This window comes from Gordionus sp. m RMFG-2023, chromosome 1 (assembly GCF_954871325.1).
Source record: "Gordionus sp. m RMFG-2023 chromosome 1, tfGorSpeb1-WG-v2, whole genome shotgun sequence".
Classification (NCBI taxonomy): Eukaryota; Metazoa; Nematomorpha; class Gordioida; order Chordodea; family Parachordodidae; genus Gordionus; species Gordionus sp. m RMFG-2023.
In genome coordinates, this window is record NC_088775.1 from 20,871,597 (window position 1) to 21,006,656 (window position 135,060).

General features: G+C 26.9%; 3 protein-coding genes across 7 annotated transcripts; 1 reads left to right on the top strand and 2 right to left on the bottom strand.

Moving 5' to 3' along the window:
- The first annotated feature begins 38,650 nt into the window (after positions 1-38,650).
- LOC135931311 (uncharacterized) lies at positions 38,651-70,621 on the top strand. 5 transcript variants are annotated; one of them, XM_065468340.1, is made up of 25 exons: positions 38,651-39,675; positions 40,824-41,030; positions 41,458-41,586; positions 41,769-41,988; positions 42,362-42,524; positions 42,756-42,846; positions 44,217-44,344; positions 44,992-45,185; positions 45,286-45,389; positions 45,826-45,985; positions 46,223-48,603; positions 49,270-49,432; positions 49,669-49,808; positions 50,289-50,511; positions 50,639-50,758; positions 50,813-50,885; positions 50,945-51,506; positions 51,708-51,834; positions 51,939-52,143; positions 52,857-53,353; positions 53,458-53,559; positions 64,594-64,724; positions 64,772-64,884; positions 70,259-70,383; positions 70,433-70,621. In XM_065468340.1, the coding sequence occupies exons 1-25, from the start codon at positions 38,779-38,781 to the stop codon at positions 70,558-70,560; spliced, it is 7,383 nt and encodes a 2,460-aa protein (XP_065324412.1). In that variant the 5' UTR covers positions 38,651-38,778; the 3' UTR covers positions 70,561-70,621. The 5 variants fall into 5 exon arrangements, with proteins under 5 accessions (XP_065324412.1, XP_065324409.1, XP_065324411.1 ...); XM_065468337.1 differs by having other exon boundaries at positions 50,639-50,885; XM_065468339.1 differs by having other exon boundaries at positions 50,639-50,885; positions 64,597-64,724.
- On the bottom strand, positions 70,616-87,704 carry LOC135931312 (uncharacterized). Its single transcript, XM_065468343.1, has 6 exons — positions 87,400-87,704; positions 81,379-81,644; positions 80,847-81,090; positions 71,215-71,349; positions 71,080-71,163; positions 70,616-71,017 (listed from the first exon to the last, which is right to left on the bottom strand). The coding sequence occupies exons 1-6, from the start codon at positions 87,581-87,583 to the stop codon at positions 70,746-70,748; spliced, it is 1,185 nt and encodes a 394-aa protein (XP_065324415.1). The 5' UTR covers positions 87,584-87,704; the 3' UTR covers positions 70,616-70,745.
- On the bottom strand, positions 87,623-120,794 carry LOC135922793 (nuclear pore membrane glycoprotein 210-like). The gene is made up of 37 exons (XM_065457273.1): positions 120,648-120,794; positions 120,483-120,610; positions 120,312-120,443; positions 120,204-120,270; positions 120,010-120,157; positions 119,650-119,719; positions 112,918-113,052; positions 112,796-112,861; positions 111,541-111,647; positions 111,351-111,494; positions 111,151-111,288; positions 110,941-111,096; positions 107,968-107,994; positions 107,084-107,195; positions 106,951-107,034; positions 106,741-106,910; positions 103,353-103,464; positions 101,646-101,714; positions 98,906-98,953; positions 97,090-97,133; positions 96,507-96,580; positions 96,231-96,348; positions 95,927-96,140; positions 95,232-95,467; positions 94,819-95,127; positions 94,471-94,601; positions 90,393-90,657; positions 90,022-90,243; positions 89,883-89,963; positions 89,645-89,825; positions 89,374-89,576; positions 89,135-89,297; positions 88,848-89,086; positions 88,563-88,738; positions 88,262-88,509; positions 88,044-88,174; positions 87,623-87,922 (listed from the first exon to the last, which is right to left on the bottom strand). Exons 1-37 carry the CDS (start codon positions 120,788-120,790, stop codon positions 87,623-87,625), a joined length of 5,391 nt encoding a protein of 1,796 aa, XP_065313345.1. The 5' UTR covers positions 120,791-120,794.
- Positions 120,795-135,060: the final 14,266 nt, after the last annotated feature.

Sequence of the window (135,060 nt, forward strand, 5' to 3'; positions counted from 1 at the left end):
ATGTAAATAATTTATATATTAGATTTAATTCTAGGCATTATAATTTATAAGCTTAAAATATTTAAAAAATATTGTAAAATTGCAATATATTAAAGTTTATAAAAATTATGATTGACGTTTATCAATCAAATGTGATTGATAATAATTTTTAAAACAATTTGAATATAATTAAAATTTTGCAATATACACTAGTAATAACTTACACATTAATTTATAAGCATAAAATTATGAGACTCGAACCGGTTCAGAGGCATTTTAGCGGTTCGGTTCAGGATCAGCTATAAATTTTTTAGAGGTTTAGGTTCGATAAAAAATACCGTTTTTAGCGGTTTAATGGTTCTGTTCAGGTTCGGTTTGGATCCCTGCCTTCCAATTCTAATCTTATTTGAAATATTTCATGACAGCTAACACCTTCATCGTGTAGCGCATATTCTACAAGTATGATTATAATACATAATAAAATTACCATTTTTGTATAAAAGTTAAAGGTGCAGTTCAGTGGCATAGCTAGGGGGGGGGTTCGGGTTTGGATTACCCCCCCCCCACCAGAGCAAGTTTTTTTAGATTATAGGTTCAAAAGACTCAAAAGTGACTTTATATCAAATAAATACCATGTATTTATATTTTATACAAGCCTGAAAATTTTGCTCATGGATGATACAAAGACATTATTCGTGAAATCTCTAGGCTTGAGCAATATTTTTTGGCTAAAATATTGAGTTAGATGTTTATAAAAATTGGCTCAAACGTTTAACAACACTAATTAAAATGATCAATAATTTTAGGACTTTTATATTATAAGAAAAACAAATATGATTTTATAGATAAACCAGGCCTAAGGCCGGGCAAAAGCCAAAGGCCCGTTGTATGGACTCCCTCTAAGGAAAGTTCCTAGCTCTGCCACTGGTGCATTTCATGTAAAAATCACGAATAATTCTATTCGATAAAAATTTTTTTATTTTTTCACTTATCCGATTAAATTAACGTTATTGTTATATAAATTGGGCCTGAAAAATATAGCAATTATCTAATATTTTGCAATTAACCGATTCGCAATTGTAAATGTAATTTAACATTATGTCATGGTAATTTTTATCAATTTAAAAGAGTGTGCACTTAAGCGATATGCAATTAAACGGTTTTGACTATAGTAGCTTTTTAAAAAACCATTGGTAACTTACTGAATCACGGGGAAATTTTTAAAAAATCATTTTTTTCCTTAATCAATTCGCTTAAAAAAAACTATTTTTTCTCTCTATATATCCTTTTTTCTAAATATTTTCTCCTCTTTATATTTGTTAAAACCATTTTTTCTTTTTCATCTATTTGTTTTTCAAAAAATAACCAATTTTTTTCCTACTCTTATACTCTTCTTTTAACACCATAATTTTCTTTTCTCTTTTATACAACCCTTATTTTTTTTATATTACTCAAATTTTACCTATTTCTTTATTAATTATACTTTATCACCTTTAAACTTCCTATGCCTTTTTAAACCAATCTTATAACTTTCTCTTTCTTTTCCGAAATCTTTAGTATCTCATCAATATCATTCAAATAGACTATATTTTCATTCAAGCTACATGGTAATTGGCTTTTATCTTGATGTATTTTCCAGTCTCTTATTCAGTGTCTTCGGCGGGGTTTATTTAAAAATAATTTCTTTCAATTTTTTTTATAAAATTTTTAGCAATATTATTGTTCATTTCAATTAAACAAATTTCAATATTAAATAATTTTTATTTTAGATTCACACACAAAGACGAGCTCTATGCATAAACGCTTTCGGGCAATAAGATGAAGGTAAAAAAATGGCCGTACCCTAACCCTAACAGGCCATTTAACTAAGATTATCTTAACATCTATGAAAATTCTATTTACATTTTTATTTGCTTTAAAAATATTAATATATCTATAAACAAATTTTTATTACATTTACTATTTTAATTTTTTAGATAAGTCTTAACTAGGAAATTTGAGTTAAATGATAAAACTATTTTAAATCTTCAATTTATGGGCATTTGAAATGAATTCGAAAATAATAATATAATAAAATATATTTATATGTTTTTCTATTTTGTCTATTATAATAAATTATAGCTTAAAAGCAAATTAACAAATTAATTTATATTAATACATTACAGTTCTCCCCACTGTAAATCGAATTCATCATAATAACGTAACGGAGGTTTCGAAACTCTTTTTTCTAGAGTTGTATTTCCATTATGTTCTGCAATGTCCAAATCCTCAGTCATCGTTATGGGGTGTTTCCTTAGCTTGTACAAGAGCATCCCTAGTTGGTCGGCATGCTTGTTTTTTACAATACCCTCAGATACAACATCATACAATATCGCACTTTTCCGTTGAACCCCTGTCCCTTACCCAAACCTTTTGCTTCTCTTCAAATTCACGGGGCTCAACGTTCCTATCTTTATAATATTTTTGTTTCCATAACGCGTTTTCAGTCCTTTCTCTCGTAGATAATTTCCATTGATCTAACGTCGTCCTGAGCGGCCTTCCAAACATATTTTGGCAGGGGATTTACCAGTAGATGCATTCGGTGTATTTCGGGGAGTAATTAAAACATTCGCTAAATTTAACTGGTCCGGAGTCCCACCTCTCCAAGAGGCCGATCTAAAATGTTTTGTATTGTTTTTAAAAAGAAACGTTTTGAATTCAGATCCAGTTAACTGAGTACCGTTATCTGAAACAATGTAACGAGGTAAATCAAATCTAACGAAATAATTACGCAGATTATTTATTACACTTGTCGAATTAATATGTGTTAAAATTACAACTTCAACCCATTTGGTGTAAACGTCTACGCGAATTAACAAATACTTTCCAGTTACGGGGCCTGTCAAGTCAATGGGCATTCGTTCCCAAGGTCGGGTAGGAATGTTCCAATTGTATAACGGCACTTCTCTAGCTCCCCTGACAACTCTTGCAGCTTTTGACGAACTCTTCAATATCAGATCAAGATTCGTCCAAAAGACAGTATCTACATAAAGATTTTATCCAAACTATCCCAGGATGTCCTTTATGCATAACTTTCAAAACCTCTTTTTTTAGATTATCAGGAATAATGATTCTATCATTATAAAATAATAATCCTTCTTCGAAAGGAATATTATCTTTAATTAAGATAAATTTTTTTAAACTTTCCGAATAATTATTCATATTATCAATATGCCAATGATTTTTTTTATTAATTTAATGATCTATTTTAGATTGCTATCATTGATCGTTTCACTTAAAACTTAACTTCTAGTGAACAATCTATTAAATTGATTTTTACTTCTCTAATTTAATTTCAATTTTTTTTAACTTCATTAATTTTTTCTCTCTACCCCCAAACGGGACAGAGCGTCGGCGTATCTCTTTTGATTACCCTGCCTATGAATTATCTCATAGTCTTAATATAAAAGCTTGGTCGGTTATTTGTTATTTTATGTCTCTTTTATCACCTAAGATATATTTTAAAGGTTTATGATCTGTAACCAAAATAAAATGTCTTCCAAGAAAGTATCCTCGATGCGTAAGAATTGGTTTCTCCTGGCCAGTAAGAAATCGGTGTGCAATAACAGCTCCAAGACCATCTTCGAAAATGTCACAAGAATTCACGACAGGAATATCGGCTTAATATGGAATTATTGTATCTTCTTTTGATAATATTTTTTTTTAACTCTATTAAATATTTCATTTTCTTTAGCTGGCCAAAACCAACTCACATTTTTACTCGTTAGTCGGTGTAAAGGCGCACAAATAGAATGTAAATTTTTATAAACTATTCATGGTAATTTACCATTCCCAAAAATGAACGTAATTCTTTAACATTAGACGGTGTTTTACAATTTTTTATAGCATTAATCTTATCTTCTGTCGGGTGAATTCCGAATTCGTCAATAACATGAACTAAATAAGTAACTGACTTTTCTCCAATTTTAATTTTATCGGTCTCCGTTGTCAGTCCAGCCTTTTCAAATCTTCTTAATACTTCTTCTAGATTAACTATATGATCAAAATTATTCTTGCCTGCAATAATTACATCGTCTAAAAATGCACTAACCATATGAATTCCATTTAATAGGTTTTGCATAAAGCGTTGAAATATTATCGGAGCGCTAGTCAACCCAAAAGGGATTCTTTGGTATCGATAATAACTGACATGAGTCGAAATTACTAAAAGATTCTTACATTCTGGACTAACTCCGAATTGTAAAAATGCATCTCTTAAATCTATCGTTGAAAATATTTACCACCCGCGAATTTATATGTCAGGTCGATGAAAGTTGGTAGTAAATCGTTATCTATCGCTAAATATTTGTTGCTTGTTAAACGAAAATTTCCACATATCCGCACGGCACCGGATTTCTTTAAAATATTAACCGTTGGCGTAGCTGAAGTAATTGGAGTTATTGTTGGATCCACCTTCTCAATAACGCCTCGTCTAAAAGTCTGTCCAACTCAGCTTCAACACGGACGCAACGGAAATGGAATTCTCTAGACGGTAGCGCAATTGGCACTGTATTTGGTTGTATTTTGATGAGGGCTTCCTGTAATTTTATTTGTCCTAATTTTTTTTTATAAACTTGCGGAAATTGTGAAACAATAGTATTTAAACTGGAATCTTTCATATTTATATTATTAATTCGAACTTACAGGAAGTTTTATATCAATCTCTAAAAAGGGCATTCCAAAAATAAGGGAATTCTCACACTACCCAAATAGGTAAAAATTTTAAAATAATCTTTACTTCTACTTCCACTAAACATTTACCCAATACTTCGATCTTGATATGGTTATATCCTACTAATTTATAAGCAGGTGATAATGGTGGTTTGCTTATGCGACTCCAGGTAATATCATCTATCATACTACACGCCGCGCCAGTATCAGATTCTATAGTAAGCTGCAGCCTATTTATCTTCGCATCGATTGTAGCTTTATTATCAAATGACAAGCGAGGTATCCGTGGTAAAATCATTTGTATAGCATGCGTTCTACACTCTTTCGCTATGTGGTTTGCTTTTCCGCACCTAATGCATATTACTTTTTTTATGGCTGAAATTAGGTTTAAAACTTGATTTATAATTAATATAGTTATTATGGTTGAATTTGTTAGCATTATAATTATTGAATTTATTAACGTTATTATAATTCCTAAAATAAGTATTTTTGGAACCTTATATGCTTAGTTTTAATTATTTTATTAACTTCTGCAAGGGTTTCCTTCTCCAGCGACGACAGTGCTATAGCTAGGCGCACAGTATCTTCAAAAGTAATATTTCCTTCTGAATATTTTCCCCGAAGTTCTTTGTTCTCAGGTAACCCTACTCCTAAGATAAAAATATCTCTTGAGAATTCATCAACCAGCGATTTATACATAAAGAGCAAATGCTTTTTAATTTGATTGAAAAATCGATAATAGATTCATTGCCTCATTTTAAAGTAAAAAAATTATAGCGATGTAGAAAAATACTCGAAATATCTTTAAATATTTTTCTAAATTGTCAAGTAAAATTGGATAATTTCTGTTATCTAGGTTATTAGAAAAGTAAAAAATTTTAATTTTAATTAAATTAGCAGTGCCTATATAGGCTAATAATAAATCTTTTTTTTTATTTTTATCAACAATATTTTTTAATTTGAAAATGAGTTCTATATTATATAGGTGTTGCATTATGATAATTTTTATTACAATATAAATTTTATTTTTGTTATAATCTAATTTTATTTTATAAACGGCGTAACCTTACTTTTTTATATATTATTTTACTTTTTTGTATTTCGTTTTATATTCTAATTTATATTTTAGAAAATGTATATATACCTTTAGAAAAGAAAAAGAAAGGAGTTAATAAAATATATTCTTTATTTAATAAAGTTAATATAACATATTTATTATTTACCGGCACTTAATTCATGTTACTTTACATGGTGCCTCCAGTTTTGGCAAAAGAAACTCGCCTTATGGAAATTTTTTTTAAAAATAAAATTTTTTTCCCTTTGTAAATATGGTTAATAAAAAAAATTATAAAATGGTACAAACAATTCTATATAAGATGGATAAAAAAAGGGTAAATCATTTCAAAATTATTTTCATCAATTATGTTCGCCTTCAAACTACTAAATGTACCCCATCAAAATTCCATCTACGATATTTTATTTGAGTTAACTTATAATTCCGATGTCAACTTTTATAGGATAAACGGTACGGAGGATGTACTGTTTGAATTTATGAATTTAAGAGACATGATAAATTGCTTTGAATTATTAAACGGGAAACACTATATTTACGGCGATAGTGATTTCATTATTAAAACCGATGGAGGAGAAGGAGAATAAAATAAACGTTACTTTACCACGAAATAGAACTTTTTATGTAGGAGATTTTGTTTGGTATAAAATACAAGGGGATGATAAATGGTGCAAAGGTATGATCACACATAAAGAAAGTGATATGATGTTCCAAAATAAGACTGAGAAATGTATTTTGAGGAGACATTTAGATCAAATTAGAATTAGAAACTGTTTTAACACAATTATTAACTATGACTCTAAGGATTCTTTTAAGGAGGGAAGTATGGATAAAAATATAAAAATTACTGATAATAACGATATAACACCTATCTCTAGACCTGTGCGAATTAAAAAAAAAACCTGCTTATTTAAAAGACTATGTAACTTAAAATATAAAATAAATATTAAATTGCATAAACTAAATTAAATATTAAAACGCTTATATTAAAACGCAAAAAATTAAAACGCTAAAAATATAACAATCTTATTGATTTATCATTCTTCATTTATTCTTATGATGAACTATTAATTCTTATTCGCAACTTATTTATGATAATAACAATTTCGGAAAAATGATAATAACAATTGAGTACTATCAAACAAGCTATGATTAATGGAGACAATTTACGATATGGATATCAAGCTTGTGATTAAACAAACCAACGTGCAAAATCGAATTGATCAAACCAACGATTGGGACAAGCCAACGTTATGATGATTTGTGATACAACTTGATTACCAAAACGATAAACCACTTGGACAACAAACTCTCTATGACTTCTCCGATGGAATTATCAGAAGAAGGAGAATGTTGCATTATGATAATTTTTATTACAATATAAATTTTATTTTTGTTATAATCTAATTTTATTTTATAAACGGCGTAACCTTACTTTTTTTATATTATTTTACTTTTTTGTTTTTCGTTTGTATTCTAATTTATATTTATAGAAAACGTATATATACCTTAAGAAAAGAAAAAGAAATTAGTTAATAAAATATATTTTTACTGACTCGAACCTCGCGCAATATCGTCACCATCCTTATTCTCTTCAATAGGTAATCCTGAATGCTAACTTTTTCTTTCATGAATTCTAGAATATGAAATTGAGTAGGTAATTCATTTATCTTCAGAGGCATAGTATAATTATTTTAAATAATTCGTCGTCGTCGAAAATCGAAATAACTTGAAAAGAATCGTTGTCAAATGAAATGAATTAGAAAATAATAATATAAAGTGATTTATTTAATATAATAAAATATATTAATATGTTTTTCTATTTTGTCTATTATAATAAATTGTAGCTAAAAGCAAATTAACAAAATCAATTTATATTACATTACACATTTATACAACATTTCTATTGAATTCCGATTTATCATTGTTGATATGACCAATTAATATTAACCTTTAAATTGTTTTTTTCTTATGTTGATATAAATTGATTTTTTTTATAAATTGTGTAGATTGATTTTTTTTATATAAATTTTTATATATTAATATGAAAATTGTTATATAAACCTGATTTTTTAGTTTGATAATAGATGTAAATTTTAAAATAAATTGAATAAAATTAAATTTGTAACTTTGATTTGTTCTAAATTAAATAAAATAAACTCGTAACATTTTATCTGTTTTTAGAAAACTTTATGGTGGCAGTTTCGCTACATATTCGAGGAAATCGTAAATAAATAAATAAATATTAAACAGATTCCCAATAATAATGTTAATATAAATATTGAATTTCCAATATACTCAGGCAATGGCGATTTTTTTTTGAGTAGATTCGAAGACATCTCAAGGACACTCAGATCTCGGACATTGAACAGGTTCCTTTACGAGAAGACTACCAGATGAGGTATATATCAAATTAGACGAACTAAATAAAATTGGGCTATAATGACTTACAAAATATTCTAAAATCCACAGACAATATGATTTTAGCTACTGGAACATAGACAACTAGATAAATAAAGTTTTGGAATGTAATATTTATATCATTCTAAAAACATGTAAGAAATGATTTATTTGAAAAAGTGAAGAATAATTAAAAAAATTTAATGATAAATCTCTAAATTATGAATAAACCTATATGGGACAATAATAATAAAACAAAGTCCATTGACAAGTTAGAAGATTATTTAAAATTTCATGATAGTAAGAATACTCTAAGCTTAATAGGTAATTTACCAGATGAATTATATTTAGTCATGAAAGCAGTGTTTCCAAGAGAGTTAAATTCAAGTTATGATGAAACATTATATACATTAAAGTGTTTATGTAATTATAAATCGGCTACAGAAATAAAAGAAAATTGTTCTAATAAAAATTTTAGTAAATCTAATAATGAGAATTATTATAAAAATAGAAACTTAGTAAAGAAACACATTATTATAAAAGAAATTATCATTATAATTGTAAATCTTTTAGTATCAAAAAATTGAAAAATATTAAATTAAAACCCAATATTCAAAAGGAAAGAGATTCTTATAAACTAAAAGAAATAAATTATATAATAAAATTTGAAACATTTGTGATTATAGAAAATAAGGAAATAAACTTTAAAGAAAATAAGGAAATAAATTTTAAAGAAAATAAGGAAATAGTCATTAAAGAAAATAATGAAATAAAAAAAAACTCTTACTAAATGCGATAAAAAAAATTGAAACTTATAAATTTGAAGATAATTAAAAGTATCACTAAGAGAAGTCATATAAAAACTAAACGTCTTCATTCTAAAATAATACTCAAGGATGTGATGAAGAGATCTTTTTCTAAAAATTTAAGGCTCAAAAAATTATCTTTCACTAAAAACAATCTTATGAATAATTATTATTTCAAAATACTTTTTAAATTAAAAAATAAGGGCATAAAGTTATAATTTCTGAAGAGAGAGATGGATGTACAGATGTACATCCCATCTTATCATCTTTAATTAAAAAATATATATAAAAAATAAAAATAAAGCTAAAAATATTATCTAACAATCTTGTTGATTTATCATCCTTTTATTATTCTAACATCCAAATTTGATCAATTCTCTAATTATTCATATATTCCGAAATCCTATTTAATAATGATAATTTTACAATTGGTGATAGTAACAATTTTGTAATTGACAATGATAATGACGGAGCTTAACGACGAGCCAGTGTACTCAGAACGATATTAACAAACCAACGTGATAGAATCAAGCCAACGACTACAATGACTTATGAACGACTTGAACAATCATATGCACAACCAAAATAAATATCATTTTCTAATATGACAGACTGCACGATAAGATTCACATGCAAGAAAAACCTGAGTGGAGATCATTTTTTTAAAGGGTGGAATGTTGATATGACCGATTAATACTAACCTTTAAATTGTTTTTTTTTATGTTGATATAAATTGATTTTTTTTTATAAATTGATAAATTTTTATATATTAATATGAAAATTGTTATATAAACCTAATTTTTTAGTTTGTTAATAGATGTAAAATTTTAAAATAAATTGAATAAAATTAAATTTGTAACTTTGACATGTTTAAATTAAATAAAATAAACTCGTAACATATATACATTCAGTGACCCCTACACTTTTTGAGGGATAGAAGCAGAATACCCCCCTAAAGTACCCCCCCCCCTTGTAAACAATAAATTTCAAAAATAATTTTTATTGCATCAATATTTATTATAATATAAATATAAATATAATGTAATAAATATATACTTTAAAAATTTTATTTTTAAATTAATAATTTAGATAAATTAGGGGAAGAGAAAGCAAAAGAATTTATAATTTCATCAATATTTAATTGTTTAAATAAATTATTTTCCATTGATAAAATGGTTAAATTATTAAGAAATGGATCTTTCATGACACTACGAAGTCTTGTTTTAATTAGTTTAATTTTACTCATGACCCTTTCGGCAGTACATGATGTAGTAGGAATAGTTAATAAATATTTATATAAAATTGTTAAATTTGGGAAAGCAGAAAAATTTATAAGCAGACGATAAGGTAAAATAAATGAATAGTTTCTCCAGTCTGAATCATTCATCTCAGAATTATAATCATCATCAGAAGAAGCTAAATAATGTATTAGTAAAAATATTTTAATTAAATAAATTTACAATTCTCAGAATCTGACAAATCTTCTTTAACCTCTAGGTCACGAGTAATAATTACGTCCCCCGTTTTAGCCATTTTATAAATATTTCTAAACATCAACATTTCCTCAAAAACTTGACTTGTATTTAATTGATAAAATTCACAGATATCCTTGATATCATCTTTAACAATTGCCTTTTCCGCCATTCCCTTTGGGGTAAAAAATGATGTTTGACCCAAAAATTTTATCGATTCATCGTTAAATCTTTCACTAAACTGCATAATAATTAAATCAAGTGCAGCATAAAACACACTGATTTTAAAGCTAAAATAAAATATTATATTTAATGATGAAAGTATATATATACCTCTCCTTTTTGGATTGTAATGTTTGAAGTCTTGAACTTTCAAAATCAAAAGGTAAATTTCTCTTCTTCATAAAATCTTGGGCCTTTGAAAAGACATCCAAAAATTCAGTGTTATTATCTATTTTAGGATTATAAAATAATAAAAGATAATAATTTAAATTATACTTCTCATATTAATCAGGCAATCTTTTGCCAATTGAATTTGACTTATTGCAAACCCTATATCCTTCGAAATGGTTTGCAATTTTGTACAAGCCAAGCTTGTTATCAACAATATTTTATCCAAAACACATAGTGATAAAATAAAATAAAATTTTTCTATTCTATAGACTATAGCACTAGCCATAGTGGAAGTGGCAGGATCTTCAGAATCCTTTAAATTTGCCAAAGCTGCCCTCAAAGCATCATAAAGTAGGAAAAAATTTACAATCGCCTTATATGATGTTAGCCAGCTTCTATAAATATAAATTAAACATTATATATCGAAACAATTAAGATAATATTACCGAGTTGTATTCTTGATGCGTAAAAATCTATGTGATTTTGTCAGTAAATCACTCTGACATGTTTTGAGCAATTCATATCTTTTAACACCATTAAAATATACGTAATTTCGTCTAATATTCCCAAGACATTTCGCAGCTCTTTTACTGATTGCCATAATTGAACAACTATTAAATTTAATCGATGACAATAGCACCAAATAAAAGCTGCCTTTGGCGCCTCCGCTCTAATCAAAGCCTGCACTCCATTAATTCTTCCACTCATGTTTGAGGCGCCATCATAGCTTTGCCCCACTAGGAATTCGAGGGGTAGATTCATGGAGCCAAGCTTGGATATTATATTCTTTTTAATATCGAGGCCCGTTGTATTTCCCGTACAATAAATGTCTATCAGCCTTTCAACGGGCTTAGGTGTCTCGCTATTTTCAACATATCTCACTATCAAAGCTATTGCTTCTGATTTCGATACATCATATGTGCCATCAACTATAATTGAATAGCACTTGTTGAATTCAATCTCCTTTTGAATTTTTTTTATAACCATATTTTTCATGGTTTCAATAAGAATATTTATGTTATTATATGATAACAGATTTGAATATAATTTAGATTTTAATCCCTTAATTTTTTTCTCACTTCTTCTTTCTTCATTATCTTGTATATACATTTTAAGAACAGGCTCAGAATCTGCAATAAGTTTAATAAGGCTCATCATATTGCCATCTTGTTGCCTGTTCCCCCAGAAGGCTTGATTGCGAGATATTAAATATCCTAGGCATCTTATTATTATTCTAACGATATAACGGTTATTATCGACACATTCCTTTTGGGGTATTATAAATTGTAATATGGAATTTTTATTGTGAGAAAGCCTTCCATAATCGGCCATCATATGTGCCTGTGAAGATTCATGCACAATAATATCACGATTAATATTTTGCCATATATTAAGACCTTCACATGTCCATTTTGAATTTGAGTGTGGACCTCCAAATAATAGACATGTTAAGCAAAAAACTTTATTCATTTAAATACTATTCTAGCAACTTTGCTCTTGTCAATATTAGTTTTCTCATAAAAACTTTCATTAAAGGATATATTTTTATTATTAATATCTTTAGGGAATAAATAATGTTTAGGTTGGAGAGCTCCTAATTCTAGATATTTATCAATTATAAATTTGTCAATTTTTTTTCCAACAATATTGATGGGATCATTTGATTCCTTAGAAAAGGGAGGGAGAGGGAAGATAAAATAAACATAACATATTTCACATTAAATCGGGGTTTAACTTCTTTTGCTGATCTTGATAACTCATTATTCTCCATTATTATCAATCCCACAACACCAGATCCAGATGGCATCTCTTCTTGATGTTGATCCTCTTCTGTAACTGTAATAGTGTCAATAATCTTTATCTTTGACATGATAATAATTATAAATTTATATTTATTTAAATATTATATTACTTGTTTTTCTTGAACTTTTTCTTTAGCTGAAAAAGAGTGAGTAGACATTGACATTGCAGTATCTTTTAAAATAATATCTTTTGCCTATTAATTTTAAAACAAATATAATCTAATAATAAATATTTTTTTAAATGTTGTACTTGAAAATAATTCTTTATGGTATTACTTTTGTGTTTTAATAAAAATTTTGGTTGTGGTTTTTCACCTTGTTCTTGTTCCATAACCATACTCAGATTAATCTTAATGGGTGTAAGTTCTTTTTCTTCCTGTTGTATTCATTAAAATTTAAAGATAAATTAATATTTATTACCAGTAGAGAGATAATAGGTATTACTTGTTCTTCATCATTGTCAAATCTCTGCTCTATGTCTGCCTATAAAAAATATTAGAGTAGATAAAAAATAAGAATAATAAAATAACTTCTGGTTCACCAATTTTATGATCATTATCAGAGTCAGATATAATATTTTCTTCTAACATATTTTCATTATTAGTACACTTTTAAAAAAATAATCATATTAATAAAAATATTTATTATACCAACAGCATTGATTTGCCAATTTTTACTTCTTTTTCTTTAAATTGTGTTTTAATACCCTTTATAAATAAGTATAAACAATTAAATATTTAATAAAAAAAATTACTTTGCTATTTGTCCAATTTTGAGAAATATTCTTAAAAGCCACTATTTCAAAGCTTTTCTTTATATCGTGAAAATTAAGCCCACCATGTCTTTTTCTAATATGATCTGTCCATTTATCATCTCTTATATTATGATATGTACAATTTTTAATCAAGCATTTTTATTTTTTTTGGTTAATATTTTTGGGCATATTTTGACAATGATCTATAAATTATAAATGATTATATATAAGATTTAATATTTAAATTTTTACTATTCCCTTTGATAAAATTTTAATTTTGCGCCAAATCTTGAAAGTGGAAAAATAATTTTATGATAAGAAATATCGGATAACAAACTAATTTGCTAAACATCGACCATAAAAAAAAATAAATAAAAAATTTTAAAAATTTTAAAAAAAAAGTACCCCCATAGAAATTTATAGAAGCAGTTGCTTCGGACCCCCCCCCCCCCCACCCTCTGTTGTAGGGGTCACTGTATACATTAATAGAAAACTTTAATCATAAATGAATGAAATTTAATATTAACTTTATATACCTTCAAATTTATATAAAAATTTATTTTTCTTCTTTTATCAAATTATCAAATTTAATTACCATAAATTACCTGTCCATTCTTAGTCATCTTGTCAATTCCCATATATACCGCTAGCTGGGAATAATTTAAAATTCTTTTCTTTTTTTTGATATGGATAAACCTTACATAGAATTATTAAATAAATATAGAAATAACTTAATAAAATTTGTAAATATCGACCAAGTCGTTTCCTTGCTGACAAATAAGGGATTATTGAGTGAAAGAGAACTCTCATACATATTGAAAGATTCCTTACGAGAAAATAAAATACAAAATCTTTTAGATGTTTTACCAACGAAGGGCTATAATTGTCTCAAAGAATTTTGTCATATCCTTAAATTTACAAATTCTGAGTTAACTGTGATGTTTCAACAAAAAGATAGTAAATTTTAAATTATATTATAATGAATCTTGTTATATAAAAATAATATGATATAAGTATAAATATTACGAATGATTAATGATAGTTAAAATTATTTTTGAAGAGTTAAATAATTTTATAAATCAAATAATTTTTTTAAAAGTTAAAATTATACACCATAACTTCATTGTATCAAATAAAAGACTCTTACCAATAGGTAGGGTAATATATTAACCTTCATTTTTTATATATCATAACATGCCTATTTATTAAATTACCCATTTTTTTTTTTTTACAAATGTTACTTTTTAGATATGAAAATTATATTTTAATATATTAATCATTATTTATCATGATGCAAAATTCTTTAATGACAAATGATAAAGAACAATAAAAATTATATAAGGCATTCATTTTGCTTTATTGATTTAAGCCCTGCATTTCACATTTTGTATAATGTATCTTTATTTGTTTTCATATAATATTTTTAGAGTTTGCTGATATTAAATATCTGTTTTAGAAATAAATTGGACCAATATTGATGAACTTTTTTAATATCATCGTTTTTGTTATACTTATAATTTTAAATATGTAGGAAAAAAAGTATTTTTATAAAAAGTAAAACCCAAAATTATTTTTACAATAATCTGATATTGCCAAAGGCCTACAATAAGTAGACCACCTCCATGCCATTCTATATCACGTCAATCATGATTTGGCTGGTCCCTTTTAAAATTTTTAAAAATTTTTGTAATTGTTTAGATAGTTAAAAATGAGAAAGCCATTTATTTTAAATGCTTATATCTCAAAAACTATTTATAGTAAATAAGTATAATATATCAAATAGTAGTAAAAAAATCTAGAAAGGTCTATAATAAGAGAGGAGTCAATTTGAGTCTTTAAGCAATAAAGGGAATTGGTTTTTGAATTTTTTTCCTGCCCTTTTTTAGACACCTTTTATAAATATATATATATATATGACATGAAAACCTTGGTTGTTAAAATTTTATTGCTAGTTTACTAACTATTAACAAAATATTTTCACCTTTTATACTAAAATATCTTGAATTTCTATTAAATGTACAAATTAACTGAGGGGTAGTGGGGCCAAATGCTCCTTAGACATCTTAATAATTTAGAGAATTTCCAATAACATTATTGAATCTCTCTTCTAAAATTATTTTCTCTTTCTCATAATCGTCTTCCATAATATAGGAGAAATCTATTCCTTAATAAAAATAATTAATAATATATATATTAATATTTCGAAATCTATAGAATAGGCAAAAAACTCTTTATTACAAGTTATTTGTTCTGAAACAGGTCTTTATAAACTAGCCCTGGCCACACGTTTGACTGTACCTCCAACTCTAACACATGCTGTTTTGCCATGAGATGTGGCCCAGAAATGCTATTCAGTTTCTATTCCAAAATCATTTTAATGGTGGCAAAAATTGATTATATTTTAGTGATTCTTATATTGTGATGCTGCTCCATCTGAAAAGTAGGAGAATTTTTTGGGTGGCTTTAAATTTATATGCTTGGTAGCAAACAAAATGTTTTTGGAATAAATGGTAATTGTATTAAGAATGAGAGATATAACAATTACGTAACTTAAATGATTAAAATTTTTAAGTGTCTTGTAATTAATCACAAAGGATTAATGGTAACTTGCGCTTTATTACAGTAAAATCCTAGTACATCATCTTGAACCATAAAGGTATAATTTTCAGAAAAATTTACATGGATTATATATTCTCCTTCATTTAAAATCACTTTAATCAAATTCATACCTTAAAAAGTTTTTGAAGCAATTTAAAAATTTTATAGGTACCAAAATTTTCATTTTTTGCTCTTTTCGAAAACTAGGTGTGCTAGCTAGCGAAAATATATGACTTTCTTATTTTTTTTTCATATCTAAATAATTCCAGCAATTTTTAACAATTTATAAAGAGGTCGGTAGAAAATGGGCTTTTTTGATCGAGTTGGCATGTATGGCCCAGAAATTCAAAATATTTTAGTAAAAAAAATAAAAATATCATATAGATAAATTGCAACAAAATTGTAACAATAATCTGTAGTTTTGTTGAACAACAAGACACCGGACAAAAATACCCCCATAGTAAATTTTTTAAAATGCTTAGAAAGGAAGGGGAATAAAAAAATTTATAAATTTATTCTACACAACTCTAAGTATCTGTTGATTTTACCATCTAATAATTAACCTTTGATTTTTGGTGCATAACCCTAATGCGGTTCACAAGCTTGGTATCAGGCCTTAACCTGAACCTCAATATTTTGTAAAAACTAAAGAAAACTTATTGGCTGTTTGTGCCATTAGTTAAATATTTTTTTAATGAAGATTGAAACATATGTGGGTAAGAAATTAATAATTTTTTAAATAACTTTCCCCTTTTCTTAGCAATTAAAATAATTATAATTATTAAAATTTAGTTATTTTTGTTAGGTCTTTTTGTCCAATGTCTGCCCAAGGGTATTTTTGTCCAGTGCTTTCTTATCCGGGGTATTCTTCTGACCAATTGCCATTAAAAATAAGTGGGAGAAGGGTAACCTGAGAGAAGAGTAATAAGGAGGTTCTTTGATGGTGGTAAAACCTTATTTAGATTTCTAGTATTATTATTGGCATATAAATTTTAATTATTTGCTCTAATAATTATACTGATCGTCTATTATTATGTTTATATATTTATTATCTCCCAAATTATTTTCAAATATTTATTTTGATTTGATATACTAGAAATCATGATCAAAGTGGGATAATTATATATTTTTTTATGTATAAAATATATTCAAATCTTTTTCGCTTATTGCAAGGAAATTGGTTAGTTTTTATATTTAAAAAAGGAAAATGCGGACCATTTGATTATTTAATTTTTAAATTAGCAATACATTTTTTGTTTACATAAAATATATAAACTGATGATTTGTATCTTCACTTCAAATCAGATGAAATAAAATAGTAGTTTTAAAAATAATATAATTTTTTTTATAATAATAAAGGTGAACATAAAATTATCTCTCACACACGAGATGCTTTCATATATATGTCATAGATTTATTTTGTTTTCTTATGTAACGTATATTGTATTTTTTTTGTTTTTGGTTCTATTCTATATAATCCATTTATTTAATTATTGTTTGAGGAAATACATGAAAATTTAAGGAGTTGATAAGATATACCACTCTAATTGGATAATAAAAAATTTTAAATAATTATTTGCTTAATTTTTATTGAATTAATCATTATTTTTATTACATTATGCTCCATAAAAAATAACTAATTGAGGTCATTGTTATTACAGTTTAACAGGGTCGACCATGGTCTGGGCGCGCTATGATATTAGTAAAATATAAACGGACACTTTAGACCGAAAAATATTAATATTTTTTCTTATTTTCATGCCTGATTGAATATCACATTTATAAAATGAATTAAAAGATAATACAAGTTTTTTAAAAAAATTAAGGGATAGAATATTTCATTTTGATATATATTTTATAATATATAGAATAAAATAAATAAACATCACTAAATTTACAGTTATTTTTGAATATTTTAAATTTAATGTTTTCCTAATTCCGTTTACAAAAAAGTTTCACTAGCCTAATTGATACCTAAAAAATTTCGGGTTTAGAGCGGGTTTAACCGAAAAAATAGATTAAACTGCATTCTCTAAATGTTATTATTTACCTTTAGTGTTGTTAAACGGCTCGTAATCCAATTTTTAAAAAGGCAAACTCAATATTCTAGCCAGAAAATGTTGCACATCCTCGAGATTTTGCGAATAGATGTCTAAATCTGTGCCATCTATTGCCAAAATCTTCAGGCATGCCTAATGTTTTTCTGGCCAAAATATTGAGTTAGCCATTTTTTAAAATCGAGCCAATAACACTACCTTTATTACTAATATTTCAAATGGTAGACGAAAAACCACCATTAAAAAACACCCAGGATTTTCTGATAATTGGACTCAGAAATTCTAATAAATGAAAAATTATTCGCCATGAGCCTTTTTATTAAATTCAATTTCGTGTGAAAAATCCATTTTTTGAAAGTATTTTTGAGCTATAATGAAATGCTTAATATGTTGTTCATTCGACCAAAGTAAAATTATTAACTTTCCGAATTTAAATTCCAATAAATATTACTATAGTCAGAGACCTGCATTTTACCAAAGCTTGGTCCAGCCTTATATGGTCCGAATGCAATAAAATGATATTATTTGAGAAAACCTGGACCTTGCTTATAAATTTTATAAGCCTTCACTGGGCTGAATAAAAATAAATTTAGATCATCAATTTTATTATTAGTTATAAGGATGCGTAATTTTTTCTACTTATCAAATTTTTTTTTACTGATCAAAAAAATACTGATTTCTGATTAAATAATAATTTTATACTGGTTGAAATAGGAAAAATATATAGATAAAAAATGCAGAAAATTTTATATAAGTACTTAAGGTTTTAATTATTCGCCTTTATAAAACACAGCTCAAATTATTCAAAATAACAAAATTTGGGCCGATAAAATGTTTCAAAAGTACCTTATTTAGAAAGTAATTTGGATTTCTTTCTGAAGAATTTAAACGAAATTAGGATATGGTTATAAGGGCTAGATTTGGAGTAGGGTTAATTTTTAATAAAAACTGATTTAATTATATTTATCAAACAAATGTTTTGTTTATTTTGTACCATACCTTATGCATTTTTTTTTGAAAAAACTATATTTAAATGGCTGAAACCTTTAAAAATAAACTAGTTACTTTTTTAGATAAAGTAACTCTGCAACGCCTATACCCAACTTAAGAATGATTTTTTTAAAATCTGGCAAAGCTTGAAAGGATATTCCTCTAGCGTTTATAATTTTTCCCATATCCTCATTTTTTTCTCACAGTCCAATCTTTTTTTAACTTTAATTTTGGATTGCACTCGGATTTTTGAAAGAATAATCAGATCTGTTAAAAATTTTTAAAAAAAATTTCGGATCGGATCAGACTTGGGAAAATAGAACTGGAAATTGGCAGGAATTAAAATCCATTTTTAACTGATTTTTTTCCAAGGGAAGTGTATTTTTTTGCCACTCCCCTTCCCCCTCCACCCTTCCCTACGCCAAATTTTAATAAGGCGAAAACTATTGATTATAATATATAATTAGCATTTTGAATGAAACTTACTTTGGACATTTAAGAAAAATTGGAGATAACATTTAATACCATATTTCATAGAGCTCTTTTCAATACATATAAACCCCACCCCTGATAAATAGTAGATAGTGCAAGCTTAAAAACCTTTATTGTATAATTCCCTCAGTGTCTTATTTTAAGTTTTAATCTTCGAAACTTATAAATATTTGAAATTTGATAATTAGAAAATTTAATAATTAAAAATTAACATTAATCCATGACATTATTATTTATATTTAGACCAAAATATCGCTGTATATGATTATGAAATGATATCATCAATGAACCGAAAATCTAACTTGGAAAATGATGCACAGATGGTGAAATATACTAAGCATTGTAAATATATATTTTAACATTCATTTATGTGAAATAGTGTTCTATAATTACAGTTAGGGATGTACCGATATTTTATATCGGATAGGATCGGGCCGATATTTCTCCCATTTTAAAATATCGATTATCGGCAAATATTATAAAATTTTGCCGATCCGATATAAAATGGCGCTTTTAACAAAATTTAAAAAAAGTTATCTAAAAAACCATTTATTTTTATAAATAAAATCATTAATAAACATTCTGCAATATAGTTATTTTTTTCGCATTCTGTTTAAAAAAGTGTTCATTAATCTCTTCAGAATCTGTTTTTAGTGATGCTAGTGATATTAACAGTCCCCATCACCGCAGACCGATCTTTGATAAAGTGGAAATTTTGGTATTTCTAAAAAGAAATCTTCGATATATTAATTTTAAATATTAATTTCAAATTTCATAATATATTTGTTTATTACTAATTATGTAAATAGATTAATGTTATTACTTATTATATTAATAATAGCAATTGAATTGAATATAAACTATAACTGATCATTATAATATATTTAAATGACATATGTTATGGTATAGTAAAATTATAGATGTTCTACTAATAAAAAGTATATTAAAAATTAAAACCGGTATCTTTACAGAATACAAAATTAGATATGATATCGGATCGGTTATAGGCCGATATCAATTTAATATCTGAAATATCGGATCGGCCTCCAAAAAGTGGTATCGGTACACCCCTAATTACAGTTATCAATAAAACACCTTAAGGCTATAGTAAGGGCACTTTACAGCTAATATAAAGTCATTTATTTTAAGAGTATAACGAGTTTATATGATATTTTGGATGAATTAACACTCCACCCTGTTCAAAGGGTCAAACCTAAGATTTGATTTTAGAACTTTTGATTAGTCTTTTGTCAGGTTTTATAAAATGGGAATTTACAATCGTAAAAGCAACTGAATATAAGAGCAGTTAAGGCAAAACGAAAGGAGATCTCATACCGAATTCACTATTTTTGGTGGGTAAAGAAGCTTGTGACCAAGCTACTTCATTGAATTTATAGTTTACAATATTTTTAATTAGGACTTTGATCCCATCATAAACACCTAGCGGTATGTATTTAAAAATGGGAGTTTATCTTAATGCATATAGGATACAAGGAATATAAAAAAATTTTCAAGAGGAAAAAAGCGTTATGGGAGGGGAGAAGGGAAAATAAATCCACCAACTCAAAAAGAGTATCAAGAGGGGCATGTGAAGGATGGGAGTAGGTAAATTGGGGTATTCAAAGGACCGCCGAATCATTTTAGCCCCGGCTTGCCATAAGTCTTATGACCTTAATAAAATAATTGATTGGATTAAATATTTTTTTCACAATTCTTACCCATTCCTGAGAGCAGATATTTTTAGAAGAAAAGTTATAAGTTGATTTAAAAAAAATTCGATTGAATTTATAATTGCAATTATAAGTACGTCAATTTTATTGCCAAATTTAATATATTTCACTATAGATTCCTGCTTTACCATATGTTTTTTTTTGTAAATTGCCTAGTGATGGGCCTAATAATTCAAAAATTGTAATTAATTTCTAATTATAATTACAAAATTTTTGTAATTAATTATAATTACTAACGTAATCATGATTTTCTAGAGTAATTATAATTATAGAATTACAATTCTTTTTATAGTATAATAAAAAAATGAATGTTTGATTAAAAATAATAAAAAATAACGGAAAATTTCATTAAGAATAGAATATATATTTAATATGTTTCAAAAATACTAAGGTCTTACTCGTCCAACATAAAGTACAATATCATAACACATTTGCTTATAAATTAATATTAAATTTGTTATTAAGAAATGCAATAAAATTCTATGTTTCAAAATGGAATATCATTTATGATGTCGAAATATATAGATATTAGACATCTGAACTTTCTCTACCCTAATTAACAAATTTTTAAAAGTATCTATTTTTCAAAAAGTTCCTTTTTAAACGTGTTCTATAATACTTATTTAGCAGTTGCAAAGCTAAATAGTCTTTCTACAGGTTCTGATGAAAGCAACAATACTTTACACTTTTTATTTATAACAAAATTTACAAATAAATCATTAACCACTTCATAAATTATTTTGGATGACTTTAAAAAAATCTGGTAAAGTTTATGAAAAATTATGTTAACATAGGATTTCTCTAAAGGAACAAGATTAGAAACAGCTGGTGTATTGCTTAAAAACTTGGCGGTGGGGAGAGGATGACGAATATTTATATATTATAAAAATATGTTATATATAAAATCGATTTTTTTATTACGAATATAAATCATTTATTTATATTATATTTAAAAATAATGTAACAAATTTATTAATCAATACAAATTAAAAAATTTCCATATTTTCTTTGGTCTGTACTTTTCTTTAAAAAGATTTTATTCGCGAGCGATGACTTCTTTTAGATTTTTTGCCATACATGGATGTGGAATCCATTCCGATATAGAAGGCTCATTAATATTTAAGAACTAGTATCCTCACAGTTAAAGAGTTTGTTAAAAATATTCATTGGGAACATCTTCATCGATAAATTACGGAAATCCATATTCATTTAATTTGAATCTTTGGCAGATTCTTTTGCTTTTCGCCTATTTGAATAAATAATATATATCGGAAAAAATTTCTAAAATAAAAAAATAATTTTATTAAAATTTATTCGTCATTTTACCCTCGTCTTCAAAGCTACCCATTAGACGGGACTGCATGATGTTTTTAGAGAAATTATAAATTGGTCTAATTTTAATCTTACTCGTTTTGGATTTTTTTCAAGGTATATTTTTAAATTAAAATGGAATTTCTGAATAATGACATCTGCAAATATTTACCTACATACATAATCTACATGAAAGAGGGGGGTAGGAGCGAGTTTCCTCTAATTTTTTTGAAGATGTAAGGGGGTAAGCATCCAAGAGATAGGGTAAATTAAAAATAAACATTATTTGTATTAAGGATTAAAATAACTGGTAAAAATCTTTTAATTTATTTAATTTATTTCTCATTAATTCACAGATGACATTTTAGTACAGTTTGAAGTCATACACGCTCAAGCGAATGTTTAGAATTATGTTAGTAACAACTAGTTGATTATCGCCAACTATGTTTATTTATTATTCATGTCTAAATAATCAGGAGACCTGAAAAAGTTTAATTAGAATTGTTTTATGGTTATAAATGGTGGCCCATTATAAGATTTTTTACAACAATATCATGGGGTTGTTAAAACATAATGGATGGGTAAATACCGCCGATTTTTTTAGGAGGTAGGGGTAGATTTCGGAGGGTGTTAACTTCCAATAGATTCCCTGCCTATAGAATTTTTTATTGTCAATATGTTCCTAATGATTTATTATATATCACTCTATCAATAAATAAAAAATGGTTAATTAGCAAGAAGACACCGAAGAACCTGATAAAAATATATCCCAATTTATTATTTCTATCATAGTATTAGTAATTCACAACATCCTACCTTTTAAAAATTTCAAATTACTATTTAAATATTTGAAAGATTTTGTTAAAATTTGTCTATTTCTCGCCTTTAATGTTAAATCTGCTAAACCCTAACAGTCGAAAAAATTCTCGGCAAGAGTATATTTTTTTTAAAATTGACCTGTCCTTTAAGTTTAAACCTTGATCGAGGTTAAGATGATAGTTTTTGCTTAAAAAATTGGTTTAGTTTTTTTAAAGTGGCAAAACCTGTTAAAAATGGAGCTATTTATCACCACTACTTGTTGGTGATGAAACTCACTCTATACTTTAAATAAAACAGAATAGACGGATTAAATTCTATATAAAAATAATGAATAAGATTTTTAATTATATAAAAATTTTAATTTTTAAAACATTGACAAAAAAGGGATTTAAGTTTAAGACTTTTGAAAAAATATTATAAATTTTTGGTGAGGGGTGAGGGGCTCAACCCCTCTTCAAAATTTAGAAAAAGGGCTAGAAATAAAAAAAAATTAAGAGTATATTTAACTATCATTTATATTTTTTAAGTAATCTTTATTTTTATCAGTTTTTCCAAATTAGGAATGCTATTTTTTAACTTTAACCTGCCATATCTCTGGAACTAATTATGTTAGAGCTTAAAAAATTAAATAGCATAGGTTCTCACTACATATCATAATGCCATATTTCATTTGATTCGAAAGAGGCCAACGAAAATGACCCTTTTTTAATCTATTTGCCATGAAATGACTATATTAACAATTAGATGTATATTCTACTGAATGTAATATTATATTTGAAGAGTAATTATCGGAGTTATCGTCAGAGTTCAAAATAAAAGTTAACGATTCAGAATCACTCATTATGTTTCCACATTATTTATAAAAAATATGAATGTATGCTTGCAATTATTATGCATATTTCAAAAAAATTAATATCGACTTTTTGATACCTATAAGAAAAAATTCCTCATGACTGATGAACAACACGCACATCCATAGTTCTTTGGTAATGCAGTTGTACATCCTTATGCATCGATCATAGCCAATCCATCTAATCAAATCCTACCATCCCTTGAACTGCGAGTTCTCCCGTGGACGGTAGCCCCGCCATTTTCCTAGGTGCCCTTGAAAAAGTTATCCTATCCACTCGAACCAGTGGACCTTTCAAATGAAAACGCCCTACGCCCAGATGGTATATCCCTTATCCCCTGAACAAACATTCTCCGCTGATCTGGGATTACCCTTCTCGATTTTGCAGCGACGTCTAACCTTTCATTTTCAATCATCGAAAAGAGAGAAGTCCTTAAAGAACAAATATGCTGAGACAGATTTCCTGCCGGTCGAACTAAGCATTCACTTTTGCATATTTTTTATAGCTCTTTTTAATATTTTTAATATAAAATTTATATAAAAATGTTTTGTTTCCATATAATTTTTAATTTGTTTTTATGTAAAATATATTTCATTTTGATAACGTTTATGTTGTATTTTATTTCTAATTGAAACCGTTTTTTAAATAAAATTATTGACAAGTAAAAAAAATAAGTCTAGGATACATAAAAATTTTAAAGTATGTCGATATCTTTCGATGCAAAAACATAATAATCCACAGGCCGTCGCCCCACATTTATAGGAGTCATATTTGTTAAATCGAAAAGTTGGCAGAAAAAAATATTGTCCTAAATACTATTCTTACTACTTATGAGAATATGATTCTCTTGGGGAAATAAGCGACATTTTTTAATGATCAATTTAATTTTTTTACTTGAACAAATTATTTATTTGAGGAACTTTTACTAATTAAATTTTATGATCAAAATATTTTGATCAATTTTGTATTTATTTTTACTAAATATTAAAATTTTATACTGATATAAAAATGATAAAAATATACTGTAAAAAAATACTAAACATTTCTTAAATTTTTTTCCCCCTTCTATAGGCTCTGTCTTAAATATTAAAAATTAAATCTCGAAAATTACGCGAATTTAACGGGAAAAAAATATAATGGCCTAAATGATTTTTTTTAATTCATGAATGCTTTATATTTCTTAAAAGTTTTACGAGTTGTGATAATTTAATCATCAAAGTATATAATATTAGTTATTTATATTATTAATAAGATCATTTAATGTTAAAGGGTATGATCCAATGGGAAATATTGGATCCAGGAATTCTATCAGTTTATATTTAAATATTAAAATTACGTTTTGATAGTCAGCTGAATTATATTTAAATTCAATTGTTTACCTAAATATAAATGAAATGATGATTTCTTCATAAAGATACTGATGGATGTTTAAAAATTCAGATGATAATTATACTATTTTATTAACTAAGAGGTAGATCAATTTGATAATAAGGAAATTCATAACACTTTAAAATTCATAAATTTTAACACCATTTTTATATTTCAAAATACTTGATTTTCATTTATTTTGTTGTTTTTATTGTAAATTTATAATAAATTTATGATATCAAAAACAATTTTATTATCTAAAAGTTATTAATTTATAAAGAAAAAGCTTTTCGGAAATCTACAAAGATAAACAGAAGTGGTAGTTTGTACCTATAACTTTTTTGTAAGGTAACTTTTAATGCAAGAATTGGTTGCAAGATATTCCGCCCCGGTCTGTACGCACAGATATTGTTGGATAGTAGATGTCTAGTGGAAGAAAGAATTCTATTTTTTATTAACACCATAAAAACTTTAGATGCTATAGAGGTAAGTGCAATAGCTCTATAGTCATCAAAGACGAGTGGGTTTGGAGTTTTCGGGAAGTTACATATAAATGACAGGTTCCAATCTTTTGGAGTAATGCCGGAAGTCCAGATTTTATTAAAAATGATTAATAGAAAGGTAGAGGGCGGCTTTATTATTTCTTAGTTTCATAATAGCCCTTTTTATCTCCGACATGGTAAAATTTGACCTTGAGGAGAAAAGGTTATCATTCAGAGGCGGTACAGGGAGTTAGGAGTTAAACATTAAAGAGTAATGGTCAACCCATAAATTTATTTGATCATCTGGGTCACGAATAATATTGTTATTAACTTTCAGGGGCAAAGGTGAGTTTTTGAAAATTTTTTAATTTTTTATAGGCATCATAGAGTCTATTGCACCTCATATCAGCATCGATTTCCTTAGCTATATCAACGATAAATTTGCGCCTATCACTTCTTAGGAGTCTCTGGATAGTTTTCCATAACTCCTTGTCTTGATAACTCCTAGTCCTTAGTTCTAGAATTTTAGATTGCGTGATAGGGGACATCCATTCTTTAAGAGGGCCACTGACTTTAGTATATTCTTTACACGTAGAAAGTATCAAGAACTTAAAGTCACTCCAACATTTTTCTAAATTTGAATCTCGATTTGAAATCATAAAATTATTGAAGTCTAATGACAACTTAGTGGTGACCACATCCTTCACCAAGGGGAGTTTTAATTTGTTAAAATCATCTTTAAAATTAAGCGGTCCATGCAATCTAAAGAGCAACTTGTATTTTTGTTCCTCCACATGTCACTTATAATAATTAAGTGCCCCTTAACCATTTTATGGTCAGAGATATTAATAGTAGTCATTGCTTTTACATCAAAAAACCAACTATGAATATTTGATAAAATAAGATCAATCTGTGAACAATAATTGTTCCTATAAAAGGTGAAAGTGTGTTGAGTTTTATGTTGAAAAAAAGTATTCTCAATTTTCAGATTTTTATTTTTACATATTTCAAATAAAGTGAGACTATCCGGTCCATCTCGGCTGACCACCGTAGCATTATAACGTTGTTTTTTAGATAATATTCATCTTTACCAATTTTAGTATTAAAATCCCCCATAACTATCAAATTATATCTTTTTGGGAGCGTATCAATAACATTCTCCAGTTCGTCGAAGAAAGGCTTCCTCTCCTTTAAGGTAGGGGGTGCGTATATATTCAGAAGAATTGTTGGCTTGAAAGCCGTATTTAAGTAAAGAGCCGCCATCATTTCCGAAATAGGTACAAATTTCCTGACAAATTTGTAAATACTATTTTTCACTAAGAAGGCCGTACCAGACCATTTATTTATAATTGTACCTGAATTCAGCATAGAAAAATCTCTGAAAACTGCCTTCATATCATTTCTTAAATGGGTTTCTTGTAAAGCTATTATGTCTATATCTTCATTTGAAAGAAGTTTGGTAAGAATGGATATTTTATTGTTTAAACCATTAATATTATACGTAGAGATATATATAGATCCTTTGATTTCCAACATGTTCAGGGAGTAATAATTGTCTTACAGGAAATGAGAACTAATACAGGTGGGACCCTTAAGAAAAATAAAATAAAATACCGCACCTATTAAAATAAACATTCATAATTTAATAGTTATAAATACTTAAGCTGGACAAAATACCTAGCCCTAGAAATATATAATATAAGAAACAAAATAGTTCATAATTTAATATTATATAAATACTAAATTTAGACGAAAATATCTAGCCCTGATAAAAAAAATAAAATAAAATTAAATTAAAAAATTAAAAGTAAATTTTAGTTAAAATAATAATCCCCTTTTTCGCATCATAATTTCTCCATTATATATCCTTTTTCTTTAATCAACATTTACATAGTCGCGAAGAATAAAAAGTTCTACATCCCACTTGTTAAAACTGTTAAAGTATGAAAAAATCTACAAATCTCACGCGTTTTTTTCTCATTTACATAGACGGGGATATTTTAATAAAACATTATTTTTGTTTACGATTTGCATAATGCATTTTTTTGTAAAGTAAAACTGCAACACCCTTCCACTTAAGTTAGACCCACCAATCTGCGAATAATCAATCTTCTTTCGATCTCGACTTATTCTTCTTAATTTTTGCTGTCTTCTAAGTTCTAACGAAGGCTTTGTCGCTTGAAATTTTTGAATTCTATCTGTCGCTTGTCACCCTGTGAAACGATCAGCTTTTTATCGCTGTAAGCCACTGACGAACTTCTATCCACGATTGATAACGATTATCGATGACATCCAGTTTCCTTTCCTCTCTTGTTTTTTGCTAGTCTGTCTTAATCTTTTTTACAATTTATCGTAGCTTTCTTATCAAGACTAAAGTCTCGGAATAATTGGCTATTATTGGTCAGCGATTAACGATTGCAGCATAACGTCTTGACCCTCTTTTCTATCAATTTGCTTGTTTTCCCCCTTTCTCTTGTAATTGATTGGTTGTTGCCTCTAATTCTTGTAATCGTATCTATCTTTCAGACTTTCGGGTCTTCTACGACAGTTTGTCCTTGCTGAGATATCGGGTTTTCACATCTAATCTACTTCTACCTAAAATAATCTATTTACATATCTACATTTATCTCTTCTAAACTAATTCTGCTTTTAATAAATGGCGTAAATTATACTAAATCTTAAATTTTATAATACGTAGCAAAATATAATAAATTATATAAATATATCACATTCTATCACCCCTCTCCCCTTAATGAAGCCTAGACCCATATTTTCATTGAAAAATTTACTTGTATTTAGCTATTGATCTCATCTTCTTTTCAGCCATGTCTAAATTTATATCTAAAAATACTATTCTACTATATATCAAAATCTTTCTTTTACTCAAGTTTTTTTTTTTAAAAAAAAAACTGCTGAAATATATAAATCTCTTTTCATACATACGTTGTTGAGAAATCAATGACATCTAATCATATAAGTTTTCATACTTACGTTTATGAACAACCTCTTAACTCTAATCACTATGGTTTTCACCCCACGTCTTTGAAGAACTTATGAAATCTAATCATTATAATTTTTCGCACAACCGTTGTTGAAAACTGATATGTATATTTCTAAAGCATGTTTTTCTTTCTGTTATTATTACAATAATGTTGCATAATTGTCTCAATCTTATTTATGATTCAAAAAAATAAAAATCCGATCTCAAATTGAGCTCGATTGCGGCATAAATTTTCTAATGACGAAAAGCCGATTCTCTCTATATAGATTTTTTGGTTAATCTACAACCTAATATACTAATTCACATTAATCCTTGAGGCTGTTTTATCTCTCGCAGCCCTTAAAATACAAGTTAAACGTAAATCTTCAATAAGAATTTAATCAACTATTTCCTAACAATAAAGTTATATTCTAATCTTATTCACCGAATTTTTTAATTATTATATCTCCGCAACCTATTAGTTAAATATTAACTTTCGCAATTTATGTTTCTATTTCTTTGTCAAAGTTATTTCTAGTGATCACTTGATAATAATTCTAAAATCTAAAATATCATAGTCTTTATTAGTTTCAAAATTCCATTGTTTTTAGTTTACCAGTAACTTCTAAATATAAAATTCCTAATTATCACCTTTAAATAACTAAACACAATTATCTCTATCTACTATGAATGTTACCTTTGTCTTTAATTTTAGATTTTATATCCTACATAAACATAATCTTAACCACATAATTTTTCCCTTTCATCTTTATTTACATATTTTTCTTACGTTCTTCTGGAATTTTTTTTTTGTATTAGAATACAGTTTGACACATCTCCTTGTTGCCGGTCACAGACTGAAGGTTATTAAGGGCCGGTCTCCTCCGCTCTTCGGCACCACTGTCACAACGACAAGATTGTCATTGTGCATCAAAACCTAAATATAAAAATAGAAAACAAATATATATATATAAAAAGGAAATTAATAATAATTAGGAATCACGAAATCATAAAATCAACTTTAATTCTTTATTCAAAATTATAATAGTAAACATCAAAAAAAATAAAATAAAATAAAATTAAAAAATTAAAAGTAAATTTTAGTTAAAATAATAATCCCCTTTTTCGCATCATAATTTCTCCATTATATATCCTTTTTCTTTAATCAACATTTACATAGTCGCGAAGAATAAAAAGTTCTACATCCCACTTGTTAAAACTGTTAAAGTATGAAAAAATCTACAAATCTCACGCGTTTTTTTCTCATTTACATAGACGGGGATATTTTAATAAAACATTATTTTTGTTTACGATTTGCATAATGCATTTTTTTGTAAAGTAAAACTGCAACACAGATGATCAAATAAATTTATGGGTTGACCATTACTCTTTAATGTTTAACTCCTAACTCCCTGTACCGCCTCTGAATGATAACCTTTTCTCCTCAAGGTCAAATTTTACCATGTCGGAGATAAAAAGGGCTATTATGAAACTAAGAAATAATAAAGCCGCCGGACCAGATGGAATCAGAGCGGAACACTTAAAAGTTTCGCCTGATTATATCTCTACCTTTCTATTAATCATTTTTAATAAAATCTGGACTTCCGGCATTACTCCAAAAGATTGGAACCTGTCATTTATATGTAACTTCCCGAAAACTCCAAACCCACTCGTCTTTGATGACTATAGAGCTATTGCACTTACCTCTATAGCATCTAAAGTTTTTATGGTGTTAATAAAAAATAGAATTCTTTCTTCCACTAGACATCTACTATCCAACAATATCTGTGCGTACAGACCGGGGCGGAATATCTTGCAACCAATTCTTGCATTAAAAGTTACTTTACAAAAAGGTTATAGGTACAAACTACCACTTCTGTTTATCTTTGTAGATTTCCGAAAAGCTTTCGACAGTATTAAACACGAAGTATTATTGGAAATTCTGGCTGATAGTGGGATTTACCTAAATATTATAAAAATTCTTAGAAATCATTACTGTTCTCTTTTTTCTTCTTTTAAAATCGATAACGTTCAATCTACTTCCTTCAGAATACGTAAAGGCGTTAAACAAGGATGTGTCTTGTCACCAATCCTATTTAATATAATCATGAATAAAATCATCGCCGACACTTTAGGGGCTTTTAATTTACTCAATCTATCCTCTAGGGATGATCTTTCCCTGAAACATCGCATAATCTCTTATGCTGACGATATAGTTATCACTACGAAATCATTAGAAGAATCTTGCGACATTTTGAATATACTAAAGACATATAGTGAGAAAACTGGATTAACTATTAATCTAAATAAAACCGTTGTTATGCCTTCCTCGTGGGCAGATGTCGACCCAAATCGTTCCTTTGATTTGTTAGGATTAAAATTACATGAATTCAAATATCTGGGGGTAAATCTAGATAATAAGGGCCACATAAAAAATGAGGTTGAAATGAGGTTAAAGCATGCCAAATTCGTTTTTTATAAATATTTTAAACTATGGAACGCCAGAGAAATATCTGTAAAGAGTAGACTTCAAATGTTTAATTCTATAATTATACCCATTTTATTATATGGTGGTGACATTTGGGACATAAATAAAACACAAACTAAGAAACTTCAGGTCTTTATAAATAGATCTCTAAGGCTTATAAATGGGTATATTTATCCCAGAATTATTACCAACAACTGTTTATGTCGAGACATGCTCCTGTTTCAGTTACACTAAAGAAGAGGCGAATTCAACTTTTTGCACACATAATTAGGAACCAAGAAGACAACTTAGCATATGATGCTCTTAGTTGGCTTCCATCCTATAAGAATAAAAGATACTGCAGCTACAGATCCTATTGGTTAAATAAAACTATTTCAGATATATTGCATCTAAATATCAGCTTACACAATTTGTCCACATAAACAATAACAAAAACTCTATTAACAAACTTCTCAAATTAAAAACTAACTTCCTTCTGGAACATTAATTATTAATTCGTATCATCTTTGGACATTCCTATGACATTCCTTTTTTAGCTTATCATCTTTGGACATTCCTTTTTTTTTAGAAATCGACGTCCTCAATATTTAGCTTATTTATTACATTACGTTCAGATGGTTTTAATTCTATACTTTTTATGTAAGTCTTAATTTTATCTTTTTCGTTAATGGACACAATTTATTCTTCTTGACCTTTTAATCACTTTTTGGTTTTAGTCCTTTTCCTATTTTGTTTTTAATACAAGATACAATTTAATTTTCAATACAAAATTAAAGATAAGTAGTAAATTTAAATAGTGAAACACTGCTAATTGATCTTCAAGATACTTGTAAAGTATTATTAATTAAAAGTATTTTTTTTTACAAATAATTTAAAAGTAGTTTTACAGTTCTATTTTCTTTTCAGTTTTATTTTTTAATTTTAGTTCAGGATACTTTATAAGGTAATATTTAAAATATGTTAAGTTTTAAATGTGTACATTTTCTATTTTACTTTTGGTTTTAGTCTTGTTCTTATTTTTAATACAAGATACAATTTAATTTAATACTAAATTAAAGATAAAATGTAGTAAATTTAATAGTGACGCACTGCTAATTTATTTTCTAGATATTCGTAAAGTATTATTAATTAAAAGTATTTTACAAATAATTTAAAAGTAATTTTATAGTTTTTTTCTTTTCTTTTTTCAATTTTATTTTCCAGTTTAATTTTAGTTCAGGATATTGTATAATATCAATTACAAGTCATAATAAAATTTAATCTATGTATATTCTATTTCCCAGTTACTCCTAAGACTTAAATTGTAAATTGTAACATTGCCAATATGACCCTTCCATAATCAAAACTTACTTAATCGGGCATGGGCTTTTATCTGTCCCTTTTACTTCCCATGGGCGTTTAAGTGAGTGGCTTTGCCACTTACGCGCACAGGTAACTGCGGCCTGCCCAAAAATCGTGGATGGTTCTCTTAATTATTTTCCCATTTTTTATCCCAGTTTGATGGGTTTTTTCATAAGAGAACCAAGCGTTGCTCTGTTGTATATATAACTTTTGCTATATGTATGACGTTTAGGGCTAGTGCGCTTAATATCACGTATCACGTAAATACAAATTAGGGGTGTACCGGGACACTTTTTGGAGGCCGATCCGAGATTCCCCATATTGAATTGATATCGGGCGATTACCGATTCGATATCATATCTAATTTTGTATTCTGTAAAGATACCAATGGTTTTAATTTTTAATATACTTTTTATTAGTATAACATCTATAATTTAACTATGCCATAACTATGTCATTTAAATATACTATAATGATCAGTTATAGTTTATATTTAATTCAATTGCCATTCTAAAAGTATATAAATAATTTTATTGTTAAATCACTTTTATATAATAATAATAAGTAATAACATTAATCTATATACATAATAAGTAATAAACAAATATATTATGAAATTTGAAATAAATATTTAAAATAATATTTAACATTAATATATCGAAGATTTTTTTTTAGAAATACTAAAATTTCCAATTTATCAGAAGTCAGCCTGCGGCGATGGTAACTGTCAATATCACCAGTTTCTCTAAAAACAGATTCTGAAGAGATTATCGCACGCTTTAACAGAATGCGCAAAAAAAAAATAACAATATGTCATAATGTTTATTAATTAATTATTATGATGAAAAAAATAAATGGATTTCGATTTTATTTATAAAAATAAATGATTTTAGATATAACTATTTTATAACATTTTATTTTTGTTATAAACGCCATTTTTTATCGGATTGGATCGGGAAATTTTATAATATTGCCGATAACCGATATTTTAAAATGGGTGAAACATCGGCCCGATCCGATAAAAAATATAGGTACATCCCTTATGATATAAATTATTATCCATTGTTACAAATTTTAAGTTTCTTAATTTTCTCTATCTGATTATGATTATTAACAATAATTAATTAAGACTGTTTATTAGGTATTGATAATTATGTAGATAAATATAAATGAAACGTAATTTTTTTAAAAATCTGATAAATCTTTTATTAAAATATTATATTACATTATGCTCATTTACAATATATGCATTATATATATGGTAAAACAAAAAAGTAAATATATATTTAAATTTTTTTAATATAAAGTAAGTTATAATCATATAAAATATAAATTAATTATTTATTGGTGATATGCCCCACATTCCAACAATGTATCCCTAATAAAAGGGAATAAACTTATTAGTCACTGTAAACCTGCAGACTGATGTCCTGTATCAGGAACTTTCTTTAACAATGATGAGCGTGCTTTGCCCCCTTCTTGTAATCCTTCCTTTATTAATAGCAGTAATATGGAATCAATCCCTACATCTACAATTTCTAATCCCAATTATATCACGTCCAATATGGAACCAATCCCTCCGTCTACATTTTCAAGCCGAAAGAATATCATTTCGATCCTTATTTCCCATCACATGAATGGATAAATAAATTTATGAAAGCCTCCCATCCACAATAGCTCGCATCCCAAAGAGTGGTCGTATTTTTTCACAAAAGCTATTAGCTTTTTAATCTCTTTCAATAATATTTAAAGTTTGGATATTTGAATAAATCTTTTATCATTTATTTATTTAAATCTACAACCTGCCTACATCAAAACTATTTAACACAAAGTATTTTAAAAAAATAACTAATTTGATATTACCAGTCAAACTATACGCACTTTTATTAAACCTTCAACAGATAAAAGGGGTAAACTCATTAAAAATAAAATGAACATATGCAATATAAGCTCTGCTATCTACATCGCTTGTTTCAATGGGTTTTATCTTAACAACCCCCAAGATTTTACATCATTTATCCTTCCTATCCTGATCCTTTAACTGAGATGTAAATTTTGGAAGCAATTCTGGTTGCATTGATAGTTTTTGAACCATATATTTGCAAGATTTTAATTAAACCATCCATACCTCTATAGCAAAATATACTTTCACAATTTGTAATCTTAATCATATATTTTATAATAATATTCCTCACACAATTCAGCCTATCATATTTGGAGCTCGCTTGATAACTTTAAACAAAACAAATGGGGAACCTATTGCAATAATGTCAGTATTCCGATGAAAAAAAAATTTGCTCTAGCATAAAATCATACCTGTCTGATCTAATAAAACCTAACCAGCTGAATTTAATATTCCTGGAGGATGTGAGACTGCATCCCTTTTCACACATGGCATTCTTCATATTACATATGAATAATGCTTCCTCAATTAGATTTACAAAATACCATTTAGAAGAAAGCATCTTATACCTTCTGTATGTGAAGCATTCCCAGAATATTCAACATATTTTTCTGCATTTTATAACCACTCCACTTTGGAGATTCTCTAGTTTTTGTATTATGTCAGGGCATACAACTAATCATAAAAGAAATCTCATCAAATTGCGCCCTTAAATTAAATGTTTTATACCTCGACTATGGCATAATAGTGGGTCCTTATAATGAAATCATAAAAATACCCACAAGTATAAATTTAATCCTTATAAAGGGACTGTCACTAAATCCTAACTAATGAGAATTTTATTCATCTATAAAATCAGACTATCCCCCTGAAAATTTTAGTATAGCCTTATCAACCGAGGTTTACTCATTGGAGGTGATAGTGCAATATTAGATTTTAGAGATTAACCTGTCAAATTCAATAAAATGAAAAATTTTATAATACACGCTTATCAGACATCTTATTTACTTAAATTTTTTTGTATTAATTCCTAAAATTTTACATGCCTTCCGGTCATCACCAATTTTTATGTCCTTGAAATATTATTAGACCTTCGACCTTCATTAAATGCTCTCAAATATATTAATAATATCTAATTCTCATCTTTCTCTTGGATGCAAACATTCCTTTTACTCCTTCACTAAGCTTGGTGATATAGGTCTACATTCTCCCATATCCTTAAACGTTTCAGCTATTCTATCATCAGTTGCAATTTCTCATACACTTGGGGACTTGAATACTATTGATCTACATCATACCACAGCTTTAGACCTTTGTAGCAAAAACGCTCCAAGCAACTCTTATCCAAATTCTATAAGTCTAAGAGACAGGAATTTACCACCCCATTCTGCCTATCACTTACACTCAAAAGCTGTTAAGTAAATACTAACCCAACCCAGCGTCAACAGAATGGCAATAATATGACTCTTTTGCCAGATCAAATAATTCCAGCCTCAGCCATATACCACCTAGGTTATGAATGGAAACAATATTCTTTAGGTCTCCTATCACAAACGAAGATAGGCCTTCGGTGCCCGATTAGGCTACGAAATTGTATCAACAACATCATGCGCTCTTTGTGATACTCATATTGATAGACTAAGCCAGCTCCCAGTCACTTTTTAAAAGGCAGATTAACTAGGCACTATACCGTCAATTCGATCATCAATAGAACTTTGTGATCCACAAATATTCCTTTCACTGGAGCTCTCTCGCCTCAACCCTGACTATCAAACTAGACTACCCCCACCTATAGATCATTTGCTCAAATCCTAAAATTATTTAAAACATAATCATAGGTGACCCAAAAGAGGGTTTCTATTAGGACAAATAATATCGATCGAAATTTGCCAATCCAACTGCTTATCTATACATGGGTCAAGCCCCGTCGACTTTTTCTAAGTTGTTTTTTTTATAATGGTTTCATATTGTTATTTTTATAGATATGGTTTATAATCTGTATTTTTCAGTATCAATGTAGTTTTTGATATTGAATTTGTAAATTAAGATTTTAATTACTATTTTGAAAAAAAACATACCATCTAATTGATTTAATAAAAAGTATAATTATTTATACATATATGTAAACACTTGTTGGGTATGCACCAATATGTATAATAATAGATCAACATACTTTTATTCCGATTTTTTGTTGAATATAGAAGCTCTCCAGTGTTTTTCTGAAATATTTATGCCGAGTATTTATATTTGTAAGAAAAGTGTAATTTAGGGGAATATTTTGCTTCAGGATACATCAAGACTAAGCGTTGAATCATTTGTTAAAAGGTCTAGTGGGTGACCATAAACTTTCGGGGTATGAATCTCATTGGAAATTATATTGCATTGATTATATTATATGAATATTGAGTTTCGTCTGAGTTTAGGGCTATAGAGTCATGGAAGAATAGAGTCATGGAAGACAGCTAATAGGAAGGCTGTTTTAGTATTGAAATTATTAATGTTTATTTTTCTTTGCAACAATACTCTTATTAAATATATATAAAATAATGAGGAAAATTAGCTTATAAAATAGAAAATAAATTATTTATGGGTAGAAAGATCTGATTATAATTTAAGCTCACCGGGATCTCATAATAGAAATAAAAAAAACCAGCCCATACATTAGATTTTACAAAATTATTATATAATTTTATATTATAATAATGACTTATTTGTCATTTTTAGATAATTAATGATAGACTTGATATATATTTCAAAAGGCTAGGGGCCCATTAAATTATTAATTTTTTATGTTACACATAATTATACAATTTTTAGTTTTTTTGTAATATACAAATAAAACGAGAAAAAATTGGCTAAATTTTTTGAAACAGATTATTATAGTATACGAAATAGCAATCAGTATAATTGCCACTTTCTGTGACCATTAATTTGAGTATTTTTGAGTAAGATATTGGTGGGTTCAATTACTATTTAATCTGCATATAAATATATAATTACATACCTGTCATTATCACCAAGAAATGAAAAAAAAATATTACCCCTTTCACCCCTTTTTTTAGATATGAAATAAAATATTATATCTTGAGGTTTATTTATGAAATTATTTTGATTTATATATAAATAACAAAAATGATAAATAACTAAAATTTTGATGATTTAATTTGTATTATAGATGTAAGTGAAAATGCTTGATATATAGTTTTGATTGGTTTAATTCAAATATAATTAATCGAGAACGGATATTATAGCTAACTATATATACCAATGTACAGTCGAGAAAAGATTGATTGACTCAATAATGTCATTGACCGTCTTATTTAATTATATCATCTCATTTTTTTTAAAACAACATTTATTATATATATATACATAAATATACAAAAAAATTTATAAGCTTAAAAATTTTTCTCTTAATGTTTTATTTTATATTTTTGTAAAAAATCAAAATTAGATAACTATAGCAATTCTCCCAAATCACTTACTCAATATGTAAATTCTCCTGTCAAAGTAAAAAAAATATAATTTAAATGCTAGAAGTATACTATTTTGTTAAAAAACTTTAGAACGTATTATCTGTTACGCATCCCCTAAGTCAACTCTGTTTTCATAATTATGACAATCGACTATGTAAAACCTCCATTTATGGTAATCCTACTACCTTTGATTTCACAAATTTCGATAAAACCATTCCATATTCAATCGTAGATGAAAATAAAGGAGACCCATATGACATTCAAAGTATATTCTCTTATAAGGACAAATCAAACGACGACGACATAAATTTAAATGAGAATTTATTTGATAACGAATTGCATTATTTTAATCACAAAAAATATAATGATTCTCAAATATCAGGATTAACTTCTGACGTTGATGCTTGCTACAATCCATCACAACCACATTATTTGTCATTGATTAACAACACCCTGGATCCGAATTGTTTTTCAATTTCCCGCGAATTATTTTTGGGTGATAAAATGTATGAAACACCCTCGAAAGATTTAATTCCCATGACCATTTCCTCTTGCACAAATTGTACCTTGATCACATCGCTCACCTTCTCGCACCTTGACCCGACCTATTTAAGTTCCAATCAGGCACAGTGTAAATCATTTATTCACGATACTTCTTTTAATGATAGTTCTTTCGAACATACAGAACTTATCAATAAGGAAAATGAAAACAATTTTAGTGATGATTATTCTCTAACCATTTCCCGCGCGAGTAATAAATTTCAAAACTATTTGAATATCGATAATAAATCTGAATATTCCGTTGGTTACCATTCTAGTTCTCAATTTTCCGACCACATAATTGTAAAACACAAAAACATGCTAAATCCAGCCGTTTTAACATCCCTGAGTTACAATTCATCGACGGACATTATATCGAAAGAAAATGAAAGTGGCATAGACCTCAAGTATTACAACTTGAGTCCATGGTGTTCATTGTCGTCATCGTCTAACGATATAGAAGTTAGTAATATAGATACTTGGCGGTGTTCAGATGAGAACACAATGAAAACGATACCCGCTGCCGTTGGCTGTTCCGGTAGGTATTGCAGCTTGAGTAGTGGCTCAAGTGAGTTGTTGAGTAAAATGTACGATACGGCTTTGGAAAAGTACGAACGCGTGCAGCGAGACCACGAAGCCTTGAGACTCAAACATGCCCAACTTCAGGCCTCTTATGACACCACACTTGCTCGTGTCGAAAGGGAAGCTTCACGCATCAGAAGCAAGCTTGAGGCCGCGCTCCAGGACAGAACTCAATTGCTCAAACAAAACTTATCCCTTAAACAACATCTCACGGGCCTGAGTCGGAAGCTCGAAATCACTCTCCTCGAGACCAAACAAGCTACTTACCAACTCAAAACGGTTTAAGTAGTGTTGATAAAAAGCCCGATTTGGGTTGATTTTTAAAAACTGCCAGATTAAGATTTTATCCAAAATAATGTTATGTAAGCCTCGAGATTTGGCAAATAGATGTCCAAACTTTTCTACCCTAATATTTCTTATTTTATGTAATTGAGGGGGAAGGGCAATTGAAAATATCTTATTTTACATTAATATTTATGTCTCGCCATACCTTATCATATCACCTTCCTTTTGATTGAAATAGTTAATATGCTCCTTATAAAAAATGCTTTATTCATTTGTCGGCATTGTTGATTTCCTTCTGTCATTTTTTATTTTATATTCTGATATGTTTATTCCTCTTCCATACCTTTCGGATTTCAGTACCTATTAATAATAACAGTGATGCTGACTCAAATTCTTTTATAATGTGTTGATTTGATCGCAACAAACATTTATTTTTGTTTAAATAGGATTTTTGCTTTATGATCTACATGTGGGATAATTTGGCTAAAAATTTTGATTCAGATATTTCGATATTTTAATTCACATTTTTTTTACTGGTTATAATTATAAATCCATATTTTTAAAGGATATTGTACTTTTCACATCTTATATTTTCATCCATTAATCCGTTAACTTAATTGATTTCGTTATTATCACTTGTTCCACTTATCTAATATCGTAATTATCTTTAGTTCTGATAAATTTTCGAAAATTTAAACCAATCATACCGTTACATTTGAATAATATATATTTAAAAGGAATGGGATATATTATATATTCTTATATATTTACGATTTATTTTATTAACTTTTTTCTGATGATCTAGTGGGAAGACCGAAAATATAAAGCGTGTTAATTTTATATAAAACAACTTACTTTTTATAAACCCATCAAAATAGTAATATATTTTGATCCTAATTTTTCGTATTAAGTGCTTTATCTCTTCTGGGCTTAATGTGTTCATTTTTCTTATCTGTCCAGTTCTATATTTGTTAATATGTTATTTTATAAGTGATTAATTTTTAATAAATTATAGGGTTGGGTTTAAATTAGAAAGAAATTGAGATTAACGGGAGAGGGCAATAGTATAAGAAAAGAATGTATTATTATGAAAATCTAAATAATAGGAATACACGATTAAATGTCTCATTGACGAATTTAAGGTGTCACAGCAAAGAGATGAGGCTATAAAAGAGATGAATCATGCATTGGCTTTGCAAATTCGTTCCTCCAAAGATTTAGAAAAACGATTAATGGAAAGAAATGCCGTTGTACAAGAATACAGTTTGGTTATGGCAGAAAGGGATACCGTGCACCAAGAAATCGACAAACTACAGGAAGAAATTAATGACAATAAAATAAAAATAAATGTTATATTATTAAATTGAATGAACTATCTTTTTTGACTATTAATTATAAATATAGATTTTTTTAGTCACATCAAACTAGTTAGACTCGTTAAGAGGTCACTTGTTTTTGATTACTCTGTACTTGAAGAAGAACACTATGTGACTAAAAAAGCTATATATCATTGGATATTTTTTTAAAAATAGATAAATTGTTCTTTTATGTCGAAATCTGTAGCAATATAGTTATTATTTAGTTCTGCTATTTTTTTTAAAAATTTATGACCCCCTCACCCCCAAAAAAAAAAAATTCTTTTTCTCAAAGATAAAGTATATTTTAGGCATGCTCAAATAAAGCCCCTCCTTAGTGACGTCACTGTTTCAAACAATAAATTAAAAAATAATTTAATTATTTTAAAAGTTAAATATATATTTAAATATCTAAAAAAAGCGACTTGAAAAAGAAACTCAAGAAAACGCTGAAGAAAAAGAAGCGTATAAAAAGGAATTGGATATGTCTTCGAAAGAGCAAAATTTGTTGATTAAGGATTATGAAATTATAAAAAATAAATTTCAAGAGGTTAAAAAATAAAGATTTACTAATTAATTAATTAATATATTTTAGTAAATTTGAATTAAGGAAGGAAGGAAAAAAGGACGGAAGGGAGGAATAAAGAAATGAAAGAAGGGGAGAGAGTATGATTAAAATAGAATGAATTTTTTTATATAATCAAGTTGATATATTATATTTTTAATAATTAGGCAAAAAATGAAAATATTAAACTGGAAAAAGAGAAAGAAGAAATTTTAATTCGATGTAAAAACTTATTCGATGAAAAGGATTCCCTAAAAAAGGATAAAATGCGAGCTTTGGAAGATAGGGATATTATTTTAAGAGATTTGTACCAAAAGGACAGGATAGGAGACTCTGATAAAGAAGTCTTATATGACAGATTAAGACTATTGCAGTCTCAATTAATAGGTTGGTACTGGTGGATTTCGAAAATTATATATATATTTATAATGATTTTTTAAAGATGTATAAGTTTGCCTACCTATCCAAAACTAAATTATAATTCTTTTAAAAAAAGTAACCTTTTTAATATAGTTAACTCTATATTGCAAAAAAAATCTCTTTACATGAGCTGGTCACTATAAAATTCGAATAGTTTTTGAAGATTAAAAGATGTGTTTTAATTTGAATGGACATATGGATGTAACTTCAAAATTTTAGTATAGTATTGAACGGAAAAATGTATTTATTATTTTTAAAGTATTTTATTTCCATTTACGTTCAAAATGATTTAAAACTAATTAATACCATTATTTAACACTTGAATGATAAAATAAAATAGAAACTCGTAGGGATGCAGATATCGCTAGAAGGAAGAGGGATGTGGCTTACAATGAAAGAGATAAAATTATCCTGGAAAAGGATAAATATAAAGATGTTTTTTTAAGGTTAAAAGCTGATTGTGACGATAATTACATGGAATACGACAAATATAGAACAATAAAGTTAAATATTGCTTGATAATTTTATAATATTATGTTGCTATGAAATTCGTATAATTCACTTTCAATTCTCTTTGCTTCCCAGGATTTCGTAACTTAGAGCCTTTAAAAATTCGGAGATCTATAAAATAACGCACTAAACTGTTTTTTAACAAAACTGACCTATATAATAGTCAAGCGACAATTTATTCAATGAAAATATATTTTTTTAAATTAATTTTATTTTTATTATAGTTATCGGTTAGAAGGGTTCAAGGGTAAACACATTAATTTTAACGCACTAAATGAATTCGATTGGCAAACCGAAATTATAAATTACAAATTGGTAAACAGATTATTTTTTATCTTAACAAATATTGCACTCAATTTAAAAAAAAATATATTATCAGTTTTTAAATTATCATGTGATCCTTATTAAATGAATAATTAAATTCTTATAATTTTTTTAAAAATTATAATAAATTTTAAAAAACTTTAATTTAAGTCGACAAGATTTAAATCAGCAAATTTCGGATATTTCTCGGTCTTAGGTGATAACCCTCATTGGACCAACTGTAATTGAACGTAACTTTTCTGTTATACTAAAGCTTAACAAAATTATTATTAAATAAGATTTCATAATACGTAAATTATAAACTTTTATTATATTATTCTTAATATTTAGAATTTGAATATATGCTTTTTTATAATAATTAAATAAGCTAATATATACTATCTCTATAAAATATATATATAAATAAAACATAATGTTAAAAAAATCGATTTAAGTTAAATCGTCAGAATTTATGATCCATGCGAAGAAATACAGTTGTACCCGCATATTTCGATAGTTATTCTTTGCAGTAGATTATAGCCCTATTTTTGATCACTTATGATTAAATGTAACTGCGAGAGCAAATTATTTTGAAATTATTCGCCGGCCTAAGATTTCGCTAATAAATGTTTAAACAATTTAAAAAATTAATTTGTATGCTTCTTTGAAATAATTGGTCCACCCACGCTTTTATCCTTTCATAGCTATGCCACTGCTATAGATATTATAAACACCAGAGGCCTGAAAATAGGCTCAATGGCCAAGGATTATAGCCTATGTTGAAGAGATCTCTTTTTCTTTCTTTCTTTCTTTCTTTCTTTCTTTCTTTCTTTCTTTCTTTCTTTCTTTCTTTCTTTCTTTCTTTCTTTCTTTCTTTCTTTCTTTCTTTCTTTCTTTCTTTCTTTCTTTCTTTCTTTCTTTCTTTCTTTCTTTCTTTCTTTCTTTCAAAGACGCCTCTGAGGCTTGCATGGGGCTCCTAATGAGCGGAGAATGTAGAGAGTGGGGTTAATTATATTTAGTCAAATTCTTAGTATAAAAAATTATCCTGACCATTAAATATACAAAAAAAATTATTATTTTGCAAAACATGAAAACTAATAAAAAAAACGAATAACATAAGACAAATCCTTGTTACCAAAATATAATTTTTGATCGATTCTTTTACAAGTTTATCTTATTTATATCCAAAACTGTTTTTTAAGGGTGGTCAAAATTATGTTTGTTAAATAAAAAATAATTTTGAATAATAAGCAGAGACCTATAAGCCTGTCCCGGGTTTTATTACATGGTCTGGCACGAATGTGCTTAAAATGTCATTTTCTAGGCCTGCCATAATTCGTAAAATTTGTTTTAAAAATTTTACCAATTTTATATTTTATTAGAACGATAAATTAAATTACGAAGAATTCGGAATTCATTTTGATCGTATACCCTCTTGCAAAAATCATTTTACTATGGGTGTGCGTGTTGTACATGTTTCAAAGAAGTCTATATTTTACAATAACATAAAGTAATTAATATTTTATTAAGTTATTTTGTCCATTTTTCATAAAATACTGATAATGATCATAAAAGGAATTTTAAATAACATGCTGTATAAAATAAAATAGCGATTTATATAATTGAGATCAATTTTGCCTTTTAATTATGTGTGAAGTATATATCACGAGATTTTTTTAATAGTTTATGTTTGGAGTGACATTTTATCTTTGAATATAGTTTTCGATACTAAAAAATCAAGATATGATCACTTTTGAGGAAGAAAAATATTAAAAAAATACAATTCAACTCATTTTAATTGTAAACAAACTCAACCTTTTCCAAAATTCCATATGAAAATCCACTAATCCCCATTCCTTAATAACTCTTTGAGGATAGTTATCAATTTTACTTAATAATTTATTAAATGATACTTTTTATGATACTGTGAAAAATTATTTGCAAACATTTTATCTAATAAAATTTTTTGATGTTTAGACCCTTTATGGTAGTCGTTGATTTTCTATATTTGTTCTATAATTTGAATCGCCAAAATATCTCCATATTCTCAAAAATTTCACTTATCAGTATCACAAACATTTGCACAATTTAAATATTTTTATATATAATATAAATTAAATTGTATTTATCAATTTAATTTGAAATTGTGTATGGTAGACAAAATGATTATATAGTAAGTGTGAATGATATCGATATCACCGAATCTCCAGAAACACTGATTCAACAAATCTTAGACACCGCTCAATTGAATTATTTACGTTTGATTATTAGACGAAACAGAGAAAATAAAATTCAATTTAGATTCGCAAAATTTTTGTATACAAGTTCAATTGATTGGCCTTTTGGGCAAGGTTATTATACTATATTATAACAAACAATTTCTCGAATTAAATAAAAGACTTTATTTTATTAGGCATTGAAACTTTTATTTTTAAAAACTTCATATGGTAGATTTGGGTCTCGTATTATCTATGGGTGTTTTTATTGATGATATAAAAACCAAGTCCTTGATTTCTAAGGATAATATATTTTCTATTGGGGATCGTGTATTAAAGGTAATTGTTAAAATATTTTAATAAATTCATTCCTAATCATTATAATTGCTAAGGTAGTAAGACAATAAATAAAAAAGTTATAAGAATATTTTATTTAATATTAAAAAATTTTAACTGCTCTATCTAGCAAATTTCATATCTATATATATATGTTATATTATAAAATTCAATTTAACAATTTATTTAATCGGTTAATATAAAATAATAATAACAATAAGTTAATCAACCAATATAAGAGACTATTAAGTTAAAATAATGTAAAATAAGAAATCATAAATAAGTCCATAAGGTAAATAAACAGTCCGTAAAGTAAGGTAAATGGAATATATTAACAATAATAAAATCAAGCGATCTTCCTATTAGCTATTAAATATTATTGAAATTTGATTAATCTTTCAAATATTATAGGTTAAAAATATATTAAAACATAATCTAGATAAACAACATGGCGATTGATTCTAAAAACAAGATTGAAGATATCCGAAATTTGTTAGACAATAAGGGAACGATTTCAATAACCGTGGCGAAAAATGAAAGTTTTAATAACTATTTAGTTAAAAACACGTTAGAAATCGACAAATTATTAGAAAACAAATGTAATGCCTAGCGTTTTAAAATTTAAATTACTATTTTTATGCTGGATATATTATATTTTTATATTAAATGAATGATGAATTACCAATTTAAAAAGTGTTGTTCTTAATATTGAATCTTTATTTTATATAAAATTAAGTAGATTAAATTGATAATAATTTGAAATATAATCGCTATCTTAAATGTTAAATGAAATATAATTAGTATATTTTATCTAATTAAATTTTAATATTTCATAGCTTGTTCCGTAAAACCTGACAATCTTGATAGATACATGGAGACGTTTGATGCTTTAGACTTTCCTAATAACCATTCTTATAGAAACATATTGTTAACTTATCCTAGATGTAAATATTTATATGCTCATTATTTGCAAAAGTTAGGTTCAGACCTAAAAACATATAACAGGGAAAAATATTCTCAAATGAGAAATCAATTACCATTGCCTTGGCCTAAAGCTTATTTAATTAATTCTCAAATGTATAAAAAATCATTATCCCAAGAAAATTTATTTTGTCCTTCGTTGCTTAACAACCAAAAATATGATTCGATCGGCAAACAAGCCATGTCATGCAAGAAAGCAAACGATCAAAATATGGTGAAAGAGAGGAAGAGTTTAAAATGGCCTCAGCGGAAAGGCAAACTAATATCTACGAAACTTGAAGCCTATCTCGATAAGCTACAGGAAAAGATGAAAAAAGGAATAGGAGTCACGCATGCCCATTATGAATCCAAGCAAAACCCTTCTCAAAAGATGATTAAGCAAAAAGAAATTTGCCCACTCCTCTCGAGAGACGAGGAAGAAACTCTTGCAGCCCTTGACCACGTCATATGTCAATATGGGCAAGCTAAATATTCAAAAAAAGATATTTACACTAAAACACATAACTATGACAAGACGAATACGCGGAATCAAACTTGGCCTACATCTCATATCAAAAACATTTTTAGGCCGACCAGTGCAACTAATCAAACCCAGAATGAACTCATGGAAAAATATCCTAAAGTTTCTAAAAATCGAAAAACAACCACTAACAATAGTGTAGCGCGTCTGTCCACCTTTTTCGCCAAGTTGAAAACGCAAGAACATCGAGATGCGCCATGCAAATCTGGTCCCGAACAATCATACCATTCCATGTGTTCCTTTAAGTTCCCATCATCCTCGGCATCCCAGTGCGACTCTTTTCTATCGCAACAGCATCAATCAGCAAATATAGAATCGATCAAAAAATCTAACATTGAACAGATATCAGCTAGCTTATGGCCTAGGAAAAAAAGTAAAAAAGAAAGGCGTTCACTCTTTTCCTCTTTTTGGGGACAGGATCTGAAGCGGGATTTCGTTCCTATCACATCACTAGGTCTCAATAGAAATAATAAAGATACAAAAATTATCCCCACTTGTTTATCCCCTACATTGATATCATCGCGCTCGTCCTTCCTTACTTCTAGTCTTAAGTCAACCTCCAACCCATTATCTAAAAGTAGGAAAGCATTTTACCTTAACGATTTTCCAACTGACGTGAAAACCGTTAATGAACAAAATTTCATTAAATTGGAATCGTTAAGCTCTATGGAGGCTGATTATTGTCACAATCATACCATGGTTACCAATGAAGAAAATACAAGCAATATTTACAAGGTTTTTTCTCAAACAGAACAATTTTCAAATGATAATAACCATCAATGTTATACTGATTGGAACCAAGTAAAGTTTAAAAATGATGATACTAAAATGTTATCGATATTCAAAGAAAATCAAAAACAACTGTGCTCATATGATTCTTATCAAACATTTCCAAATAAACGTTTTCAGAAATCCATAATTAATAGCCAGGATGACTATTGTGATAATGAATTTGTAAATTATAAAATAGCGCCATCATTTAATACATCCATTAGTAAATTACCGTCTATGGCAGCACTTATTAAGAGACGCCATAAGAAGTTATCATATGACAGCTATTTTAGTGGAATACGACCTAAATCAGTTCCACCCAACAAGTTATACAATATAGCAAATTCGTCAACCCATAATTTTATACACGAAATCCCCCTTTCCCATGGTGCTAAGTTTGATTTTACTATTGAAAAATTCTATCTCAAACATCATTCTGATAGTAATTATAATTCTAATGATAATGGTGAAATGATTTATAAGGATATAATCCATGATTCAAGTTCAAAAATAAATAATAGTGTTCGATCTCGATATAATCAAAATTATAAAACAAAATTAAAAACAAATCCTTTCATTGTTAAACCTCTATCCGAAATCTTAACATCTTCATTTGAAGAGGAAGGAGAGAGCGGAAATTATAAAACCAAAATAATGATGATAAATAATCATTCATCCGATATTAATAACAACATTATTACTTTTAAACAGTTAGATTGTGCCAGCGAAATCATAGATTTACAAACTAATAGCCATGATGGTGCTATATACAATAGTTACAAAATTAACAACACTAATGTTGATGTTTATGAAAATCCTATTAGTCTTGAAAATATATTACAAGTATCGAGTAGTCCAACTATAAAAAATAATATCAATATCGATTATCTACTTTCTAGAACAACCGCGCCTTTTAAATTGGATTTGACCCTAAAAAGGAATAAGGTCTTATTTTATATTTTAACAAAATATAAGTTTTAAAATGGAGTGCGCTACTTGAGATATTAAACCTATTTCATTCCGAAAAAAAGAAATTTAAACCATTCAAAGTATTTCAAACATAAGTTTCAGTCATATTAGATAGAGATGCACCGATCACGGATTGGTCATTTTGGTAACATCCGATACTCTTAATTTTGATCGATACCAATAGCCGATAGATATAATGACAACAAAACCATATATTTTAAAAAGAAAAAATGATCTACAAATTTTTAAACCGATAAGAAAGTTAATATTGATAAATTTTACCTTTCCTTTTTTAAATAACATAAATAATTATAAAATACGGCATCTAAGATATCGGTGTATCTTTGCATGTTAGGAAGGGTTCCTTAATCATGATAAACTTTTCAATCATAAAAAGACATATTTTATAATATAAACAAGAATACTTTATTTAAATTTTACCTTGAATATGTTATATATTTAAGAACAGATAAAGCATTGTTTTCACTATTAGAATAGCAAGACAAAGGAGACGTTAAATTTTTTTGTTTTATTAAAAAAAATATTACATTTGTGAAAAAAATAAGTAGCCACTCCAATTTTAAAGCTATGGCTAATAAGCTACTATTTGATATGATTATTATATTTATGGCGAATCAACAGATTTCTGAATCAGAGAGGAGTAGTCCTACTCCCAACTCATATAAATGCTATAGAGAGGGGATATTTACCTTGCCTCCGAATAACACTCATTTTATCGATTACAATCTACGTTATAATTTTTTGGACCAAAATCAGTACAAAACTGAAACTTATAGCCAAGCAAGTTCGTTTAAATTTTTATTTATTTTTCAAATCAGATAATAAATGAATACTTTTTGAATAGTGGGTTAGGTACATTAATATAAGAAATAAATTAATAATGAAGTCTTAAATTTGGGATTTACGATTAATAGTTTAATAATATGTTAGAACAAGTTAGAAAGTGACCGACTCTACCTGGTCCTGTACTCCCTCACTTATATTAGATTCATTTTTTAAATTTCATCCCATTGATAATAGATAACTATTGGAATAATACTGTAATATCAATTACAAGGGAGGTTAGGACGATTGTAATCGACAAAAGTACTGAACCTTTAGGCATACAGATCGAATGCTTGAAATCTTGTAACTATACTAGTCACGTCCAACAAAACAAAGTCAAAAATATTATGATATTAATTCCAGGGATATGTACCCCCGAACACCTTGAACCTCATATTTTTGCTGAACCCGTGCACTTTTAAAATGTTTGAGAGTTTTCGTGGAATCATTTTTAATTTTCATCGCATTTTCCAAAATTTTCAGTTTTTTTGCTTCTATTTTTTAATTTTTTTTTATTTAAAAATAATAATATAATAGGAGTACTTTGCTTATCATCTTATATGTAATTATGTAATTATAGATTAGAATAAATAAATGAAAATTTATGCTGTTTTATTTAATGGAAGTCAGTATTTCTTTATACTCTTTAAACCCTGAGAACTTTTTTAAAATTTTTTTTATCTCTGAACCCGATCATTTTTTGTCGAAGGGTTCACATCCCTGATTAATTTTAATAATTATTTATCAATTTAAAAAAAAATAATGTATATTATTTAATTTTATAATATTAAATATTTACCGTTTATATATGATAGATTAGTGATATTGAAATGGATGAATTAGATAAAGACAAAGGTGGGATTTATATATCCTTTATAGAGACCGACAGTTTGGCATATTTGGCCGGGCTACAAGTTGGTGATCAGTTGCTTGAAATTTGTGGCATCAATTTGAGAAATGCTACATATTCTTTGGCTGCTAATGTTCTAAGAAATTGTGGACAACATATGACAATTTTGGCACAATACAATCCTGAAAGTTAGTTTTTATTTTGTTATAAATAATATTTAATAATTCATTGAAAATGCTATATTTATATACTATAAATGTGTAAAAATATATTAACAACGAATAAACCTGGCCTCTTTGCATTTTTATTGTACAGAATATTTTGAAAAGAACACAATTTCGCCCAATGAAAACATGAAAAGTCAAAACCAAACCGACGATTTATTAAAAAATAATCGATATTCTTACGCTGAAAATGATAAACAAATAAAATTAAGTAAAGAGCCAAAGTTATTATCTAACAAATTATCATCAACACTTAAATTATCAGATCATAAAAAGAAACGGCCATGGATTTTACCACGCTATCAAAGGAATTTAACCAAGGTGCTTCAAAATGAAAGGTAATTTTTTAAAAAAAATATATTAGCTAATTTTTGTATTATCATAACTTTATATTAAGTCTTGGCTCTAAAAATGAAGGCATGAATAATTGTGATAACCTACATAAAAAGAGTCTAACCAATCGCTTTTATCAATCGGAACAACAAAAACCGCTCTCCAACTCTAATTATAACAATTTTAATCTAAAACAATCTTCCAAACAATGCGACCCAATTATAGCTTCGGCCTCTGATTTTTTAAAATCAACTAAAAATAAATACGAAGAAAGAGAAGTTAAATTCATTTTTATCGATATAAGCGCTAACTCAAAATCCACGTTAACCTCTGTGGATTCATCGTCAGAAAACAAGGATTTGGATGATTTTAAAGGTTTTTTACTCGAGAATCGAATATGCGATGTGTACAATCGATATTACCTAAATTTCAAAAACTTGGGTATAAGCTTGATTGGGGGCAATAAATGTGGCATTTTTATCAATGAAATTTTGCCCTACGGTTTAGTAAATGATTATTTTAATCGGGAAAAATCTAACATTCAATCTTCTCAATTTTACCTTCCCGATAAAAATGTTAACAGGGATATTATAGATCGACTGATCAAAGGTGATCAATTACTTAAGGTTTATCCTTTTTATTTCATGTTATTTTCTTATAATTAAAATATAATGATATGATAAATTTCATTTATAAATATTAGCATAAAGTTTAATTTAAGGTCGAAATATTTGAAATGAATAATATTGATCCAACAATAAATAATCAAATATATTACAGATGTTATGTCTGATGAAATTAGAAGTTTTATTTATTTTAAAAATAAGATAAATGGGATGACTTTAAAAAATCTTACTATGGAAGAAGTTGTGTATGAATTGGGAAAATCAACTATTCTTGCTATATCAGCTCGCTCTAATTATATAAAATATCAAGATGCTCTTTACAAATCTGGTTATATATTTTTATTAATGTCATTCGTTTTAGATTAAATTTGTCATATTATATTTCTTTCAATACACAAATGAAATAATTTAGCATGTTGATTCTATTTTTAGGTGACTCAATATATATAAAGACATTATTTGATTTGGAAGATTTTGGATTTTTTTTTAACAAAGTACCAAATTTAAGTTTTAAAAGGAATGATATATTATTAGTCGATGACACTATGTTTAATGGAGATTGTGGCTGTTGGAAAGCATGGAAATTAGATGAAAGAGGCAATAAAATTGTTTGCGGGGTGATACCTTCTGATTACAAGTTTTTATAAATATTTAATTTAACAATATTTAAAATATAAGAGTTAATTCTTAACTTATTTTATTTAATTGATCTTGAGAATGATTGTAGTATCATTCACGAGGATCTTTTATGACTTTTCTTGAAAAAAGTTAGGCAAGAATGGCAAAGGTCGTTTGATTAGTGGAAATGACTGGAGTAAAGATACGTTCTTCAGATTCTAGTATTTGGCGATTTTTGACACTTCTTTTCATTCCATAATATTGTAGGGGGAGGGGGGGGGAGGAATGGTTTTAGCTTTCATATATTAATATGTTAGAAATAAATTAATTCTTAATGCCAAGGAAATCTTACTGGTATGTTTTACCTGGCCAAAGGATCCTTCGGGGACTTGTTGCTCCATTCCTTAGCATCTACTCATCCCTCCGTTGACTCCTTTCCCTACTTAATATATTTATTTAGTCATAAAAATAATAAATTCAGATTTCTATTTTACTCATAATTTTTTATCATTTTACATAGGTAGAATTTAGAGTTTAATGGTGGAATAACCCTAAGTCGTTTACTAGTGAAATAATTTTGCATAAAATTTATGGACCTAGTTTTGACATCATATGAATTATATAGAGAAAATGATTTTTTTTTGTTATTTTGGCACGTTTATGATATTTAATATTTCCATATTTATTAAATCTGCCCAATTTAGTTTATCTTTATATCAATTAAAAAAATAGATTAGAAATTTTGGAGCGAAATTTAAACATGCAAAAGGTTGGTTCTCACAATAGGTCATTTTGTAAAATGATAAAGAAAAGTCCTAAAAACTCTCCCATCATATCACTGACATCTCTATTTTCGGCAAGGGATAACGTTGTTTCTCAAAATAACGAAAATCAACATGGTAGCACCTTGAGCTACAAGAGAAGATTTTCTATCGACAATACATTACTGGATAACTTTAATTCTAATATTAATTATAATAAAAATACGAGATTTTATAACAATATAACTATAAAAGAGGATACATTATTGGATCAGATAAATTATAATTCTTTTAATAACAAACTTATTCCTATAAAGAGCCAAACAGTAGGTAAAAGAAACAAATTTACCAGCAATTTTCAGAAATTATTATCCCTAAACTATTCGTATCATGAAGATAAAGAAGACACTAACGATTTTGGAAATTCCAAAAAGCATCTGTTTTACCAGAAAATCCGCAGGATTGAAAGTTTATAAATAATGAAATTATTATAATTTTTTAAATTATAACTGATAAATTATTAAGCTATATTATATAATCACTACTTGTAAATGCTTTTTTTAAAAAAATAGTTTATTATCAGCGACCACTAATAGTTTATGGACCCTTTGCCTCTGAAATAATTGAAAAATTGATTCATCTCTGGCCTCATAAATTTAATCTCTTTAAATCTGGTAAATTTATAAATACAAAATTTTATAAAGATAAACATAAATTTTTATCTATCATTCTGATTTATCGAACCAAGTAGTGTTGTTAATCAACTAAGTCTAGTCGACTTAGCCGAAAACTGACTCTAGTTGTGAACTCAGGTCTATCAACTTGAGTCGACTAGAGGGAGGACGAATAGTTCTATGAACTTAGTCGACTAGAGGACGAATAGTTCAATGAACTTGAGTCGTCGACTAGAGGACGAATACTTCTATGAACTTGAATCGTCGACTAGAGGACAAATACTTCTATGAACTTAGTCGACTAGAGGACGAATAGTTCTATGAACTTGAGTCGTCGATTAGAGGACGAAGATTTGAAATTAGTTATTATTAATTAATAAAACATTTGTTCTGTTTTTTTTATTTTTTACTTTAGACTTCCAACTTGAGTCGTGAACACGAGTTACTTATGTCGACTAGAGAACGAATAAATTATTGGGAATGGGGAAGATCGTGATTTAAAACAATTCAATATAATATAGCGATGCCCTTTATACCAACAAGATGTTTATTATAAAAATCGCGAAGGGGGGGGGGGTGTTACTGCTTGAATCCTATTCATACTGTGATATATATTGCCGATTTTTTTTAGACGAACCAGAGCTAGTGATCTGCATCGGGCTTAATTTTTCAAACCCGGCCCGGCCCGAAATTTTTTTTAAAAAAGTTTTGCCGGCCCGGCCCGAATTTATTTAAATATAGAAATTAATTTTTATAATTACTCAAAATAAAAGACATGTTATATGTCGTTTAGTTTCAATAAATAAAATCAAATATTTTTATTTCATATAAAAAATTTAATATAAAATTGATAAATTTAGATATATTTAAAAAAAACTCCAAGGTCCGACCTGACCCTGCCCGAATTTTTTTTAAAAATATTAGGCCCGGCCCGAATACTTTGCAGATCTATAACCAGAGCTGTGTCAAGACAAACATTTGTTTAATGTAGACCTTTTTTTATCTCACGATAAAAATTTATGCCTGGAAAATTTTTTTCAATAATTAATATAATTTGAATTTTGTTTCTTCGAAACACTCCCTTTTCCCTCTTTTTAATAATATATTATTTGTTTTCATGGTACTTTTAAAATAAATAAGATTTGTAATTTATTATATTTTTATTTAGTTATAATAAAAAAAAGTAACATATTTTTTTGTTTTATTTATAAAATCAAATATGTTTTCAGCTCCGTGAAGTTGGCCGAACATTTGGAAGCACTATCGATGAATCATATGTCATTTTTTAGTGCTTCGTTAGTGCTTATTAGTGCTCAATCCGTATAGTAGCCGAATTTAAGGAAAAAATGTTATAGCTAAAAATAAAAATTTGTGCCAACTTCACGCTTAAAAGTTGATTGAAAGCACTAACGATGAAACTTATATCATTCTTTAGTGCTTCGTTAGTAGAGGTTAGTGCTTCGTTAGTAGAGGTTAGTGCTTCAATCAGTTTTGTTGCCGAAATTAAGAATAAAAAGTTATTGGCAAAAAAAACAAAAATAAACAAATATTGGCGACGTGCCAAAACAAAAACTAGAGTAGTACTAAACATCCGGTTTTCGCCATAATCTAGTGCTTAATTAATGTATTTAAATTCCGTAATTAATTTAATTAACCACCATATGGAAAAAAAGTTATTAGCTAAATAAAAATTATGACGTCACGATTTAAGCGTGAAGTTAGCCGAACTTTTGGAAGCACTAACGATGAAACTTATATCATTCTTTAGTGCTTCGTTAGTAGAGAATAGTGCTTTAATCACTTTTGTTGCCGAATTTAAGAATAAAAAGTTATTTGCGAAAAAAACAAATAATGGCGACGTGCCAAAACAAAAACTATAGTAGTACTAAACATCCGGTTTTCGCCATGTGCTTAATTAGCAAATTTGAATTCCGTAATTAATTTGGTTAACCGTCTTTATAAAAAATTGTAATACGCTAAAAAAATGTTTAGAGGTCAAATTATGGCCAGAAAATGATGAAAGCACTAACGATGAAACTTATATCATTCTTTAGTGCTTCGTTAGTATAGGTTAGTGCTTCAATCACTTTTGTTGCCGAATTTAAGAATAAAAATTTTTTGGCGAAAAAAAACAAAAATAAATAAATATTGGCGACTTGCCAAAACAAAAACTAGAGTAGTACTAAACATCCGGTTTTCGCCATAATCTAGTGCTTAATTAATGTATTTAAATTCCGTAATTAATTTAATTAACCACCATATGGAAAAAAAGTTATTAGCTAAATAAAAATTATGACGTCACGATTTAAGCATGAAGTTGGGCGAACATTTGGAAGCACTAACGATGAAACTTATATCATTCTTTAGTGCTTCGTTAGTAGAGAATAGTGCTTCAATCACTTTTGTTGCCGAATTTAAGAATAAAAAGTTATTTGCGAAAAAAACAAATAATGGCGACGTGCCAAAACAAAAACTATAGTAGTATTAAACATCCGGTTTTCGCCATTATTTAGTGCTCAATTAGTAAATATGAATTCCATAATTAATTTGGTTAACCGTCTTTATAAAAATAGTAATACGCTAAAGAAATGTTTATAGGTCAAATTATGCCAGAAAATTATTAAAGCAATAACGATGAAATTTGTATCCTTCTTTAGGGCTTCCTTAGTAGAGATTAATTCTTTAATCACCTTTGTAGCCGAATTTAAGAATAAAAAGTTATTTGCGATAAAAACAAAAATAAACAAATAACGGCTACGTGCCAAAACAAATACTATAGTAATACCAAACATCCGGTTTTCGCCATTATTTATTGCTCAATTAGTAAATTTGAATTCCGTAATTAATTTGGTTAACCGTCTTTATAAAAAATTGTAATACACTAAGGATTATGAAAATATATAAAATTATAAAATATGTAATAAAACCTAATTAAAAAATTATAATTTATAAATTTATAATTATATAATTAAAAATAAAATTCTATAATTAAGTCCCCATGAACCATAATTGTGTCTATAAATTTCTATTTGAATTTTTTGTCGAATAAAATAAAATTCTCTGGGTTCATTTGTGAAAAGTCGTATTTTATTACGCAGATTTTTTAAAAATATAAATGTTGAAGGCGAAACCGTTAGTAGAAGTCAATATTGGAGTGAATATGAAGTTTTTAAAATTTTTGTATTTGTTTGTCTTTTTAATTTCTGCCTGTGTTATTAAATTGAAATTTATGTTTGAAGGGAATGATGAGACACACGTGTAGCCCCAATGAGTGATTTGCTGAGGGCCCAAGGTATGGTTGTCATACCATCAGGTCTTAAACCATCTACTTGAGATAAATTTGATCGTTCAAGATTGTTTGTAATGTGTGCAGCTGTTAGGCTTTTATTTATTATATGGTTTACAGCTGAGTGTTGATTTATTAATCACATGTGGGAAATTCTGTGGTTAATTTTTTATATTACTCAAAAAATTTTGATTACTTGTAAATTTTTATAGTATGTAACACATTTCCATAATGTGAAACATTCTTATACAGTTAAATAACTTTCCATAATTATTGTAAAAAACATTTTGATATAATTTTTTTAAAAATTTTTTTAATAAATACGAACGTCAAATTTATAAGTCGAATATAATTTTTTAATGTTTTGGTCTAAAATTTTCTTAGGCGTCGAGAAAGGTATCAGAAAATTTGAAAGATTAATATGGCAGTAATTTATCGAATCAGGAACTCTCAGAATTCCTGCATAAGTATTAGTGATTTGCATCGGGCCTAATTTTTCAAGCCCGGACGGTCAGAAATTTTTTTAAAAAAGTTTTGCCGGCCCGCCCGAACTAGAATTTTTTTAAAAAAATTTACGACCAGCGGTCTTGCCCGAATTTATTTAAATATAGAAAATAATTTTTAAAATTACTCAAAATAAAAGACATATGTTATATGTTGTCTAGTTTCTATAAATAAAATCAAATATTTTTATTTTACATAAAAAATTTAATATATAATTGATAAATTTAGATGTATTTAAAAAAAATTTCTAGGCCCAACCCTACCCGGCCCTTTTTTTAAAAATATTAGGCCCGAACCAGATTTATTTAAAAAAAAATTAGGTCAGAGTACGGTTCGACGGGTACTTCATAATATTGTGATATTAATATAACTAAAATTTATGATAGGAATAAATATATGCGTAATTTTTTCGAATAAAATAAAACTATGTAAAAAGAACAATTTGAATTATGAATAAAAAATTTCTGAGAATGTTTTTAACCATATCATTCAATGACACCTCAGAATAATAGATGCTGGAGAAAAAATGTAGTTGTTACAATAAAATAATAAAAATTATATAATTATTACACAAGAATGGGGTTCAATGGACCCATTTAGAAATAATATTTTGTGACTTGGTTATATAGCTATTCATGTATTTTGGGAACCTTAATATATAAGCTTCTGAAACATTATATTACTCAAATATGGCAGATGATCTACGGAAACAATTGATAGGTTAAGTGCAAAAAGACAATATGCATTTTTTAATTACTTGGGGTTTTTAATCAAACTAATTAGGGTTTAAATTTTACAAAATAAGTACTAAATAATGGTGAAAATAAAATGTTTGTCGCTGATAGATTTTTTGTTTATTTTGTTAATAACTTTTTTTAAATTAGGCTATTAAACTGATTTAAGCACTAACCTCTACTAAGGTAGCTCTAAAGAATTATATAAATTTTATTGTTAGCGCTTTGATAATTTTCTGGCCAAATTTTGACCTCCTAAACATTTCTTTAACGTATTACAATTTTTTATAAAGACGGTTAACCAAATTAATTATGGAATTCAAATTTACTAATTGAGCACTAAATAATGGCGAAAACCGGATGTTTATTACTACTATAGTTTTTGTTTTGGCACATCGCCATTATTTGTTTATTTTTGTTTTTTTCGCAAAAATCTTTTTATTCTTAAATTCGGCTACAAAAGTGATTGAACCACTAACCTCTACTAAGGAAGCCCTAAAGAAGGATATAAATTTCATCGTTAGTGCTTTCATATTTTTCTGGCCATAATTTGACCACTAAACATTTCTTAAGATTATTACAATTTTTTATAAAGACGGTTAACCAAATTAATTACGGAATTGAAATTTGCTAATTAAGCACTAAATAATGGCAAAAACCGGATGTTTAGTACTACTATAGATTTTGTTTTGGCACGTCGCCATTATTTTTTTTTTCGCAATTAACTTTTTATTCTTAAATTCGGCTACAAAAGTAATTGAAGCACTAACCTCTACCAAGGAAGCCCTAAAGAAGGATATAAGTTTCATCGTTAGTGCTTTCAATCAACTTTTAAGCGTGAAGTTGGCACAAATTTTTATTTTTGCCTATAACTTTTTTTCCATAAATTCGGCTACTATACGGATTGAAGCACTAAAAAATGACATATGATTCATCGTTAGTGCTTCCAAATGTTCGGCCAACTTCACATCGCGGAGCTTATGTTTTCATATAAAATAATTTTAAATATGATTGTGCAAAAAAAATTATTAATAAAATATAAGAAATAAATAATAAAAATTATTAGTAACCCCCCAACACCTCAATAATAACCAATCCCTCCCCTTGTTTCTTTCTTCCAAAATAAATCTATCTCTTTCAAAATAAATTTTGGGCTATTTTAAAAAAGTTATAAAAAAGTAAAATTTTCTTGTTTTTTTTACCATTAACAATATTTATTTATTTAAAATTTGATATGTTCAAACTATTTATATTTTTTAATAAAAAAAGAAAAGTAAATAAATCATATATTAAAATTGCACATATGCAGTAATAATATGATTTGTTATTGTTGTAACACATTTCTATAATGTGAAAAAACATTCTTATATAGTTAAATAACTTTCCATAATTATTGTAAAAATATTTTGATAAAATTTTTAAAAAAATATTTTTTGATATAATTTTTTTAATAATAAGAGTTTTTGAAATTTAATGAAGATTAACGCCAAAGTTATGAATCGAATATAATTTTTTTATGTTTTGGAACCAAGTTTAAGTGGAAAAATGAGAATTTAAAAAATAATTTCTAAGATTTTTATTACAATAACATTTTTTTAAATGCATTATAAATTTTTTAAATTTTAATTAAAAACGCTTCTAATTTTTCTTAGTCTATATTAGCTCGGCCTATTTTTTCTAATTTTTTAATTTACTTAATGTTCCCTCTCAATTACCTCCTCAAATGACAAAATTAAAATGTATTCATATGTCAAAAATAAATTAATGTATGCACTTTTGTGCATATTGTAACTTGTAATAATTTCATACACGCCTATTAAACACCTATTACATTTATTATCAAATCGTATTGTGATATTCCATCTTCTTCATTTGATATCATCATCCATTTCATTTAATTCTGCTATTAAATATTTGAATATACTGGTAAATGAACACAATTCGTTATGTAATTTAACGCTCAATATATTTGCGAATTGTGCTAGTTTTTCCAAGGCATTTCAGAAACCTTTACTATTTATTTCATCAAAATGCCTCATTTAAATTTTTTAACAGTTCCACTCGCACTTTTTAAAATCAATTGTCATCTTTCTACGGTACATATTCACTGAAATTTTAATTTAACATGTTTACAATATCTATTTTTACCCATTTACTTTAAAAAAATTCAAAAATAATTTTGACAATTGTCATTATTCTATGGTACACCTTCACTGAAATTTTAATTTAACATGTTTATTATGTATATTTTTACCCATTTGCCTTAAAAATTCAAAAATAACGATTGTGACAAATGTCACTTTTTTATGGTAAATAATCACTATTTAAAAAAATAACGATGACAAATGCCAGTGCATTAATAATAGTAGCCAGAGCATTATATTTAAAAGAATCTATAAATAACTTACCTTCCCATAATTTTAATATCTACTAAATGTTATTATTATATTTATTGGAGTCAACCCTAGAAGTCTTGGTCGAAAAAAATGATTAGGATAATGGGTGAGGTGAAAAAAAGCAACCCAAACCTTAGATCGTCCTTTAAAAAACGACCCATATTTTGGATCGGATTGAATAAAACCACCACAACTTTGGGTTGAAGTCGTAAAAAACGACCCGTTTTAGTCTGAGTCGAAAAAACGACACAACTATTCGTCTTCTAGTCGATTTAAGTATATAACTCGTATAACGACTCAAGTTGGAAGTCTAAAGTTAAAGAAAAATGTTTTATAAATTAATAATAACTAATTAAAAATCTCCGTCCTTAAGTCGGCTCAAGTTCATAGAACTATTCAACCTCTAGTCGACTAAACTATATAATTTATATTCACGACTCAAGTTGGAAGTCTAAAGTAAAAAGTAAATAACAGAACAAATATCTTAATTAATAATAACTAATTTGAAATATTCGTCCTCTAGTCGACTCAAGTTGACGGCTCAAGTTAGAAATATTGTCCTCTAGTCGACCAAACTATATAATATGCAGATTTGTTAAAAGATACTTTTTAAATGGATCTAAATACAGATACATAGTCTAAAAATTTATCTAGATACAGATACAGCTTCTAAAAAGTTATCTAGATACAGATACAATTTAAAATGTGTCTAGGTACAGATAAATTTTTTATTATACTCTTAGATAAGGTTTGAATAAACCTAAATTAGGATTCTATTGTGAAAATTCATGAAATGATCTAAAAAATTTATTGTGACTCGATATCACATTTATCAAAATATAACTAAAATAATGATTTTTAGATATTAATATAATATATGATTAATATAAATAATTATTATATATCATTAATAAAATAATATAATATATGATTAAATGATTATAAATAATTATTAGATTTCAGTAATAAAATATTTTCAAAATTTTGGTCATTAATACATCCTCGTTTATCTGTAAAGACATTTTTAGCTATACTAAAAAGTCTTTCAACAGGGGCGCTGGAAGGGATTGTGGTGTTATATTTAATGAATAACATTTTTATATCAGAATATTGTTTAAAAATACTAAAATCTCGGCATTCATTTTTGAAAAACTATTTAAAATTTGTTGATTATCAGATTTAAATCATTAACAATCATATCTCCTGCTGTAGGATACTGAAAAAAATCGGATATTAAATTGTTGGTTTTTTTTCACAGGTTAATTTGCACTCATTTGAAGACTTTGATAATTCCTCAACTAATCTTTATATTAATTGTTTTTTTTATTAAAATTTTCATCCATTTGCAACCATGTCCAATCTAGTTTAAAAAAAGGATGAAGCATAGTTGCCAAAATATTTTCATCTTCAAAAATGTCCCAATAAACCTAGAATTATTAAATATTTATTAATTTATTATTAATTTACCTATCTTCAAGCCCTTTAAGTAAAGAATTGTGGTAAACAAAATTTCAGGTTCATTTGTTTAAAATTTTTCAATTTAATAATGAGCTGGGAAATAGTTGAACAGTAATAAGCTGTGAAAATATATTTATCTTCCTGCAGGATTTCAAGTGAACTTGATACCAGCTTCATTAGCTAATTTATAATAATGTTGTATATACAAATTTTATTTATAACTAAACAATATTCATGAATAAAATCACATTCATTAGATAAAAATCTAGGTAATTTCATTCCATCGCAAATCTTGTCCAATTTGTCAAATTTAGTCTTAATAATTTCTGACATTAATTGTAAATCATTATAAGTGGAGTTCCATCTAGTTATATTGGGACATATAAAATATCGGCCAATATTGTTTTTTATAATCTCAGCTGAATTGATTTATTTTGTCTATTCCATATATTTTGGCATTTAGACAATGTTGAGCTATATATCTAAGGAATAAAAATATAAAATATTATAATTAAAATTATAGTTTACCCTCTGATATTGTTTACACTGCAAGGCTCTATTTGCATCTACAGTGGCAATAAGATTCAATGTGTGAATGACACAACATTGATGAATAGGTAAAATATATGGTTCTGATATTTCAAAATCCTGAGCAGTAGTATAAAGACCTGATATTGATATTGGTGCAACTCTTTCTTCATCTTCCAGATCATCAATGGATTCACTAATATTTTCAATTGGCTTATAAAATAAACCTAAATGACTTGATAAAGTTTTTGGCATTATCAGTAATGGTCTTTGAGATTTTATTTTGTATGCAATAATCCTTTGCTATATCTTGTAAATTTTTTGCTATTTTATCATATTTATGACTACCAGTCATTCTTTTACAAGCCACTCTACATTTTTTCTTTCCAAACTTGTTGGATCTATATAGTGTGCAGTGACTCCTATGTATGAACTAAAAATTAACATTTCTTAAAACTGCTCAGATAATTTGTTTGTAATTAAATTATTATACAAATTTAAATGTTTACCGGCGATAGGCACTCCAACAATCTGCTGTTGTGCATATTAACGATGGATCTATTAGACTTTTAAGAATTTCTTTCTTTTCATTCTCCCATCTTTGGGAAATTCTAGCAACCACTGTCTGTCTGCAAATTATATATTTTTTTGGAGCTAATGTTTTGATCATTTTTATAAATGATGGATTTTCAACAACTGAAAATGGCTGAATGTTATCAATTGGTTTAAAATCTTAGGTCTCTTGAAAAAAAAATCAATGGACGATGAGCCTAGTCCAATATTTTCTTTAATAGATTTTTTCTCCTTCCCCTTTTTTATTTGGATTAGGAGTGTTTGATGTTTTCTCTTAAAATTTAAAATTAAATTTGTAAACATATATTTAGTATCTATACCCTTAAATGCTTTACAATGTTACAAGTTGAGCTAATGCTAACAGAAATTTGTATATTTTTTGGTAAATATGGCAAACATTTTACTAACAGAGATTTGTTTTCTTTATTATGAGATATTATTTTAAAATATGGTCTATAAATTGGCCATGGAATGTCGTCATTTTCGTCCTCAATGTTAGTCTGAAAAATTAATATAATAGAATAAAATAAAATACTAATTCCATTGCAATTAAAAATGGCAAATTCCTTGAGATGGATTGTAATATCAGAATTTGCTTGTTGTTGATAGCTCGGACATAATATTTAATTTATATTTATAGATTCTTTTTTATATACAAGTTTTAATATTTTACATATATATATAATTTTTTAATATATATATAATTTTTTAATATATATATTAATATTAATTATATGCTCATATGAAATAAAATAAATTTTACATTCAAGTATATTTATTTATAATATAAAAAAGCGTTAAATAAAAGTATATCAAAAAGTATCAAAAAACAGATGTCTTTACAGATAAACGAGGATGTCTTAATGACCAAAATTTTGAAAATATTTTATTACTGAAATCTAATAATTATTTATAATCATATATTATATTATTTTATTAATGATATATAATAATTATTTATATTAATCATATATTATATTAATATCTAAAAATCATTATTTTAGTTATATTTTGATAAATGTGATATCGAGTCAATAAATTTTTTAGATCATTTCATGAATTTTCACAATAGAATCCTAATTTAGGTTTATTCAAACCTTATCTAAGAGTATAATAAAAAATGTATCTGTACCTAGATAAATTTTTAGACTATGTATCTGTATCTAGATCCATTTAAAAAGTATCTTTTAACAACTCTACTAATTTGAAATATTCGTCCTCTAGTCGACTCAAGTTGACGACTCAAGTTCATAAAATATTCGTCCTCTAGTCGACTTGAGTTTACGACTTGAGTTTGAGTTAGTCGGCATATTCGACTAACGACTCGAGACTCTGAGTCGGAGTCGGATGAACTCGACTTTTTAACAACACTAGAACCAAGATTGGTAAATCGATCGATGACCAACATTTTAGGTGAATGGTCGATGCATCCCTAATATTTATTATAGAATATACGAAATTTCTTTTCCTTAGACTAAAAGAAAGTTTTTTGATCAAACTATAATATCATGTTATTCAAAAATTTTAATTTTTTATATTAAAAATAATATATAAGCAGAAATAATGAAAGGGTCCTTAAAAATGATGGAGCAGGGTATTATGGACAATATTTTTTTTGATTTTAAAAAATCTGGAGATTATTATGAATATATTTCTTACCAGACAATGAAAAATCTCAATCAGCAGGTAAAAATAATAACTTAATAAAATGTATGCTTATTATTATTTTTCAGAAATCTTATCATAATATACTAGATATGAATATTGAAGCACTTCCTCGATTATTTTCATTAAATATATGTCCTATTATAGTAGTGATCAAATTTAAAAACATAAAACACATGAAGTAAATTTATAATTATAATTAAATTTATTTAACAACATTTTTCGTCATAGGTTACTTTTAAAAATTAAAATATTATACAAAATATAATTTTCTCATTAGTAAATTTTATTGAAATATAGCAACATATATAATAATAATATTGAATGAAAATTACTACCATAAGAATCCTATATTAGAGCTTTAAAATGTTAAATTAATAGGAAGCATAAGATTTGATGATGGATTTAGTGGTAAATCGATTTAGAGAGGAAGTTAATTTTTTTTAGGTCATTGTTAAAATTTTTAATTGATAAATTATGAAAAAATTATTTTAAAACAGAGATGTAGATTTAATTCTCATTAAACAAAAAAATATGTTTATGATAAGAAATCCGACGCAGTTTGCAACCAATAAAATAATAATTTCCTGAAAAATTATAATAAATCATGGAAAATTATAAATATGTATCATTTAGAACATTTATATTTAAATAATTAAGAAATATATAAGATTTATGCAGTCTTAAGTTAGTTTGATTTCTGGAAACCTCGCTACAAAATAATTATGAAAAAGGTTCTGTATTTAATCAAGTCTGAGTATCATAGTGTCTATATCCACATTTTTGCAAAATGCATTTTTTTCAATATTTGTTCTATGATCATTAAAATGTTAAAAAACTTCTTAATTATTCCCAAAATTTGTTATTGCTTCCGATCATCAAGAGAATTCCTATTTTTAGGAATTCTCCAAAATTACGAAAGTAATACAAATCGATATTGTAGAATATTTTCAATCTAATATTTTGTCCTAAAATATGGTTGTAAATTACCCTTTCCATAAAATCTTGAGAACCTGGGCTACGTTTTCCTTGATTTTAGGAAAATAATTCACCTGAAAAAAAATCCCAAGAAAAATTTCATCGAAAATAATTGCGGAAAAAATAACCACGGATAAAGATTCCCCGTTTTTTAGATATTAAAAATTCGAAAATTAATAAAATAGGAAAATCCCTCTCATATCCGCAAAATAATATTCCCCATATAAAATATTTAAAAATTTTGAGAAAATCAACAAAATAAAATAAATTCCTGGAGAATAAATGTCTGAAAAATATTTTCCAAATAATTGAAAATTTTTAAAATATTATCTAATAACTCTAAATCATATATTTTTAACATTATGGTCTTATCCCAACCCAGTTTTAGTGAAATTTAAGCAAAAAATATTTTAAAATAAACTAATGCTGAACTATAACATACTCCCCTAACCTTAATTACCTCCTAGATACCAAGTTTCTGTGATATTAAGCTAAATATTATAAGATTTAATTATAATGGTTTGGCTCTAATTTTTGTTTTTTAAGATCGATTTTTTGGCCCTAACCGTCAGATTTCTGTTTAAATAAATCGAAATCTGACATTTGTTATTCACTTCCCGATTCAATTAATTAAGATTATTAAATAAATTTTTGTTTACCTTTAAACATTTTCCCCATCTTTTAGATATTTATGGGAAAGAATTTTAAAGGTTTATAATGACTGGAAGTAATTTTTTTAAAAATTTAGAACATTGTTTTTTTAAAAAAGGTTATGAAATTATTTATCGTTTCATTTTTTTAAAAATTCCTTCAAAAATGGGTCGTCATTTTTTTTTTCAATTAACTGGAAAATAATAAGGATTCGTGTAGCATAAATTACTCTTTATGTTCTCAATTCCCGTTTATAAAATAGTTATCCCTATGATTTTTCATCTGAACATTGTAAAGATAATTATTATAATCGTTTCATTTTCTTTGTAGCCACTCGATCTTATTTTGGTGTCACCTTTTTTTCCGAAATGTCAAAAATCTATTTAAATACATTTTATGCTATCGCTGCTAAATTATAAAGTATCAAAGCTACCATCCGATTTTTCGAGTCTCATATTTTAAAATGAAGCTATTCACTTGTTCAGAAATAGAACTAAAACACTCCTTAAACATTGAGACTAAATATTCAAAGCTCAAAAAATATTGAATATCCAGAATTATCCCTTAATTTCATAAAAACAGAATTGCCCAGAAAAGGGATATATTGCCTCTGTGATTTGGTATTACCTTCTTTATGAGATTTTCGCTATTATAAATTTTCGATAAAACTTTCGCTGTTATATATTAGCTCTAAAGAGATCTCGGTAAAAGTTATGCTATAAAAAATTCTCGATATGGTTTAGCTGAATACCATGTGAATGTGGATTCGAGACAAATATTTATCTATAAAATATATTCGCTTTAATAAACATTCGCCAAAATGTGAGAAAAGTTTTGATGTCTTATTAGTTTGTTAAATTTAAAACGCAATTGAGTTTCAAAATAAATCTTTGAGGATTAATTTTTAATATAAATTGCGATTTAAAATTTATAAAAAATATTTGCAATTTTTAGTAAAATTTGATCAATCTTTTTTTATTTAAAAAAATAATTAAGGGAATTTTTTTTCGCATTTTTTTCCGAGCAATTATTTTATAATTGAAAAAATGGGAAATTTATTCTCGGGGAATTATTTTCTATGGGTATTTATTTCCGGGGGTTTATCTTCCAAGTGAATTTTTTTTCCGTAGAATTATTTTCCGGGAATTTTTTTCCGCTTATCGTTTTCCTTTACCTCTTAAAATTATACCAATCATATCATCTTCATCAGTAACCGAGAATTTATTCTGTAATCAAACCAACCGATGATTCGTTACTTAATCTTGAGTAACAGAGGGAACAAATTATCCATAACCAGTTCACAAAAGGATTGGGATACAACTATATTTACATTCGAGCAACGACATTTAGCAGCTTGGCTTAGCGTCACTTCAGGAAAACGCCGAATTTAGATTCACTGTTACAATAAATTTAGGAATAGAAATACTTCAACCTTTTAAGTGTCAAAGACTTGGTACACTAGTTGATCAAAAACCAAGACTTCCTCTTCATCGTATAGATATAAATGCAAGAAATAATTAATAAAACTATGTGGAAAGCACTCTATGGAGCTAATATTCCAACACAGCTCGAAACGCGTGATTCTTCAATTATTAACAACACTAGATCGGATTGATATACACATAACAGGACCAATTTTGTTATAGTGATCTGCATCGGGCCAAATTTTTAAGTCCGGCCGAAATTTAAGATAAAAATTTGTACAACCCGATTCCGAATTTTATATTTTTCCCAAAAAGTCAGACGCTAAATGAAAAAAAAATTATTTGTCAGCCCGTCCCGAATATATTTAAATATTGAAAAATGTAATTTTAATTTAAAACTATTCTACAAATAAAAAATAGTGACGTCTCTAAGAATTTTAAAATATATTCTATAAAATTATATACCGACCAAGGCCGGTGTAGTATTGTAAAATTAATACCATCTAAAATCAATAATTTTTGAAAATATTTTTAAGGAATTATAATTTTCTAGCTGATAAACTTTTTAAAAATATTAGGACCGACCCATCGTGAACCTGAAATTATTTTTATGCGATCTTATTAAAAGCTACTTTTAAAAGTAGCTGTCCTAAAGCTATTTGACAAAAAAAGTAAAGCGCTCTTAGCTTTTTTAAAAATTCTTATCCATAAAATTAACACTATCATCTCTATACATCTTCAATATAGAGGGATCAGAAAGTATAAGTTTTGACTTACTAAATAATTGTGGTAGCATTTGAGGGCAATGTGGTATTTAATTTTCTAAACTTTCTATATAAGAAAAATTATCAAAATTGTTCATTTAAATATAGATTTAAAAATGCGCCGACGATTTATTAGCTACTGTATTTTCATTGAGTATTAAATTAATTAACGTTAGCTGCTCTTTGCAATTAAGTTAATAACAGATCACATAAATACTTTATTTTACCTTTGAGTCCGCGCAGATGTAGGAGTTGTTTGATAAATCTAATATTAAAGACTTTCATTTCTTGAAAATTATCCAAAATTCTTTTTATTCACTTCTGAGTAGGATATTATAGTACCAAATGAATGTAATCAGATTGATAAATAAGGGATTATTACCATGGAAATTGGCTGACTGTATCAATTATAAAATTATTATGACAACATATCATTTAATTTTTGACTGATGCTGAAAGATTAATCAATTTAGATTGAATTGTATTTGATTTATTGGATGTAGTCTCTTCTAGTATACCAATATTATCGAGATATCTGAAAGTGTAGGTGTTTGGAAATTCTAAATTTAAAACAGTACATAATAATTTTATTAAAATTATGAATATTTTTTAAATATTTTTAAGTTGAAGCTGTTTAATTTTTTGAACGATATTTGTCCTTCGCTATTTATCCAAAATTAAATTCTATATCAATTTTTTTATTAAGTTCAAAATAATTTGCAAATATAGGAAAAGGTAATTCATATGTTATCACCTGTCTCAAAATTATCTCCCATTTCTATTTATATTGATGGCATTTTATATTTTAAATAATTGATAAATTAAATTTATAAAGCATTATTTGCAATAAATTTCAATTAAAGATTATAAAAAAATTGTAGTAATTTTTTTACAGGGCTGAGAACCCAAACCCTTGATATTTTGTTGAACCCAAACCCGAACCCTTTTTTTAAATTTAGGGTTCCAGAGTCCAAGCTTTTTTTTAAAAAAAATAAATATTTTTTAATAGTTGAAGTCTTGAAGATATTATAATTCGCCTAAATAAAATTTTTAAAATAGAAATATATTATTTTTAAAAAAATGATGTTTCTGGTTTCCGAACCCCAAACCCATTTTTAGAAGGGTTCACAGCCCTGCATTTTTATAGTATAGATTTATTATATAGAATTTTTAAATCGTGCTACTTCACGATGCGATGGGAAAAATATGTATTGGAGCTTTACTTATATCGATATTGTTATCGCCTTTCATAGCAATTACCATTCATTTAGAATTGCCGAGACAAAGAAAATCCTAAAATATTCACATTTTTGTTATCATATTCATCTCATTGGTAGTATAAATTTCCTGTTCTTTTGGATAGGGCCAAATCTCGTTTCAAACTTATAAATCAAAGAAACACCAAAATCCACAATCTCAAAATTATTTAAAATTAAACAAAAAATAAGCTATGACCTTAATCCGATTTAATTTAAAATTATTCAAAGATTCATGACTACTATCTTATGATTGTGATGCAGAAAACTTATATTTACATTTTTTTTGTATGCTTTTTTAAAATAAATAAAATTTTTAACAATAAATTTTTTTTAAAATAATGTATTTGCATTATTGTGATCTCGAAAACATAAAAATGGATATAGAACATTATAATACCTAGCCGAAGATAAAAATAAAGGGAATATTTATTATAATTTTGGCATTTACTCAAAAATCTATATAATTACAATTGTTTTAGAGAATTCCACGACAACAATCTTAACAAAACTAACTTCGAAGACAGTATGAATGCATCAAAAAAGATTAAATCCATATATCAAAAGATCAACAAAATAGAAGAACCCTTGAAGCGTTACCTTCAAAGTTTATAAATATATTTAATTATTCGGACAGAATTTCAAGTTAAATTTAGTTTACATTCCAGACAATCTAATCATAGACAATATATGCGAAGATATGTTACATTTAGTAGAACAAGAACAACAAAAAGCTCTATGGGAACCAATTATAATGCTAAACACAAATTTTGGAACTCTATAATTTATACAATGTAGTATAAAAAATTGTGATATTTATTTATTCGCTTTTATTCATCATATAATATTTTCTTTTACAATAAACAAATTCGTGTCAAATCATATAAATTTTAATAGGTATATAAAATTTAATATTAACATTTTTAAAAGAATTGTAATTATTTTTTAAGATTATATTTATCTCAAATTTTAGTAATTATCATTGTCACTATCATAAGATGCAAATTTTGAAGGACTTAACATCGATCCGAATGATTTTGAGAGATTTAATATGTTATTAGCAGAATTGTTGAAATTTTTTCTTGTTGTACTCCATAATCGGGTATCACTTCTGTTCGAATTATAATTTTTTGGTTCAGCTTCAATTGTGGCATAATTCTGAGATCTGGTTTGAGTGTTTGCTTTAACGTTCGATGGAGAAAATTTGTAATGAAGGTTACCGTCTGTTCTTAAAGGAGTCCCTTTGATATAAATATCAGATATATATGATCCAAAGTGATTATAAAAAAAATTAATTAATTACCCCATGAAGGCTTTTGCGGAGACCAATAAGGATTGAAAGGATAGTTTGTAGGTTGAAATAATTCTGAATACAATATGAACCAAGCTAATAAAAATTTTTAATTTTAATACATTAGGAACCCAAATTTTTATTTACCAAATATGGCGCAAAAAATGGATATTGCTATGATTGCTAACCAATATAACCATTCCTGATAATCTTGGTATAAAAACGTAAAAAATCCGGAAAATCTAAGATCTGACTTGGCTTTAAGTTCATTTTTAACACAATCTAATATTGATAAAATATTGTATAATTAAAAATCCTTTATAATTTTATTTTAAATAATAAAAACTATTAGCAATAGTAATACAATAAGAGGGGAATGTTTTAAAAATTTTCAGCAATTATTTGTCAACCAAATAAAAGTATAAATAAATATGGAAAAACAATCATTATCTATAAATTTAATTTTCTATCCTATAAGTAATATACATTGGTTAAACATCTAGGATGATAAATTTGATTTTCCCTATTAAGATTTTAGCCAAAATAGCAGATAGTTTTGGACATCTATTTAGCAAATCAGTCTTACATAATATTATTTGGAAATCGAGATGTTTAACAACACTGGTAATTTATACAAATATTCTATTTTATGGTAATAAATCTCATTTTTCCAAAAGGTTTTGATCCCAAATTTAAACCTGGAATTAATGATAATCCAGGTATGTTAAAAGTGTATCAGTGCTATAACTAGGCCTAAGAAGGGAAGAGGGCAAACTTTTTTAGATAAAAAATGGACCAAACGATTTTTTTAGCCAAATTAAATGTCATTAATGTTTGCTTGGTAAAATTTAATTAGTTCTAATGGTTTCTAGAAAAGCAACATTTGAGCAAATTTGATATTTTTTTTCAGTGTCATATAATAGCATATGGAAGCAATACTTCTAAAGATTTAAGTCTATGGGAGACATCATAGAGGGGTATATAATAATATATCTAGGCATTTAAAGGACATCCTAAAAACATCACATTCAAAGAGGAATATGGGATGAAAAAACAACAATTTTTTTTAAACTACCAACATCGAGGGAACATGAAAATTTTTTAAAACATGTAAAAATATAAAATATTTAGGTAAGGGATGAGTGAGAAGGTGGGTCATTCCATGTCAAATGAGCAAAAAAAATGAGATTTTCGGCCGACCCCCTTCGATTTTTTTAAAATTTACTAAGCAAAGAAAGGTTAGTGTAGTTAAGAAATAGCCAAAATTTTAGCCTCGTAACATTTATATTTTCGGAGATATTAGGGTTCAAAGTGGCAAAAATGATGTATTTTTACCATTATCTGCCTTCATTCAATTAAGCATATCTTAAAAACTATCTAATTGTAAATAACAAATTTAATATCAAAATTACGTACAACGATTCTACTTTTAGATAAAAAAAAAAATTTTTTTTTTCAATTTCCGGCCATTTTATTAAATATATAAGGACTAAAAACGATTATCAGAATCTTTAGCATTTCATATATGGCGCCCTAAATATTAAAAATAAATTAATATAATATAACATTTAAAATCTAATATATAACTCACTTTTAAAAGATTCTAATTTTTCGGTAGCGCATTTACTTTCTTGTGACGACAATGTGTAACTACGGCCAGTAGCAGTTAACGGTGAAACTAATGTTAAGATATGACATTTTGGCAAGTAGAGAGTGTCGTCTATACTTGGAAATGTAAAGGAATTAGAAGGTCCGGATGGGTGTAAAAACTTTATATATATTTCTTCCTCCTTTTGATTTTTCCCTAAAACTAAGGCTAACCACCAATTAGAATCATAAACACATGTTATATACCCTGATATCTCTCCAAAAATGATAATCATTATATGATAAATATTCTATATTACTTTCTATTGAATTGGAATACATTTTACTCTTAAATTGATGTAGACCTGTGGGAATCACCGTGTGAATTTTCTGTGTTCCAGGTATAGGTCTCGTTTTTGAAAACCTTTCCCTGAGTAATATTTCTTCGTGATCATAATTTTCTTGGGTCATATATTCAAAATATATGCCATTAATATTTTCTTTAGCGAACTCGTACAATTCATATGATGTGGTTATTTGCTTTGAGTAAGGTCTTTGTAAACTAGCTCTAGCGGCTAATCTTTTAACAGTGCCACCAATCCCATCACAAACACTTTTCCCATGTGCTGTAGCAGAAAAATGCCATTCCGCCTGTATCCCGAAATCCATCTCATGATGGCAAATATTAACAAAATTTTTACGATTTTTATACTGTGCAGCAGATCCATCGGAAAAATAAAAAATTTTATTTGGCATACAAATTTTATTAATTAAAAAATTTACCAATGTTTTTTGGAAATAATGTACTGCTATTGTATTGTGTTGCAAAGATTCGGATATCATTACATAATTTAGGCAACAAATATTGGCTAAATTATCTTTATAATATATAACAAAAGGGTGAACAGTGGATTGAGCTCTATTCCAATGATAACTTTGTACTTCATCCTGAAGTATAAAGCTATAGTTTTCTGAAAAATCACATAAAATTAAATATTGGCCTTTGTCTAAGTTCAATTTTAGATTTTTTTGATACAATGATTGTTGCGTTTAAATAAAAGAATGGGGTAATAAAGATTCCATTTTTTCAAAAAAGGCATTGATAAATTCATCTACTGGCTTGGTTATTGTTTCTAGAGTGGTTCTATCTACGGATAGCCATTGTTTGTATGTTATAAATTCGATGTCCTTAGAACAAAACAATATTTCTATTTGATCGCGTAAATGTGTTGACCCTGGACAATTATCACATTTGCCCATATAACTGGATGGTTGAGGCGAATTACAAATTATTAAGTGTAAAATATGTTTGTATGTTTTAAAGGGCAACATATCATTGGTTAAATTGGGTAAATTTGATCCAATGATCATTAATTTAAAATTTTGGCGGTAGCTACAATCACATACATGTGTACCACTACCTCCTACGAGTATACAATTTTTTGGGCGAATGCTTGCAAATTTCGAAAAACCGATTTTAACATCAGGCCTCATTTCTTTAATAAATATATAAATTTCTTTCAAATTATCTAAAATTAATCTCTTTTGTATTGTATTCTTTTTTCCGTCTTCGGTCAAAATTGAAAGGCAATCTTTCTTGCCTGGCATGATTCTGCTTATTTCGTCCGTACAATAAAATTCTTACAATTTTAACTGTACATTCGTCTATAGTATTTCCAGGCTTGGGGTTAGGGGTTGATAAAAATCCCTTTTCCGCTATCAATAATTTAGCTTGTCTTGCCATGTATTTTGTTGTATTAAATTCATTCATTATTTTGGACACTGTCCAATTCTTTGGTAATATCGTCAAAATTTTATATTTATCAGTTTTAGATAAGAGTGAAAATTTTTTTTAATATTGCTTAGAAAACCATCATCTTTATCGATAGTAGCTGGCTCAATCGCATTTATATCTAAATGAGTTTCTATAGCCTTTTTTATTTTGGTAATTCTTTTAATTGGATATCTTTTTTCTCTCAACCTTTTCTTTTGTATTGGAGATTCTCCAATTTCTATCAATGATGTATTAATTGATTCATAAGCCAGGTTCTCTTCGATATGATGAATATCAGGGTCTTTAAATGCGTCATTTGACTTACTAGCTGTTCCGAGTTTTCTTCGACATTTATCACATATCTTATCATCTGAGTGAAGTGACATCCAAGATTGTACATTTCTAAGATTTGTAGTTACATTATTATGTTTTAGTATTTTAAAAGGGTTACAGCATCTAGTTTTTCGAATAAGATTTTTGTTCATTTTATTGAAATTCTATATGATAATACAAATTAATTTATAAAAATATCACCGAATATCTAATAATTACAGGTGTACCGATTAGGGGGTTAATCCGATACGATATTGCAGATATTATATTGATATCGGCCAAATAACCGATATCACTAATCTGATTTTGCTCGCTCTACATATTATATATTTTATCATAACTTAAAACAAATAATTATAATTTAAATTAACCTAGTATTTCAGGACTATTTATTCATGTAAAATTCTATATAAAATTTAGTAAAAATATGGTATAATCATTTTTTGTTCCAAAAACCCTATTTTGATGTAGAAAGTAACTGGTTAATTTTTGAAAAAATTTGATTTAGTTTTAAAACCAAAAATATCCTTATAAGACATTATTAATTATTTTCATTTAGTTTTTTATAAAATTTATCGCTTCAATTAAATAATTTTTTTACCTTTGATATTATAAGAATAATTAGAATTTATTATAAGAATAATTAGAATTTATTATAGTTTTTTTAAAATACCAAGAAATTAATTAAAAAATGAATTAATATAGTGAGCATGTGTTATTGAATGATTAATCAATTTTAAATTTTTCTTTATTTTATTGATTGAAACACTCATTTATTCTTATTTACAAGTAAAGCTATGCCGATTTTAGAAAATCCGATCCAATATTTATATTGTTTGGGTTATTGATGATACTTTTATTTTGTATATAATTTTATAATAATAATAAATTAATATTTGTAATATTTTATTAGCTTTTCCACGTCAATGGAAGAATTATAATTCTTCATATATTATTTTTTTTTGGTAAAAACAAAACAATAAATACAATGTACATAATATGGAGACACAAAAAAAATATAATATATCTTGACTTTGAAAAATTTATTTTTTTTGCGACGATCACATTATTTTAAAAAATTGATCGATATTTGGTGGATCATATTTTATTAATATTCGTTAAATATATGTTATATGGGCAAATATATAATAATTATAAATAATAATGTAATAAATTGAGTTTCTTTTATCGATGGATAATTTCTATACTTGAATGAAAGCCCCATAAGTGAAGAAAATATTATAATTTATATTTACAAGATGAATAATCCTTTAAATTATATCAAATAGTCCAAGAAAAACCATTAAAAACTGATTTAAATATAAATTTATGCAAAGACGCCCCCTTTCGGGAAAATATTTATACACTTTTCTAAACATTTTTATCGATTTTGAGAATGAAGATGGCCTCGTCCCAGACCAATTTTTTTTTATAAATATAAAGGAAGAGTTCAGTGTTGTCTACTAAATTTTTTAAAAAAATTGAAGGTCGTATAATTTCTAAAAAATCGTTTTTAGTCCTTATATATTTAATAAAATGGCCGGAAATTGAAAAAAAATTTTTTTTTTTATCTAAAAGTAGAATCTTTGTAAGTAATTTTGATATTAAATTTGTTATTTACAATTAGATAGTTTTTAAGATATGCTTAATTGAATGAAGGCAGATAATGGTAAAAATACGACATTTTTGCCACTTTGAACCCTAATATCTCCGAAAATATAAATGTTACGAGGCTAAAATTTTGGCTATTTCTTAGTTACATTGACCTTTCTTTGCTTACCAAATTTTAAAAAAATCGAAGGGGGTCGGCCGAATCGTGGTTGATTTGTCATGGAATGACCCAGGTACATTATTAAAATGTAAATAATTTTTCGCCTAGCGACTTTTATCATGACACTATCACAACGACATATCACTCAGTCATTTGATAACGCGACACTTGTTGATATACTTAAAACTTAATTTAATCTAAAAAGTTAAATTTTGATATCCGTTCAAATTTCGATATTTAAAAAATTTTAATTATTTTTTTATTGAAAAAACTAATATTTTATAATTATAATTTTTTAACTTAATTATTAGGTTATCAAGGAAAACAGGAGACATAAGCAATAAGAATGATTTCAATTTTTTTTTATTAGTAAGTAACTTTAAATCAATATATCACGAGTAAAAAATAAAAATTATTTATTGCATGAAATATGGGCAATAGCTTTTAAAAATGTTAAATATCCCGATAGTCCATAATTCGAAACACATCTGAAATCATTTTTTTATATCTTCATATTTCTTTGAGAGGTACGGTATTGTCCCCATTATGACTTGAAGATATAGGGTCTTATGTTTTTGAATTCCATCTAAAAATTTCTAAAGCGTAGGGTAAGAACATTGGTATAGAGCTTGAATTCCATAATGCCACCCTTCAATACAATTTGTTGTTCGGGCGACACCTTCTAACGCCGAATTGTGTTTGTTCCATAATCTTACATTATACAAAATTATTTCGTTGTCCTATAAATATATAAATTTACAACAAAAAATATATTTTTTTATTGGGATTTCTACGTCCTCGGATATAGGTCTTCTTAAAGTAGGAAATACGCTCAAATGAGCCATTCAATTCTCCAAATATTTCTGCCAAGTTAAGGTATCAAATGAATTTCCAACATCATCCTCTGGAACATATGCAAGGACAGATATAAACCTACTATACAATCGTTTATCATCATCAGACTCATACATTTCCCCAAATCATTTATTTTTCTATTAATTATGTTTTAGATGATTTCATCTAAGGACATTTGCGAATGGATATCCGGCCTAATCGTATTTTTTGGTGCCTTTTCGAAATCCACCACTATTTTATTCGGATGTGCCCCTGGTATAAATTGTTTTAGTTCCTAAAATAAAATTTAAATTATATATCTTAAAATATATAATATGATTACGTTTATCATCTTTGCATACTTATGCGCCGTTTTATTTGGTAAATTACAAAATATACTAACAGGTTTTGTGCCCGGTGCAATCTGAAAGTGGATGGTGTCAGTTATAATTTTAAAGGCACCATCACATATCCATATATCCGATCTTGATAATCCTTCGATTAGTTCGTCCGTGCAACATTATAAATCTTAAATTATCATTCCCAGACCCGGAATCGTATTTGAGCATATCCCTGTAACATTCCGGATATAAAGTGAGATCCATCGGATTGGAGGCAATATAATGGTTGAGCTTGATTTTTTATGCCAATGTAATGATGGATAAAGGGTGACTTATTTGACATAACCATAAATCTATTATTATCATAATTTAATAATGTAATATCGTGGGCCAAGGAAGGACTAGAATACTCACTTAATTTTGATTTCATCTCTATGTAGCATTTCTGGCATTAGATTTGGAAATATCACCTTCATGAGTATGATTAAGGGTACTTCTTAAAATATCATTAAATTTTGTTATTATAAAAGAATTGTATTTTTGAGATTTATTTTTGGCGTACCTCCAGCATGATTTAATTTTATTTATCAAAATTTCGTATATTCATAATTTTAATATAAGAGGTAGGTTTATTTTTTAATGTAAATCAAAATTCTAACATTATAATTAATAAAAATATATTCTATAATATATAATAATATAGAAAATTGAGCTATATATAGAATATTGCAAGATAAAGTAACTCATGATATAGTGACTGAGTAAAGTGTCCTCATGATAAAGTGTCACCGTTAAGTGTTACATGATAAAGTGACTCCAAATCATAATTTTTTAATTCTTTAAATTAAAAAATGCCACAATACAAATCGTGGTCAATATGACAACTTTTTATTGCTGGAGAAAAAGAAAAATATATTTTATGAATGTAAATTTTGCTCAAAATGCCATTTTTCTTCAAGTAACTACAGACTAAAAGATCATAATATAGTGTAAAAATGATTATACTCGAAAAGAAAATGGAATTTAACTTCTAACATCAACACATAATGAGCATGCACCAACTCCCTACCACCTTGTTCATAAAATTCAATAAAACCAATATATTTTTGAATTCTTTTAATTGTATCAGAGACCTAACGAGGTATTTTTACATCTATTTCTTAAAAAAAAAATCGGCCAGGGTGTATAAATTTTTCCTACATCCCTGGTTAAAAAAACATATCTATTCGGCATTTTACGGATCATTTTTAAGTGAATATGAGATCCATATATAATAACTTTTCAAATAATCTTATCTCCCCGTTTTTCGTAAAAGGAGTGAGTTTGTATTAGTGATCTGCATTAAGCCCGGCCCGAAATTTTTTGTGTAACCCGAACCAAAATATTTTCAAAAAATAGACTTACCCCAGATCAAAGTATTCTGACCCGGAGGAAGGGGGGCGAGCCTTGCAGATTACTAGTTTAAATCACCACACTGAATGGTCTATGGTAATTCCCTTATTATCTGTTCCTCTTGTAATTTAATATAGTCATTATGTAAGTTTCAATCATTTTGCGCTTTCCCCATGCAACATATGTAAATGCCAAAGAAAAAGAGAGATAAAATGATACATATCTAAAATGAAAATTTCGTTTGAAAAGTATTATATTTTGAATATCGAGTATATCTTTGTTGCTATTAATTGATTAAAAATCACCTAAAATAATGATTTTGGAATAATTAATTTGGATAATATTTTACTGGAAATATTTTTTAAGAATCGAAAAATGGAATTAAGAAATATGATAATCTAATGAATGTAACATATTGTTTGTTCTATGATGCACAATTTTTACATATATTATATATATTTTTAATTTTTATAAATAATAATGTCGATTTAAAATAATCGACAAAGGCCGAATATTTTTTTAGCCCCGGCCTGAGTATATTTTGGAAAAAATAGGCCCGGTCCATGTATATAGGTTTAGGGTCGGGCCTGAAGGTCTCTGATTTGTATTGTTAAATTTATTGTATTTTAAAATTTCATAATAAATGATTGTGAAAATAAAAAATTTTCAATATAATATTAATATTGTAGCAGCAAAATAATTTTTTTAAATAAACGAAAAAAAACAAGGCTTTTCCCCCTAGGAATATAGCTTAAGAAACATATCCTAATTTCATTAAACATTTTGAATTGTAGGATAGGATCACATGTTCCTGTGAGTATATTTGTTTTAATAGAAAACAATCTATTTTATGCGAAAAAACGATACTTCACAAATCAAAAGAGGAAAAGTTTATATTTTTATAAATATACTAATTAATAAAGGTGAGAAACTATATAGAGATATATCTCAAAAAATAAATAAAACGATTTTATTGATAAAATTCTATATTTAAATCTAAGTTTAACGTGGGCAGTTTTGAGAATACGATTATTCGAACGAAATTAGAAATTTTTCACCTTTTCTTTAAAAATCAATAAAATCACTAGTGTTAGGTTGCATAAGTGGAAAAAATCTATGACTGTTACACTTTATATAATGGGAATATACAAAATATAATATATTAGTTTTAATTATAAAAACGTTTGTATTGTATGCAGCCTTAATCCAAAAATAGTCATTTATCAAGAATATCGGATCTAGTATATAACCCTACAATGAAGATGTAAATCATTAAAATAGAGCTCATCAGTTAGCAGAAGAACTAAAAATTTTAATTTTTTCTTTTAAATTTTATATAATTAAATATCAAAGAAAATAAAATGATATTTTCTCTTTTCTTATCTAAATAATATGGAAATTAGAATTCTTTGTATAATAATGCGTTTAATATATTAACTTTAATTAAATATTTCGGGCCTAAAATCAAATAAAAATCTAGAGCTGGGCTGAAATATTGAATTGTTATAATTTTAAAACAATATTTTATAAATTGAAATTTGAAACGATTTTTTTTTAGTTGTTTATTGAATATATTATAAATTATTTCATTAGGAAAAGCAAATCCTATAAATTCTGACTAGGGTGGCTAGCATTTATATTATTGGTTAATATAAAAACTACAATTAAGGTGTATAATAAATTCTTTACTATTATTTCTAATTAATAAGTTTACATCTTTTAAGAAATGATATAAAAATATTCTAACTTTTAATTGTTCCGTGTGCCATAAAATTTTTTCCATTATTTTTAATGTTTATTAACATGTTTTCTTTTTGATCGCTTAGTGGACTATAAACATATATAGTGTATGCTATATCCTTCTCTGCTAAAAGATAATCTTTAGATTTCACATTAAGTTTTAAAGTATAAATAGCAATGTTGCGATTTTGATTCTCTGGAGGTATTATTTCAATAATATTAAAATCGGATTGAGATTCTGAAGGAAGAAACTATCGATAATGTAAACAAAAAAAATGACTTCATTTATAAATAAAATATAAATTTATTTTTATCATTCCCATGCCTGGTTTTTTTTTCTGGAGAAGAGGGATAAAGTTTCGATTGAGAATTATTATAAGATTAATAAAATTTTGAATAGTGACCAGACCTTGACCAGTTTCAGGTGGGGGGGGGGGTAGGGAATGTAAATTTTATATTTAATTAATGATTAATAGAACTAAGAAAAACTATATCATATAGAAAAATCAAAGTAAACAAAAAAAATGTTGTATACGAACCTGTATAGTGAATAATATATTTTTTGAAGGTGATATAATTTTGAAATATGTTTCGGTATTATCAGATGATACAAATAATATGTTGGGTTCGAGACGAAAAGGTGGATGGTATGATAATCGTAGATTAGAAAGCAGAGAAGATTCGTCCATATCGTTACCATTCATTGTTATATGTAAAGCGAGGGAGGGTAAAATTAAAGAATGATGAGAAATATCCATATTTTTCAAAGAATTCGAAATAGTCTTTACCGAGCAATAATATATTCCTATCAATTTAAAATGAAAATATGTTAATATAAATAGATACAATTACAAATTATAAAAATTTTCTGAAATTATAATATACCCAAAATAAACGAGATGGGGTCGGGGACTGGAAAGTAAAAAAGACGTCAATACTTCATTCAATAATCAATATAAGTTTAGCATAAATTATTAATTAAAATATCAATAAATCAAAACACGAATTAAAATATGTAACTTTGTATTGTTAAATTTATTGTATTTTAAAATTTCATAATAAATGATTGTGAAAATAAAAAATTTTCAATATTGTAGCAGTAAAATAATTTTTTTAAATAAACGAAAAAAACAAGGCTTTTCCCCCTAGGAATATAGCTTAAGTAACATATCCTAATTTCATTAAACATTTTGAATTCTAGGATTGGATCACATGTTCTTGTGAGTATATTTGTTTTAATAGAAAATAATCTATTTTATGCGAATAAACGATAATTCTAAATATTATTTTTGCCCAGCTATAAATTGTGTTACATATCCTTTTGCGTTAATCATTCTTTGTAGCATTTAATTAAGATTCTGGCATATCTGAGAATCAATTTACATTCAAGCATAAATTTATTTTTGAAGAATACTTTGTTAATTCGCTGCTTTCGAAGCTCTAGTTTGAATATACACCAAAGGTGAAGATGATAATCCAACAATATATCAACCGAGTGCCATATGAGGTTACAAAATGGGCCCGGAGGAAATCAGGCGTGAACGAATGGTTAATAACTGCAGTGATGGCTTTATATGAATAGGTAGGAAGTGGTTCGAACTTATGATGGGGATAGTGATAAAGTAAACATCTAGATCTTTGTCAATTTTATTTTAGTAATGGATGTAATGGCAAGGATAAGATATGCTTGTAAGAAATTTAGAGAGATATAATGTCTCCCTCTCGTGAAGGGAAAAGTTTATGCAAACGGTATGAGAAGTTGTATGATATAGGGCAGCAAGACATGGGAAATCAAACGCGTGACGCACGACGCCAAGTTAGAAAGAACGGAGATGAGATTGATCAGATGGATAAGTTGCGAGAAAGAAAAACAAGCCAGGAATTGAGAGAAAGGATTGGGATAGGAGCAATAAGTGATGTTTTAAGAGTAAATAGACTGAGATGGTTTGAACATGTTAACGGAAATATGATGATTGGATAAAAATGCCTTTGAAGTGGAGGGAAAAAACCCAGAGGGCGACCAGGGCAAGCTGAGTGGAAGTGCTAGATAATGACAGGAAAAAGTTAGGTTTGATCCGGGATGATGGCGCGTAAAATGAAGAAAGGATTAGAGCCATGGTGATATTTGGTGCTTTTATCATAAAGATTAAGTGTAATTTGTTTATTTTTATTCCCATAAAGTTAATCATCTCATTTATCTCTTTGCCATATATTGTTTGTAATCTTTCTGGAAAAATTTACCGGTTTCCTATTATGAGGCTAGTTAATTGGTCCTTTTAAAAGGAGAGAATCACGATCTTTTTTAAAAAAGGGATTGAAATCCTGGATCTACCTTTAATAAAAAAAAATTCTGAAGAACATTTATGCTCGATTGTTTTTAATTTCACTTGATTCTTATTTCTTTTGGCGATTAAATTATTTTACTATATTTGATGAATTAAATTAATATTTGGTTATAATATAATTTTTTAAAATTAAATAAATTTGAAATAAAATACCAAGCGATGTGTAAATTAATAAAATAAAATCATATTTATATTCTTTGAATTTTTTAATATTTATACATGCATTCAATACTTCTGAGCAAGAAAATAATTTTTCTGTAAGTATTTTTAATACAATAATTTTTGATCTATGATTAATTAAACCTAAAAATGATTTTATAATCTATAAAATCTCAGTCTTTTTTGTCATTTATCCATTTGATGAGTATATCTTTAAAAAAAAATTTTTTTTGTTTTAAAATATAAAATCATAAGATATAGTAGTAAAAACATTAATTGTGCAAAAAAGCTCTAATAATTGACACGTTAAGATACAGGGTCGTAGACACGGAAGAAGGGCCCCGGGGGACCCCCCCCCCAAAAAAAAACCAAAATAGGCACTATAAATTTTTCAGGCACCCCAAATTTAAAAAAAAAATTTGTAATATATTATTTTTATATTTTTAAAATATTTTAAATATTTTTTCAAAAAACATGTCTAGTTTGTAAAATTTCTTTCTATCCTGTTATATTTTTATCCAATAATAAATCATCAATTCGTATTTAATCATTTTCATGTGTGTTTGAGTATGACATTATATAGGTTCTTAATCACGTTTTAATTGTACTTATTTCAATGATAATTATTTTATAATTATGGTTCAATCACAATATTATTATTATTATTATAATATAACCAGTTATTTAAAATAGAGGTGAATATTTTGGAATTATGAAGAAAATACTGAGATAACAACAATTATGGTAAGCCAACAGATTAACCGTAATAAGGTTACGTTTAATCACAGGTAGAGTCGATGAAAAATCAATGCAAGCAAAATTTAGTATTGATGGCTAATGAAAAAAAATAACACAAAATTTATCCTTTAATTCATTTATGTTAAAATTTAAAAATAAAAACCGTCGTATTTGTATATTCATATTATAGTATTATTTTGTATTCATACTAGAGATCTGCAAAGTTAGGCCCGGCCCGTTTCCGGCCCGAACGGGCTTCAAGCCGGGCTCAGGCCTAATTTTATTTAAAATAATCGGGTTCGGACCGCGCCGAATATTTTTAAAAAAATTCGGGTCGGGTCGGACTTTGGAATTTTTTTAAAATATATCTAAATTTATCAATTTTATATTGAATTTTTTATGTAAAATAAAAAATATTTGATTTTATTTATTGAAACTAAACGACATATAACATATGTCTTTTATTTTGAGTAATAAAAATTAATTTCTATATTTAAATAAATTCGGGCCGGGGCGGCAAAACATTTTTAAAAAATTTCGGGCCGGGCCGGGCTTGAAAAATTAGGCCCGATGCAGATCACTAATTCATACTACATTAATAGATTTTTAATAAAAATAGCAAAAAATTTCTATGAATGGTTAATTATTTGTTTTATTTTCAAAAAATAGTGGCCCCCTCAAGTAAGCAGTTGGCCCTCCTAGCTGAAAATTCCTGGTTAGGGCTCTGAAAAGATAGTATCGTAAATATACATAGCATATTTTAAAGCAAGCTATAAAACTGCGAAAAATATAAATTACTCCCATCTAGGGGTGTACCGATACCACTTTTTGGACGCCAATCCGATCCAATATTCCAGATATTAAATTGATATCGGCCGATTACCGATCCGATATCATATTTAATTTTGTATTCTGTAAAGATACCAATGGTTTTAATTTTTAATATACTTTTTATAGTATAACATCTATAATTTAACTATACCATAACTTATGTCATTTTAATATATTATAATGATCAGTTATAGTTTATATTCAATTCAATTGCAATTCTAAAAGTATATAAAATATTTTTATTGATAAATCATTTATTTATATAATATCTATTTACATAATTAGTAATAAACAAATATATTATGAAATTTGAAATAAATATTTAAATTAATATATCGAAGATTTCTTTTTAGAAATACCAAAATTTCCAATTTATCAGAGATTAGTCTGCGGTGATGGGGACTGTCAATATCTCAATATCACTAGCATCACTAAAAACAGATTCAATAAAATATTATTGCACACTTTTTTAAACAGAATGCGAAAAAATACAATATGGAAGTATGTTTATTAACTAATTGTTATACTTATTAAAAAAATTAAACATAATAAAAATGGATTTCGATTTTATTTATAAATATAAATGATTTTTTAGATATAACTTTTTTTAAAAATTTCATAATATTTTATTTTTGTTAAAAGTGCAATTTTTTATCGAATCGTAATCGGAAAATTTTATATTTGCCGATAACCGATATTTTAAAATTGGTGAAATATCGGCTCGATCCGATATAAAATATCGGTACATCCCTACTACCATCTCAAAAATGGAATAGAATATCAAGAATATATATATTAAATTGTATAAATTGGATTGCACTATCCTTAAAAAAGTTAGTGAAAGATGAAATATCAAAAAATACGGTATCAAGGTTACTATCCGAATTTAGGTATCGTTTTAAAAGAATATCTCTTAAGTTCAGTTAGGAAGAATACCGAATTCGATATTGAGATCGCAAAGAATACGCAAAATGATTTGTGGGTGCAGCTTATATGAAAGAAAATTTTATTTTTTATCGATAGAGCGGTTTTTCAAATCCATAAGACCGTTATATGGATATCCACAAATAAATAAAAAGGTTATTAAAAATGTGCAAGAGAAAAAGAGAATGAATTATACTATCATTGCTGTTCTCATGATTGCGGGAATATTCAGATTCGAGGTTAATGATGGCCCCTGCAACGCTATACAATATAGCCATTTTGTAAATATTTTGAAAAAAATAATAAATATGATTTTTGTGATGGATAATGTTCCATTCCATCATAACCATACAATTAGGAAATCGATAGAAAGGAGAGGACATACAATAAAATATCTACCAACATACAGCCCTTATCTTAATCCCATTGAGAATGGGTATTTTTAATGGAAAGATTTTGTTAGAAATCATCAAGTTTTATAGAGCATGGAAAGGATGCCTATTTTAAAAATATGAAGATTTATATTCAAAAATGTAAAAGAGCGGAAATTATTAATGATTAATATAAATTTTTGTTTTTTTATTATATATACATATACATTGTAATGAAATAATATTAATAAAATAAAATTTGATTAACAAAATAAAAATTAAGTGAAAAATTTCAAAAATATAAATATAAGGATAAAAAAATATTGTTATGTGAGATGAAAAAAAAAGGAAAAAGATTTGTTAAAATGACATAAAAATAGAGAAGTGAATAAAAATGACAGGGAAAATAAATAAATTATTTTTAAAAAGATAAAAAAGAATGACCAAAAAGAGAAGAAAAAATATTAAAAACAACTTAAAGTTAACGCAAAAAATTACAAATAAAATTTAAGAAAAATTGACAAATTTTAAAAAAATATCCATTTTCCTTTTTTGAAAGGGAATTTTCCTTTTTTATTGACACTTTATTTTTTAGGAATTTTTCTTTTTTTGATCAGACCTTTTCTTTTTTGATAAGGCTTTTCATTATTTTAAGCAATTTTGTGGGTTTGTATATTTAAAATGCATTTTTTTTTCAACCCGTTTGAAGATCTAGAGGTAAAATGGCAGGGGATAAAGTCATAAAAATTAATTTTTACATTTATTCTATTAACTCCAAAAATCGTTTCTATAATTCAAAATTACAAGAATTTCCTTTTTTGTCTAATAAAAAAGGAAAAACAAAAAAAATCTTTACAAATTTAACACCTTACCCTACATAAATATTTATATCAAATAAAAGTTTTGAAAATGAGGTGTACAGTATTGTAGCATTATAAATTCGCTATAAAATACATAATGAAATGAATATTTTGTAAGCTAGCTACTCGTTTTTCCTCGGTAATATTAACAAGTGAAAATCGCTAGCTGAATTCTTACCCAAATTTTATATTTACTTTTAAAAACTAAAAATAATTTTTTTTTAACTAAAAAAGAATAAAATGTCTGCCGTCCAGACCCCATAATTACTTATTGTTAAACCATGAAGAAAATTTATCATAATTATTAGTATTTGAACTAAATAAAATATAACCAGTGTTTTCATCGATCTCCACCTGGGTCTCAAAAATTTTATCCAATTGAAATAGAGTGTCAACGTTAAAATCTTTATCAACGTGGTTTTTAGAATATGGAATTTCCCAAAGTAATTTACACACGAATATTTTACTTAAATGATAAGTAATTTCTAATTTGTCGGAAATTGATTCTTTTAACATTTTGATGCAGTTCTTATCTATTCATATAATGAGAATTAACTATTTATTATAGGCGAATAAATAACTTATCCTAAATGGTACGTCACTATTATGTTCAATTGCTACTTTAGTGATATAATCTAAATAATGAGTTCTGTTGAACCCTGATTTAGGGTCAAATTTAAAAGGAAATCTATGATTGGTATTCAGAACAGCATTGGAAACATAAAGAGAATCTTTTGCCTCATAGTTCTTTGTTATTTTATATACCTTATCTTCAAGATTATCATCACTACGACTTACAACTATATCCGCGAATCCGGGTAGGAATTTTAAGCTTTGTATAGGTTTGATTAAAAGCTTGAATAAAATATATTATTGTATTAAAAATAAGTAAATCTTGTTTGGTAATAAAATATCTTTACAATAAATTATAATCAGAGATTCCAAAAAAAAAAACAAAATGTTAATTTTAAATTACATTAATATAGGTTGAACAGTTATTATAGCGATAAAATATCTTTTCTTCCCCAATATCTTTAATCAATCCTAACCCAGATTTTGAATTCATAAATAGTTTATTTTGTTCCGTATACCACAAACAGTCAGGACCTATTTTATAAATTCATGTCAATTATATTATAAATATATTCCGCCATATTATGTTTTATTTTCATTTAGGAATATGTATACTATAACTTTTAGCTAAATAAGAGGTGAAACAAACGATTGCCCCAAAAGAAACACTCGAGAGAGTATTTGGCGGCATATGGGAATCTATAACGTAACCGCTATTTATAATGACATAATCAACGAGTCGACTATTTTTTGCATATAAATAGCCAGGGACCTTGATCTCTATTCTAATAATTGTTTGTCCTGGGTATAGTAAATGCAATTCAGGCTGATTTCGTAGTGAAGTATCGTGTATTGACAATAAATCATATCTTTGAACAAAATTTATTTGAAAAATTAAGATAAAATTTAACTTAATATGAACCTATTTAAACGAGATTTATGACTAAAATCGAAAGCATCGAACACGGTTCCGGTATCATCATGCACTCTGATTATCAAATTGATGAGACTTCCAACTGGAAAATGAGGCAAATTAACGCCTTTTTGGACATTTATTTCTTCAGAACAGATTGTCGATATGTAGGAAATAGGTTTTACCTAATAATATATTTTTTAAATTCTGTGTATTTAACTTATTGAATAAATTATAGATTTATCCCTCATGATAAAATTCATATAGAAACAGATGTTATAAAATTAAAATAACTCGAATGATGAGGTGAGCGGTGTGATTGGTTTGTGTATCCGCGTCAAAAATATGAGCTGTAATAAGAATATTCGCAGGATAACTCATACTATCGGCGTCATGCTTCTCATTAAGGTTAATTTTAACAAGCCCTGAACTTGGATCAAATATGACAGGAGAAGAAGATTGGCTTTGGCTTAGGTAAGTTTGTTTTTGCAAATCTTTGATAGAATATTTTATTCTTGACTTACTAAGTTCACCTGAAAATTTAATGTTAATTATAAATAACATAATAGTTAGAATTGTACTCATGTGAGGAGAAAATATTTTAGCTTCCGAATTCGGAGACATGAGCAATATAGGAGCCGTTTTAATATCTGCAGTCTTAGGACAATTCAAGCAATCATTTCCATCCTTAAAAATGTGTAATCTAGACATATGCGTTGTATGTAGATGAAATGGCTCAATGATCTGTAATTTTTTCAAAATAGTTGCAATAAACAAAATATTTAAAAATCAATCATTTCATAATTTATAAGATTTTTACCTCGATTAGAATACTATCTACAAAATCCAAAGGTATTTCTTTCAAAGATTTATCTCTATTTTTGACGCGAGAAATTAAACTTATTAAATGAAAAAGAGAATCGTCTTTTTCTTCTCCATCATTAAAAGATGCGGTATATCTTACATAGACCGAAACTTTACATTTACCAGGTTTGAGGGCTTTAAACAATTTGGCAAAGTCATCTGTATATTGATAACAAAATTGTTATAATTTTTGTAAAAAAATATCTGAATAGGAATATAATATTTACTATATTTTATGTTGTCAAGCATAAGGTTTGGAGTCTCAGAAGGTGAAGGATGCCAAGCTAATTGAGCTAGTGAATTATCTTCCATCACCCAATCCACTATGACAGGAGGATTTTTACTACCAAAACTGAACATAGATATAATAGGGGTCTGTCCATCATCTCCGTATATATATAAAGGCATCTATCATATAATTATGAAAATACAAGAATGCAAAACATGCCATTATGTTTTTTTTACCTCATTTCCAACATATATTTTGTTTATTGGTGCACTTATATGCATACCTGTCAAGGAAACTATCCTTACGTGGGCTAGAGCCTAGGAATTAATATTATAAGTGCAAGTTATATCAAAAATATATTAAAAAAATTATAACCTCACATTCATATTTTTGATTGGTATTATCAGGCATCATATTATATTCACTCATTGCGGCCTTCACAATCAATTTACCGAAAGATAAAGCAGTTATGAGTCCATCTCTAGTAATATTTGCCACAGGAGTTAAATCGTCATCAATAACATGATTAAAACTTTCATAATTTAAAATTTCGTAATCTATCGACGAATCAGAAAGCAAACCACCAATATGTCTAAACTTTTGATTTGTAAGATAATAAATTTTAGAGTTAAATTCTTTTGAAATATAATTTAAAAAATATTGCGACTCTTATAATTAATTAAGCTTTAAATCCCTCTTATAAGGATATGTTTTAAGAATATTTTATAATAGTTTAATTATGATACTTGAAAGACAGCTCCGGGAATTAAAGTTATTTGAGAGGGTTCTATTTTCAATGAAGGAAATACTGTTATCTCAAATATAGTAGAACTAATTATTTCATCCTTTTTTTCTATAAAATCTTGGCCGTATCCTTTAATAATAGCCTGTGATATTATAACCTCAACGGCTAAATTAGTGACACCTAATTGTAGACCAGTAACGACAAAAATGGAGCTAAAGGAATCGTATTTCGTTTGTTTATTATTTGAAGACGATAGAAAATATTTGCTGTCAAAAATTATATTAAAAAAAATAGATTATGCATCATTAATTTATTAGTTAGATTTAGAGCTGTACCGATCCGATATTTAACGTGTTTAAAAAATATCGGATCGGCCGATATTTAAAAACCCGATCCGATCTAATATTTTTAATGTTTTGGGTTATTTAATGATTTTAAATATAATTATATATTTTTTAATTTCTTTTAATAAGAAACTGAAAAAAGGAATCAAACTTCAATTAATAGATAGAGTAGCTAAAAAAGTGATGCTATATTATATGTATAAAGAAAATTACTTATATGTATCTAACAAGTCATATACAGCTAGCTAGGGTTATTAAATGGTTCGATTTTGCCGATTTTAAAAAGTCTAGCTCAAGATTTTCGCAAAAATAAAATACCCAAGATTGGAGATTTTGGCCACAGATAGTAAATAGGTTTAAAATTTATTGTCGAAATATATAGGTAATAATATTTTGGATATAAAAAAATAAGCTAAATCAGTGCGTTTAATAAAATTCGGCCATAATCATTGCCCATAGTTTAAATGATGAATTTTGAGAATAAAAAACATAAAATACCCTTTGCCATTCATGGTTACATGACAATGGTTAAAGGATAGGTGATAAATAAAAATTATATCGGTATCGGTTGTGAGAGCGGTTTGTATTTAGATATAATCGAATCGGTAAAATAGTAGATCTGCACAATTAATCTAACCTAGATTAAATAGGTTATTGGATTCATATCATCTATTAAATGTCGGAAAGAAATATTAAAAAAATTGAGATAGGACAAATTTGATAGATAAAATTAAGATGAAAAATATATTTAATATATTTGTCCCTGGCGTCTATTATAATGATCCTGCAAAGATATAAATTGAGTATTTTATGATGAAATTTTAAATATATAATTAAATAAACATTTTATCTCATAATTTATATATAAATTTTAATAATTCCCGTACCAAAGCCCTACCCACAGGCTTGTTAACCCTGAACGCAGGTCCAGTATTTTTTTCACACTCGGACTTATAATTTTTTTTATCTTACGTTCAAACAACCCTTTATTTATTTTTATCTTAAACTGAACTCCAACCTAGAGGTCTGTACTCGGCGGGATTTCGGCTCGCCCGCCTAAGTGAGCGGGCAAAAATTTTTTTAAGAACGGGCAGGCGGGCGGATTTAAAGATTTTTTAAACTATGGGCGGATTAAGAAATTTAAGTAATGAGCGCGTGGGCTAAAAAAAATTTAAAATCATTTAAGTAAATATTAATAAAAAATGGTTCTTATGAACTTTTTGGATATTAAATATTAAAAAAAATGTCCTATTTTGGTATCATAAAAACTCTTTTGTATATTTAAAACTACTTTGGTGGAAACAACAAGAAAGAGATTTGCCAAAGCTATCAAGATTAGTAAGAAAAATATTGAAAATTCCTGCAACTAGTGATTCTTCTGAACGAGAATTTAGCATTACTGGAAGGTTTTTAGAACAAAGGAGAACTTGTTAGAATCTGAGAATGTCGATTCATTATTATTTTTGCATTATAATTACAAATAATATCTTTATATTTATATTTTTTTCATAAATATTTTATTTGATCAAATAAATCATCCATAATTTAAATTCAATATTTTTTTTGCTTAATATAGTAATTTCCATAATTATAAAACTTCTTGTAGAAGTGTAATACTGAAATATTTTTATTAGATGCTTAAAAAATTGAAAGAATGGCCATAAATAAATTTTATAATAGCGGGCTTGGGTTATAATTTTTTTTATATAATGGATGGACGGGAGGCGGGTAAGGAATTTTAAACTAATGGGTGGGCGGGCGAATATATTTTTTTTGAAGACAATGGGCGGGCGGGTTAATTTTTTTTAAATATTGGGTGGGCGGTCTTATGGTTCAACTCTCCCCCCCCCATTGCAAACCTCTACCAACCTAACTAAAACACATAAAAAATTTAGTGGATTTATTTTGAGTAGAAATTTATTCTGAGGCAAAAATAGACCAAAAAGATGAGAACGAAGGTTAGGATTGTGAACCTGATACTTTTTAACCGGATTCAGTTCTATTCCGTTCAGGTCAACATTTCTTTGAACATGGAATACCTAGGTTGGGCCTTAAAATTATATTATTTAAAAACACAGGGACGAAAAATATATTATATAATTATACTATCGATACACTAAAACCAAAATTACCAATATCTTATAGATCTGAGCGAATTCCAGCCATAAAATATTCAACTTTTGACCCATGCCGGATTTTTTTAAAACTCAGATAGGGCCAGTGTAGTATTGTAAAATCAATACCGCATTGATAATTTATGATCGAACCTCATCTTTTACGAATAAAAATCTAAAATATAATTTACAAATTTTTGAATCGACAATTATGGATTAGCATATCGCAAAATTTTATAGATTCTCATTCAATCAATAAGGTACATTTAATTTGTTTGAATTCATAATATCATTTACAAAACTTTGAATCAATACTTATAAACAATATAATTTTAACCATATGAAGAAAATTATTACAAATAATGAGTAAACAAATAAAAATTTCAGAATTGTGAAATAAATAAATTCCCTGAAAAAATTATATAAAAGAATAGAAAATCATTTTTATAATCATTTAAATATATTTAAAACTATTAAATCTAATTTAAATAAATTTTTTACAAATCGAAAATGGCCGCCAATATTTTTGAAGCGATGAAAAAATATATAATAATAAATATTTTACAATTTTAATGGCCACCAATATATTTGAAGCGATAAATAAATATATAATAATAAATATTTTACAATTTAAATGACCTCTAATATATTTGAAGCGATGAAAACATCTCCTAAAAAGCAATGGCATTGATTCTACAATACCAAAATATTACGGTATTGAATCTAAAATGATAATATCAATACGGTATTGAAGCTACAATGGGTATGATTTCACAATCCTACACCGGGTTAGGAAAAGAGAAAATTTGCTAACCTGCCTCAAGCTTGAAAATGGGTACATATATAGGTTTCGATTTATATATGGTTCATTTGATGAAAGAATATATTTTACTGCTCAAAATCAAAGTTTGACATTATGAATTATTTATTATCATTAATTTAAATTAGGGGTGTACCGATACCATTTTTTGGAGGTCGATTCGATCCGATATTACCGTTATTAAATTGATATCGGCCGGTTACCGATCCGATATCATATCTGATTTTGTATTCTGTAAACATATTAACCGATTTAATTTATAATACATATATCCACTCATCTCATATACTTTTTAATAGCATAAAATATATAACTTAACTATACCATAACATATGTCATTTAAATATATTTTAATGATAAGAGTTTTCATGAATGTAAAAGTATATAAAATATTTGCTACTCAAGTTAGTGTAAAGAAATGTTTTCAAGAATAAAATAAATATTTTCAATTCTGTGATCTTCAAAGATTATTTTCTCTAAATTTTGGTCGACTTTAAAAAATCTTATAAGATTTTTTTAATTAAAATTTGATTAAATGAAAATTCGTTTTTCTCTCAAATTTGTTTATAATCTACTGATCGATCTCCATTTAAAAATAGCTCACTCCAACACTCGATAACGCGTTTAAAGTTAATAAATAAAACCAATATCTTTATTTTAAAAAAGTTATAAAACATAAGTAATAATTAAAAATTATAGAGTAAAACCTGGCTATGGTGAACCTAAATATGATGACCTTTTTATTAGTCTCCAAATGTATTCACGATAGCAAGATTTTCTTTATTTATATCATATAGAAACCTGACAGAAATTAAATTAGAATCTCCGATGATAGGCCTAATCGTAAGAAATGAGAGATATTCAACATTGAACGGGTTACCATATGAATCACTAATTGATACTTTGGCTAAAACTTCATTCCCCAATTCAATCTTACAAAGATATAAGTGTCAATTAAAATACAATTAGGTTATCATAATTAAAATGTGATGAATATTATACTATATCATCTAAATTTAAATTATATGTAATTCAATATTATTTTTTTCTTAAACTTGTGAATAATTTAAAAATTATTGATTTGTAATGTTGGTTTTAACTAAAAATTTAATGGGTTGTATCTTTAAAAAAATAAAATAGAAAGTCGACCTTATTGGGGACATCGAGATGTACAGAGGTTATGTCGGTAACTGTAATAATACAAGTGCCTTGATAACTTTTAAGATTAAAATCCATCGGCTCAAAACATAAATCGTATACAGTTAAAGTTGTTTTGCCCTGTTTCAAAGGCCTGACTCGCAGCATATTTATCTGATTTTCCTCTTCATCACCTACGATCATCGTGTGCTGAGAATCAACTATATCGACAATTTTCTCAATCGCAATCTTAGTAGACATTATAGGGGACTTATCCGTTATGTAATAGTAACCCGATCCATGTGTAATATTTATTGTACCCTTAGATCGGAATGTGAAAATCATGTATTTATATTTAATCATTGAAGAAAAGAAAGAAGCTTAGACATTAATAAAATCAAAATATAAAAATGAGTTTAGTTTACTAAAATGGATGGATGATTAATAATAGTTAAAGAGGGTGGGAAGGTTTCCAGCTCTCGAACAAGTTTAAGCTTGATGGTAGAGCTCAAAGGTTTTATAGTGTGCATCAATCTTCCCAAATCCATCTTGGCCTCTTTCAAATATTGCCTGTATTCGTTAACTTTCGCCTTTACTTCCACTATCCGCTCCGTTTCATCGTTTGTCAAGATATCAATCTTGGGGTGAAATATTTGCACGTCTAAGGCATTCATAGAGAATTTAAAACATTTTGAGAAAGTTTTTTCAATATAAGCTATATGAGAAGGAATTATTAAATATTTCTAATTTTTAAATAATTCTAATATTACCATAAGTAAACGCCTATCTAAAAATTCATCAGAGACATGCAAAGGTACCATTTGTACGGCCTGGCCCAGATTTTTAAAAAAATCGGCCAGGCCGACCCGGATTTTAAATAAAATATATTATATTTATTTTTTACAAATAATAATGACGTTTTAAAATATTCGGACTGGCCCGAGTATTTTTAAAAAAAAATTGTGGCCTGGCTGGCCCTGGTATGTTTAAAAAAATTAAAATAAGGCCAAACCCATCTACCAGGGCCGGGCCTGCAGGTATCTGAAATTTAAGGTATATTTTAAAATATGTATTGAATCTTAGATGATCAGGTTTATGATATAATATAATAGGATATTACATTGATATGAAACAGAATTCTGGGGTTCAGAATGGAATCCTTTGGGTTTAAACTTAATTGTTTTAAATCCTTCATCAAATTGCAAGTAGCCAAATGTTTCGGGGTATATTTCCCACATGATGTCTAAGGAGGAAAAATTATAAAATGTTGTACCATATTCATCTTCCATATCAATTGATATTTCCAAATCTCTATTAAATAAATGTGGTACGATCTGCAAAATTTAAAAAATATATAATAGCATCATGTGGTGCTAAAGATAAAGTAATTATCTTAATATCATAATATTAAAATCTAAAATTACGTTATTATTGGAAGAATGTAGCAATGGACATTCAGGTAATTCTAACTGATCCATAATCTTGGGTGGTACTCTTATTAGTGGTTTTAAACGAATCAAAACTGGCTCAGAACAGGAAACACTTTGCGCATATAAAAATGAAAATATTTTAAACGATTAAAACAGGATTCTTAACTAGAGATTCTGATTATTTTATATATCATGATTATTGATCAATATTTGTGAAAAATTTGTAAAAAAAAATTATCAAAGTATAAAAAACCAATTTAACTTTAAAACCTGATTTGCACGCTTGCATTTAGGGGAAATTTGTTTTGTGGAAAAGGATGATTTCCTATTTCAAAAGTCATTACCTTTATTATTAATGCAGGATGAAATAATGATGATACATATATTATATTACCGGCAGCTTAATCAGATAATGCACGAATTGCCTTGGTCAATATGTGTAATATCTTATAAAATTGTCTGAAATTTATTAGGTTTAAAAACGAGCTTAAATAAATAATTTAAAGAGGGTAAATAGCAAATCCTTTGCTAAATGATTTTTCTTATTTTTAACGCATTCCAGTAATTTTTAGAAATTTTGAGTTATTATTAATTTTATTAGCAATACAGGATTGCCTTATTATGAATACGAATTGAAATTTTTTTTAAAAAATCTTCCATATAAGAATTTATATTTTTTGTTATTTTATAAAATATATCTAAAGAGAAAACATGAATCTCCTGCTATTTGTCGGAGTCTAATTATGTCACTGGATGTATTAACTTATGAATTTAAGTCCGTTAGCGCTAAATTTAAGGTAGTGTAAAATGGTTCATAAATATATAGTATAAATAAAAAATATAAATATTTTACCCACTCTCCCAGATGCAAACAAGTTATTTCGTAAAGATGGGTACCTAAAAATGATACAGTTTAGCTAATAATATAATTAAATGTAAAATAAATTGATTAGTTTTAAAAAGCCTTTTAGCATTCAAAGCGAGTTAATATTTTTTGAGTTAATGTTAGTCGATTATATACAGTGTCGCAATTGAACTGATACCCTTTTTGTTTTGGCAATAAATTTGTCAATTCTTCAATAAAATTTTCTAGACTGAGAGAGAGAAAAATTTTCAATGTTTTCTGCAAATTTCATCAAATTCTATCCACAGGGTACAAAGTTATGCACATTCAAAATTGGGCTAACCAACATGTAGAAATTCATATTTATTAAACTTTATAATTCGACAAAAACATGTAAACATCAACATTTAAAATTAATTTAAGTCAAATTTTCTTCAAAGCAGATGTTCAAAATGCTAGGAATTCGCCGATTCTATTACTTCACAAGTCGCTGTTTGATGGCAAACGTGGCATATGCGGGTAACATGTTTCATGAAAGACGCTGCATATCTTGTAGTCGATAGAGATCACAACTATTGGAGGGCCAAAGAGTGGGTGAAATAAAATCTGGAGTTTCTCTTGAAAGCTGGTTCACAATTTCCCTGGCTCAGTGAGCTAGAGCACCGCCCTGCTGGAATATCAAAAATTCCCTGTCCGAAGATTCTTTAATAACAGACAATAAGTGTTCACCGAGTAAATAGTATGTACCATTAATTTTGACCCATGATTAGATAAAGATGTGTTCTGTGCAGACAAGACCCGACTGAAACCATTATGGATGTAGAGAAATTTAAACGAGTACAAAGGAATCGATTGGCTGCAACTTGTTTTTTTTCTCAATGGAACTACAATGTACACCTATTGTGCACATTTACCGGTGGATTCACTGATAACAGCTTTTCACCTGTACACATAAAATGAAATCTCTGAGAGTATATTCGTAGAAGTTGTTTAGAACGTACTAGATTAGAAATCTTATTCGCATTGTGGGCTTGTTTCTTTTATACATTTCAGCTGCAGCTCTTTGTGGATAATTCGATATACTAGTTCACAAAACACCAGTTTCTTGGGATATTTGCCTAATTGCTCTGCGTGTTTCAGGTCGGCCTTCTTGGTTTTCCAAAAGAATAAACATTTTCCATAATGAGCTGTGCGTGGTCTACGACTACCTTACCGTTTTTTGCTAATCCGGTAGCATCAATTTTTGCAACCAATCAATTCAAAACTGCGATAGACCATTTCTGTTAGGAAATTCCTTCAAAAATCTTTTGGGGCGGTAATGTTTTTCTTGACTTAAAATTTAAATCAAACTCAAATCATCTTTAATGAAGTCATTTTGCCTTATTATTCAACATGGAAATGACTATTATGACGTCATATTTTAGAGTAAAGTATGCAGCTTGCAAAAAATAATTTTTTAGGGGGCTCAAAATTTTTTTAAAATTACATTTGATATAATAAAAAAAATTCAAAATTTTAAGGGGCTTTTCAAATTTTTCAGGGGCTGGAGTCCCTGCGCCCCCCCCTAGCGATGCTACAAGTTGAAAGTTCGAATTTTATTTGCTGAACAGTGAGTGTGAATAATTTTAGATCTTGTTAATAGAATTTGATAAAACATTGATAATTTATCCCTCTATCAAAATTTTATTCAATTATTTTTAGATTTATTGCCAAAACAAAACAAAAAAGTATCAGTTCAATTGGGACACAATGTATATAAGTAGAATATTCAGTTGAGACATGCAGAAAGCATTGCAAATTTTTTTGATTTTAAAATAAATCATACTTTTTCCCTCAAGAGTGCCATTAAAAGTATTGTCATTTTCATCAACCCCTTACCCAAATATTTTATAAATAATTTTTTAAAGTATTATAAATTATTAGATAGATGTTATTATAAACAAGCAAGAACAATTTTCAGTAAAATTTATTTTCCTAAGAATATTATTTATAGAAAAAACTGTAAAGTTCTGACTAGTGATCTGCCGGGTATAATTTTTCAAGCCCGGTCCGAACCCGCCCGAATTTATTTAAATATAAAAATTAATTTTTAAAATTACTCAAAATAAACGATATATGTTATATGGCGTCTACTTTCTATAAATAAAATCACATATTTTTATTTTACATAAAAAATTCGACATAAAATTGATAAAAGATATATTTTAAAAAATTTCTAAGACCCGACCCGGCCCGAATTTTATTAAAAAACATTAGGCCCGTTCGGGTCGATCTCTAGTTCTGACATGAAAACGTGACTTATGAGCGAATGGCACTTTTGTTTTAATTTTGAAAAATCATTATATTTATTTGATATAGTGATGAAAGGTATCCGGTCGGTTCTATCTATATCGAAACCAAATCGATTGATAGACGGACTTTTCTCTTTTACGGTCCAGAACGTGGTCCCGACCAATCTTTACTATTTAATTTTTTACTAATACTTTTCTAGGGAAGTTACTTTAGTTTTTGATTCTTTTTCTGTTCATTTTTATCTTGAATGACCCCAAAGATTTTTAAAAAAAATTTTTTAGTAACTTATTTTTAGAAATTTATTTTTATTCATACTTTTTTAAAAAAATATCTTTTCGGGTTACTCACTGAATCATGGGGAAATTTTTGATATTATTTTTTAATTATTTTTTTTTAATATTATTTTTTATATAAAATATTAAATAAATGATCATCTGCATTGTGGAGGAAATTTTTAACATAATTCATTAATTTTACAATAAAACGAAGTATATTTAAAAAAACTTGTGAAAATTTTCATAATTCTTTAATTTCACAATAAAAACAAGACGTGTTCTATAAAGCTATTAAGTTAGGACTATTAAATCAAATACTAAATTATTTATTAATCAATTTTTTAGAATAAATTTTTTTTTGTGTACTAGGTTGATATTTCATAGAAGAAATAGTTATCTTTAGATTTATAAATTAAAAGTAAGCACTTGTTTAATTTGGGGCATTGTTGGGTTTGAAATCTTTGAAATTGAATGACCCATAAAATTAAATATAATTTAATTGATACTGATATATATATAATATTGTTTTCAGTTATTATAATTTTATTAAAATTGTATCGCATAAATTACAAACAATAAAATACTATTAAATCAAATACTATTTTTCGTGGAAAAGGTTAATATCTCAAAAAAGAAATAGTTATTTTTAGATTTAAAAGTAAGCACTAGTTTAATTTGGGTATCTTTGGGTTTAAAATCGTTGAAATTGAATGACCCATAAAATTAAATATAATTTAATTGATACTCTTATAAATAATATTGTTTTCAGTTATTATAATTTTATAAAATTGTATCGCTCAAATTATTAAAATACCAAATTAGAGAATTTATAGCTTAATTGTTAACCCTTCAATACTCCGGTGGGGTATATGAAACCCCAGGCATGCTAGAAATGATATTGCATAAAAACAGTTAAATATTATTATCTGGGTTTTTCAGTAGCTTCATCAAATATATCTTAGAATCTATATTCCAAATTTCATACATTTCGGTTGAGTAGTTTTTAAGATATAAGCATTTTGTGACTGATTGGGGTTTGTGAGACCCCACCAGAGTAAATTTGTATGTTCTATATTTTTTTATATTTGAATGTATTAGTGTAATTTTTTTTTTATATTGAAGAATAAAGATCCAAGTTATGAATTATCATGATTATATGATATATAAGTTAATTTTTTCATTTAATATTTTAAATTTAAAAAAAGTAAGCTTTTTTTAGAAAATTTTGGGACAAATTATATTACTCCTCATCATTTTTAATTTAAACTTAAGAAATAAAAATAAATAATTATTTTATCAGGTTTAAGGTTAGTTCTATCTTATATCCAAATATTAAATCTAAATAATGAATATATAACTGGAGATATATGCATTTGAAATTGGGGTTTATTAAACCCCACCCGAGTATTAACTTGATTTTTTTCACCGGAGTATTGAAGGGTTAAAATTAAAATATAACTTCATTCTACCAAACCAAAACAATAAAAAAAAAAATTTTAAATTAAAAAAAAAATAAATAAATAAAAATAATGTTAAAAATTTCCCCGTGATTCAGTGAGTTACCGAAAATCATATTTGAATATAAATTAATATAATTTTTTTAAAAAAAAAAAGAAAAAAAGTGTACTATGAAAATGAAATTTTGTCAAAAGGCATTTTACTATTTAAATTAAATATTTGCATTTATTATTATTCATATTTGATTTATATTGTTAGTTACCATAAATACTTTTTATTTAATAAAATAAAAAAAGAAATTAAATTAGGTAAAAACGAAAATTTTTTTAAAATAACAAAAAATAATAAAAGAACGGTCCTGGAGTTTTTTTTATAAGACAACGGTCTAGATCGGTATACTTTGTGGACTGCAATCCGGTCCGTGTATGGAGATAAGGTCCGGATCAAACACTAGTGACCTTCACTAAAAAAAGGTAGCATATAAATTATATTAGTACAATGTTTTATTTAATTTCAACAAAAATTAAACGTATTTTGTACCTATTAAAGTAATACTAGATACTTGGCGAGCCATCAAACCTTTTAGCTTTTGATGATTTCTCCTGTATGCTAATTATAAATAAAATATATTTTTTTTATGCAAAATATTGTATTTTAATATTTTTTAAAAATATTGGGACTCCGCCTCTCTCCTTCTCCATAAAAAATAACGCAGCTACCCAATATGCTTTTAACTAGGGATGCACCGATATTTTTTATCATTTCGGGCCGATATTTCACCTATTTTTAAATATCAGTTATCGGCCAATAATTTGCCGATCCGATATAAAATGGCGTCTTTAACAAAAATAAAATGTTATATTTTTTTTTAAAAGTTATAGCTAAAATCATTTATTTTTATCAATAAAATCGAAATCCATATTTTTTTTAATAATTATAATTAATTAATAAACATTATGCCATATTGTTATTTTTTGCGCATTCTGTTTATAAAATTGTGCGATAATCTCTTCAGAATCTGTTTTTAGCGAGGCTGGTGATATTGACAGTTGCCATCGCCGCAAGCTGACCTCTGATAAATTTGAAATTTTGGTATTTCTAAAAAGAAATCTTCGATATATTAATGTTAAATATTATTTTAAATATTTATTCAAATTTCATAATATATATATTTATTACTTATTGTGTATTTATATTAATGTTGTTACTTATTATATAAAAGTGATTTAACAATAAAAATATTTTATATACTTTTAGTTATATACTTTTAGAATGGCAATAGAATTGAATATAAACTATAACTAATCATTATAATATATTTAAATGACATTTATGGTATAATTAAATTATAGATGTTATACTAATAAAAAGTATATTACAAATTAAAACCATTGGTATCTTTACAGAATACAAAATTAGATATGATATCGGATCGGTAATCGGCCGATATCAATTTAATATCGGGAATATCGGATCGGATCAGATCGGCCTCCAAAAAGTGATATTGGTGCACCCTTACTTTTAACCAGAGTTAGAACTGGGTTTAAAAAGGGTTCCAGTCTGAATATTTTTAAAAAGATCTTCCTGATTCCGATATCAAACATATTAAAGAGGATTCCATCCTCATATTTGACTCGGTTTAGATGGTTCCAAATTTTGACTTCGGTTCATAGATCAATTAAAGTAATGGAAAAATAAGATTAGGAATTGAATAATTATTTGCTGTCTGAGGTTGTTACATTACTGGAAAGTTGTAATTGATTATTAAATGAATATCCAGGAGGTCATATGTAAGATTGTACTGTCATAAATTTCTACTCAAGGAAAATATATTTACCTATAATTTTTATATCGCAGGCATTTATGACCTTTTACCCTTATATCGTTACTTATTTTTAACTAACCTTCTATTTATGCTGAATCTTCGAGCCTATCATAATTTGACCCATTGTTTCTATTATCTTTCCACTTCCAGCAAGAATGTAAATATATAAACACTTTAAATTAACAATATAAAAATAAATTAATTTTGTTAAAACCTGTTCTGATCGGAGATTTTAAAAAAGTTTCTATATTAAGTAAATTTGCCAGTTTCTGAGGGTTCTGGCTCGGGTTTCAAACTCTGATATTCGATAAAATGATAACGGTTCGGTTCGCGCTTGGAGCCTTAAGCTCGAAAATAAAATGTTAGGGGTAAAATTTATAGCAAATTTTTAATATAATCTCGAAATTAAAATAGTTTCAAACCAGTTATATAAAAATTAGACGGATAAATTGCCCAAGCCTGAGGTCCGTGCTGAAGTATGAAAGTCCTCGAAGAACCTAAAACTAAAAGAGTTTTTTCATTGCTGGCTACTATCTATTAATTATCGTAATATTTCAACATTATTTACAGTAAGAATGAATAAATACATCATTTAAAATATAATTTTATACTACCCGAGTTGGGCAGTACCGCGAACACTTGTATTTAAGATACAAAACTTTTAGTAATAAGATACTTGTATCTGTATTTACGATACTTTATTTTCAACAGAATCTTGTATTTTTTTATTTTCTTGGCAAAAGAGACAGATACTTTTTTATATTGTTTTTTAAAAAATATTAATCACACATAACCTTATTTTCGTGGATTATAGTATTAATTTCTTTATTCTTTCTTTATATACTTAAAAAATATCGGTAAAATTTACAGTAAATTTATTAAGTAAATCTTTTGTGATTTTTATGCATAAAAAATTTTCACAATGAAACCAAAAACTTAAAAAAATTTTTTTTTTTGATCTTATTTAAAAAATATTGAATTTTATGATCTTCAAAGAATTTATTTATACTCTGAATGAAACTGAAACTATGAAAATAAGTTCCCCTGAATCAAATTTAAATCTTAAAATTTTAGATGTAATTTTTTTTAATAATTATTATAAGAAAATTATAAAATAACCGCTGAATACCAAGCCTGTATAAAGTAAAAACCGATAAGGGGTTCAACAAACCAGAGTAGTGTATTTAACCGGTCAATTGATCGATATTTGACAGGTCAACTTAAAAAAAATATTTATTAAGACAATATTAACTATGTTGTATATAATAGTAAGATAAATCTATAATATTAATTTTATATTATTTTTTAAATTCATTGTCATTCAATAACTAATGTTTCCATGGTAGTTTTGTTCTGATTCATATTAATATTATCATTTTCTTTAATATTTAATCAATTTTCTTGTTGTCGAGATATTCAGTCGATTTTTGTAAGAATATTATCCCAAATCGACCAATTTCTTTCTGAAGAAGTAGAACTAGGAATTGTTAGTAAAATAACACTTCTCTTAATGGGCAATATCCATTCCACTAACTTGAAGCGGGAATCTGATTCTTTTTTATGGAAGTTACTTTCGACATAATTTGTTATCAAACATGCCTCTTTTACTTCTGAAATATTTTGATTATTATCACCTTGTAAAATGCCTAATTCTTGTATTATATTACACACTTCATTAAATTTGTACTAGTAAAATGCCCCCCCCCTTGATATTGGGGCCCCAATAAATAAGCAGCACTCACAAGCATGCATTTATATCGTGTTTTTTTTATTTTCAAACATATTTCTAATTTTTTTCTTCAGATTTTTTGTATTTGTCCTGGTCAAATATTCCTTAGGTCAATTGACTGAATTTGTCCTTCAATTGGCAGACTTTCCAACAAACTATAAATTTTATCATATTAAAGTTGTTTAAATATATATAATTTAATGATATAATTATATTTATTGGTATGTATATTTTTTCCTGATTGTTTATTTCCATTTATGTTTGGATCAAATATTATTAGAAAGAATTATGGCTGTTTATACTATATCTTCCTAAGCTCGATTATGATATTTGTTTGAATTAATATTATTAAAAATTGGAGATATTTTAGACCTTTTCAAGGCGTATCAATTACAGGGTTTACCGTTGCTTTTGAACAAAAACTTATGAGAAAACAAAATATGTAAACATCCTTTTTTATATTTGGTTCTCATTCAATTTGAACATCATAAAAAATGTGAAATCCCCTTACCTTCTTTCGAATAAATTCTCATTTTGAGGGTCTATTCAAAAAAGCAAAAGTCCCAATCAAAAAAGGAAAAGTGTCAATTATAAAAGGAAAAGGTCCGATCAAAAAAGAAAAAGGTCCGATCAAAAAAGGAAAAGTATTTTTTTACTTTTATTCGTACTTTTATTCGACAAGGTAATTTATTTTAACAGATGTATTAATTTCGAATATTGAATATATTAAAAAGAAATTGTAAAGATTACTTTATTATTCTTGAACTTTTTATGTTTGAATTTATTTTAAAAGAAAAAAATCATAGCAAATTCATTATAGGTTATAAATTTTTTTAAATTAAATTAACACCTTTATGAAATGATACCGTGAACGATGGATCGAATTTTTTGGAATGATTGAAAATATTGCAATCTTATTACCACTCTTTTATCACTGCTGTAACATTGTTTAAGGTGCAGTATAGTCCCCTTTACGATTAAAATAGTGGAAATAAGGCTGCTATATTATCCAAAAATATAATTTTGAGAAATTAAAATGATATAGGAAAATATCTAGTATATATATTCTGAAATATGATAATTCGTGGTGTTACAGAATAGAATATTCTCATCAAATTATTGGAAATCGTTTTTCCGAAGGATAACGTGATGCTACTATATCCAAAAATATAATTAGGACTAAATTAAAATCATGTAGAAATTCTTCGAGTGTATAAATTCTTTTTCCGAAATATGATAATTCTGATTATATTATATCGTATACGTTATATTATTAAAAGGCCTAGATGTAGTAGTACAGAATACCCCATCATTCAATTCAACCTAAAAATCAAGAAAATGATTGATAGAAAAAATACTTCTGATTTCATCAATTGCATAAAATAAAATTTACTCGGGATACAAATAAACATTGAGTTGGAAGTTTGAAAATAGCTTAAAGATCGTAGAAATATGTTAGAAACACTTTATTATCTTCCCATTAAAATTTTTTTTTAAATAATATTATAGTACCTTCTTCAGCTCAAAAAGATAATCAGTTTTTGGTATGGAGCGATGTTAAATACTCCGAAATGTCCAAGGCTTAATAAATTATTTAAAAAACTTTTAAAAAATTATCTCGATTTAATAAAATACGCATATTTTGTACAAATTTTTAAATCATATTTATTTTAAATTCATGTTTAAACTTCATAGAAAAATGCTAGCCTTGCCGGTGTTAATATTACAATGTTTGATTATGTAATTTGGCTCATCTTTAAATAAGTAATTTGAAATATATTACCAATTGTAAATATTCATTTTTATTATAAATTAGTTTTAATATTTATAAATAAAATTTCGAATAAATTAATCATTTCTCTAACTATATACTTATGTTATGTTCTTCATAAATAAAAAATTTAATAGATAATGATCATTTTATAAATAGTATTGTATTTATAATCCTTCCATTTAGTAAAATATTCAAGTATCTGTATCTTTTTGATATTTCTAAAGATACCAGTGTCTGTAACTAAGGTTCTTTTTTTACAAATATTTAAAATTTTTCGAGGACCTGCCCAACTCTGTATCCTACTTACATTTAATGGTTTATAAGCGGCTATAGTTATCGAACTTTGCAAATATATATTTAAAGGCAAGTATTTATAGGAAACAGATAGTTTTGTATATCCATTTGATATGGCTCTGACTTTAATGCTTCTACAAGAGTCATTCAAGTGAGAACTATCATTTTCCAAGTCTATGTATCCTAAATCAAAATATAAAACACAACTATTTAAATAAAACACCTTCCACTATTTGAAAAATATTGGGGTCTGCTATAAAAATATTCATGGCAAAGTTTCGGCAATCAGTATAAGGAATTTCTTCGCCTATTTATGATGAAAATAATATGAATGAATAATAATAATAAAATCAAACTTTCATTAATCATAAGGCCCGTTATTTTAAGGTACAAAATGAGACTCTCATTTACAAACGTTTCTATTCGTGATTCTAAGAAATTTACTTTGTGAGGCAACAATACGAGGATCTATATAAATATACAATTATAATCGCGATTAATAATTTTATAAACCCAAGTATGTTTTATATTAAAATCACTCATCAATTAACTTTATTATTCGTCAATAGCAAATCTTCTAATAATAAATGACTGCATTATTGGGGGGGGGGAGGGTATTTCCGGTCAGACCTCCTAAATAAATGTATGCCCCTCTAATGAATAGATGAAATTTTAAAATATGTTTTCTACAATTTATATTAATTTAGAAATTAAATTGTAATTATAAAATGATTTGTCGAATATTAAATTAAACGAGTACTTTTCATTTTAAGAAGTTTTGTTAAAATGAAGGCGCCTCATTTTTGGTTTGTGAGGATATTTTAAATGAATAAAAATTGTAAGATTGTTTACATTATAAACCAAATACAGGTATTTTTAATTTTTTAAAAAATTACGTTATCGTTCAGCACCAATTACCAATTAAAATTCCTAGCAATAGTGCTCAGTTAGTTATTTGTTGTGAATAATTCAATTAATGGATTAAAATATAAACTTATCAATTATAAAGCTTCCATGTATTCATTCAATTTTAAGATTTTCGTTATCATGATAATTAGCGTGCAAATAACACTTTAAAGATGTTATATTTTGGATTAATAAAGCATGCAAATATTAGAAAATTAGGTATTAATAATATTAATGCTGTGAGACATGCAATAGCAGTAATAATAAAAATAAAAGAATTAGTCATTCTTAAATGTTATGAACAAGGCTAAATTAAACTATTTCAAAATTATACTGTCCTCCAAAGCATAGGGTCACTGTTCTATATGATGTACAATAAAAATATTTAATTATTGTATAAATAATTCAAATATAGAGTGCATATTGTCTAATGCCTGAACTCCTTAATATATAGTTAATCACCCTGTGACCTAAATAGAATGGTTATCGACCTGAACATGGATAAGAATAATTCTTGAGAAATATAGAAAATGATCCTGGCCTCGTTTATATAAGGGCAGATCGCTCAGGGAATGTGACAAGTATCGTTGGTATTTTTCAAAAGCAAGCAAATAATAAGTAAAATTTATAAATCTATAGCGATCGGGCATTATAAATTTTATCTATTATTCGCTTGCTTTTGAAAAATACCCTGCGATACATGTGGCATCACTTGAGTGATACGTGTTTACTATAAAAGAGGCCTAATTGTTCGATCTCTACTATAACCAGTTTTATAAAATATAGTGTATGCTCCTTAACTCGAAAATACAAGAAGATCTGGCATCAACCCTTATTCATAATCTTTAAGCCCAATTGATTGAAATTCCTGGATATTTGAAACCTGAGCAGACTTTGATTTCAAATCATGCAATAAGATGTCTAATCTAATATTTAAACAAAATATACAATGGCGTCACATAATGACGGCCCCATCTAGAGCCCTGCAAATTCAAACTTTTCAGTACAAGCTCGGCCTAAAATATTTTTAAAATTTCAGCTCAATGCGTCCCGAGCCCAATAGGCCAGAGCCCCGAAATTTTTAGATTAAAAAATATATATTAAACGTATTTTTATAAAGATAAGTGAAGCAAAAATCATTAATTACCTTGTCGATCACAGATTATTTCTAATATTCATATTATTTTGATAAAACAAGAGAAAACATCATTTACTATGTCATATATTTTCAGACACAAATCCGGCCTATTAAAAAAATTAAGCAAAAGTAAGGCTCTAATCCGCAAGATAGCTAAATCAAAGCTTTTAAATAAAGCTTTACAGGTAAAAATACCTACTAACAATATAATGATCACCCTATAAAATTTTAACAAGATGGCAAAAAGCGGCAGTTATAGACACTGCGATTAGTCAAATTCTTAATAGCCTCTATTCAAACACTCTCAGTCCTTTTTCAAGGATATAAGTGACACATCTAAATAACCGCTAGATCAAATTATTAAATATAAGTTTCAATTTTAATTAATTAAACCTATATAACATCAAGTGATCCTCGACAAGATATCTAATTCAAATATATAAAATAATAAAGAACAAAGCAGCCCAAACGATTCTAGAAATCAAACTTAAGTTTCACCCAAGAACAATATAGAGATAAGGCGATCTCAGGTTAGATACATTATTAACTTTTGAGCCCCAAATGAAGCTGGCCACGAGACGAGCTTATCAAATCAGACTAATTGCATCTGGAATGTATTTCGATTTTAATTATTTTTAAAATAATTTAAGCAGGGATGTGAACCCGAACCCTTGTATTTTGGCATAACCCAAACCCGGGCCCTTTTTAAAAGTGGAGGGTCCAGGGGTTCTAAGTATCATAAAAAAATTTAAAAATAAAAATATTTTTTAAAAAATAATATAAATTTTTTTAAATTTTATTATTTTTTTGTGGAATCATTTATTTTATCTTCGCGTTTTTTTCAATTTTCTTCCTGGACTTCCATTTTATTTTGAGATTGGTATCATAAATTATTTCTCAGTGGAATAATATTTTATTATGTAAATTTATTAATATGTGATGTTATAGAAATACGTTGATTATTATGAAAGTGAATTATTTTGTAGTACAAGTAATAATATTTTAATTTAAATGATAATGCATAACACGTTGATCCTCAATTTGTATGATGCTAGAACGATTATTAAGTTTGAAAGATTTCTGTAATGATTTTATTATAGGAGCATGTGAAGTCATTTTGTCGGAAGATGATTGGTGCCAAATAAAGGACCTTACTAGTGTATTAGTTCCTTTAAAAATAACAATATTAAGATTTCAATCAGAACAATTATTTTTATTTTTAAGGCATATGGATTAGATGCCGATTAGATTTAGAAAAATTTACAGTCCTTTTTATATGAAATATTAGAAAACATGAAAATTCGAGAGCAACAATATTTGCAAAATAGTGCTGTATACGCTTCTATATATTTAGACAAGTTTTATTGAGTATTGAGCAAAAACAAATGGCTAAAGACCATCTTAAGGATTTATGGCATAAGCAAAACTCCATATTTACAATATATTGGAGACTACGACAATACCTACTGGTAGTAGTTATAATAATAATGATTGCAACATTGATGATCTTTAAATTTTACTTTTAGATAATAAAAAAAATCAAATTATCATAAGATAGAAAGGAAGATCAAAAAATGCCCATTGCATCTTTAATAGTAAAGTTCTCATAAGTTAAGAGAATAAATAAGGATATAAATATTTTAAAATTCTGGGAAGAAAATTCTTCAATATATCCAGAATTATATATCTTATCTAGAATCTTCATGGCTGTACCGGCGACACAAGTACAATAATTTTATAAAGATAACTATCTATTTTAGGTAAGGGTAGAACGTGAATTTTCATCTTTGAAATATATTTTGTCTACTTTACGTGGAAATCTCAAGGATGATATTTTAAAAATATTATGATTGTGCGAGAATAAAATATTTAAAATATAAATTATTTCATTTTTAAATTTTTCATTTGTAAATTATGAATATGAATATATTGAAGTATAATAATAAATGAATAAAAAAAAATCTTATTTTGAGTCATTATTTTTATGTTCCCCAAACCCGAACCCGAGTCCTTTTAAATTTTATTCCTGTACCCGTACCTGGACCCTTTTTTTTGTCGAAGGGTTCACATCCCTGGATAGTGGTTTTAAACGAAATAACGAATAGCATGGTTTATTTAAATATTATTGCTTTTTAAAATCTATAAAAAGTAAAGAAGAAAAAATAATACCATTCCGGTAGCTAAATTGATAGGATTTTTTTGATCAGAAGTAACTATAGTACTTTCACCTAAACATGATTGGACGGTTGCCATCCCATTTTGATTTACCATTGCTAAACTAGTGTTCGTACTCCTCCAATTATAATTTCCACTGCCGCCAAATGCCTAAATCAATTAATATTATTTATTTAATATGTTAGTTAAATAATCAACATTCACCTTAAAATATATCTGATAAACTCCATTACCAATGGGGTCATAGGGTATAACTGCCCTCTTAGGTAATATTTTTATAGGATCAAAAACTTCAATCACTTGTTGTACACTGACTGGGGTAATTGATATGGCCTTCCAGTTCTATAAAAAAATATAAGAAAAATTGGACTAAAAATAATTTTGATTTAAAAAATATTGGTTACACATTCCGCTATGGTATAAAATTCGGAAATTATAAAAGTAGTTCCTTTGACGTTCGGTTTGATATAATGAATTGCACCATTGGTAGTTTTATTGGATACAGTTAAAATATTATTGCCACTTTCAATCAACGAGATCCGAATATTCTTTCGTAATTTTTTTAATTATGAGATGTGAGAAATTAGTAATTACTTCTGAAGGATATATTTTATTTCCATTTTCATCATGTAAATTCGTAGCAATTCTGTAAGTTCGGCCAACTTCTAGCACCCAAATATCTCCTGGATATATTGACAAGGCTTTTAAATATAAAGATGAAAACATATTATTAAAACATGACACCGGGTATAGGCCAATACATTTTTTTCTCATATATTATTTAATCCTCATAATGTTAGTTATAAAAATCTTCGGTGTAATTTTGCACTTAAAAATTATCCTGCAAAATATAGTAAATATTTTTATTTTAAAAAAAAATACATTGAGATATTAAAAAAATATATATGCAGATAAAGTTTTTAGGCTGATTGTATAATTTTTAAAAGATTCACAGGGCGGATTGCGATTTTTCCCTTTCAAGATGGTAGTTGATGAATAAAATGTATTTATTCGGGAATATAAAAATAAGATTTTTACAATCACCTCATCTGAGAAAACTTAATTTTAATCATCTCCAAAAGTGATTTATAAATTTGAAAAGTCTGATAAATGTATAGGGCATAACAACCTTATGAATATCAGATATTCGTCATTCAAAAGTTATTGATAAAATTATCTAAAAATCTTAGGACAAATAGCACATGTTGAATATCTCTGGTAAAATCATTTAAAAATTAAAAATAGTCCATAAATGTAATAAAAATTGCAATTGTAAAATCAGAATCCTCACGTATCCCCATAAACTTATCATTTTTTTTATTTTTATTTTTACAATAAACTCAAGTTCACCGTTCTTCTCATTTGGCCCATAAAATATTTCAACTTCGTCTGCCTATCCGTGTTTTAAAAATATCTTTAACCCGCTTACTCGCAAAAATTTTAAAATGTTTAGCCAACCACCAGATTTCTAATTTGGACCCCTGTAAATCTAACATGGCTTGCTAGACCTCTTTGGTGTTTTTTTTACCGAGACTGAAAAATTTATTAGGACAGACTTAACTTAGAAAAAGATTTGATGTAGAGCTTGGAAACTACACATGCAATATCTTCTCATAAATAAAAGACTAAGATAATTTATGATTATCAACATTTAAAATTTATCTTGAATAAAGGTCTGAGCTATTCTTCTGTTTTTTATTTTACAATACATTAAGCTTTTTATTCAATATAAGTTTGATTTCTACAATTAAAAAAAATGTTTAGCCTTTTTTTTACTTAACTACATAAAAGATATGTAATTTTATTTAAAAAATATCGCATAATATTTCGAAAGTAATTGGAAATTTACTCAATGATTCAGTTTTTACCACATGAACGATTATTGATGGTAGATGGCTTTCTTTAAGATCAACTGCTACATGATTAATAATGCAAAATATAATAAATCAATTTATTTGATTAAAAATAAACTATGGTCTTCCAAATTTATAATACAAGTTCCTAATTTATTTCCAAATATCTTCACAGAATTTTCATCTAGAGAGCAAATCAGTTGACCCTCTAAAAATTTTAATATGTATTCATCGGTAGTTTCCATATCTATTTCTAATTGAAAATAAAAGGTATTTAAAATTTATCAAAAAATAATGATATTACCATCTAATGTAATATAAAAAATGTAAAAATTCTTGTTAAAATCAAATATTAAATCCTTTCACTCAAATTACATGACCATATTAGAAATTCGCAATGTGCGGCCCAGTACTCGGTTCATGAAACCTAAATTCTCAATATTATTATTTATTTTTCCTAGGATATTTCAGAATTTTAAAAAATTGGGCTGGACTGGGTAATCTTATTTTAAAAAATTGGAAACGAGTTGGGCTGGGTACAAATTTGGATGGGCCAGACAAAACGAAATTTCAACCAGGCTGGGCCTATAAATTTAGAATTTTGACTCATATCTCGCTAGCCTTAATTTATAACACTGAAACTTTTTCAATTTTAACCTTATTATCTCTCTAACCTTTTAATTTTAACCCATATAATCTCTAACCTTTTGATTTTAACCCTACCCTTTTTATCGAATATTTAAAATTCAAATTAGACAAGTTTTTATCTATTTTAATTTTCCATAATTAGCAAGGATTCTTGTGGGTATTTATATTTTAGTCATGAAAAAAAATGTTTTTTTGTTTTTCTACTAATTTACTAGTTTTTTTTTTTCAAATTAAAAAAAAACATCTTCTAAATTATACTGATGAGCTAAATTGGAATTCATGTTTTTATATAATATCTGCTACTTTAATAGGGGATTTTTTGTTTACGGGAAATCTTATTTTAGTTATACCCAGAGAAAAATCATATGCCAATTAAGGTTAGCCATCAAGGTCATTGCAAATTGTTAGATAAATTCAACACATATGCGTGATAAATGTGATGTACTGATTCTTAAATAAAAAATGTTAAAAATTATTTCAACTGGAACATTAAAGAAATCTTATATATATAATTTTTCTTGAAATTTTGATATATAAATGTTTATACAATACAAATAATGATTAATTTTTAAAAAGTTTTTTGTTTTTGATACCTTAGTATTTAACAGGTTAAAAATTTAATTATTGATAAATAGTAAAAGAAAATACTTAAACATATAAGAAATTTAATCAAGGTAATTTAGCACTACTTAATGTTTCCCTAAGGCTATATGCTCCATATTTTGAATTTCCAACCAATTTATTTTTACGGTTATTAAAATATTCTCCCACACCCTTTTGTTATGTTTTATTTGTAGGTGAATGCCAAGTTTTACTCAATAGTTGATCTTAAATAAAGGTATATCAACTTATGAAAAACAAAACCAATATTGTCATCTATAAGTCTGATATTCAAACCTCCTTACACTAAAGAGGGATGATATCTCTGGGCATTAAAAAAACACATAGCCAACATAAAGAGTATAGGTTCAAATTAGGACTCCTAAAGAGAAAGCTACAGGATACCATTTAGCTATATGCAAATTTGATGAAAATCATAAACCATGAGCTAAGTTAGATTCATTATATTGATATAATTATACATTTTAAAATATCTAGATGAAAAAACATTTTAAATGTTACCAAAGCAGAGAAAATTGTCACCAACAAAACAATTTGTTGAGCAATTTTTATCTATAAAAGGTAATAGTCAAATTCAGGAAGTCATTTTGAAAACAGGTCAAAATGATAACCTTAAAAGATATCCACAATATAAGGAGTAACCTTAACAAGCCATCAACTAATATACTTCTCAGTGTTATTGATCATTAAAACAGGAAAAGGTAGCAATAGTTGAAATAGAAGAAAACAATCAATTGATGAACATATTTTACCAAGATGTTCTATTTATTGATGCAACATACAAATATATAATCTCATTATAAATGTAGGTTAGATAAAATAGATTATATATTTTTTTAATTAATATGGCATTTTTCTTTATAATGAATTTTATGTAATGCTAAAATATTAATTTCAATGTTTTAATATAAAAAATTTATTCTTATAGGAATGCCACTTTTTATCCTACTAATAATAGACAGCCATGGAAAATCCCAAATAGCTGCTCTGTGGCTTGTTAGAAGGGTATTACTTTGTAAAAATTTCTGTGATATCCTTAAAAAATATAATGATGCAGGCCAAATTAAGGTAATTATAGGGGATAAGGATCTAGCTGATAGTCAGGTCTTATTTGAAAGTTTTCCTAATGCAAACATATAGATTTGAATATTTCATGTTATGTGTAGCTTTAGGAGAGAAATAACTACTACCAAATTAAATATAACAGGAGAGATTGTTATATTAGTTTTGAGTATTTTACAAAAATTAGTTTATGCACGTTCTGATATGGAATATAATAATCTATATACAAGTCTTATTTTTTTGAACCTTCCAATTGTTCAAAAAATATTATTATACAAATTGGAATCATATCAAAATAGAATAGGTGATTGGATTCCATACGTCTGTGCCTCATTTTTATAATGCCACAAATAATCGCTACCAAGAAGGGTTTATCTCTGTTAGCGGTTTTGCTAGCCGAATCAATAAATCAAAAATTCAAAAAGATTATTACAAAATTCTAAACCTTAAATAGTTTTTTCAAAGATATGTCAGCCATTGTAAATTCTATGGACTTTAAAAAAATATATAAAACAGTAGTGAATAATATTAGAGTCTATATTTACATATGCTTTCTCCTGAGCAAAGATACAGAGACTTATTAACAACATATGCCTTCAAAAAAATTATAGATAAAATTGTTGAGAGTACATTAGTCAAAATTCCTGATCATGGTAACAATGTATTCTCACCCGTGGAGATATATGACACTAGGATTATTATAAATGTATCATCAGATAAATATACATGTGGTTATCTATCCACAATGCTCCTGCCATGTAGGCATATAATGGCTCTGTGTGCTTCTTATAATTTAGACAGATCTGTGCAGCAGAAGATGGACTAAAGCCTATACTATCTCATGTGGCCTAGAAAATTTGCCAATGTGCCCATCTGGTACCTCCATAAATACTCATACATTAAAAATTATTCCCAGAATATATCACAACAAGAAAAATATAATAAAATTTATCAAAAACTTACTTCACAAGCTCAATATATTCCCATCTCCCACAGGATAAATTCGAATTTATAGAAAAACAAATTGACATTATGGGTAAATGTAATCAAGATGATGTATTATTCTATGTTATACCATCAGATTTGGCTCTCGATACTAGATAGGTATTTAAAAAATATTTAAAATTTTTATATATTTTCATTATATTTTATTTCAGACCTTTCTAATATCCCATGTAGTGTTGTTAAACGGCTCGATTTGAGCTGATTTTTAAAAACGGCTAACTCAATATTTTATCCAGAAAAATATTACTCAAGCCTGAATATTTTTTTCATAGATGGCACAAAGGTTTAGACATTTATTAGCGAAATCTGGAGCCTTAGGCAATATTTCTTTGGCTAAAATATTGAGTTTTTAACAACACTAGTCCCATGTGATCTTCCTATTCGAGTGGTATTTTCAAATTATTAAAATCTTTTATAAATTTTCATTATATTTTTATTTATTTTATTTCAGACCCTGATGTCACATCTGATCTTCCCTAAGATTCGGCTGCCTTTCCTCATGAGATAGGTATTTCCAAAATATTAAAATCTTTTATATATTTTTATTTATTTTATTTCAGAACCTTCTAATGTCCCATCTGATCTTTCTTATGTTTGGCTGCCTCTGCACATGAGATTGGTATTTTCATATTAAAATCATTTATTTATTTTCATCATATTTTTATTTTATAATATTTTTAATTAAGATAATCAAGTTAATGATTGTGACATCCTTATATCATCAATTATCTTAAGTATTTTTAATTCTATATTCAAATATATAAAATTTCCTATAAATCCAGATAACATTAATGATAGAGATAAACAACAAAATGAGGAAGAATGTAAATCTTATTTGCAATTTTCACTATTAAATTTGATATGTTTATCATATAATATATTATTTTCTTTTACTAATTTTGATAAAGAAAATATGGAGATGAAATTAATGAATATCAAATTTCTGGTCAGGATGAAAAGACAGGGAAAGCATAAAAAATCGGATCTTATAGTTATAGGTTTATCAAGAAAAATTCAGAAAAAAAATTGTTAAAATTATAGAAAGTATGATATAGGATTTGGTATTTTAGTTTATATAAAATTATTTTCACTATTTTATTTAATAGCAGAACCAGAAAATTCACAGAAAATTGATTTCTTATTAAAGGATAAAATAAATTCAAGTTATTATATCTATTTTTTATTGGCTATATTTTTATATAGATAATCAGATTTTACAAGAGTCCTCGGAAAATATACCAGATATTGGTAATAATGTTGCCAGTAAATTAATTTTATAAAATATTTATATATTTTTATCAGAAATTCATAAGGCTTATGTCTCGTTCACAGAAATAGAAAAATATGTGTGGATTTTAAACAAAGTATATAGATTAAAAGCAATAGAGAAAATTGGAAACAATATATTAGTTTGTAGTGAAGTGATGATATACTAGTTAAAACAACAATCGATATGCAATGTCTAGGAAATAACGACGTAGATATTGATATTCTAAAAACTCATTTTACACTGGATGCTTGGAAAAAATTTCAAAATTTATATAAAAATATACTCTGGTTGTGAACCTTTTGACAAAAAAAAGGGTCCCGGTCAGAGTTCAGGTACAGAAATAAAACTTGAAAAGACCCGGGTCCAGGGTTCTGGTATAAGATTTTTTTTCATACATTTATTTATTATACTTCCATATATACATATTCATAGTTTACAAATGAAAACTTTAAAAATGAGATAATTTATATTTTCAATATTTTATTCAATCGCATAATCATAATGTCTTCTAAAATATTATCCTTAAGATTTCCATGTAAATTCACGTATACCCTTACCTAAAATAGATAGTTATCTTTATAAAATTATGATGCCGGTACAGCCATGAAGATTCTAGATAAATATATAATTCTGGATATATTGAAGAATTTTTTTCCCAGAATTTTAAAATATTTATATCCTTATTTATTATCTTAACTTTGCATACTTTACTATTAAAGTAGCAATAGGCATTTTTTGATCCTACTTTCTATCTGATGATAATTTAATTTTTTTTTCTCATCTAAAAGTAAAATTTAAAGATCATCAATGTTGCAATCATTATTATTATCACTACTACCAGTAGGTATTGTTGTAGTTGTAACCTCCAAAATATTGTAAATAATGGAGTTTTGAGTATGCCATAAATCCTTAAGTTGTTTTTGCTCAATATTCAATAAAACTTGATATCGAGGGTCTAAATATATAGAAAAGTATACAACACTATTTTGCAAATATTGTTGATCTCGAATTTTCATGTTTTCTAATATTTTGTATAAAAAGAACTGTAAATTTATCTAAATCTAATTGGCATCTAATCCATATGCCATAAAAATCAAATGAAAATATTGTAATCTTAGTATTGTTATTTTTAAAGGAACTAATACACTAGTAAGGTCCTTTATTTGGTAACAATAAAAATGACTTCACATGAATAAAATCATTACAGAAATCTTTCAAACTTAATAATCATTCTAGCATCATACAAATTGAGGACAAACGTGTTGTGCATTATCATTTAAATTAAAATATTATTACACAATTCACTTTAAAAATAATCAACGTATTTTTATAAGTACCATATTAAAAAATTCACATAATAAAATATTATTACCTACACTAATGATATCAATCTCTAAATAAAATGGAAGTCCAGGAAGAAAATTGAAAGAAAAACGCAAAGAAATATATGATTCCACCAAAAAAGGTTAATAAAATTTATATTCTTTTTTAAAAAAATATTTTTTTTAAAAAATTTTTTTATGACATCTTGAACCCTTGGACCAAAGGGTCCAGGTTCAGGTTCAGTCAAAATACAAGGATTCAGGAGGGTTTGGGGTTCATATCCCTGGAATAACCCCTATGTTAAATATGATTTATCAGTCATGTGCAATATGTGTCTTGATAAGTACCTTTTTGTTTTGAAAATATTTTAAAATAACCTTGGAAAAAAATTTGGTTTTGTATTATATGCCGCTAACTGTATTTACACAATGTGATTGATTTTTGTTTTTGTTATAGAAATAAAAATGGCTGTTAGACATAATTATAATTGATGAATTTAAATTATTTATAAAATATAGGGTATTCTTAATATAGAAATATTATTTAATTCCATTTACGCTCATAAATTCTATTTTCACCATAGATAGTTATATGTTTATAGTTTCTATTTACCCCCATAAATTCTATTTGTACCATAGATGAAGTTATAGGTTTATATTTTTCTATTTACCCCCATATATTGGCACTATAGATGAGGTTATAAGAAGTTTATATTTTTATATTTACCCCCATAAATTCTATTTGCACAATAAATGATTATAAGAAGTTTATATTTTTTTATATTTACCACCATAAATTCTATTTACACCTATAAATTTTATTTTCACCATAGATGAAGTTATATGTATATATTTTCTATTTATCCCTATAAATTCTATTTGCACCATAGATGAAGTTATAAATTTATATTTATCTACTTACCCCCATAAATTCTATTTGCACCATGGTGGTAAGTTTTTTTTCTATTTACCCCATTTTTAGGGGCATGCAGCTAGAGCCATTATGTTTTTGTTTACTAAAAAAATTATAAAAATTAGGGGATGCACAATAAACCAAAAAATATTCTTAAATATTCATTATGATAATATAAAAAAATATCTTTACTAACCATGCAATTTATTATACTTCATTTGATAAATATGAATGATAACATATGTATATTGTTGTAGGAATATATCATTGGGTGGTTCAATTACAATATTGGCAATTACAGATATTTTTACAGAATCTGATTTAATAGACTTTGAGAAACTAATATAATTGATGGAAAATTTAATTTACTCTAGAACCATCTAAGAGATTTACATTAATTGTTGCTGAACCAGTTTTATGTGCTTCAATTAAAATCATATAACCATGAAATCCATCTTTTTCTAAAAATGTAATGGAATTAGGTGTTTTATATGAAGAATTTTGAAATTGGGAAATTCTATAATAAATAAATTTGAGATCATTTAAAATTTAATGATATGAACCCAATAATATCAGTTGATGTAATAGACCATATAAATTTTATTCCATCTAAAGTAGTAAATGTATCATCTTTACAATAAATGTGATATGATTATCATTCATCTATAAACTTTTGTTATTTTGAGCTTTAACTTCAAAAATTTCTGGTGCATCTTCTAAGTATAATATTCTAGTGGTAGTGACTATGCCAAGTGAAGTGATCTGGTCTATAATTACATCACATTTGAGCAAATATTCATTATCTATTATGAATTTAGATAAATTCTATATTAAATTAATACATATATCTTGAGCAAATATATTAGCTAAGGATCTTTTCATATTTTTATGAAGAGCACTTATTACTACTTCTTTTGAACATTCTGTGTTAGTATTGATAACATCCACAATATCAGGAGCAGTTGACCACCTTATAGGATTTATTAATTTAAAAATAAATACATTACCATTTATAACAGCCTTCATTGGCATAAAGGGTAAAATTAATAACTATTCCACTATTAAATGGCAGTAAAACTCTTGGCACATTTAGCTTAGGTTGTTCTGCCGTTATTGAAGCAAAAAATATAAAATACAATCGAAATTCCATAATTTTAAAATTATCGTCTGAAATAATCTTAATTACCACCAGGAAAATAACTAACCCTTAATATAATCATTATGTTTAGTAAATTTATAATTAACAACTGATTTCAAAAATCATTTAAATGATTATCACCACTTTTTTCTTTATTTATATGTTAATATATAATTTGAATATTTTTTACTTTGTAACTTATGACCTTTTGTAAAAATCTTTTCTTTTTTTTTGATGACCTATAATTTGAAAAATCTTTTCTTTTTTTAATATATCTGTAAAAATTGTAAAGATTTAGAGTAGTAATTTTTATAAAATTGAAATAATAAATTTAATAAAATAAAATAAAATTTTTACTTTTTCTTTACCTGCCTTCCCAGAAAATATCATGATGGTAGAGAATTAAGACGCTAAAAATTATACTGAAACATGGTGGAGCTAGACGAAAGAGGATTATGGAAAATGATTTTAATATTATTCTAAAAACACGTAAGAAATGATTAAAATATAAAATTGAAAAAAATATAATAAAATTTTAATGATGAAATATTTAAAATAAGATAATGATAAAACAAAATTCATAGATAAATTAGAAGATTATTTAGTAAAAAAATTTATAGATGATGAAATACGATGAGCACGATAAAGGGGTGAAGTCGCACGTACATAGATATCAGTGGAAAATTATGAAAATTCGAGACATACAAATAATTATGAACCAAGATATAGAAACAATTATAATCCTAGAGTTTATGATAATGATAGGAAGTATAATAGGCCAAGACCGTATAATAATTTTACAAGATTTAACAATACAAATAATTATAACTACGATAACTATAGATATAATAATAATGATAATTACAAATATAATGAAAATAATTATAGATATTATAGACATCAGAACGAATCGAGATACATACCTAGATACAATAATAATCAGAACAATAATCAGTCATACAACAACAATAGAATGGATGATGATGACAAGGCAAATGATGATTACAAAGTTACGATATATCTTAATGATTTACCAATAGTCATGCAGATCAACACCGGGTCACGATTTTCGATATTGCCGATTAATATTGCTAGAAAGATAGGAATTAAAGTCTTGAATAAATCGGATAGGAAACTGACTGGCTATGATGGGAGAAGAATTGAGGTGCTAGGTATCGTTAAAATAAAAGTGAGATATGAAGACAAAACTCAAAATTTAGAAGGGTATGTAGTCCAAAATGACAAGATTGCAATTCTGGGAAGGACGTGGATAAAGGTTTTTGGAAACATACTTAATAAAATTGTAAATATAATCGAGGAAAATAGAAAAGTAGATAGTAAAAATTATGAAGGTACATATTACAATAAAAAGCATGAAAATTATAATTATAAATATCATAATAATAAAAACTTGAATAAAATTGAATTAATTAATACCAAATGTTAAAAAAGAAATAAATTCTTATAAATTAGAAGAAATAAATCATTTGATAACAACTGAAGAAATAATAGTTATTAAAAACAATGATGAAATAAAAATTGAAGAAAATAATAAAATAAAAAATTTTATAATTAATAAAAAATTTAAAAAAACTTTGGAAAAGAAAATTAAAACAAAGATGATTAAATATCGTGATGTTGAAAGAGAGATTAGGAGTACGACATGGAGATCGTATGTTGAAAATGGAAGGAGAAAGAGAAATTTTGTTATAAAGAACAAGTTGAAGAGTAATTATGATATAAAAAAATTGTTTAAATTGAAAAATAAAGGAGTAAAATTTAAAATAAAAATAAATAAATAATAAATAAAAAAATTATAATAAAATGAAACAATTCCAAATATTCTAATATTCTATATTCCATGATTCTTATTCTTAGGATTGATTCTGATAAATTATTTATTCCATTAACATTATTCCAAAATTATTTTTTTTGAGATATATTGATCATAATATATATTTACAAACATTGATAAAAATGATGATAAATAACGAGATGACCAAGCTAGTGTGAAAATGATGTTTATAGATGATAAGGATAACAAGCTAAAATTAATGAAAAGATATGATTGAGGCTAAACAACAACAAAATATCAAATGAAAACTCTACAAAGGAGAAAAAATTTTTAGAGGTGGAAGAAGTGAACAAGTTCAAGTTTAAGTTCAAAATTCCAAAATTCAAAGTCAAGTTCAAAATTCGAAAATTCGTCCAAAATTCGAAAACTCAAAATCAAGTTCAAGTTCAAAAATTCAAAGTCAATTTCAAAAGCGAGGACATAGAAAATGATTGTTATAAATAAATAAAATTTTGTAAAAAAATATATATGTAAATTTTTAAAAGAGAAATGGGATGATCAATACAAACAAAAAATCAACAAGCAATGTTCAACCAACAACGTTTCAACAATGATGTTCAACCAACGATGTTTCATGATGTTCGATAATCGATTTAACAAACGATAATCAGATGGTCAAACAAACAAACGAACAAATGACTAATGGAGCAATTGAGAAACGAATGACTGGAAGTGAAGATAAGAAACTGAGGAAAGAAGACATAAAAAAAGAGGGAAATGTTAATATATAATTTGAATATTTTTTTACTTTGTAACTTATGACCTTTTGTAAAAATCTTTTCTTTTTTTTGATGACCTATAATTTGAATATTTTTTATTTTAACCTTTTGTAAAAATCTTTTCTTTTTTTAGTGACCTTTTATGTTAATATGTAAATAATAATATATATATAGCTGTAAAAATTGTAAAGATTTAGAGTAGTAATTTTTATAAAATTGAAATAATAAATTTAATAAAATAAAATAAAATTCTTACTTTTTCTTTACCTGCCTTCCCAGAAAATATCATTATAAATGACCTTCCAAGTAGTATCTCTCATTGTAGCGTCTACAAGAACGCGGAAGAGGGGTATGTAGGAACAGTTTGCATTCAAATATTTTAAGGGGGGTGGGGTGGGGGGGGGGCTTTAAGGGGGTAGAATGAATATTTTGAGGGGTTATCTATTAAATTTTTAAATGAAATTAGGGTAAAATATATTGTTGTAAAAATTACTTTTAGTATAGACCTATTATAATACAATGATATAGCTAAACATCGACCAAATATATAAACTGTATACAATCTGTTAATATATAAATTTTGCATATTTTTTACTTTGTAATTAATGACCTTTTTGTAAAAATTCTTTCTTTTAAATTTATTTAATGACCTTTTATATTTTCCTAATTTTCGTAAATGTTAATTTAATTTAAGGACGAATTTGTTAAAAATTAACCTTAAATTGTATATATGTAAATAGTATTAAAATAATAATATATATAGTTGTAAAATTTTCAATATATTCAGTAATATAGTAATAGTAATATAAAAAATGATAAATTAAATAAAAGATTTCAAAAATATTTTTTGGTTTTTCTTTACCTGCCTTCCCTGAAAATATCACAATCAATGACATTATTTTTCAAATAAAACTTTCTGCTAACCTTTTAGGTGTAGTATAAATAAAAGCTAGACATTCTAAATCATATATAGTGCTAAACAATATACTATAATAATGCATTCATTGTAAATGAGAGGAGTTTTAATTAAATTTATGATCTAAAAAATAACTCTCTTATATTAACAATATTGATAGTTGATAGTAGATTAAAACAATTGAAGTTATTTATTTATGAAGATATTAGCATTATAATAAAATAGTTGAGTAGGAATATCGCCGCCGAAGATAGCGAGGTTTTTTAGGAGGGTGTGCATAGGTTTTTGAGGGGATTTTGCAACCAGTAAATCCTGTCATGTGGAACTGCCTCCATGCAATAGAGTTGTCAAGTTAATTAAAACCCCCACTTTTACACATATTGACATAGGCGTAGCCAGGGGGGGGGCAAGGTAATCCCCCCTTCAGAAATTTATCACTTTTTGTAAATATCATTTTAAGCTAATAAAAAATATACCCCTTAGTCCTCTCCCCACTCCATGACCCTAAAAAATATATGCATATATCTTAACAATAATTTGAAAGAAAGAATGTAAAAGTTGATATTTTTTATAAAACTATTCATCATAATTTATACATTTTTGGAAAAAAGCATTTTTATATATAAAAAGTGAACCAAAAATGTTTTTTAAGAAATGGAATATAAGCCAAAGATAAGTCTTAAGACAAAAGTGAAATGTATAATAATTATTAATAATAGATCCATATAATTACTAAATAATATAATATATCAAATATAATTTTTTATAAAGTGAGTAATTTTAATTTATTTATCTTAATTAAAGTAAAATATAATTATAAAACTAAATCATAAATTAAATAAAAAATTAAAGCACAATACAAACAGTGGAATATTATATGTCAGGGTTGGCATGTCGGTCAATTGACCGGTCAAATTCGGTCAATTGACCGGAGGAATATTTGACCGGTCAAATACTCTAAAATATTAATGGCGAATAAATATTTTGATATAATTAACTAGTATGCATTAAAAGCATGTTTATCAATCTTATTAGGTTACAATTATTTAAAAAATTATTTGTATCATGAATTGTTAAAAACAAGAGAATTTTTTTATTGTTAAAATATAAATATGTAATTTTTCTAAATATAGTAATATTTTTAGTTATTTTTTTGCCTAATCATTGCCGTTTCTCGCCTTCTTTATTTTTTTTAATTCATTTTTCTTAAAAAAAATAAAAATACCGGATTTATTATAATCATAATATAATTTTTTCATTCTTATTTTTTAATAAATTTAAATTTTATTTAATATTTAGCTGAGTATAAATTATATTAATTCTCATTTGTTTTACTTACACTTCCTATATTTGGTTTTTAAAATTAATTTTCATTTTAATTGTTCTGGTCAGATTTACGGAGTATTATTCAATTCTGGTAAAAAGTTATATATATTATATTATATTTATAATATTAAGAAATTATTGGAATAATTGGTCGATAATTATAAAATAGTTAAGATTGATTAACTTTACAATAATCAAAATCATTTTTTGTTAAATTTTAATATATTAGGGATTATGGTCAACCCAAAGCATTATGTTTGGAAACATTTTCAAGAAGTACGCGATAGTAAATCAGTTAAAGCGGTGTGCAAGTTTTGCAAGATGTCCTATATCACCCTCGTTAATAGAATGGTCAAACATTTATTAAGCAGCTTACTATGTGCCCTGTTATAATTAAGGAAAAATTTTATTCGATTAAATATAAATCTCAATCTTGTATAACCGGTTTCATAGATAAAATTAATCCCAAAGAAAAAAATGAGCTGGATCAATTGTTTGTAAAGGCTGTATATGCGAGCAATTTACCTTTCCACATCACTGAAAATCCATTACCCAGGAGAAGGCAGCTGGCTGGATATCTTCTAGACAAAGCGTCAGGTGATATGGAGGTGAGAGTTGCAGATATAATAGATAAAGCTCCTTACTTATCAATTGTATCAGATGGCTGGAGCAACATTAGAAACGAGAGTATTATTAATTTTATGGTGATGACGCCTGTTCCAGTGTTCTACAAATTTCTAAATACTGAGGAAAATCGCCATACGGCAGATTATATTGCCCAGGAATTTAAAAATGTAATTCATGAATTGAATCCGGTAAAATATATTCTTTAGTTACTGATAATGCCGCTAACATGAAAGCAGCCTGGAGAATTCTAAAATCTGAATCTATTTATAATCATATACAATATTATGGTTGTGCAGCGCATACATTGCAGTTATTCTTTCACGATTTTGAACGATTGAACGCCTTCAGTGGCCATATTTCAGTAATTAAAAAAATTTTTAAATTTTTCAAGAATAAACACATAACAGCTGCAGTATTTTCCCGTAATAAGAATCTTCATGGCATACCATCTACATTAAGTACAATTAGCCAAACAAGATGGGCATCGTCAATAAAATGTATGGAGCAAATTCAAATATGCAAGAAAGCTCTAAAAGCATCAGTTGTTGAAGAAGCTGTTTGTGATATTTGTCCCATAGAAATTACCAATAATATATTAAACGAAGAATTTTGGACGAAAAATTTAAAATTTTTAGCTATACTCCAACCTTTAGCTACCTCATTGTTGAAAGTGCAAGGGGATAAATGTACTTTGGCCCAAGTAAAAAACGAGATGCTTAATTTGGAAAAACACATAATACAATCATGCCATGATTCTATATTTTCTCCATCTCAAGAAAAAAAAATTAAGGTTATGTTTGAAAAGAGAAAAACTGATCTAAATACATGTGCTCACAATGCTGCTTATTTATTGGACCGAGCTTCTTACTAATACTGAATTTGATGAAGCATGTAATATAATACAAGAATTGGGTATTTTACAAGGTGGTGATAATCAAAATATTTTGAGTAATATAGTAAATTTCAGAAGCAAAAGCGGTATATTTAATAGCCATAATATGTGGAAAGTTGTAACTTCCATAAGAAACAATCAAATTTCGGCCTCAAGTTGGTGGAATGCATTTTGCCCACCTTGCCCATTAAGAGAAGTCGCTAATATTTTACTAACATTTCCTAGTTCGACTTCTTCTTCTGGAAGAAATTGGTCGGTTTGGGGCAATATTCACACGAAAAACAGAAATAGATTAAAGGCTTCTACAGCAGGAAAATTAGTAAGAGTGTATCATAATTTAAGATTGATTAAAAATATTAAAGAAAATAATAAGACTCTGCCACGGAGGGTGAAACATTGACTATAGAATGAATTAAAAAATATTATGATATTTATTATTATACATAGATTTATTATAATAATATATAAATGCAAAATAAAGTTAATATTGGTGTAAAAAACATTTATTTGGACCATATTTGACCGTATTTGACCATATTTGACCGGTCAAATATCGGTCAATTGACCGAATTGTATTTGACTGGTCAAATGCACAACCCTGTTATATGTCGTAGATTTACAGTATATCAAATTTTATCAATTATCATCTTACAATCAAGTAATTTTTACCAATATAGCGAATTATATATTTTACAGAAAACTATAAAATATTGATAAGGACATCAGAAAATATCTTTTAAAGATATTGTGGGATGAACAAAATGATTAATTTTTTATATCAATTTTTATTTATAATAAATAGATGGTGTAAAATAATTGAATGCAAATTGTTGCTATATATAATAAAGAGAATTTATTAGAAAAATTTGTTAAAATATTAACTGTAATATATTTTCTGTCAAATATGTCTTATAAAAGTGGAATTTTACCTAGTATTTTGTAACTAATTCTATGTAATAGAGGAATATCAACTATCAACTATATGTCTACTTACTTTTTATAAATAAATTTCTTATACTTGTTTGGAATAAATTATTACCATACTTTTATATTAATGTATATAAAGTAATTTATTATATTTTATATAAACTAATAAAAATATATTTCATATTTGTTCCAGGTTTATTTTTTTTTATTAAAATTAACCTCCTATCTTGTAAAAATATTTTATGACTATATATAGACTTAGGTAACCCGACCGAAGGCCCGCCCAAAATGGTGTCTGGGGGCGAAGTCATCAGTAATTTTTTAGCCCCCCCCCCATTAGGAAAATCCTGGCTAGCCTATGCATATTGATCACCTGATAAAAAGATGCCCAAATTCCCTAAAAATATATAAAGACTTATAAACTTTCCTGATAAAATATTAATTTAATCTAATAACACCCTCAAGTTGAATATTTACAACTTCTCAGGCAGATTCTTTACCTGAAAAAGGGTCCCATCCAGGGTTGCCAGGTCAAAATTTTTAAATTGCGGGAGAAATTTGGTATTATGCGCGAGAAATACGAAAATTGGGGTAGAAATATAAAAATTGCTAAAAAAAAAATTTTGCGGGCTGAATTGACTTAATTATCCGCCTATTATTTTTTATAATTAGTTTATATAAATACAAAGTCGGTAACTATTTTTCAAAATAAAATAACATCTTGATTTATTAAAATATATTAATTTATAAAAAAACCAACGATCTGTTTTAAATATACAAGAATGTTAACAAGATAATATTTTATAAAAAAAACGATTTTAATTTTACAATCTTAAATATATTTTATGCGAATGTCCCGCAAAACGACCGCAATTGGAAATCTACCATGTGTGTGTATAACTTTATGGATAGGAGCTTAATTATCACGTATCACGTTTAAATACATTATAAGTACTCCAAAAATAAGAAATAATACAGATGCAACTACAGTTGCGGCAATTGTAATCACTTAACTTATAGAGAGATACTTATCATCACAATGTTGGTAGAATCTTTTTCCTATAATATTTAACGGCCTAATATAAATGAAAACTATACTTGTAGAACAAAAATGAGCAAGGCTATCAATGTTTTAGGACCTAAATCCAGGATGTCAATTCTTGACGTTTTGAAAGATGGGCATACATATGCAATTCTAACAGATGCATTTAATAAGGGACTATATCCTCCACTATTTCAACAAAATTAAGGTCGTTTCAATAAAACTATTAAATTTTTTCCCCTCTATTGATCTGACCGATTAATACTAACCTAAATTGTTTTTTTATGTTGATATAAATTGATTTTTTTATAAATTGTGTAGATTGATTTTTTTTTATATAAATTTTGATATATTAATATGAAAATTGTTATATAAACCTGATTTTTTAGTTTGATAAGAAAATGTAAAATTTTAAAATATATTATATAAAATTAAATTATTAATATAAAATAAAATAAACAATCACATAAATTAGAAAACTTTATGGTGGCAGCTACGCTACATATTCGAGGATATCGTAAATAAATAAATAAATATGAAACAGATTACCAATAATAATGTTAATATATATATTGAATTTCCAATATACTCAGGCAATGGCGATCTTTTTTTGAGTAGATTCGAAGATATCTTCAAGGACACTCAGATCTCAGACATCGAAAAAGCAGGTTCCTTTACAAGAAGACTACCAGATGAGGTATATATCAAGCTCAAATCGATATGTTCACCTACAGACTTCATCAATCCATCGATATTGATTGAAAAATTCAGGTTATTACACCCGAGGAAATCTACAAGTTCCAACTTATTATTATTTAACGCAGCTGTTCAAGGTAAAAACGAAGCATTTTAAAAAATGAATGTTTGCTATGTGATAGTAGAGTTATTGTAAAAGTAAAAATTTCATCAATCAGCAAAAATATTAGACAGAAAATTACGTTAAAATAAAATATTACATTAGCAGAAGTTCTTACTTTAAGAGATGATTTTGAAGAGTTAGAATTGAAAGAAAATATATAAAGTTGAAAATATTTCTTCTAACGAAAAAACAGAAGATGATACACGTGAAACAAGAAAGGCAAAGAGGCAGGAAAACAGAAGAAAATAAACAATTGGTGTATAAAGACCATGACGAACGACAAAATTTACAATCTAATTACGATAACAGACAACGATGGACAACAAGAGGCCATGACTTTCAAAGAAATATTTATCAAGGAAATAGTTATAACCCCAGATATCAAGGAAATAATTACAACCCTAGATATCAGAATTATAACGCGAATTATTACAACAACGTCAAAGCAAACTATCCAGGATCCTAAAATAATTCTTCGAGATTTGATAATAGAGCTAGTTATAATAACAATAACTATAATAATAATAGATTTAATAATGATTATAATTACAGATATAACAAACATTATAACGATTCAAGATTTATTCAAAGATATAACGATAATTATAATATTGGAAATCAAGGAAGAAATCAAGTATGCAATTGTAAATATCATAACAACGACAATAATCATTCACGATATACAAATAAAGTAAACACTGTAAATATAGAAGAGATAAAAGAAGATGATAATGACAAACTAGAAAGAAAAGAATATAATTTATACAATTTAGACATAAACAATATGGATACCGATAATAATTACACAGCTAACGATGCTTATAAGGTCACGGTATATTTGAACGACATGCCTATTTTGATGCAGATTGATACCGGCTCGTTCATATCGCGATGGAGTAAAAATCTTAAATAATTCAGATATTAAATTAACTGGATATGATGGAAACACAATAAATGTATTAGGAGCTACCAAAGTCAAGGCAAAATTCGAGGACAAAAGTCAAATCTTAACTGCTTATGTAGTCCTTAGTGATAAGATTGCACTGTTAGGAAGGACCTGGATAACAGTTTTTGGGAATATACTAGATAAATTTGTGAATATGGTCGAGGATGATTATGATAATACTATACAAGAGTTAATCAAGCAATGCAATTTTAAACTTAACCAAAAACCAATGCTACGCAGCTATGTCAAATTACGTTTAAAACACGATGCCACACCGAAAATCATACCGCCAAGGCGTATACCATATTCTAGAGTTGATTTGATAACAAAAGAACTTCAAAAGTGGATAAACGATAAAATTATTGAACCTGTTGAAGATGTTAGATGGGCTAGTCCTCTCACTCCCGTTTATAAGAGCGATGGCTCACTTAGGCTCTATGCCGACTTCAAAAATACTATCAACCCTGCTTTACAAGATTTCAAATACCCTATACCATGTATAAATGATTTAATCGCAAAATTATCTAAAGGCAAAAAATTTACCAAGATAGATTTTAAAAACGCGTTTCTCCAAATACCCATACACAAGGAATCAAGAGATTTTCTTACGATATCGACACATAGGTTTACGAGACTGCCGTTTGGTTTAAAAACTTCGTCGGCAATATTCCAACAAACTATGGATAACATTTTCGGAGATTTAAAAGATGTTATATTTTACATTGACGACTTGTTAATTACAGGTGATAACGATGAGATACATTTGGAGAACATTAAAAAAGTATTCGAAAAGATCATCAAGTATGGATTAACCCCCAATTTCAACAAAAGTTTATTCCTGCAAGATAAAATACGCTTTTTGGGACATGATATAGACAAACATGGTATACATCCCAACGATGATAAGATAAAAGCTATTTCTAACATGCCGGAACCGAAGACAAAAGATGAATTGACAACTTTTTTGGGGATGGCGAGCTATTATCGAAAATTTTTAAGTAATTTTGCTGACGTATCTGATCCTTTACAAAAAATGGTTAATAAAGATAAATGGTTATGAGATAATACACATCAAGAAAGCTTCGACGACCTAAAAAATCTGATATGTACTCCGCCTACGTTAAATTTTTATAATCCGGATCTACCAATAGGCATTGCAACTGATGCTTCAAAGAAAGGTCTAGGCGCAGTCTTATTTCATATTGAAGGTGATGGTAAAAAGAAACCCATTGCTTTCGCGTCAAGATTATTGAAATCAGAATTTAATTACACTAATATAGAGAGGGAAGCTTTATCTGTTATATACGCGGTAAAAAAGTTTCAAGAATATTTAATTGGTACGAGATTTACAATAATCACAGATCACAAGCCACTCGTTTATATATTTACGAAGGGACTTAAAGATAACTCATCCATATCAATGTGACTTCAAAAATAAAGTTTGGCTATGGGAGCATATGACTTTACGATAATTCATAGACCAGGGAAACGAAATGTAGTACCGGATTGTTTGTCAAGATTACCCCAAATGAACACAGAAGAAATGATACAAGAGATAGATGATAAAAAAATTGATGACAAATTTTGGGATTTACCAATAAATTTTAAGAATAGTTAAAGAAACTAGTATTGATATCGAATTAATGGAGGTAATCAACAATATAAAAAATCATGAACAGATAAAGAATAAAATATATAAAAATATGGAAATGGAACTGAGCTTAATTAAAGATTTTCTTTTTAAAGAGAATAGGATCATTATACCAAAAAATATGAGAAAGGAGATATTACAGGAATTACACAAAGGGCATCTTAGTGCTGGAAAAACGAAATTGTTGGCGAGAGATTACTTGTGGTGGCCAGGTCTAAACGCTGAAATAGATCAGGAGGTAAGAAACTGTGACACGTGAAATAAATATGCGGACAATCTTCATAATGTACAAAATCCATGGGAAACAGCTGTTAAAGTGTTCGAACGCGTGCACATCGACTTTGCACAGTTTGAAGGTAGCAATTTCTTGGTATGTGTTGACGCATTTAGCAAATTCCCTGTCATTAGAAGAATGAGAGATATAACTACTGAGTCTACAATTAAAGAATTATTAAAAATAATCAGTTTGTTTGGTATACCCGAGATGATAGTCAGCGATAATGGTACGAATTTTACAAGTAGCTTGTTCAAAAAATTTGGTAGTGATCATGGAATTGATCACATTTTCACCGCGCCTCACCACCAACAGTCCAATGGTCAGTGTGAGCGAATGATAAGATCAATGAAAATATGCATGAAAAGGAATATGGAAAGTAATAAGAAAATAGACTTAGATACTTTAGAAAAGTTTTTAATTATCGCAACACACCAAACGCGACAACCAACAAGATACCAAGCGAAGTGATGTTCAACAGAACCATAAGAACCACATGGGATTTAATAAAACCGCAAGAAGATAAAGTGAACGAATTTAATCGCAATTTATCGTCGAATAGAAACATCATGAATGGTGACAAAGTATGGTATAAAACCTTCAAAGGTAATATGTGGGACAAAGGCACGATAAAACGTAAAAATGGAAATTTAACATTTGAAGTTGAAACAGGATACAAAATTATTAGAAGACATTTAGACCAAATTAAAAAAAGGTCAACGAGTAGCGCACCTCTTGATGAAACGACACATGTGAAATCAAATACAATAACTATTACTGTAAGTTTTAGAAGAAATGATGATCCAAATTTAGGAGTACAAGAACAGAGTCTTGTTAGTCAAAGACCTAGCAGGAATATAATTTGGCCCAAAAAATTCGATAATTTTATAATGAAATAAAGACTAAAAATATATATATATATAATAAAATATTTTTCTTTTAAAAAAAAAAACTTTCTATAGCAAAAGTTAATGAAATATACTAATGACAATAAAACTATCAAGAAACCTTGACTGCACGATAAGATTCACATGCAAGAAAAACCTGAGTAGAGATCATTTTATTTAAAAGGTGGAATGTTGATATGACCGATTAATGTTTTTTTATGTTGATATAAATTGATTTTTTTATAAATTGGATAGATTGATTTTTTTTTATATAAATTTTGATATATTAATATGAAAATTGTTATATAAACCTGATTTTTTAGTTTGATAAGAAAATGTAAAATTTTAAAATATATTATATAAAATTAAATTATTAATATAAAATAAAATAAACAATCATCTAAATTAGAAAACTTTACCCTCAAATAGTGAAAAATCCAAAGACATAGCTAACATATAATGATAAATATAGCAGAGATTATCAATAAATTGCATGTCAGCTTTCTGATCTGGTAATGCCTCAGTGAATTTGGTAAAACAGAGTGTATTTACAGAATTTAGTCAGCACAATGTTGGTTGCGATATGTTCTTAATACCCGCCATCGATAGAATTTTAAAATTTTATAAACCTTTAAAATTTTAAATAAAGATTATAAAAGTGGTCCTAACATTTGAAAAAATTTTTCAATAATGAATGGCAGAGGTATATTTATGAATGATTTTACATGTAGTAGATCTACTACATGCTGTTAATGTGTAGTTGCAATCAGAAGAATCTTAACAAAGATTCACAAAATTATGCTGCAGATGTGTTCATCTTTACAGTTAAAAATTGATAATAAATTTTATGGCGCCATTGCTAAAACTTAATTATATTTTATTTGAAATTTAAATAATAGAACTAAATGTTTACCATTGTTATTTAGATATTTATAAAATTCCTGGGCATGACATATTATATATTGTTTAACCATTAGCTCGGCATCTAATGTTGTTAAAGCAATCCGATTTCTCTTCTTTTTACAGGCAGTCCTCATCAGGCTAAAAATGCGCTCGAATGAGGCTTAGAATGAGGTAAGGAGAAGACATACTCGCATATTTTTTTCAAGCATGGGGATTTATCGTTATTACGAAAAAATTCTACCTATTTCTCATCTGCTTTTGTTATTAAAATCAAATTTTGATTCTAAATATTCTAAAATTGTCTTAATAAAAATATCTGCTTCATTATTTGAACATTTTTAATATATTATTTTTAGTAATAGAGCCATAAAATTTATTATCAATTTTAACTGTAGAGATGAACAGAGCTGTAGCATGATTTTGTGAATCTTTTTTAATAAAGAATATTCTGATTGCTA

Excerpts from the sequence above, each read along its gene's own strand:
- LOC135931312 (XM_065468343.1), bottom strand. The coding sequence starts at position 87,583 with ATGTTAAAAGAATCAATTTCCGACAAATTAGAAATTACTTATCATTTA. Across the intron at positions 71,350-80,846 it reads GGCACACGGAACAATTAAAA|ATTGTGTTAAAAATGAACTT; the intron begins GTTAGAATATTT and ends TATCAATATTAG. Across the intron at positions 71,018-71,079 it reads TCCGCAAAAGCCTTCATGGG|GGACTCCTTTAAGAACAGAC; the intron begins GTAATTAATTAA and ends TTTATATCAAAG.
- LOC135931311 (XM_065468337.1), top strand. The coding sequence starts at position 38,779 with ATGTATGAAACACCCTCGAAAGATTTAATTCCCATGACCATTTCCTCT. Across the intron at positions 41,031-41,457 it reads ACAATAAAATAAAAATAAAT|CGACTTGAAAAAGAAACTCA; the intron begins GTTATATTATTA and ends ATCTAAAAAAAG. Across the intron at positions 49,433-49,668 it reads TGAAACTTATAGCCAAGCAA|ATAACTATTGGAATAATACT; the intron begins GTTCGTTTAAAT and ends CATTGATAATAG.
- LOC135922793 (XM_065457273.1), bottom strand. The coding sequence starts at position 120,790 with ATGGAATTTCGATTGTATTTTATATTTTTTGCTTCAATAACGGCAGAA. Across the intron at positions 106,911-106,950 it reads TATTTTTCAAATAGTGGAAG|GATACATAGACTTGGAAAAT; the intron begins GTGTTTTATTTA and ends ATTTTGATTTAG. Across the intron at positions 88,175-88,261 it reads CACCTCTTATTTAGCTAAAA|GTCCTGACTGTTTGTGGTAT; the intron begins GTTATAGTATAC and ends TTTATAAAATAG.